Source organism: Ictidomys tridecemlineatus, chromosome 9, assembly GCF_052094955.1.
Source record: "Ictidomys tridecemlineatus isolate mIctTri1 chromosome 9, mIctTri1.hap1, whole genome shotgun sequence".
Lineage (NCBI taxonomy): Eukaryota > Metazoa > Chordata > Mammalia > Rodentia > Sciuridae > Ictidomys > Ictidomys tridecemlineatus.
In genome coordinates this window covers 7,385,087-7,529,265 of record NC_135485.1, presented here as the reverse complement: position 1 = coordinate 7,529,265, position 144,179 = coordinate 7,385,087, and the positions used below count along the sequence as shown (strand labels likewise).

Genomic DNA, 144,179 nt, shown 5'->3' with positions numbered 1-144,179 from the left:
TGTTTTATGTTCCTCAATTCTTATGCTTCTGCCTAGCAATCTTTTCCTGCAACTTGAAGGACTACTTTTTAAATTTCTTCTAAGTCTAATCTAGTGGTGATGTATTTATTCAGCTTTTGTTTATATGAGAAAAATATCTCCCTTTCTTTTTTGAAGGACAGAAGTTCAGGGTATAGTATTCTTGTTCAGCAGTTTCAATTCTTGTAATTTTTAAAATATATCATCCTATTTCCTTCTGAAATGCATTATTTCTGTCGAAAAACCATTTGATAGTGTGATAACAGTCTGTTTACACATAAAATAATTTTTGATATCTTTCAATATTCTTTCCTTATCCTTCACTTTCGTCAATGTCATTATAACGGATATGGATGTGGGTATTTTTGGATTTATCTTACTAGGTGTCTGTTGATCTTCCTGGATCTGGATTTCTATTTTTTCCTCCAAACTTAGAATATTTTCTTCCATTAAGTCTTCCAAATATGTTTTCTGCATCTTTCTTCTTCATATACATCTATACTATGAATGATCTTCCTCTTCATGGTATCTTGTAGGTCCCTGAGTTTGTCTTTACACTTTTTATTGTTCTGTTTTCTGGTTTGGTTTCTAAGCTTAGGTTATTTCCACTTACCTCTTTTCAAGTTTTCTAATCTCTTTTCCTGCTTGATCTAACATGATTTGAACTCCTCTATTGAATTATTTCAATTCAATTATTGTATCCTGCAACTTCATGATTTCTGTTCTCTATTTTTACATATTTTATTATTTCTTTGCTTAAATACTTAGTTTCTTTCTGCATTTCACTCCCATAACTATCCCTTTGTCAGGTAAATTATATCTCCATTATCTCAGAGCTGGCTTCTGGAAATTTGTCATATTCATTTATTTGAAAAATATTTCCCCATTAGTTTATTTTCTTTGGTTCTGTTTTGATTTCTGGACATTAGATAAAAGATCTGCCACTCATATTATTTTTTGTAGATTAATGTAATGTAGGAAATATTCCTCCTCAAAACTGGCCAATGATTCTTGGTGCTGCTAAACCCTTTGTGCTTATTGAGGCTGCTCTCTTCTTCTTAGTGATCCCCCTAAAATTAGAATATCAGTCATTGACATTGCCTTAGGAGACGCATAAGTCACCCCTACAAGTTGCAGCTGGGGAGTTTGCATATTAGATGTGTATTCAGTTTCCTTCTAGCAGAGAAGTCAAGAGCCAGTTTACTCACACAGTTCTGCCCTACACCAGAGTAAGGGTATTAGACTTATACTTGTGATAAATTTGCTAATTGTGAACCTAGGGATATAGCTGCTGAATATTCCCTAGTTTAAAAAGTCATTTTTTGTTGTCCTTGATCTAAGAGATCCAGGAGTCTTGGCCAATTCCCAAAATTAGGAGATTTAGAAGCTAGTCTCTTGGGTGAGGGTTGTAAATGTTGGAATGCTTAATGTATGCACAAATCACTTCAAGGAGGAATCTGCATATCAGTATTTATTGCCATATAAAGCAAGGAAGGAAGACACAGAGAGTACCCCCCTCATGTTTGAGCAAACAGAATTATCACACTTCTATCAAGGGGAGACTTCTGATCTGGAATGACTGCTGAAGCAAGTTCCTAGGTGAAGGAGACCCTAGTTTCCCTTTCAGGCAAGGAGAGATTCCCCTGCCTCCTAAGGAAAGATTGTAGGAGCTTAACTCCACAGCAGATTGGTGATAGGGAAAGAATATGGAATGTTATCCTTCCTGCTCTTGCTAACAGAGGTCCCTGACCTCTCTCCACCGAGAATGCAGGGCTGAAATCATCACTATAATCAGCCACAGAGGATGGCACAAGGAATGTCCATTCTCCTCCTTGAGCAAGCAGAACTTTCTCACCCTTCTTGAAGGGGGAGTCTTCTGGTCTGAATTATCACAGAAGACAGGGTGTGGAGTGCCTCCTTTAATTTCCAGACCCAAAGAGTTCCCCCACGCCCCCTCGAGTGAAAACTTATAGGAATATGTCTCAGGAACAAGGCAAGAGTGAGGGGGATTACCGCCCCCCATTCTTGCTGGCAGAGGCCCCCAGGCTCTGCAGGGAGGGGCTGTAGGGATGAGGTGGTTGGTGGAGCAAGATGCTGATGAAGAGCTGGGATTGCTGTGTGTCCACTGACACTACAGGAAGATTTTTCTGTATTGACCACATAGGCTTCCAGAGGACATCTGGTTAGATGAAGGACAGAACCATGAGAAGCTACTGGAAAAGTATTTAATAAAACCTTTTTTTCCAGAGAAAATGCAGAAAATGGGGTGATTCAGGTGCTGTGATAACTGGGAGACTCTCGTGGTTCAATTTCCCCTTTGTTCTTTGTGCTTGAGGGAAATCCTTGGATGCCCTGTCCTGGCCATTCCTCCTGGTCCTTGAAAAGCCAAGCCTTCTAACCGGGACTGTAAAAATCAGGTTCCATAGGTGACCCAAGCCCCTCACCCCTGAGGAAAATGCTGGAAATGTTTTTCTTTTTGGTAGTTGATGGACCTTTATTTTATTTACTTATTTATACATGGTGCTGAGAATCGAACCCAGTGCCTCACACATGCTAGGCAAGTGCTCTACCACTGAGCTACCACCCCCGCCTGAGAGTTATTTCTTAAGTGTCAGGTGCTGTGCTCAGTGTGGGGTAGGTGTGGGAGCATATCTCCATTTTCCTCTGTATTATGATGTGTATATTTTCTGATCTGTCTATTGTGAAGGGAGGAGTTTTTCAAAGTGAATTCTGGCTTTCTTCTCTGAGATACTTGGTCTGCTTGTTGGTGATAACTCAGTGTGTCAGGTGGAGGAGGGACAGCCTAGAGCCTCCTCCCTGTTTGCTGCTGAGACCACTACCACTTGCTTAACATGGATGTCAGGACCATGTATGAAGGTGCTGATGAAAAAAATACTTTTTCCACCAATGGTGTTGGAAATATTATACATCTTCATGCAAAACAAAACAAAAAAGTAGTATACCTATCCCATACTGCATACCCAAATCAAAATAGGTAAAATAGATAAGAAGACCAGACCAAAACAAAGCCTCCAAAATGAACCAATGACTTAAATAAAATAAGCAAACTATAAACTTTTAGAAATAAACATGAAGGTAACTCTCCATACTCTACGATTTCATGATAGATTTTTAGATAATGCACTAAAAATATAAGCAAAAAAAAAAGATAAATTGAACTTCAACAAAAGTAGAAAATTTAGTGCATAAAAACCATCTAGAAATTGAAAAGACAAACTATGGAATTGGAGCAATAATTATAAATAATATGCCTGATAAGGGTATAATATTGAATTTCATTTAAATAATTCAAACAATTGAAAAGGAACAAGAAAAATGATGCAATTTAAAAATGTCAGGAATCAGGGCTGGGGTTGTGGCTCAGAGGTCGAGTGCTCTCCTAGCATGTGTGAGACACTGGGTTCGATCCACAGCACCACATAAAGATAAATAAAGGTACTTATTGTACATTTAAGTTGTACATCCACAACATAAATATATTTTTTAAAAATGTCAGGAATCAAATTTCTCCAAAATATAGAAATAATCAACAAGCATATGAAAATATTTTCAAAACAGTAACAGAGAAATACAAATCAAAATTACAATGAGATACCATTGCATACTCATTTTTATGGTAATAAATCAACCAATCAGTATCAATTGGCCATAGAACCCTTATATATTGTTGGTAGGAATTGAAACCAAGTTAACCTTTGCAAAGAGCTATCTGTGATCTCTTAAAAAGCTAAAATTGTCATATGTCTCAGCAATTACATATCTCCAATAAAAAATCAAGAAAAAAAACAGAAAATCAACTATGTGTACATTACATGTTCATAGCAGCACTATTCACAATACCCAAATGTTAGAAACAACCTAAAGTTCCTTAATGAATGAAAGTGTAAACCAATGGTGATACTGTATACATATAAATATTGTTCAGCAATTCAAAGGAATCCAGTATTAGTACATGCTATACCATAGATGAACAGCAAAATAAAACATATTAAATGGAAAATACAAGAGCTGATATCAAAAGGTCACATATCATGTAATTGAATCTACGTAAAATATTTAGCATGGGTGAATCCAGAGAGAGAGAGAGAGAGAGAGAGAGAGAGAGAGAATGCATTGATGTTTCCTAAGTCTATGTAGACTAGGGCATGGTGTCATTATTTTGTGAGTATAAGGATCATCTTAAGATAATCAACATGTTTTAAAACTTTCAGAACTAGATAGAGGTGGTGCCCACACATTATGGATGTTTTAAATGCCACTGAATTGCTCACTTTAAAATGACTATGTCATGAGAACATGCAGAGGGGAGTTCTGATAACAGACTTCTTCCAGGATGATGAAGATATCAGACATTAGATAGTGGTAATGATTGCGCAACATTTTGATAAAACTAAAATTCACTGATTTATATAAGAGTAAATTTATTATATGAATACCATAATAAAATTACAAAAAGTTAGGTATCCGTGCGTCTTTTCTCACTTCTCCCAAATTCTCTTTATCATTATGTTGTGATATTTTTAGCAGAAATAAATAATTTAAAAAGTCACATGCTACTTAAACCTGGATGAGATTCACAAATGCCAAATAAGCTGGCACAGTCTCTTCAAACCTCCATTTCATCATGACTGATGAAAATCAAGTCTCAATATTTGTGTTCATGTAAATTTCATTAGGGTTACAATGTCTGATTAATTCTACTACTCTTCCTACCCCAATACCCATCCCCTTCCTTTCCTCCTCTCTACCTAATCTAAAGTAACTCTATTCTTCCTTAGCTCCCCTGCCCTTATTTATGAGATATCATCTGCATATCAGAGAAAATGTTTTGCCTTTGGTTTCTTGGGATTGGATTATCTCATACCAGCAAATTCCATAATTTCATTGTTTTTTAGAGCTTAGTAATATTCTGTTATATATATATGTATATATATATATGTGTGTGTATATATATATATGTATATGTGTGTATATCACATTATCCTTATCTATTCATATGGCACTTAGGTTGGTTCCATAATTTAGCTATTATGAGTTGAGCTGCTATAAACAATGATGTGGCTGTGTCACTATAATATGCTGATTTTAAGTCTTTTGGGTATAAACTAAGGAGTAGGATAGCTGGGTCAAATGGTTTCATTCCAAATTTCCTGAGGAATCTCCATACTGCTTTCCATAGTGGTTGCACCAATTTGCAGTCCCACCAGCAATGCATGCATGTACCATTTTCCCCACATCCTCACCAACGTTTATTGTTGCCTGAATTCTTTTTTTTTATTGGTTGTTCAAAACATTACAAAGCTCTTGACATATCATATTTCATACATTAGATTCAAGTGAGTTATGAACTCCCATTTTTACCCCAAATACAGACTGCAGAATCACATCGGTTACACATCCACATTTTTATATGATGAATTCTTTATAATTGCCATTCTGGCTGGAGTGAGATAGAATGTTAGAGTAGTTTTGATTTGCATTTCTCCATTTTCTAGAGATGTGGAACCTTTTTTCACATATATGTTGATCAATTGTATTTCTGTTAAGTGGCATGGTTCATTCTGCTGTCATATATAACTAATTAAACTAATTTAAAAATTCCAAATGTAAATTGTATGATGTATAGAAGGTGATTTGCCTCAGGTGATGATATTGCCATCATCACAATAATAGTTAAGTGAAAATAGTTACTGGATGGTATTCTGTGAGTGATGCAGAGAGCAATATCCCTTGATTTCTTCCAAAGGCCCAAATGGTTCCTGGTTAACCTACCTTCTCCTTTCTTTCTCCCCTTAACTAGGCTCCCTAGGTCCCTGACTACTCATGCTGTCCCTTGGTTCTGGACCCATTTTGTTTCTACTCAATTAACTCAGTAGTTTGATGATTCAATTGTAAATCTTAAGTCTTAAAGACTTTAAAAAAAATTCTGGGAAGTTGCACAAAACTATGTTAAAATCTCTACTGAAACACTTACTTGCTAGTTGAGCTCAGTAAAGTCATTTTAACCATTCTGATGCTCGATAGAAATATTTATTTCTTTGACTCCTAGTAAAAGTAAATGAAAAGTGTTTGGTTCCTAGGATAGTTTCTAGCCCTTAGATAAATTTCAGGACCCACTTTTACCTATAACTGAGTTCAGTGCAACATATCCAAATCTATCATGAGGTTAAATCTTCAGAGCCCACCTGATTCCTATATCTAGTATGTTTTTTCCACAAACTGTAAGAAAACAAATAACCCTCCCCCAACACACACACACACACACACACACACACACACACACACACACACACACACACCTCCACCAAGCAACAGTTCCAAGTTCCAGAATGTTGAGCATGAAAACCCTCCTCATCCATCCTGAGGGCACCTGAGGGCACTGTCTCAGAGAGAAGCTTATAGAGGGAGACAGCTAGGTAACTCCGACAGCTGTGCAGGGACAGTTAATTATCAAAGCTGCAGGGACTGAGGAGAGGAGCAGATCAATTTAGCCTGGAAAATGCTGCCAGAGTGAAGGTACCAAAGTGAAATGAGTCAATGTTTTAATCCGACAAAAGATTTCCATCAGCTTAAATTTCCATCTTCCAAATTTAGAACAAAGAGCAGCATGCTGTTTCTCCGAGTGGGCTTTAAAACAGTGTGAGTTAAACAAAATTTGCTCCACATTTTCACCAGCATTCTGGTAGGTGTGAAATAGTATCCCGTTTTGGTTTAAATTTGCATTTTCCTGTTGACTATTTTGAGCACTTTTTTTTTATATGCTTATCTCTGGCATTCCCATATCCTTTTCAGTCAAGAATGCATTGAACATATTAGACATTTGTTGGTTGTCTTTTTATTCTTTATTTCTATCAGTTTCCTATATAATACAATGGAAGTTACTAGAAACCCCTTTTGTCAGAATTTCTCCATTAATATCTTACAGTGGGTGGTTTCCTTTTTCATTCTTATCTACTTCAACTTTTTAAAAACATGGTAAAATACACATAATAAAATTTATCATCTATACCACTCTCAGTATGTAGCGCAGTATATATACTTAACAATATATTCGGAATGTTTTTGTTTTGCCAATTAGAAAGATCTATAACCCACTAAACAACTCCCCATTTACAACACAACTGCATCTGGTCACTGGTCACCACCCATGACTGCTTCTGTGGCTCTGACCACTTTAGATGCCTCATAGAATTAGAATCATACAGTATCTGTCCTTTCATGATGGACTTATTTATTTTAGCACAATGTTCCTAAGATTTATTTTTGTTGTGCATGCATCCGAGCTAATTTCCTTTTTAAAGGTGAAACTATCCCATTGTATGTATTGATTTCATTTATCCATTCATCCACCATAGAAACTATGATTGCTTCTACCTCTTGACTACTATGAATAATGCTACCACAAGCACAGGTATAGAAATGTCAACTTAGCTCCCTGTTTTCAATTAATTTGAATACCTATCCATCAGTGGGATTGCTGGATCTTATGGCAATTCTATTTTGAATTTTGTGATGTACCACCATAGTATTTTCCCCAGCAATTATACTATTTTACATTTCTACAAACAGTACCCAAGGGTTCCATTTCTCCACACCCTAAACAATATTTTCTTTTTTACTCTTAACTTTCTTTTACAAAATTTTTTAAAGTGATACAGTGGTCAGCCTCATGGGTATGAGGTGACATGTCACCGTGGTTTTGATTTACATTCCCTGATGCCTAGTGATGTTGAGTGATTCTTCATTACGTTTGTAGGCTTTTTGTATATCTTCTTTTTAGAAATGTCTATTGAATTCCTTGGCTGATTTTTAGTTGGGTTTGCATAATTATTGATTGGAAAAGATTTGTCTACATTCTGAATATTCCCCCTTTATTAAGGGCACTGTTCACTCCCCATTGTGTGTTCTAGGTACCTTTGTCAAATCAATGGACTATCAATGCTTCATTTTATGCATGGTCTTGGTCCTTCTATCCTGTGCTTTTGTTTTATGTGTATATTCTTATGTATAAACCTTGCTGTTTTTATTTCAGGAACTTTATAATATGTTTGGAAATCAGGGAGGATGATGCCTCAATCATTTTTCTTTTTGCTCAAAATTACTTTGTCTACTCAGAGTCTTTTATGGATATATATTAGATCACTTTTTTCCTATTCCTGTGGGAAAAATATAATCTAGTTGTTCAATTTTTTTTCACACTCCTCTGTCACTCTCTCAATCCAATCCCATTCCTCAATCCTGGTAGTTACGATCTTTTTTGAATGTTTTTGATACTTTCAAATTGTTAGGTTTATCAATAGTCTGTTCCTCTTCTTTGCAATGTGTCCCCTTTTTTATTCCTCATGTATTAGTAATATTTTATTGTGTACCTGATATTGTGGAAGTACAATTTAGAGATTTTATTGTTTTTTTTTCTCTGAAGTGTCAATAAGTTTTTTAGAAAGCAATATTATTATAAGCTTCTCACTTGAATTTGTAGAAGTTTGAATTTATGCTTTGTGAAGGCAAATTTGTAGGAAGTTCAAGTGTTTTCCCACTTCCCTCTAACTAAGAGTGATTTGAATTTTGAACTGTCACCTCTTTAGTGGACAACATATAAACTTCCCCCAGGTTTGTCTGTCTCATAAGTATTACTTTCCATTATATTTCTTAGATAGTCACCTGGGCTTATATAGTTTAATATCCAGCCAAATACCTAGGATTTTTTTTTCTAGAAAGATTTGTTTGGATTATCCACTGATAATCCTTTCCTCTAAGATACAATATTTCCCCCACCCCAACTTTCACTCTGGAACCCCTAACCTTTAGCATCTACAATCTCCCTTAAGATTGAAAACTTGAGTTGATAACACTGTATACCATTGCATGGTTTCTTCTACTTTTTACCTAGGTGGCTTGGGTATATCCTTGTAGCCAAGGAGTATGAATGTGTAAAATGCTGAGTAGACATTTTTTCTTTCAAAGGGTGACTTTAATTCTATTTCTATATATTTTTTTTCATTTTATACTGCTTTAAACTGGTTTTAAAAATATTTTATAGGATTTATAATTTCTGTGTGTGGGTGGTATATTTGGAAAATGCTGCTCTGTGGTTACCAGACTGAAACTCTAAAAAAAAATTATGTTTCTAATTATACAACCAATCCATTAGCATCATTAAAAGTTTAAGAACTGCATAAAATAAGAACACAATTTATTCTAATTCCACCTTCAGAACGTGCTTTGAAATGTGTGTTTTCATGTGTGTGCATGTTCATATGGTATTCACATGGTACTTAAATTATATATTTGTATGACATATGAAGAATTTTAGTACTGAAAAGATTGTAGAAATTTTCTAGCTTTAATCTCTTGGTTTATAGATGACTCAATAGAATTGCAGAAATAAGAACCAACTTGCCAAAAATTGTATAGTAAATGAAAGAACAGAGAATACAGTGTAAATTTTTAAACTAGTAAGTTGGTGTTCTCTAATACTGGAGAGTGTGTTAGTGATCTATACCTTTGCCACACAAATGCAGCATATTCTACACTCATTTTACACAATCCTATGTGACTCTTGCTCAGTCTTGTAACACATGCATCATGACAATGAGGATGAGATACACTGACTTCACTGCAAATAATTTTACAGATATGTGCCTGAAAAGAACAGGGTTCTTTGTGATATTTATCAATTAAGTGTGGGATAGAATAGAAGATTTGAAGAAGCTGGAGATAAGGGAGATTGAAAATTGATCCCATTTTCTCCTCTGCTCTTCCCATATGATATGTTCTAAACTAAATATGAGAATGATGTGACTGTGATTTCAGGACTGTTGTACAGTTATGCAGTGTGACCTAAAGACATGTCGTGTTCTGTGAGTGTGTAGGAAAAAAAAGTATTAAAAGTTAACAGGAATGAGGACATTAAAAATAGGAAAAGGCTGAACACAGACTAACTGACAAAAGCTGTTATAAGGAAACTGAGTTATAATATCTTTTGGTCTATGTGGTTTTTTTTTTCCTCTCCTTGAAAAAGCATTTGATATTTTCTATCTCATCGCCTTCTATAATTCAAGCTGGGGAGCATTTTTGAATTTTGCAACAACTTTTAAAAATAATATTTCTTTTTGCGTTCAGTTTTAGCTTACTCAGATGCCTATTTCTGATATCCTTTTTTTTAGCCTGTCCTCCCACCTTCGTGGATTCAATGTTAACAGCAACTTCAGCAGATTTGGAGATAGCCAATTCCCTTCAACAGAAGAATGACTAAAAATAATAAAGAAAATAATAATAGTGGCTAACACAAACTTCACAATGTAGCAGTCTGCTCTAAATATGCTTTTAATATTGAATTGCAAGAATCTTCTGTGGTAGGTCATATTAATATGGAGTTATAAACTTGTGCAAGGTTAAACTGCCAGCCTGTGAAGTTGCTAGTGTGCAAATCCAGGTCTTCCTGGCTCCAAGGTCAATGGATCTATGATGCCATAGCTGAGCGCCCTTGGAACCATGCTTCCCAGGACCCTTCACATGCTTGTGACTCGTCATGGCCCAAATGCCTTTTCAAAGAGAACATGGAGGATCTCTGAACTCTTAAATGGTGGCAGTTAGTTTCCCCAGTGGTTGTCCCTGAAGAGTTGGTGGCTGTCAGGGGTGAGTGCTTCCTGACAGACTTGGGATCAATGCTTTCTGTAGGGAGTTTATCTGAGGCAATAGGTCATGCTGAATGATACTCTCTGGGTAGAAGCATTAGTTGAGTGAAATGACCATGTCAGTATTATTGGTCCTTGTCATCTTGAGATTCTATGATTTTTTGAGTGGGGGGTGGTGGGGAGCAGTTACCAGGAATTGAACTCAGGGACAATCAAGCACTGAAACACATCCCCAGCCCTATTTTGTATTTTATTTAGAGACAGGGTCTCACTGAGTTGCTTGGCACCTTGCTTTTGCTGAGGCCGGCTTTGAACTCTAGATCTTCCTGCCTCAGCCTCCCAAGCCTCTGGGATTACAAGAATGTGCCACCAAGTCCAGTGAGATTCTCTGATATTTTCATTGAAATGCACTGCATACAGACAACGGTCCCTAACTTAATAATTGCAAGGAAAATGATACACATATATTAATGTCAATTAGATTCACATGTGGTCAGTATGAGTGTCAATAATATGTGAGAGGTTTGTTGGCAGGTTATTTATGTAATCTATGAAAGAGGTACACACATATGTAGATTCAGTTAAATGATTGTGATCTAGGTAACATTTCTTCTGAGACTTGTTGGCAGCGTTGTTCTTTTCTTTGTGGCCTAGCAGCTCTCAAAAGTTGGCTTTTCCACCTCTCGCTTGGAGGCTGGAATCCTTCCAATTCTCCCAATGAAAGTGCAGCCAGGCAACCGGAGGCCAATGGGAATTTTGCCCTGTATTTCTTTCCCCTGGTACTACATTTGGCAATATCTCTGTTCTCCTTGATTTAATCTCCACTCAACAGGCTCCCTTAATCCCAACTTCCACTAGGGCAAAGTCATGGGTACAAAGCTCTGATGACCTTGCTTTCCCTCATGTGCCTCCATCCAGAATGTCAGTAGCCACTCCCTCACCTCTAGCTGGCCTTACCACCCTCTATGTGCTCTTCAACCATTCTATTACCCAGGGGTCCAATATCCTGCATGAATTTTCCTAGGTTGAAACTAGCATGGATTCTGCTTTCCTACCTGTGATTGTTAGATGGACTTTGCCATGAGTTCATAGGTCTGAGGAATACTCACTGTTTATCTACCCACAGGGTGCATTGCACAGTACCCCTGGTCAGAATGCAGAATAGGTAGATGTAGGTGGCAGATCTGGAAAGCTACACAAAGGAGACACTCTTGGTTTTAACCATGATCCTAACAAATCTATTAGATAATTAGTTTACTGTTGAAAGAGTCCCAGTTTGGACAGCAAATAATATGATCATAATATCCAGCCTAGGTGAAGCCCAAATGTCAGTGACATTTGTGGACTGAACATAGAGATCCAGCTACAGCCAGGAGAGGAGATCACTTGAGAGAACTGAGATAGGACGAAGCCCCACAGTGATGATTGGACACCTGATTAGGCTTGGTTAGTGTCGGGATGGTGAGAGCTTATAGGAAGAGGGATGGGAGCAATGCAGACAGAGCAAATAGCAATGAAGTGGAAGAAAGAAATCAGCAGAGCAAGAGACATTGAGCTCGACTGGTTTCATGAGCCAAACACAGCCTCACTTAAAAGCAGAGGCACTGAAGGGGAGATAACAAATTACCCCAACTCAGTTCACCGTCAGTGCAGAGAAAAGCCAGCTAGAGAGGCCAGAGGGCCCTCCAGGGAGAGTGACCTGATGCTAAAATTTTGAGTAATCCAGATCTGTCACTGTTCCACCAGCCCCATTTCATGGACAGACTTGGAAAGGCAGTTGGAAAGGGGAAGTGGGGGTGGAAATTCAAGCAGAAGACAGGTTCGATTTTTAAGGGCCAGGTCCGCAACCCCAGGGATTTTTTTTTTTTTTGGCAGCATTTTTCACTGAATAAGAATGACTTTTTCATTTGAGCTGCCAATCAGGTGAATATTTATTCCATCTTCCCCATCAACTATTTTTTAAAAGCACTGAACTATGGAGAAGAGGGCTTTTTTAAAATAGATGATTAAGTCCCAGCATTTCAGAAAGGTTGGGAAGTCATTTAAAAGTTTCTTCATAATTATTCATCTACCTCTTTGAAATATTGATCCGGTCTAGAGTCTCCTTTGCCAAATGCAGTACTGTTTCAACACAGGCACAGCTTTACATGCAGTTATAGTAGTAATCCAAATTCCAACTTCCACAGCCTACAGTATCGCCCTTCCTCCCTTGCTTTCTTCCTTTCTTTGCCCCATAGCCATGGTGTCCGTCATTCAGCTGGCACTCATAAGAGGAATAGTTAAATGACAATCTATTCCTTCATGATGTCAAGCAAGCAAGGGTATGTCAACAGCAGCAGTGACAACTAATGGTACTGTCAGAAAAACGAGCCTGATCAGGTAGACACACACACACACACACACACACACACACACACACACACAAACACTTTGCATTATCAAAAACTTGGAAAATAATGTTATTTAAGAACTCACACATATTTATCCACTATAGCCCTTTGTAAAGGATGTATTTTGTTGTTGCTGTTATTATTTGTTATTATCATCTTTTTATCTTCACAAACACCAAATAGTGTTTTCTCATAGAAAACTCAGGATGAGGGATCAATTTCCCTAAAATCAAATGGAAGTAAATGGTAGAGTCAGAGCATCACCCTAGTTTGCCCTTTCTATTAGCAACTCTGTGGGCCACCAGAAGAGAAGTGAGGTACCAGCAATATGTTGAGATAATATTTTCTAGGTATCCAGAAAAGGAAGAGCATTCTTGGTGGATGGAACAACAGGGAGAAAAAAAAAGGTTGTTTTAAAATAGAAGGGTGCATTTACGTTAAAAGGGTGAAAAATATTATACAGCTGACAAGCAAATATTAATTCCCAGTGAATCTCAATGCGTGATGGAGTGGGGTCATCAGTGCTTTATTGAGCTGCTGATATAATAAGTCACATGATACCAGAGTAAGCTGTTGCTGTAAAGAGACAGATGACTTTTTCTTCATGCAATTTCCCATCACTACCCTGTTCACAGAGTATTCCAGGACAGTACAGGGAGGGCTTTCGTCTCTTGGGGCATTTCAAAACGTCTCCTTTAAATGCATCTTGTCTCCTGGGGCCCAGAGCAAAATTGAAAGAAAGCAATTTATTTGCCAAAGCTCTATTGCTATTTAGAGAGAGCCTAATACAAAATAGCAAAATGACTCTCTAGGCAAAGTGCCCTCTCATTGTAATCAGCTATGGCTCCAAAGTTAAAAGGCCCATTCACAAATTGAGACATGCAGTGGGTCCCCCAGGGACACCTCTGAGCATCCTTGTTGTAGGGCATTGTGTAGGACTTGTTGCCCACTGTTGTGATCATAGCCTACTCCAAGCGCAGCTTGGAAGCCAAAGCACAGTGAAATAAAGATGTAATAACATGTATAAACAACAGGGCTCAGGAATTGGAAATCAAGAATGACTTATGGATCTTGCAAAGAAGGGAGGATAAAGAGTGTTGCATAACAGAGGAACTGGGTTACTTGAGCATGAAAATACATATATGTGACAGAGGACTCCCTTGGCCCCACAGGCCTGCCTGCTTCGTCTGCAAAGGGCCAGAGAGAAACTGTTTTGGGCTTTGCTGACCAGATGATCTCCTTGCAACTGCCCAACTCTTCTGTGGCATCTCAAATGTTTCCATGGAAAGGACTTAAACCAATGGGCATGTCTAGGCTTCAAGAAAATTTTTATTTATTTTCATAAAAGCAGGCCATAATTTGTCGGCCTTTATCTTGGACTCTATTTCAAGTCTCATCTGATGCAGGCCCAATTCACATCACTGTTGTGGGTTGCTCCTAAGGAAGCCTGCCTTCAGCCGTCCACGCTCCTGTATAACCCCCCCTCAGTCAACTCTAGTTTACTTAGGTCAATGGGAATTCGGCAAGTGTGGCATTAATTGATATTAAATGAGCCCTTGTGCATCAGGACTTGCCCTCCTTAGAGTAACCTGTCACATATTAAGGATCACATGCTAGACCACTCAATAATGTGATCGAGATGCCTGGCCCAGTTGCCCATGAAGCCTCCACACGTATAGGAGAGCATTTCAGACTGCCTGGCCCTATTTAGGCCTCCAGATTGCCACAGATGCATGTTCTTTCATAGATGCATGAAAGAACTCAGAAAAGACCTGAGGAATAACTGTCAGTCTGAACCCAGCCAGTCAACAGAGATTTGGGGTGATTGGTTCTGTAGTCATAGGCAACATATAATGTAACTTGGGTTAGTTATTATCAAGACATTTCATTATAATTTTGTACACTGCAAAATTTGAAAGGAGTAGACCTGGGTTTGTGTTGGCAGTAAACATTAGTGTGACTTTGAGTAAGGCTTCAATTTCTCTGTCTTTCACTTTGCTTATTTAAAAACTGGAGATATTAGGATCCCTGGTAGTTATTGCCAGCCCTGTGATCATCTTTGACATAGCAGTGACTTGGAGCAAAAAATTGCTGGATATTTTAGGATTTCTGTTTCTAATATGCAATATTAGTGCATATATGTGACAGTTCTATTATAGGATAATTTCACAGAATTGAGATTATTGGATTAAAGTATGGATTTGTGTTTTAAATGCTTCCTAATATTACTGCATTTCATTTCAAACTAATTCCTTCAATTTATATTAAAGCTAGCAAGATATGATTACACAAATACCTTTCCTATACATCAGAACACTTTTGGAAATGTAGCATACCAATATTGAAAAAAATAGTACATAGGGGTTTTAATTTGTATTTCCTTAAAATTAGCTGTCATTTAACATGCTTATGGTATTTTCATTTATCTTTCAATTTATCCAGTTTTGAAATTCTTAATCACTTTTTTCTAGAGCTGCTTAAACTTTTTGAATGGATTTTAAAATAAATTAACCTTAGCCATATATTTACCAAATAACTTCCCCCATTTGGTGGTTGTGCTTGACTTGATATTTTGTCTTCTGAGACATAAGAATATTTTAATTTTTATGTAGTTGACTTTAGTGTATATTCTTTCATGCATTTTGGCCCTTAAACTCAGACAGATCTTTTCTGTCAATATTTCCATGAATCATTCTAGATTTTCTGTTGATACGTTGCTGTTTTATTCTTTAATATTTAAGTGTTTTATTCATCTGAATTTTTTATGTAAAGAATAGAGAACATATAAGAGATATTTGGATTCTGGGATTTAATTTATTTAGTGTGATAATCCCCCCCAAAATCCCCCACCAGGTAGCAGATAGTTATTTAAATGCTATTCCCCTTCTTTTTCCATTACTCTGTGTATTTGGAAGGTCTTAAAATTTGATGTTCTCTCTCTCTAGGTATAAAAACATTTTTTTCTAATTTGGAGTTTTATCATGATTTTTGGTAATTAATATGCTTATATTCTCTTACCATTTTCCCTTCAAACCTTTAAGATGCTAATTTTACATATAGATTTTATAAATTTTTTCACATGAACTTTAGAATCAAATCAGCTAAGTTTTCAGAAAAATAAAAAAGATTTTATTTCCTTTGATTGTATCGGATTGTGATCACTTATTAGTTTAAAGAGAAATATTATTTTAACCATATCAAGTCCTCCTATTCAACAATAAAATGTCTATTTAATGTCTTATTTTGTGTGTCTCAAAAGAGTCCTAAATTTTATATGTGTTTTCTATTTTTCTGAAGTTCCAAAATTATTTAATTGTTTGCTCCTGCCATTCCTGTTACAATACAATCTTTGCATATTTTATCACTGGTAATTGTTTGTGTAAGGAAATACCATTAAGTTATTATATTCATTATTTTACCAGCCACATTACTCAATATTTTGTCATTACTAACATTATTCCTAGTTGCAAATCAGGTGATCTGCAAACAATTAAAACTCACGGTTCCTGCTTCATCTCAGCATAGTGATCCCTCTGCCTGCTGATTCATCAGTGAGTACTTAAAGTTTGAAACTAGAGTGCTTAGAATCCTGCTTTAAACCTAAATATGGTGGTTTAATTTTCTTATCTGTACAATGGAGATAACAATAGCATCTGTTTCACAGGGTAGCTGAAGGATTGAAAAAGTAATGCACAGGAAGTGTTTGGATGAATGCTTCATATGCAGTGCAGACTAACTTGGCCTTATTTCTGTTGCTTCCTCTGGTTCTCAGTTCATAAATATCACAACAATAGTTTTGCCTGGTCTACCATGTCCTAAAGGTCAATTTAAAGGTTACAAGATGTGTAATGCAAGTGCTTCACAATTTATACTATTTTAGTAATAGTATGTTGTATAATAGTAATTGCATTTTAGTAATGCAAGAGATTTATAAGCTGCAAGGCCACAGCACATTTTATATTCAACTAGCACTTACTATATGCCTGGTTACCCTGCTAGACCTAGGAATATTAGAATGGGTCATTTCATGTTGGTTTGGTTTAGTGAAGTCTTTGATAGAATGAAACCAAAATGGGAGATCTAGCTTTCTGAATGGCGATTCTTTTTCTAGGTCATACCAGATAAATGCATCCTTGATAATTCTCTTTGTGAATATATCGATTGTCCTTTTTATGCAATCTGGATTTGTGCACAAAGCTGGAAGAAGCAGATGATTGTTTGTAACAGCCACAAGTGACAGAGTAGGTGCCAGTTGCTAGGTGCTCTGCCTATCATTTTAAGTTCACTACACTACTTTTTTACAGTAAATTTAGCAACTAGGCAATAATATTATCTTTATTTTCAGAAAATGAAACTGTATCAGAAATTCAAATAGATAACCCAGTCTCATACATCTGGAAGATAGGTCCTGGGACTATGGAAGTCTATGCTCATAAGCATTTTTCTAGAAGGAGAAAGCTTGTGTGGCTTCTTCTTTTCCTTTTCCCAAAACAGTTTTTCTTCTTCCTTTAGGGAGTTAGTACTTATGCTGCCTACTCTAAATGTAAGTATTTGCTCTTCGGAAAAAATCTGGCATGAGTAACTTACTTAAAAAAGTCACCAGCCATATGGTAACTTCTTCCAGGAGGAAGGAAAAAAAAAGGAATCAGTAAGTAAACAGGCTACAGTATAATTTCTATAGAAATTATTATGTGGTTTTTCAAATAGAGGTAATGTTTTTCTTTGTACAATTGGGGAATAATTTAAACAAAACATGATGGACTATTTTCAAGTGTATACATTGACAACCATGTCAAATGCTTATGTGTGTGCAACCCAAAGCAACACTGATATGCACCATTTCTACCCACCTTGAAGTGCCAGCGTGCCTTTTGTCAGTAGATGGCATCACCTTAAAGCTACATGTATTTCAATGTCCTCATAAATTCCTGTTTTATATTCCCTAACTTTTTATTGGTTGGCATCAGATTTACATACACCTTTGTGTATGGATTATATTTGCTCACCAAAATGTTTCTCACATGTATCGATGTAGCTCTTCTCTTTTTTTTTAATCTTTTCCTTTTACTGAAGAGTGTTCCATTGCATGACTATAATACTGGTCTTTATTGCTTCATTTATCAACGGATATTTGGGTTATTCCTAGTTAATGGTTATTATGATTATTACTGCTATAAACATTCTTATAAAAGTCTTTGTGTGATTATATACTTTTATTTCTATTGCAAAATGACCTTAGAATGGGATTCCTGGGATACAGGTAAATGCACATGTAATATTACAAGGAATTGGCAAATGGTTTTGAGAAGCAGTTCTCATTTTTATTTCCCACCATCAATGTATGCAAGTCAAATTTCTCCATATTCTCCCTCACATTTTGTATTGTCACATTTTTGTTGCTTTTTCCTACCCTATGCCTACATGATAGTTTCTTACTATGTTTTATTTACATTTTAAATAAGCATGTTGAATATTTTCTTTGCAGACACATTTGATAGTATTATACCTTCTTATTGAGGGTCTGTTCCAGTATTTGGCTATCCCACCACCAACTTGGGGTATGTGTCTTAGATACCTGAAAGATAGGCCACCTACATCTTTCTTCAAGAAAACACATTGTCTTCTTCAGTGTTTGCTTCAGTTGCATATAATTGCCTGGTGCTAGGGCTCAACCTTTCCTGGGTGGCCTACATCCAAGGACTGTTAGATGGGGACTAAGAGGCTTGCTCAACCTTACCCATTGCAGCTAACCCTGATTCACTCAATATGCTTTAGAATTCCCCAGAGAATTGACTGGAGCTTTTTAGGTCTGCATCCCATTTTGACTTTTTTACGTGTCTAACTCACCTTGGCTTCTTTGCTTTCATAATTGACTCTGAATATATATTTGCATGCTTTCATTTCTATCTCAGCATAGGTATGAAAAACACAACACCTTGATCATTGTACCCTGAGGCGTTTGAAAACTTGGGAAGATAAGGTTTGGAGCAGAATCATTTGTCACCTAGCTTATCATGTAACCTCATCACAGATGGTCAGTATAGTACAGACTGCATCTAGCACTGGGCATTGTTCAACTGGGGCCAGATACCCAGGATTTAATAGTTGGAGTTGTTAAGTTCTGGAGAAAGTTGAATATTGATCCAATGTAGGTCTATTGTACCAATATAAGGACTATGGATAGAAAATTTTGGGATGTAGGTCCTGGGATAGGGGCACTAGTAAATGTCTTCTATCGATGTTAAAGTGTCAGACTTCTCGGAGCCTAAACAAATGGCCAATAATTCTACTGAAATCTCTAAGATCTCACACAGCTTTATTATGAGAAAATACTTCTATCTCCACCACACTTATAACCCTAAGAATACAATCTCACCATCTCTTCACCTACTAGATAAGCAATATTGACAGTGGGAATGGTCATTGATTTCTAGGCTCACTGATAGCAATAGGACTATTAGGTTCCCATATAACAGGTCATATGAGGGCACTTACCTTCTAGAAGTCAGGTAGAGACCATCATCATAATGAGTGACATACAAAAAGGGCCTGATCTACATCACCTTACGGGGATATTTAAGAAAACACAGAGCTCCTATGGAAAAAAATAATGACCAATGAGAATAAGACTCAGCTTTCCTAGATCTTTAGAAAAACAGAAAAAGAGATGTTCAGGAGATAGAGGACAGTGGTCCAAATGAAATGATACTTTGCCAGATTTCTTTATCTAAGTCCATTTAAGGATCTGAAGCACATTGATTAAAGAGTACTCTAGGTCCTATGGAGAAAGGATCTTGCTGTACGTGGCAAGTAGACAGAGTAAAAATGTTTGCAGTGTTTCTACATGGGGAATGGTTTTCATTTATTTGGTTAACTGTGCACTGAGGGAAAGGGCATAATGAGACATTTTATATAATATTAGTCACAGGAAGGGGTTGTTTTATGAGCTGGCATCCATAACTGGAAAGGCAAGACATCATCATGACCTTTCTGTGATACTGAAACAGGTAGTAGCCACAACATAAATGGAGAACTGGCCAAGAACAGAATCGACAGTAGGCCCTGAGTCCATGGGCATGCTCAGTGACCCCTTCCTCCATCTCTGACTATAGACAGGCAGTCCCTAACATATGATGGCTCAGTGTAGGATGCTTCACCTCCACAGTGCTGCAAGATTGATGCACATCCAGGAGAAACCATGCTATTTATTTTGATTGTAGGTCTTGTCCCAGGCTAGTGATATTCTCTCATGAGGCTGGGCAGTAGAAGTGAGCCACACTGGTCACAAGTTCATCACAAGGGGATTAAGTGGTACCGCGGAGTGTGCTGTGTTGCTAAACTCTCATGTTGGATGGTTCTGTGGTTTGAATATGGTTTGCTTATGCCTCCCAAGTGTACATGATCCTCAATGTGGTGATGTTTAGAGACGGTGGAACCTTCAGAGGTGGGACTTAGTGAAAGGTAATTAAGTCATTAGTAGTGCTGTCATTAGAAACAATTAACATAGTTCTTGTGGAACTGGCTAGATTTCCTATGAGTGAATTTTATAAAAGTGTGAATCTGAACCCTGGATCACTCTTTATCTTCTCTCACCATGTCACCCCTTTCTCCCACACATTATCCTATATGAGGCCATTTGCCAGACTTCAAGCTGGCCAAGGGGAGGGCCCTCACCACACCCTTTGTCAGGTAGTTTGGACTTTTAGCCTCCTCAAGTATGAACTTTAAACCTCTTTTCTTTATACACTGCCAAGTCACAAGTATTTTGTTATACCAACAGGAAATAGACTAAATAGGAGGTTAGGTAATATTAAATGCATTTCTACTTTATGATATATATATTCCACTTATGAGTTTATCAAGATGCAGTCCCATCATAAGTTGAAAAGTATCTTTACTTGAAAAATACATACTTGAGAATTTGTGTCTCTCCTACCTTGGTCACTTGGCTGGTACATAAGTTCTCTCAGAGAAAAAGGACAAGTAAAATTTTCTAAACTCTGCTTCTCCTCTGCCTTTATTCTGAGCATTTATTTTCCTTCAGAATGTCTAAGTTGAAATCTCACCCACAGTTTGGTGGTATTAGAAGGTAGGGATTTGGGGAAGGGATTTGATTATGAGTGTGGAACTTCTTTTTTCTTTTTCCTCTAATACTGAGGACTGAACCCAAGGCCTCAAACATGCTAAGAAAACTCTCTACCACTAAGCCACATCTCCATCTCACTATTTTCCTATACATTATATGAACTATTGCTGTTACTATTTTCTTCTTTTTTGATATTAAACATTGAAACCAAGGAAGTTTTCCTCTGGGATATACCCCCCAGTCCTTTCTCTTTTATTTTGAGCAATAATCTAAGTTTCCCAGGCTGGCTTTGAACTTGTGATTCTCCTGTTTCAACTTTCTGGAATTGCTGGAATTACAGGCATACACCACCACATGTGACTACCTTCTTTTTAGTTCAGAAACCATATGATTCAGTTCTAAGAATTTTAGTTGATTATTAGGTATTTTTTATAATTCTGAAATTCTCTATATTTTCCTGAAAATTTGAAGCCATCAACTCATGAATATTCTTTAACGTGTTTATTATAGGTTAATTTAAGTCCAGTTCTTGTGATTTCAATATTTAGGATATATGTAGGCTTGCTTTTAAAGATTAAGTCTCTCTTAAACATGAGTCATATTTTTCTGCTTTTCTTTGTGCCTGGTAGTATTTTGTTCTGTGTTGGTATTCTAAATTACACACTGAAAGATTTGGAGTCCTTTTATCTGCACCTGTACAATGCTGAATGTGGTTTTAGCTGGCAGTTAAATTATTGAGGGATTATCTTGATCCTGAAGATAATTCAGCTTTGGTCACTTTTAGGATTTTGTTGTAGTCTTAAGATTTAACGGTGCACCTGCGATGCCTTTTACTCCTAAATCAGGGGGCATACCCTCAGAGGAAAAGTAAACTTAACATAAACAACAACAAAAAACAAATCAAACGCTTTTCCTAAATCCATTCACCCAGCCAAGAACAATGTCCTCACTCACACTGATGCACAGGTCAACCCTGACACAGCTAGAGACAGGGTAGTGCCATTGAGAGCACACTCCATCAGCAAACCTCACTGAGTTTTCTTTTACTTGGTGTAGTTCTTTCTCCTTTGCACTCCATGGAAGACAGTTCTAAATAATCTTCAGCTTCTCTGATTATCTCTCAATGGAAACAATGGAAATAATACAAAAATTGCCACCCTGCATTCTGCATAACTTTGATTGCCTAGTTTCATAACATATTTGGAAATCAGTTCAGAAGATGTGACTTATAATGTGCATATGATCAAACTGAATTTCTTGTACTACAGAAAAATTTCACCCTCACAAACAAGAATTGTAAATACAAATCCGGTTTTAGGACACAGTACTCTACAAAGGGAGGAGGCAGGGGATTAGCAAGGATGGTGGAATGTGATGGACATCATTATCCGAAGTCCATGTATGAAGACACAAATTGGGTGTCAGCCTACTTTATATACAAATAGAGATATGAAAAATTGTGCTCTGTATGTGTAATAAGAATTGTAATGCATTACACTGTCATGTATTTAAAAAAATAAAATCAATAAAATCCCATTACTGATAAGCAGTATCAGTAAAATATAGATACAGGGTTTAGAGTTAGCCTCTTACGTTTAAATGCAATGAGAACACTGGCAGTAGTAGTAAGAACATCTAGGTTTAGTGGGTGTTCACAGTATTCTAAATACTTTGTTCAACTTAATCCTCTTATTAAATTCATGAAATGTTGATTCGTTCAAAACTGTTAAAATATTACTTATTGTATATCCATAAATATAAAATGACAACATGACATAGTAGCTTCATGCATCGTGTATCCCACCAGCCTGATAAATTTTTTGTTTAATGTATTGATCCCTGTTTACATAAAACATTGATGACTTCTGAGAGATTGATACATAAACAAATGTCCTATAATAGGCTACAATACATGTGCAAATGCATATACATGTATTAGTCATACAGAAAAAAAGAAAAAAATGTTAATTAATTGATTAATTTAAGTGTCAGTTTCTCTTAGAATTCAAATGGTTTCCTGTAGTAGATGATCTGTCATAGTTACATAGTCAGATCATGCTTTAAAATACATTCACTTTCCCCCATGCTAGACCCACATGAATGGGAAGTACCTCCTAGCCCTTGACTTTGGGTTCAGCTCATTTGATTACCTGTGGTCAATGCATGTTAGCAAAGTGATCCAAATAAGAGATATGTATTCCAGCATGGATGAGCTTGCCTCCTTGAGTTCCTGACTTCCCATGTGAAGAGCATGCCTCAGCTAACCTGCACCTGAGAGGACAGGGTGCGTGGCACAGAACTGACCACAGCCTGCATCTTAGTGCAAGCCAGCTAGTCAAGCTTGAATCAGCCAAGCCCCGGTAGAATGCCAAACTGTAAGAGACAGCTACTTACCATGTATGCTCTGGTATTCTATGTCTCTGTTTCCAGCAAAACCTGACTGATAGGGGTAACCAATAAAGTAATGCTCTGTATCACAGAATACACTTAACTCAATACATTCATCATCTTACAAAAGTCTCCATAGAACCCTTATAATGTTATCAATTCTACCCCATTATTGCTTTGGACTGAAACCATCTTCCTAGTATGTAGATTGCTTTCCTCTTTATTATATAATCACTCTTTTCTTCTTAAATTGAAGACAGATCAAATATTCTAGCTCAAGTGTGTATGTGTTTTCACCATAATAACAGGAGTAAGAAAAATATAAAGAGAAATATGTAAGGATACATAAACCATGAAACATCTCTTGAGTCAAGTTTAGCTCATATTGAAACCCTAGGCAACTGGCTATTGTAAGATCTGTCCACGATGTATAATTTCAAACTGTCACCTCTGCCTAATACAGAGAATGCTTGAAGAATAGGAAAAAAGAAAATAGTAACATTTTGCTAATGCAACTTATGTTTTTGTTGAAAACACATGTTATTTTAAAATTCTTCATTCTGACAGATTTTTTTTTTCAAAAGGCAATGAGAAGTGCCAAGGGAGATAATGAATGAATTTCCCTCCCTTCAACTTTCTATCCCTGACCTTTATCAAAGTCCACTTTCTTTTCCTTTGAGGGAGAAAAGTGATTCATATCATCTCTTTCAACCAAGAGGAAAAAAATATGAGGAAAGAACAAATAAAGGAACGTTTCATCTGGTCATAAAACAATAATTAATTGCACTATTAAGTAACCTACACAAACCTGGGGGGAGTGGGAAAAAATAAATCTCCTTGAGAAATAGCCCCCAAAGGATTGATATGAATCAAAGCGTGTACGATATAGACAAAGAAGAGAGAAATGCCTGAGGAAAGAGAGCTGTAGGGAGGTCTTGAGGGCAGTGCCCCCAAGGATTTCAGAAAGCCTTTCAAGGATAGTTTCTTGCATGTGACGCATCCACTTAATCAGGTCACAAGAGTTCTTTGTGAACCAGCACCAACACGCAGCTAGCTTTGAGCAGAGACTGATGGATTGACTTTGGCCAGCATAACAGATTTTCTTTGAGGTGGGTAGCAGAGTTTTTGAGGCAATGTGCAGTCCATCAACCTTTTTCTTCATGATGCATATTTTTAGGACTGGAGTTCTGCTTTATGTCCCAGCATCTGGGCACACTGACCACATGAGAACTTTCTGTTTGATTTGGTTCCCAGATGCAACCTATACATTTGAGTAGGGACCGACACAGACACTCAGCAACTACTAACTGAAGGAGAGACTGTGTAGTTATTACTAATGTCTATGATATGACCTTACTTGATGGCATTAGGATTCCAATTTTATATCTCCTCATAAGTTAAAGCCCAACAATTATAAAATACATAAATTTTTAAAAGTCCCAAATTAAATTTCTTAGATTTTTCAGCCAGAACAGTTCTTGTTTTGCTTGGATTCAGCCTGAGGATGAAGTTCCCGTAGTGAGCTGCCTTTTCCTGGTAGGACTATATTTCTTTTAGAGCAAAAGAACTGGTGTTAATTCAATGTCAGGTCTTACCTTTAAAGTCAAATGGTATTGTAATGCATACAAATTATTATAGCAGTTATAACAAAATTTTAAAATAAGGTGGTCTCCAGGCCCTAGAGCAAAATTATATCTCAAGCCTTCAGTGTTTGGCGCTGCTGAGTTCCTTCCCAAAGAATCAATGGCTTTTATGGGAAGGAGAATAATGGAAGTCTTTTATGCTCTTATGCTCTTGCCAGAATGTTAGTCAATCTATTCTAGGTTTCCAAAATTTATAAATTCTAGTCTTTCCTTCATTTTTGCTCCAGAAATGTCCCAGTAAGGTATTGACGTGGACAAGATGCATTTACTACATTGCCAGGGATGAAGAAAGCTGTACATACTGTTTTTTGTACAGTAGATATAAGAAAACAATGACCCTGAAGAGTGAGCATAAGTTTTTGTAAATAAAGTTTTATTACAACATGGATGGTCATACCACTCATTTACATGTTGTAGGTGGCTGCCCTCTCAGCCACAAGGCCAGACAGGGTTGGGTGTTTTACATGGAGAACTTTTGTTATGCTAACCCTGAAATACCTACCACCCAGTCTTTTACAAATATGCTAATCTCCTTCTGGGTGGCATTAAAAACCTTGCCAATTTTAGAAATTTGTAATGTTGGAGCACAGATCACTGTGTCAGAAACCCAAACCAGGTAGGTATATTTCCCAGAAGAATCATTAAAAACTTATCAGTTTTTGTTTTCTTCTCAGCCCTGTTTCTGAAGGGTCATTTGTCTTTGGATTCAAATCTGGTAAGGATGCAACTTGTACAATGCTTGATGAGACGTCTCACACCAAGGGGCAGCCCTAAGGGACTCTGCCTGCGAAGCGCCTTCTTGCAAGTGAGTTTGAGCTAGAGAAATGTGGCCAAGCAGACTCCTGTACTGGAGGTGTCAATCATGCTCCTGGAGCGTGGGCCTTGAGGGTAGGAGCAAAGAGGAATTCTGTGCCCAAATGTTCTCCAAGGCATTTTCTGGTCTCTGGTTTTGGATCTTTCAAGTCTTAAGAAATGTTTGATCTCTTCGTTCCTCAATGGCTGCACTTGAGTTGTGTCTGCTTCTGCTGTTCCCTCTTTCAGAGGGATTCCTTGAGCTCACAGTGGTGAAACTTGAATACATACGTTGGCCCTTTACTTCTCTCACATACATAGGGATAGCACTATTTGTCAGGTCAAAATCTCTTCCTTCTTCTCTCTTCCCTTTCACTTACTGTTATACGTATTTTTGTTTTTGTTGTATTCCTAAATTAGTCTACCGAACGGACCCAATGTTCAGATAGATCTCTTCCACCCTCTGGGGTTTGGTCATATGAATCAGGAGACTCTTCCTTCCTGACAACATCTAACGCAGGCCTAAGAAATCTATTCTATGTAGCATGGCTTTTCATTAATATCTCTTCATCTTTGATTTCAGTTCTCACTTCATATGTTTCCTTGAGCCTTAGGATATAGATCCTATGTAAATTCCCATTTATAATACCAGAGTATTGCCTTCAGTTTTTCCCTCTAATTCTGTAAGATTTTTTTTTTTAAATTTTAAGCCAAGATGAGTCCATCTGCAGTCCCTATTTCCCCTAAGTGAAAAATGGATAAGGAGCAGCCAACCTAGTGCTGTGTTCCAAAGTCTGGTGCTAATAATTTAAAATGAGAGCCTTATGGGTTTTTCTGGGAATAAGCAGTTTTAGCCTCTTATATCTTCTAAGGCCCCAGTGCAAACTTGCATTATGACAAGTTTATGAATAGTTCAAGGTCAAAAGCAGTCTTCTCCCATAAAGTTATTTCAATAATGGCTAAAGCAAGTCTAAAGTTGTTTTAAGTGAAAATTCCTGTTATATGAAGTGACATACTTTTTTGAACTAGAATTTTTTTTTTTCAGAATGGAAGAGAAAACTCCTCCTGTTTACACATAAACAATACCTAGATGTGTAGAATCCAATGCTGAGTGAAAACCTGGACCCTTGTCACTATACTGATAGTGGATGCTTTTCCAGATGCCTCCAACATTGCTGAATGATCATTTCTGCTGAGCCTTCATGACATTGGTTAAACCTTGGTTCATGGAGCCTGACACCCTGCATGAAAAGTAACTTCCAGGATAGCCACAAACTATGCAGGGATTGTGGTAATGGCATAATTGAAGAATTCCTTCCAAAGGCCATTTCCTCTGAGATTTGATGGATGAACAAAAGTTAGACAGGTTACTGGGCATGACCCCCATTAAAGTAATGCATTAATCCATTTCTCTAAGATAAGACTTTTGAGAAAGTATGAGAGTGAGATTCAGTAGTTAGAGATCAATCAATTCCTGAGATTTAACCATGGAGGGACCAGGAGAGTCCCTGCATGATTTCCAAGCATCTGGTTTATATGATCTGATCATTAAAGATTTTGTTGGATATAGCATGGAAAATAAATTTTACTGGACAATGTGAAGACAGAGAAGACATGTGGAAAGTTGTTACAGGTGAAGATATTATGGTCATCGATAAGATGAGCTTGATCTTATGCATATTAGGAGCCAGAAACTCTGCTTGTATACAAGGAAAGAATTGAGGTTGGGGTAACATTACAAAGCAAACACAAGAAATTCTATTCGATTTTTGTCTCATTCTCACACACTGAAAGAAAACATAAGACAAAAATCGGGTTTGGCCAAAGGTCTGTAAGTGGGGGAAAGGGAGCAATAATACAAATGAAATAGTTCTTACACTTAATAATGTAGCTAGGTTCTGTCCAACTTAACTTCAACTATGTGCATTTTGTTAAGTTTCACTGAGGGATTCCATTGCCCAGTGTAAACTCCCATGATTCTTCAAGTAAGTCTTCCCAGAATTGCTTCATGAAGATAGGCTAGTATACTTTTGTGAGCTTGGTTATGGATTGAAATTAAAAACAAAAACAAAAAACTGAGATTGATTTCCTCTGCACTTTGCGAGTTTACCTACCACTTTGGTCAGTTCAGGCTGCTATGCGAAATACCATGAAATGGGTGGCTCATAGAACAGAGAGGTTTACTCCTCACAGTTCTGGAAGCTGGCAAGTCCATGGGGGTCTGGTGAGGGCCACTTCCTGTTTGCAGACACTCACTTTTCCCTGTCTTCTACCTAATGGATAGAATGAGGGGGTTTTCTGTGTTCTTTGTAATTTGGACACTAATCACATTTACAACTACTCTGTCCTCATAACCTAATCACCTTGTAGTGGGTGCTAAGAACTTTCCATCCTTTTGGTATCTATTTTGAATACAAGTTGCCAAGAAAAAAAGTTACCAGAAGAAAAGTTTAATCACTCTTGACAGGTTTAGCTCTGGATTGCCTCCCTGTTCCTCTGTGTGACCAATTCAAGTGTCTGTCTTGCACACCTGTCTCCTAATATCCACCTCCCTAAGGGACAGCTAGATGTAGCCTTCTGTACTGACCTCACTGATCCTCACATCTCATGCGAACTGTGCATATATAGCACAGTGACCCCCATGTTAGTCACATTGGGACCTATAACTCAGGACAGCTTGCTTGAATCCCACCAATTAAAACTCACCATGGGAAACCTGTTTGGATAATTCTCTGGGCCCAATACAGGTGTTAGCCCATGAGTCCATCTCCCTCTATTTCTGACTGTCCTCTCTGACCTTGTATGTAGCTGAAAAGCTTGTTGTATACCTGCAGCATCTGTAGTTGTAAAAATTCAGCTTTGACACTGTGGTTTTTGTCATTGAGGCTGTGTTTGCAATCCAGCCCCTGACTTGGAGTTCACCCAGAAGTTATTTGATTATCATACCCAGATCTCACCCCGATGGATTCCTGCAGGTGTTGTTTGCTCCAGGCCTCTGGTGGCTGCTGAGGACAGTAGCTACCAACTACATTGAGGGAGACATTCCAAAGTTTCACTCAAAATATACCTCCATAGGGCCTCAATTGCAACTACTATCAAATTGGGAGGGGTCTGATTTTGGCTTATGAATTTGGGAGAAACAGATAATTAGTTCATTATACAATCTGATCTTCATCCACCTCATTTCAAACCCAAGATGGTCATGCTCCTCCCAGGGCACTGCCTAGAGGCAGCAGGAATTGCCATATGTTATATGCTTGGCTTCAGGGCTGAGGCAGGATTAGGGTTCTTCAGGTGGTGATTGCTTTGGTAGTATATTTGGGAATTCATTTCCTGAAATACAAAACCAGGGGGTTGATAGTCAAAACCAAAGAGTATTCTCTGAGCATTGAGTCAATTGAAATATTTAAAATTATATAAACTATTTTAATGAATGCACACTTCTGACCATTTAGAATAACTGGTACTAGGCTTTACCTCTTTCTGTAAATAGCCAAGAAGACAGAAAAAAAATATTGAAGAAACAATTGTTTTGGGGCAATAGAAAATGAGCACTGCTAGATTGTTAGCCTTGATAGAAATGAAACAAATAAGATTAATCACCCTGAGTTTCTGCCTGGGGACAGTTTTCAGAATATAGATAAAGAAAGATACACTAAAGTTGACGCAGTTACAACTTGCAGGAAAGCATTTTATAAAAGAAACAGCCACCCTATTTTAGTCAACATTTTTTGCTGCTGTGACCAAAAGACCTGAAAAGAACAATTTCAGGAGGAAAAGTTTATTTGGGGGCTCACAGTTTCAGATTCCCAGTCAATAGAGGGCTGATTCCGTTACTTGGGGCCTGAGATGAGGCAGAAGATGATGGTGAAAGTTTGTGGTGGAGGAAATAAGCTGGGGACATGATGATTAGTTCTGCCCAACAAGGACAAAATATAAACCCTGGAGCCAGGCCCCCAGGGATCCACAGCCTCCAGCCACTTCATACCCATCTACAGTCACCACTCAGTTAATCCCCATCAGGGAATGAATTCACTGATTGATTTGAGGCTCTCATGACCCAATCATTTCACCTCTAAGCCTTCTCACACTGTACCTCACGTGAGCTCTTAGAGGACACTGCACATCTAAACCACGAAACACCCTGATGCACACAGGACCTCTAAACTTCTGCATAGTCATCTTAGGTATGTCATGAGCAAGGAGCTGCACATGTGTAGAATGTGATTAGATAAAACCAGGCAAAGAATTATCAAAGAGCTCTCAGGTGAGGAATTTCTGGATATCACAAAAGATTGGAAGTAATATTATTGTAAGCCAAACTGGAGAAACCTCTGGGCCTAGATGTTGGAGTGTTGATTTTACATTTTCTGTGAGGATTTACATAGTTTATGATCTAATTCCTAGGTCTTTAACCCATTTTTATTTAACTTCTGTGTGAGACAAGGATCTGTTCTTGTTCTTCTATGTAAGGATAATCAGTTTTCCCAGCATTATTTGTTAAAAAGACTCTTTTCTCCAATGTATGTTTTGGTACGTTTATCAAGGATATAATGACTGTATCTGTGTAGGCGTGGCTCTGTGCCTTTTGCTCTGTTTCATGGGTCTCTGTGTCCATAAAAACAGTAGGTGTCTATAAGTGCCAGTACCATGCAACATTTGTTAGCACAGCTCTGCCATATAATTTTAATGTTTTTATTAGTGCATTAGGCTTACACATAATATCAGGATTAAATATGACATAATTACACATGCAAGGAATATAATTTGCTCCACTTCATTCCAAATATTTTCCCTTTTCCTCCCCTCTTCTCTTCTTCCCTTTCTTTTACCCTATACTATTCATTTTATTTAATTTATTTAAAATCCTTTTTAAATTAGTGCTTTATAGATATACATGAATGTGAAATTCACTATGGTATATTCGTATGTGTACATAATATAATCTGATCCATTTCATCCCATCGTTCCTCCCTCTTCCTGTCCCTCCTTCCACCCCATCAATCCCTTTCTTCTGTGTCACTGATCTCACTTCTATTTTCTTGGGATCCTCCTCCTTTTTCCCCCTGATTTTTGTCTAACTTCCATATATGAGACAACATTTGACCCTTGACTTTCTACGTCTGGTTTGTTTCTCTTAGCATGATGTTTTCCAGTTCCATCCGTTTACCTACAAATATGATAGTTTCATTCTTCTTTATGGTTGAGTAAAACTTTATTGTGTATATAAATCACATTTTCTTTATATGTTCATCTGTTGACAGGCACCTGGACTGGTTTCATAGTTTGGTTATTGTGTATTTTGCTGTTACAAATATTGTGTGGCTGAGTCACTATACTATGATGATTTCAGTTCTTTTGGATTAATACTGAGGAGTCAGATACCTGGGTTATAGGGTGTTTCTATTCTAAATCTTTTAAGCAATCTTCCTAGAGCTTTCCAGAGAAATTTTACTAATTTGCTGTCCCACCAAGAAAGTATAAGTGTACCTTTCCCCTCACTTCTTTGCCAGAATTCATCATTATTTCTATTCTTGAACACTGCAATTCTAACTGGAATGAGGTGAAATCTCTTTTTAGTTTTAATTTGAATTTCCCTGATTTCTAGAAATAATGAACAATTTTTCATGCATATGTTAGCCATTCATATTTTTTCTTTGGAGAAATATCTGTTTAGACTTTGTTTTTGTTCTATTTACTAATCGGTTTATTTGTGTGTGTGTGTGTGTGTGTGTGTGTGTGTGTGTGTGTTTGTGTGTGTGTGTGCATTTTATCAAGTTCTTTATATGTTATGGATATTAATACTCTGTTGGAAGAGCAGCTGGCAAAGATATTCTCCCTTTCTATAGGCTATCTCTGCATACTTTTAATTGTTTTCTTTCCCATGTAAATCATTTTAACTTGGTGCCATCCCAGTGAGCTTTTGGAGTCTTGTTATGAAAGTTGGTGCTTGTGCCAATATGTTGCAGTGTTGATCCTAAGTTTTCTTCTAGCAGTTCCAAAGTTTCTGGTCCAATTCATAGGTCTCTGATGAACTTTGACCTTTTTTGCAGGGTGAAAAATAGAAATCTAGTTTTGTTCCTCTACATATGGATATTTAGCTTTCCCAGCACCATTTGTTACAGAAGATATCTTTCCTCCAACTTATGCTGTTGGTACCTTGGTCAAGTGTCAGATGACATTCTCTCTGTGGGTTTGTCTCTGTGTCTTCTATCCCATTGGTCTTCATGTCTGTCTGGTTACTAAATGTCTCTTTGTTACTAAAGTTCTATAGTATAATTTGTGATCTGGTGTGTGATGCTCCATCACTACTCTTCTTCCTCAAGATTCTTTTGACTATTCTGGGTCTCTTATTCTTCCAAGTGAGTTTTAGGATTTCTATTTCTAATTCTGTCAAGATTATCATTGGTATTTTGACTGGAATTGAATTAAAGCTGTATGTATTGGCAATATGGCCATCTTGACAATAAAAATTCTGTTTATTCAAGAACATGAGATTTCTTTCCAGCTTCTAGGCCTTCTTCAATTTCTTTCTTTAATATTCTATAATTTTCATTATAGAGGTTTTTCATCTTCTTACTTAGATTTATTTCTAAGTATTTTTGAGGCTATTTTGGATGGAATTTTATCACTGATTTCTTTCTTATCAGATTGATTATTGGTGTATAGGAAAATTATTGATTTTGTATGTTGATTTTGTAATCTACTACTTTGCTGAATTCATGTATTAGCTCTAGTAATCTTCTGGTAGAGCTTTTTGGATTTTCTAAGTATAGGGTCACATCATCTGAAAAATAGAGATAATTTGATTTCTTATTTCCCATTTTTATCCCTTTCATTTTCTTTTGTTGCCTCATTATTCAAGACATTTTTAAAAGACTGAAAAGACAAGCTGTAGATTAATGCAAATAATTAACATATCATATATTTGAGAATTTGAAGTTATAATCTATAAATAAATTTCTAAAGTAAAAAAATACTAAAACTAAAACAAATGAACAAATATTTGAATAGATGCTTTACCCAAGAATATAAATATAGAAAATAGGCACATCGATGGATAATCAACATCATTGCTCATTAAAAAAACAGAAACTGAAATATAATGATGCCACAGTCTGGCTGGGCACAAAATAACCAAGCCGCCACACAGCCTTGTAGGTTCTTTTTTTTTCTTTTTTTTTTTATTGGTTGTTCACAACATTACAAAGCTCTTGACATATCATATTTCATACATTAGATTGAAGTGAGTTATGAACTCCCAATTTTTACCCCAAATGCAGATTGCAGAATCACGTCAGTTATACATCCACAATTTTACATAATGCCCTATTAGTAACTGTTGTATTCTGCTACCTTTCCTATCCCCTACTATCCCCCCTCCCCTTCCCTCACATCTTCTCTCTCTACCACATCTACTGTAACTCATTTCTCTCCTTGTTTATTTTCCCATTCCTCTCACAACCTCTTATATGTAATTTTGTATAGCAATGAGGGTCTCCCTCCATTTCCATGCAATTTCCCTTTTCTCTCCCTCTCCTTCCCATCTCTGTTTAATGTTAATCTTTTCTTCCTGCTCTTCCTCCCTGCTCTGTTCATAGTTGCTCTCAAAATAGGAACTCCTTTATTTTCCCCACTCCCGCAAACACCATGCACGTGGCCTTCTCCTGGGACACACCACACACCAACCGGAATTCCCTCCCCTGGAAATCCCTCAACCAATGGGAACTCTTCAGGAATCCCCGGGAGAGCTCAACCGAAACTCAATGGGAACTCTGCAAGAACTCGAAAGTCATCATTTTAATGGCTCACTGGTGTCACCTCTCAACCACTACTTCTGGCAAAAATGCCATGCGTCATCCCAACTGGGCTGTGGCCCTCAACATAATGAGATAATAGTATACATGTATTAGGGTTTCTAAAATTAAAAGTATTAATTATGCAAAATGGTGAAGATGTGAAGAATATAGAATAATCCTGAATTACTCATATAAATTTTACATGTCAAAGGGCATAGTAGTGTATGCTTATAATTCCAGCAGCTCAGAAGGCTGAGGCAGGCAGTTCACAAGCTCAAAGCCAGCCTCAGCAGCTCAGGGAGACACCATCTCAAAATACAATAAAATGAAATGGGGGTCTGGGTCAGAGTTTAGGTGCCCTCTGATTTCAATCCCCAGTACTAAATAATAATAATAATTATTATTATTATTATTATTTTAAAATTTAAATTTTTAATTTTTAATCAAAGCTATTTTATCAAACAGTGATGATTTCAGTAAATATTAAACACATAACTACTATATTATCTAATGCTAAGCATTTCAGAAATGAAAATATCAGCTGGATGCAGTAGCACATACCTGTGTTCCCAGTGGCTTGGGAGGCTGAGGCAGGAGGATTGCAAGCTCAAAACCAGTCTCAGCAACTTAGTGAGTCCCTAAGCACTTCAGCAAAACCCTGTTTCAAAATAAAAAAAAAAGTAAGGGGAACTGGGAATATGTATCAGTTATTAAGTGCCCCTGGGTTCAATCCCCAGGACAAAAAGAAAAGAAAAGGAACAAAAGATGGAAAGAAATGAAACTATCTAGCCAAACAGAGACTTTTACCCACATATTTGCAGTGACTTTATTTTCAATAGTCCCAAGCTGGAAGTAATGAGAGTCTATCAATTTGTGAATAAATAAACAAATTGTGGATTTTCCATACAACAAAATAAATGAATTATTGGTATGCACAACAGCATAGATGTGTCTCAAAATAATTATATTGAGTGAAAAAGGACATGCAAAAAAGAGTGGATGCCTTGTGTGTTTGTTTATATAAAATTCTCTACAATGCAAATGAATCTGCAGTTATAGAAGCAGATTACCTATTACCTGAAGAAGAAGAGTATGACAGGGAAACATGAAGACAGGAGAAACATCAAGATATTTTAATGGTCACAAGTACAGGTTTGCCTGCAATAGATGTGTTCATTCTTTACCTGTGGTAGAGGTTCACAAGTGTACAGCAGGTACCAAACTGTAATGAATTATGTACTTTTTATATGTGCTTCCATGTTTTCCAATTATATCTTAATAAACCAATTAAATTATAAAAGAGAAAATGACAAAAATCGGTCAATTAAATCTTTAGCAGAATTGAAAATTTTAACAAGTCAGAATGGTAAAGAATGGAAATGCAACAAAATCAGAAAACTTTTTTATGATACTTATACAACAAACATGTAACAAGGTACTCAACATGATTAGTCGTTTGGGAAATGAAAATGTAAACCACAATTATATGTTGATCATGAGAACACAAGTATCTTATAAAAGTAAACATACAAATACCATAAAGCTCCACAATCCAATTTCTATTCATTACCCAAGAAAATGAAAACATATAACCATACAAAAACATGTAATGTGTGCTCATAACCCTTTATTCCTAAAGACACCAAATTTGAGATGACACTAATTTCTTTTCTAACAGTTGAATGTGACTGATACACAGAATTAAAACAAACAAACAAAAAAAGACACAGTAACAATCAGGGGAATCTACCCAATTTCTTGCTCAGTAATGACAACCAGGCACAAAAGACTATTTTTCATATTACTTAACTTTTGATTAATATTGAAATAGATTAAAAAAATCTCTAGTGACAAAGTAGATCAATGGTTGTCTGGAACCTCCTCTGGGGAGAGGGTTAATTGTAAACAGGGAAAAGGAAACTTTAGATTATATAAATGTTTTCTCTCTGGTTGCACTTGAGGTTTCGTGGGCATAGGTATTTGGCAACAGTGACTGACTATTGCAGCAGCCTTAGCTTATAGCATGTGAATTGTCTTATGTGCAAATTCCCTTAGTTTAGTTGATCTTAAAATAACAGTAACAGCTTCATGTTAGTTTGTTCATTCTGCTATAAGGAAGTATCACATGATAGAGGATTAAACATCCAGAAACTCTTGTTCTCATAGTTCTGGAAGCTACAAGTCCAAAACCAGGTGTTGGCAGCTTTGGCATCCCCTGAGGCTAATATCCTTGGCTTGAAGAACACTACCTGCCTGCTGTGTCCTCACATGGCAACCCTAATGTCTCTGCCTCTTCTTATAAGGACTCAAGACATGTTGGATTAGGGTGAAATGGTCTTAACTTATCCTCTCTTGAAGGGCCTTATCTCCTAATACTGTTACTTTATGAGAATCCTGAGAGTTGGGATTTCAATACATGAATGTGAGGAACATAATTCATACCATAGCTTTCCTCCCCTGGATGCTGAATCCCTGTCCTCATATGCAAAATACATTTACTTTTATCCAAAGAGTCCAATAGTCCTAAACTAGTGCCACAAATTTAAATTTAAAACGTCATCTCAATATCACTAAAATTGAGATTGTTGGTGAGATTCCAGGTGTTTGTCTCCAGTTATGATTGTGTGAAACCAGAATAGTTATCTGCTTTCAAAATATATTATCTGCTTTCAAAATATAATGATGAGATTGGCAAGAGATAGATGTTTCCATTCCAAAAGAGAAAGCCAAGAAGAATAAGACCACGGTGCCCAAGCAGGTCTGAAACCTAGCATAGAAAATCCATTAGATTTTAAGTCTTTAGAATAATGTCTATAAATGTATTATGTACATAAATACATAATAGAAATGTGCTGAGTGATCTTTTATCTGGTTCCACCAAGATTACAGCCTTAGCTTCCAGATTCACAAAGGAGGCAATGTTGTCCCCTTTGCCCTATGTCAAAAGTCTGTCCCCATGGCACTAGGAAAAAAGGTCTGTCCCAAGGTCCCAAATACCAGCAGTGTGCCTACAGAAACTAAAGTGGTCTCACACTCTGACTCTGGAGGAAATACTCCTCCTTTGGTGTCATTTCCCCCTTCTCTCTCTAACTTTCAACTGGAGAGTAATAATTGTGTATTTTTATTGGGTACACTGGGATGCTTTGGTGATGTATACATTGTAGAAAGAGTTAAACTAATAAACATGTCCATCTTCTCACCTACTTATCAATTTTTGTGGTTGAAAACGTTGAAATTCTTCTCTTTCATCAGTTTTGAGATATGCAATGCATGATGTTGGCCTGTGGTCCATCTGCAGGCAGCCGATCACTAGCACTTTTCCCTCAGTACAGTGGAAACCTTTCTCCCTGTGACCAACATCTCCTCTTTCCCCATTCCTCCGAGTCCCCCACCTCAGCCTCCAGCGACAACCTGTCTTTCCTCTGTTTCTGTACAATCAACATTTTTAGTTACCACATGTAAGTAAATGATACAGTGTTTGTTTTCCTTCATCATTTCTTGGATAGAACTCCAAAACCAAAAATAGAGAAATGAAATAGCATCAAGCCAAAAAGCTTCTGAACCACAAAGGAGGCAGTACAGCGAAGAAACAACCATGGATCTGGAGAAAATATTTGCACATCGCGCATCTGATCGTATTTTAACTTATAAAATGTATAAGTAAATTAACTCAGTAGCAATAAGCCAATAATCTGATGTAAAAATGAAGAAAAGGTCTGAAGAGGCATTGACCAATGGATATTTGAAAGAAAAATTTCAAGGAAAATACTAGTTAAAACCATGATGCAATATAAGCTCCCATCTGACAGGATGGCTATTATCAAAATGATAAATGATAAGTTTGCCGAGGAAGTAAAGGGAACACTTGTGCACGGTGTGGTGGGGGAATTAACTTTAGTAGGCCCATTTTAGAAAGTAGTGTGGAGGCTTCTTAAAACACTACACATCAAACTAACGTGATCTTCCCATTTCTTCAAGGCCAGACTATGGTTGCTCTTATTTCTTATTCTCAGAAGAAATTCAGTGTGTTCTTCTAGAGATCATGAAGTTAATCAATTAAAATTATGGATGGCAAAATATCATGAATCCTCAGTATATTTACACAGCAGATGAGAATTTTGTATTCTTGAATACATTAAAGCAAGCCAAAGGTATAATATGATAAGCATTGGGACTGTCTTCTCAAAGATCACTTTTATATTGTTTTTCTGAAAACTGAGCTAAGTGAACATATCCTGGATTTTACAGCCAAAGCCAAGGGTACTTAGGCAGAGTCCACCACTTGATACTTTTGAGTATATTGGAGCATGTTCTCCAAGAGTTAATATCCCAAAAGCTTGGACTCCATTGTGGCAATGATGAGGTGCTATAATATTTATAAAGTGAGACTTAACATAAGGTAATTAGGCCATGGAGCACCATCCTCAGGAAGGGTCCAACTAGTCTTGAAGGGGTTAATTCTCAGGAAAATGAGTTGTAAAGCAAGGTTGCCCCATGCCTTGTCACCCTCTTCATGGTGCAGATGTCTTTTTGTTTCTTCACCATGCTGGGATGAAGCTAGGAACCCTCCTCTGAATGCTGATAATGCTCTGATAACTCCAGAACTCTGAACTAAATAGACCTCTTTCTCTGTACAGTTCCCAACCATTGTGTATAGCAACACAAGCCATCTTCTGTGAGCAGCTAGGACAAGCAAACCCCCAACCAAAGAGAAATGAAAAATATAAATGCCATGTTATGTATCTACTAAATTTGTATCCGAAGAGCTTCTCTTCATTTCATGTTGGTAGAACAACATGTCACCATCTTACATATAATTGTTAGCACTATAATTTTGTACGTTTCAGTTGGAACAAATTACTCTGTCAGAAAAAATTCTTCCTTCTTAGAGTTTATAATTTTAGTAGGACGAAGACAAACCATACTTATATTTTTAAAAGTAGATAAACTTTAAAGGACTTCATGTGATTAAGTGAAAAAATGAATTCTAAAGACAAAGCTGAAAGATATTCAGAAAACAGAGATATCACCATGGAATGTAGAAGTCAGATTTTTTCATAGTGAAGTGGGTACAGATATGATCAGAAAAAAAATATGAGTTAATAGACTCAAAAGTACCTTAAAGGAGAGGTATCCTTGTCACACAGAAAAATAAATAAATAAATTATAATTTGCCTGTCTATTTAGGGAAACTCTTCTGTTTAGCTTAACTTCTCAGAAACCTGTAGCTTATTTCCTAACATTATGCATCATGAAGACAGAATGGTCTTTGGAACTGCTGGAGGTTTAAGTTAGAATAGCTACATGCTACTTTGGTGACTCACTAAAGTTTATGTTGCTTGTATTACATGTCCACTACATGCTGATAGGGATGGAGGGGGTAAGGATTCTCTTACATTCACTCAGGAAACAGGCTGATATAAGCTCTACCATCTTTCAGTTGTCTGAATGGAAATGCAAGAACATCTGGGACCCAATGACAGAGGAAGGACCAGCCAAGTGATCATGCACTGGGTCTCATTAGGTCTACTGATAAGGTCTCGTCATGTGATCCTGTAATAATGCAAAGAGCCTGGAAAATGTGGGAAAGCACATAGAATGTGTGTTTGGGATTGCATCTATTCCTCAGATTGCTCTTCCTGACATGCATTCATTTTCTTCCTTCTTCCAAAATACAGAGCATAGCTATCCCTTTCTCCAAGGGTACAATTTGGATTTCATACTTGAACCAGTAAGTTGAAGCCTTTGCAATGTGCCCCCTACCCACCTCCCAATGCCCAGCTCCTGGCAATGATTGCTCCAGCATCTACCACTTTGGATTTGCTGTTTTTGCAATGTTATGCACAAGAAATCATACAATACATAGGTTTCAGGCTTTCTTCTTTCATCTAGCATAGTGAACTTGAGATTTATCTGTTTTGTTGTAAGGGGCAGTAACATGTTTTATTCCACTGCCAGGGTGTGCCACAGTTTTTTGCTGATCTATTTGCTCGTTGTGTTTTATATGCACTTTTCAGTTGAGTGCCATTTGGTTTGTTTCCAGCTTTTGGTGATTATGAATAAACCCTCTAGAAAGATTCATATACAGTTTTATATGTGAACTTGTGTCTTAACTGCCTTTAGGTTCCATGTGGGAGTGTAATTACTGGGCTGTCTAAGAAGGGTATGTGTAACTTGAGATGAAACTAGCTTTCAAAGTGGCTTTGGTTTTGTCTCTGTTTGAGCAATGAGGGAGAGTTCTAATTGATCCAGCTCCTTGCCACCATTTGGTATTGTCGAGTTGTTATTTATTTTTGTTTCTTTCTTCTTTGGTAAAGTGTCTGTTCATATCCCTTCTCCAACTCATTCCTGGGTAGTTTGCTTTTCTATTATTGATTTTTATATACTGTTTTTCATATTCCCTTTCCTATGTTTTCAGACAGAACAGTACAATAAAACTATTTTTATTCTTTTTTACTCTATCTTTTAAGTGGATGTTGTATTATTTTGTTTTGGAAATGGAATCCAGATTGCAATCTTCACAGGTCCTTCATGTTCCCTTATGTCTTAGGGATAGAAGAGAAAGCAAATTATCACTGAGAACACATGATAACCCACAAAAATGGATTTCTCAGCCTCTCACCTACATATGACTTAGTGGCCCATGTGGTTTTGGTGAATGGACCTTCTACAGTGCATCCTAAAAGGGAGAGAACTTTTCTTTTGTCCATTTCACCTTGGTGTTGGCTAAAAAGAGGTCTTAAACCCTGAGGTTCCAGTGTCTGTGTTACACTATGAAGCTGTCTTAACTATGATACCATCTCAAGGTAGAACTTAAGAGAGTAGGAATAGGAGTCTCCACAGCAAGCAATCCCCATAAGAGTTTTGAGCACTTACCGAGATATATATGTTAACTTGTTTAAGCAAGTTTATTTTAGCTTCTCTATCCTCTGAAGTTGGGTCCCATCTAAACTGGTTCAGGATCTCAGAACACCCAGATCTATCATTTCAATGAAACCTAGGATCTCTTCAAAGATATGTAAAGCATGGCTTCCCCAAAAGAAAGATAAGTGTCAGAATAATTCTAAAGGAAAACCAGTAATCAAAGGCAGGGACTTTGAGGCTACCTCCCTTTGAGAATATAATGTCACAAGTAAACTTTAAACCCAAAGGATAAAGACCTGGTGGCGGCAGCATGCAGAGAAGGGAAAGTATGAGGTAACACACTTTTCTTCTGACCTGCATGAGTATGCTTGATATGCTTGAATATTTAGCAATATTTGGCCATGGGTAATTTAAGCCTCTGAAGCCTTAGTAGTTATTAGCAGGTTCAGGTGGAGGGTGGTGGTTTTCCTGGCTCAAGGAAGAGCTGCAGCATGCTCACTGCATTGGATAAGAAGTGGAAGCAGTCATCAATGGAAAGCAGACTCTGGACTTCTGAGCTGTGTGTAATGTGATCTTCTCTACTCTGCCTTCCCCTACCATGGCCCCTATTAAAACTGTGGTGTGTTTATTCTTTGGTTGAACCTCTCCTTTAGATAATTTTCACACTCTCGATTCCCAAGGCTTGGTGAGATCAGAGTAGACTTCCAGTAATATTTGCTCAAATGAATTGAAAAATGCATGACCCCTATCTGAAAAGCCAGATCTGCCTCTCACTTTGGAGTCCTGCTGATATTTGCTTAATATTTTTCATTCATTTTTTGTATTCCAGTCTCAGAGAAGGTGGGACTCACCCTCATTTGGGGCCAAGATTCATGGCAGAGATATGACCAGACCGCTCTGTTTACTAACCCACCAGAGAGCAGAGGAAATTCCTACCTATGAGTGTTGAAATATGAGACCAAGGGATGAATGGAATGTTCCAGCCATTGAGGACCTCATGCACCATCCCAGTTGGCAAAAATACTGATGCACTACCACAAAACTGTTGTCCACAACAATAAGGAGTGACTAGAGTAAGTTTATATTATGGATAGGGAAAAAAGTAGAATATGAGCAGAATCAGAATGGGAGGAGATAAGAAACTTATTCTGGGATAGAGCATTCAAAAGGCGAGTATGTGGATAACCTGTGTTCTACAAAGCTGGTGCAGCCTGCTTGGAGAGGAACACAAGTACACCCAGAACACCCAGATCTATCATTTATCTTTTCTTCTGTGTGTCAGTTGAACTTGTTTGAGTTGTATGTGCCCGTTCCAGTAGAGAGAAAGGCTTCCAGAGGAAAAAGCACTTTGATGTTGCTTTATGGTCCCCCACACTCAATTCTCTCCTTTTCTGCATTAATTATGAGCTCTTTGGACATATGCCTACTCTTAACACTTTCCAGTACATAATTATTTTCACTCTATAAAGATATGGTTTAAACTCACTGGCTATTCTTGCTTTTGGCCCCTTACCACTTGAGCAAAACCACCTGACTAACAACCACCTGCAATGTCTTGCTTTATTTTTTTCTCTGCATGTTTCTTCTGGCTTCTGGGACACACGAGGAGCTACAACTTCCTACCTGCTAGGGAAGTCCTCCACCATACATGGATGTGAGTTGATTTGTAGATACCCCATTACCCGTGATTTTCAGGTACTGTAACTCTGAGTAGTTTCTCCATCCAAGCTTCTAAAATTTACCAAGTAGGATCAAACCCATTGGCTGCCCACAGTAAAATTGCTCTGATGGTACACCAAAAGGGTTGCCTACCTTGCATGTTTTTAAAAATCCCCAGTCACATATCAGAAGTTTTCTGAACTCCTCCATCAACAACTCCATTTGAACTTTGCCTTCTCTGCTCATGGGGGAAACTTAAAATAAAGCACTCATGTCAAACATTCAATCTTTCCCCCCAAAAATGTTTGATACCAGCCCATGGTACAGCTGTCTTGGCTGGTAATCAAGTCTGGCCAGAGCATCTATTTTGCTTCCTTTGCCTTATAAATGAAAAACAAATAAATATACAAAAGTTGGGATTCAGCTAATTCATAAGACTACAAGAAGTTCAAGGGAGAATCATATTATTGCTTCTAAGCATATGTCCCTTTGATCTTCTGCAAATTAAATGAACCTACTTTCCATTCATCAGTGTCTCTAAACTGACTGAACAAATGTATAATTAAATTAGCATGTGATGCCAAGAGGATCAGATCTAGGTATGCACATTAAATTAGAATTATCACCCTGCTGGAGAGCAACAGCTTTGGCAGTTTTCTCTCCCTTCCTTTTTCTTGGGAGTTTTTGCATGAGCACTTTTCCCCATGCTGCTGTGTGCAATCAGTTCTCCCTATTATCAATTCTAGTCTTAGGGAATCTGTTTTTGGTATCTTTGGGGGTTGCTTGCCATTTTATTAAACAGAATCCTGAAAAGATGTGTGTGTATGAAAAAAAGCAAGATAATTTAAAGTCCATTAGTCTACCTAGATGAGAGGATGGCCAAAGAATGACAGGGAACAAGGAGATGCCAGGAGTCTGTTTGCCTCTGGAGCAAGATGGTAGTACAATATGCCTAAAGTAACGAATGGACTCTTCCCCCTGCCACCTACATGCGTCTCTCTGCCCACCTCCCACAGACCTTCCCTCAGTATTTTTACTTTACTGTCCATCAGGATCATTTCACATGGCAGAAATCATGGTCAGCACTTCTAAGCCCACATTATAATGGTTCATAAACTAGGAAGAATAGAGTCTCTGTTTCCCAATGACCACACACCAGTTTTCAAGGATGACTTTATCTGACTCCCCATACCTCACTCAAACTGAGCCCTGTGGCAATTATCTTGTGGTGGGACAGAAAGGACACTTCCATGGATAGTCTCTGAACTGAAGGATGGAAAGTCAGTGGTACAACTCACTAGAGGTAAAAGGGATGAATTTTACTTCACTAAAGCAGAAAGAAGGCTGGCCAGGTGGGGATAAACAGAAACCGTCAGGGATCTGGTACTGCTGTGGCTGATAGTGGCCAGAGCTGAGGGGCCAGGTAGTGACGCTAGTGATGGGTTTGATGATAGTACATTTTTACTGGGACTTTCATCTGTATCCCACAGGTTCTGAAAATCAGGGATAAGTTCTACATAAAGGATCGGTTGAATTTGTTGTTTTAAGCTATCCCATCAATTTACTAAATGGTGGAAGATGTATGGCTACGAAGAACACAGCTGGTGTACACAAGGGTTTTCAGAAGACACATGCTGTGGCTTGAATGTGGTTTTTCCTCAAGAGATTTGTTTGTTGGAAGCTGGGCTCTATCTGGAGGTGCAGAAGGTGTTGTGGAACTTTGAGACATGGAGCTGAATTGAGAGTCCATAGGTTATTGGCTGGTGACCTCAAGAGGGATGGTGGAACCCGTATTTTCTGGCTTCTTGCTTCTAGATGTGATCCCTCACTGCCTCATGGCCTTCCCCCATTACCATACTCCATAATATGATACAGCCAAGAGGGCTGTCACTGGAACCCCACGATCTGCAACATGTCATTTGGATTTTTATCTTCCAAAGCTGTGAGCCTATTTCTCTATAAAGTTACCCTCTGTTGGGTATTTTATTACAGTATCAAAAAAGCAGACTAATACTAAAAGCAGGTAGTCGTCTCTCAACACAGTCTAAAGTATCCATACTCAGCAACAGAAATTAGAAGACAGGCCCAATGGGAATAGCTCACTGTCACAAGGGCCTTTCCACTTAACATTCATAATCTTTAAATGCATTGCTGCCAGCAGTCTCATATTCCAACGCAAAGGTCAACATGAAATAGCACTCTCAAGTAGCACATCAAAATGGCCTCTTGCAATTCGGCATAATTGCTTGTTTAACTGCCTGTATATTACATGATCTTGCTTTTGTAAGTTCGATATGGTTTCTAATCCTCTTTCCTCAAGTTTTTCTCTAAAATTCTGCTACTTTTCAATAGCTGAAGATTTCTTGTGGGCCAGGCAATCATCAGATTATCATTATTTCACCATTTTTATTCAGTGTCTGTGAATAATTTTATACCTCAAAAATAATTCCAAATTAACAATGCTTTATGTGTTAGAATTCTATATTTATTCATTCCCTAATTAATTAATACACTCTGCCACTGATTTATTCAGCAAAATACACTATGTGCGAGGCTCTGTCAGATGCAATGTGGTTTTAGAAATGGTTAAGTCCAGGCACCTAACTATCAATAATTTGGAGTATGTTGTGAGAGTGGGAAGTATTCCCCTTGAACAGCCATGAGGAAAAGCAACCTGCATCAAACCACACAAAAAGTTTTCATATACAAAATCTATCAGAAAAAAAATTTAAAAAAACACTTATTTTTTTCAATAGTGAGATGAACGTTTTAGATTAATTGTTTTAAAAAGTGCTTGTGCCTAAATCTCATTGCTCAAGGCCCTGTGTGAACTGACAGCCTCTCACCCCAAATGGTTCGTGTCCTTGCAACCTGCTGCAGATGGGATTCTCCATAAGCAGACTCTGGGATGGAGATGGGCATTCAGCTAGGGGATTAAGGAGCCCTTTGTAGTCAACACTCATGGAGGATCAAGGAAGATGCCCAATTGGAGACAAGTTAGAAGTCAGGTTATGGTATAGCCCCAGGAGATTCTCCAGCCAGCCCTGGGCATGTCCACAAATGGCATGGCAGTTGAGAGCTGTTCAATGTTTGACTAGGAGGAGCAGATATTTATGGGTTGTTTTTTAGATGCTGGCCAACACAAAGAGGGAGGGTTCTTGGACAAGCAGCCCTCTTCAGGGGTGGCAATCCTGTGGAGAGCAGACGGGATCTGGTTGTTTGCTGGGAGGTCTCCTGGCTGGATCATATGAAGTTCTTTATCCCTAAATGAGTCATTCTGTTATACCATCTACTGTACCACTGTTACACCAAACGTTTTCATTTAGGGTAGTTGAAAGTTAGGTGCATTGAGAAAGGATGCCCTGTATCTGAAACTGTATGGGATGCTGGTACCATCAGGATTTAATCTTTTATTATGCTTAGCTAATAAAGTTAGGACTGGGAAAAATAGGATGTTGGGTGTCAGTTTCATCTTGATATACATTCAAACTCTCCCAGTATTCCTAGCTCAGTTTAATTCAAAATTCTAAACATTTGGTCTACTTTCAACTCAACCAAATCAGGACTATTACTAGTAACTAAATTTATTAAGCATTTGCCCTCTTTCAGACCCTACTGTGTGCACTCTTACATGAATAACCCATTTCAGTCTTAGAACAAAACTGTGTGGCTGATGTTATTATCTTTATTTCATAAAAGAAAAAACCAAGGTAAAAAGTGGTTGTCCAGCACTTTAGTAAAGGAGGTGAGATTTTTTAATCCAGGCATTTTGGCTTAAAATAAACTTAAATGCATTCCCTGTCATCTCACAGTTGACATTGGTACTAAGGGCCCTAATTGTCCCCTCTGTTTACAGCCATGTTCCTTGCCATGTGAACCTGAAGTCTTCCCATTCTTTTGGGTGGGAGCTGCCTTACCCTTGACTCTGAATCCATCAGATTTGGACGAAAGAGTCTCTAATAATGTGAGCAAATGCACACTTGGGTAGTCTTTGCCTGATTGGGCTTGTTGTCTCTCCCTCCTCAGCCATCATCACGGGGATGTATCTGGGATCACCTACACTAGAAGACGAAGTGTATGAAAAAGAACTGAGTAGACATTGGAGCAAAAGTCATTCTTGATCATCAGCAGCCAGACAACTCCAAACCAGGATTAGCAGGGCTTCCTTGTGTCCCTGTGGCAGACCACAAGTGCAGGAGTGAACCCAGCACAGGGGAATAAATATCTGTGTATTGTGATAACCACTTATGATGGTAGATATGTGAGGGTCTGAGGTTATTATGAAACAGTTTAACAGCAATGTGAATATCTAACACAGAGTCACAGCCATATGGTTTAACCTGTTAGGAATGCCATGTTTAGGAGCACAGTGTGCAGTAAGGACAGAATGGGGTGGTCAGGGGCTATGGACAGGCATCTAGACCACACCGTGATGGGTTCTTGAAGGAACTAACCTAAAATCAATATTGCAGAAATAACTTCTAAAAAGGAAGTGTCGTTTAGGAAATACTCTCTACTTATATCCAGAGATATCCATATGACTGGATTGTCCTATTTTTAACATCCTGGTTTTGAATAGTTGTATGCAAAGCTAGGCGTAGCACCTTTACTTTTACACTTTTGAGGCAAACTCTACAATGGAGTTGTTTTTTGTTTGTTTGTTTGCTTAATTTTAATAAGGAGAAAAAAAACTCTAGAAAGTGGATAATTTCCAAAATATCTGTTACATGTTCACTCCTAGTAGGTGTTCTTGTATAAAACATAAATCCATGTGCCATTTGGTATTTTACATAGGAACAGTTACTTCTACTGAATCCTCATGGGCACATGACTTTATTTTGAGTGTTAGTTTTATCAGCAGGTAAAAGTATTAACTATGACTTTGAAAATATTATTCTCCATCCACAATTTTTTAACCTTAAAATATCTTTATTTTCTTCAGAACTTGTTTCTCTGGGAGTAATGCTCAAATCCTCCCTTCAGGGCTTAAAAGTTTCCCCAAATCCTGAAATGTTCTCCAGCTTACCAGGAAGTAGATTTTGGAGAAGGACGTGATCACACATAATAGTGGCAGTGTCTGTGTCATCCTGCATTTTACTATCGAAGAAAACAAACCAAAACAAACAAAAAAATACCACTTAGTGGTTGGCTGAACACTTTATCTCATTACCAGCACTGGACATGAAGCTTCCTAAATTCTCCCCCGCCATTAGTAAAGAAATGCCTGCTGCCCTTGGCCATCCACAAACCCTAGACTGAAGGACGGACAGACTGCCCTTGCACAGTGAATTCACTCAGTCAGAGAAGCACCTGCTCTGTGCTGTGGGCCCTGCCTACAGATATAAACTGGGTATGGTCTCTACCCCAACAAGCTCATGCTCTATTGAGAGTGGATGGCTAAAGATATAATAACAACAAAAAGACACATACTGCTAGATCCATAGAGCACTTTGAAAACAGGGGAATGGGAAACCACAAATTCTAAAATGAAGACCAGTAAAATAGTCACAAGGTTTGTTTGTTTGTTTTTAATTTTATGATTGGAGCATTGGTCAGTTCTCCTTGATAACAACTCTTCTACATTGTGATTGGCAGATGTTTCTGTAAAGTTTTTGTTAGTAAATATTTCAGATTTTCATGGTCTCTCTTGGAACTACAAGATTCTTCCGGAGTATTGCAAAGGCAGCCTCGGTGGTTTGTACAAAGTGAACCTTCCTGTAGACCCAGAGAAGTCTAGATGTAGATCAGGCAGCAGTGTGGATGTGGCCCATAGGCTGTAGCATTTCTGTCCCGCTCCACAGGACTTTAAATGAAGGTGTTATCAGTTAGGGGATTCTTCTTTTTAGACACTGTATTCTCTCCATAGGTCTTGCTTTCTACCTCCATTGTCGTAAATGATGTCCATTTGCCAAGATATCCCCAAAATATGTCACTTGAATTGATGGCTCCTCTGAAGTCAGACCCATTAATCTAGGAATCCACAGCAAGCTGCTGGGCTGTCCCACTGTCGGATCAGTGGAGAGAGCTCATCTCTGATCTCCAGTCAGCCACAGGCCTGAGCTGCACTGAGTCTCCTTTAGTCTTGTCCATAAATAGTACTCCATCCTCCAATGTGGGTAAGTTAGACAAGTGGGCATGAAACAGCCCCTCCTTTTCCGTTAACTTCTATATTCAATCTTCAAATTCAGGTAATTACAGCCTCCAGGTGTGCCCACCTCTCTCTATCACAATGCCACAACCCTGGTCCAAGTTACCCTCACTTCTGGCATCAATCACCCTGAAGCCTTTATATCAGGCCCCCTGGAATCCACTGATAAGCAGTTTCAATCCACTTACCATCTACCCACTGAAGCAACCCGTTAGGTGCTCTGACCAAGTCCATCACTGTTGCAAAGGATTCCTCTGTCTCTGTGGGTAAGTGCAACATCCTTATTACTCTTCTCAAATTCCAGACAGATGCAGAAATCTCATGCTATAGCCTGAACTCATACCCATGTGTATCTGTTTCCTATTGCTGCTACAATAAGTCATCACCAATTTGGTACCTTAAAACAACACAGATTTATTACTTTATAGTTATAGAGGCCAGAAATTTGAAATGGGTTGCAAATCAAATGTTCACAGGTAATTTTTTTCCTGACGTTTCTAAGGGAGAAAGGATTTTGAATGTTTCCACTACATAATAAATATGTAGGGCTGGGGATGTGGCTCAAGCAGTAGCGCGCTCGCCTGGCATGCATGCAGCCTGGGTTCGATCCTCAGCACCACATACAAACAAAGATGTTGTGTCTGCCAAAAAATAAAAAAAATAAAATAAAAATATTAAAATTCTCTCTCTCTCTCTCTCTCTCTCTCTCTCTCTCCCCTCTCTCTCTTTAAAAAAAAAGACATTACAGTCAGTAAAGAAATTAAAAAAAATAAAATGAACTAAATATGTAAGGAGATAGATGTGTTTGTATATATCAAAACGTACATGGTACACCATCAAAGTGCACAACTTTTATATTTATATGTATCAGCTAAATTTTTTAAAAAAGAAATAAAAAAAGGTATACATAAAATTCTGGTTGAGTGAACTTGGCATGTTTAGGGATTGTAAATAATTTGAAGGACTGGGAGATACATTCTCATTTGGTGATGGTCAAAGGGGGACTAGGAAACAAACTTGCTGATAACATGCCTGCAGCTGTTCAGAAGCCATCAGAGGTGAGCTAGTCAGGTTTTCATCACTGTGAACAAAAGCCCTGACAAGAACAATGTAGAGGAAGAAAAAATTTATTTGGGGTTCATGGTTTCAGAAGTCTCAGTTTTCAGATGACCAACTCCATGGCTCAGGGACCAAGGGGAGGCAGAACATCATGGTGGAGCAAACCAGCTCAGGACATGGCAGCCAGGAATCAGAAAGAAGAACACTCACCAGGGAGAAATTATGTACCCCAAAGTCACACCCCCAGTGACCTCCAGCCACACTGTCCCTGCCTTTGGTCACCACCTAGTTAATCCCAATTAGTGGATCAATGCATGGACTGCGTGAAGGCTCTCACAACCCAATCATTTCACCTCTGAACATTCTTGTATTGTCTCACACATGAGCTGTTGGGAGACACCTCACATCTAAACCATAAAAAGTGGAAAATGATGTTTACCTAAGACAAATAACATAGGCTTCTAGTCTGTGTCTAGAAGTAAGTAGCCCTGGATATGAGTTAACACCTCCAAAATACCAGGACACTGGCTGGAATCTTTGATGTTCTCTTGGGTTTTCCCTCAGGCCACAAGAGAGATGCCACAGCAACTTGTGTTGGTAAAGGAACACAGGAGAGTGTCCCGTGTGTGAAAGAACACCCATATCCCTTCAAACTTGCCTTTTTATAAGAAAGATGTTTCCAGAAGCACCAAGTAGGTATTTCCTTTTGTTTAGGACTGCCAACTTTTGTAAACATAAAGATAAGATTTCAAGTTAATTTCAAGTTTAGATTAAAATGAACATTGTTTAGTGTACTACTGGGGGCATACCTAAGTTTTTAAGAAGTTTGTTATTTATGTGACATTAAGATTTAACTGGGCGATGTGGATCTTATCTGGCAGCACGTCTCTTACTTTATCAGTGAGAACAGGAGGGTATGCCCACTCCTGGACTGCTCAGGGTATAGAATAATAATAATATTATTATTAATAATAATAATAATCAGGAGGAGCTCAGCTCCTCAGGCCTGGGCACACTGTCACACAGGGCTGCTGCTGGCAACGATGGGAGGGACTGGGTATGACAGGAGCCCCCAGCTGTGTCTGCTGCAGGGTCTGGGTTAATCAGTATGACACATTTAGTCTATTCTGTAGATAATATTGGAAGCATTTAAGGATTTAAATATGTAATGTGGCAAATTAAAAAAAGGGAAATCAGATATGAAACTATGACATTCAATGTGTCACAGAACGTTGAAGGGCCAGGAAACAGCAGAAGGAATTTAGACTCCTGTATGAGAATTTTATATGCATATTTATTTATCAGAGTGATTAAGCTTTCAGAATTTGAAATCAAAATGATTGGTTTTGTATTCTTCTCTGTTATAAAATTCCTGTGTCACCTTGGAAAACTTTCTGTATCTTGATGGTCTTAGTTTCCTTGTCCATAACTGTGGAGATAACAAATGTACGTGACTTATTATTGGTATTGAAGAAGGTCACTCAAGAAAAAGGTTTAGCAAACACAGAGACATGCATTTAAGTAATGTTAGATGTCCTTATTATTTTGGTTTTACTATTAGTTTTATTATTATCATAAGCAATTATTAAATAACTAGATACAGTATTGAAGGTAGAAGATAAAAAATCTCCCCAAATCTAATCTGCTCTTTACCTTATCGAGCTCCAAGGATAACAACTTGTTACTTACTGGGGCTCAGAACAGAAATCTCCCTGTCACACCTGACTTCTCTCTCCCTCTCCCGTTCCATATTTCTTTCTTTGGGAATTCCTCTGGTTCACGTTCTAAGCCTGCCCAGGAACCCCCCTGCTCCCACTGACACCACTGACATTGGAGTCTGAGTTGCTACCATCTCAGTGGACAGTGGGGACACTGTTCTAAGTGGTCTCCCTGCCTTCACTGGGTTCATGGTAGTCCATTCCCACTAGAGCAGCCCGAGGGCTAAAGCAGGTCAAAGATTGTGTCATTTCTTAGCTCAAAACCTTGCAATGGGATCCTACTTTTATTTGTATTGGAAGAATACTAGTCAATGTACTTAATCTGCTTGGCTGACTCTAGTTACTGGACCACACCAGCTGTGAGTCTCCTTTGCTCTACTTCGGACATCTTGACTAAATTTCTTGTCTTCCAGCACTCCCCCGTAGGACCTGGTCCTGATTCATGCTTCTGCCTGGAACACTCTTCCCACACTGCTCAATCCTCTTACTTCTTCCAAGTATTTGTTCAAATCCCACAACTCAATGAGCCCAACCTCAAAAACGCTATTAATTCTACGAACCTATTGCTGTCACCCAATGGCTTTCAAGTGTCCCTTCATCTACCTATCCCCTGCCTCCCACCATGGGCCTTATTATGCCCTAACAATCTTATTTAATAATTACTTATAATTGTACTTTATTGTGTGATCCCTTCCTGTCTCCCTGCAATGTTAAGCTATCTTGAATATGTCTTGTTTATTGATGTAGCAGAGTACCCAGAACAATGCCTGACATATATTAGGTGTTAAGTAAATATGTGTTAAAATTAACAAGTTTTAACTCTATCTGGCTACATTGATACTATATGCTCCTGTTCTTTAAGTTTCTAAAACTAGCTATTCAATGGTTTTTCCATACCAGGCACATTCTGATAACTTTATGCTCTGATCCCATTGAATCTTTTCAGAAACTTTGTAGAATGCATCTTTTCCAAGCAGTACATTGTAGTGGATGGAGGCAGGAGTTGGCGTCATAGCATGACCAAAGAACTCCCAACCCTTAAGACATGGAGATGGATCTTGGCTCTTCCAGTTATTAGGTGTGGAGCCTTGAACAAGTGCCTCAGTGCCCAGGATGTCTCCTCTGGGAAATTGGCCATGATTACAGCACAGCCTCCCCAGATTGTTTTAACTACACAAGAGCTAACAGGTGTACAGGATTAGAGTGAGATCTGCAACAGGTTATATGCTGAATAAGTGGTGCCTATTGTCATTATAATTCATATTTTGTCATTTTTCCACATCACAAAGTCTTCGAGAAGCCAACTTGACAAAGGTCACATAGGTAATAAAGAGGCACGCAGGCCTTTTGACTCCAAAACTGTGCTTTTAACCACCATGCAGCCAGAAACACAAAGGGAAGAACACTTTAGGGGGGAATATAATGAGATGAAATGTGGGTTTCTGAATCTTCACCCCAGGATATTTTCCACCTAAATTTAGACTTCCTAGAGAATATCAAATTCCTAGCTATCTATTTAATTTTCTCTAAGCTGGCATGAAGCAGACATGATCTTTGGAAGACAGCAGGATTCATGTGATTATTTTTGTGGCTTTTGCCAAAAGCCAGTCATTTAAGAGTCTTTGTGGCACACGACCAACTGCTTTCTGCATCAGCTGCTCCGTGAAAAAGTTGAGAATGTGATAGATTTGCTGACAAGCGTATTATATGTTTGATGAGCATAAACTCTTGGCGTTGATAAAAATAGAAGCAGTTAAGAGTTACCGAGTGGCTTGTTTTCCCTCTGTCTCTTGAATATTTGGATCTGAAGAAAGAGCAGGTGCCCTGCTCTTTTTCACCTGCAATTTCAATTTTATCCTTCTCGGGAGGCTGTGTGTCATTTACAAGAAGATATTCACACCTACTATGTGCAAAGCTGAGAGCCAGTTGCCTTGGGGCTATTAAAAGAGTGTTGAGGAGTGCATTACCCACTGCACAGAGAAATGGAGAAGCATGAATTGGTCAACCCTGTAGGAAAACCTCAGCACCGACCATAGTCACACCTCATGTGACACTGCAACCAATGCTTCATACTCAGATTCTCTCAGCTGTGCTTCCTCCAGCAGCCAGAGTGACTTTATTGTGTGGTGAATGTAGCCATGTCTGTCTTCCATAAAATGCCCTTAATGACTTCCCCCTGGACTAAAATCCAGAATCATTGCCATGACCAGAAAGGCCCAGTATGATCCTTCCCCCTCTCTCCTAGGGCACCTCGATCTCCACATGATTCATCCCATTCTACCTCATGACGACACTTGTGCTTGCTGCTTCCACAGGATATGCTCTCCCTCAGATTCCACATGGCTAACTGCTTCTCATGATTAGGAAGCCAGCTGTAGACCTCATCGTGTTGGAACTTCTCTTAGTAATATTTTCAATTACAGGGTTTTTTTTGCCTCCACTTCTCTGCTGTATCCTCCTTGTCAAGGTATCTACCCCATAACAGCTGCTCCCTACAGTGATGCCTGATTGACTGATGTACTGTCCATGAATATAGCTGTGGACCAAGTAGGGAGTTCTCAGTCCCCAAATAGAATTGGAGAAAATCGTGTGGCATGTCGTGAGCAAGGATAGTCATTCCAGTATGGTGATCATGGACTGGTATTATGGAAAGCATCCTTGAAAGTAAATCTCACATAAATTATCATCATCATTATTTTACTGGCAGGTAAGTGTTTGGTATGTGCTACATGTGAAGCAATATTCTGAGTCGTTTTTATAGATAGTCTTATTTAATTAATATTCATCAAGAGCCATTGAGTTGCTACTCATTTAACAAGTGAGGGGAGTGAAGGCCAAAGATGTTAATAATATAGACAAATTCAGACAGCTAGAAAGAAGCAGAGCAGGACTTTGCATCTAGACACTCAAACTGTAGCATCTTTGCTATAGTCTATACCACAGTGGGTTCGGACAGGTGAAGAACAAAGGTGAAGTCCATCCAGTTGGCAGGAAAAGTGTGAACAAAGGCAGGGAAGAGGAAACATGAAGATAGAACATTTGGAGATTGCCATGTTGGTATGTTGGTGTGAACAGAAAGGGAGAGCATGGGGTGAACGTGACCTTAAGATTTCGAGAAGTACTTAAGCAGAATGCAGGGTACCACCATAGCAGGAAGCATTGCTTTTTCTTACATTCATCACCTCTCACGAGTGGTTCCCTGCCGTCATCCTAGCCTCAAATTTCAACTCTGGGCTTCCTGATTATTTGTCTCCAGAGAATATCCGTAACGTTACTTTGCCTCAGTTGCAAAGGACTGTTCTGTGAAGCAAATCAATTGAAGTATGTGAAGTGCTTATATCAATGCTGGTATTGAACGGACCTTCTTAAATATTTTATTGTTGATAATCCTCAGAATAACTCTGCAAGTACTGCTTTTTCCTTTCAGTGCCTGAACGATGGAAACCCACGCGCTAAGGACCACGAACCTCAGGACATTGTGAAGAATGGCAGCACAATTTACTCTTTCTGGAGGGTTTGCATATCACAAATAATAACACAAAAGTATCACAAATGGGGAAAATTGGCAATAACTCTAAAGTCACCCCAAATGAAAATGTGCTAATGTCATGTCACCTTTCACTGGAGAAAGAAGGAAGAGAGATGCCATAGGCAGGTTTTCCATCCTTCAGGACCCAGCTGCATTGAGAGGTGAGTGGTGAAACAGTGCTCTGAGCCCAGGGTCCAGTCTTACCCCTGGCTCTGCCTCCTGCATCTGATTTGGGCACTGCTCCAGAGAGCCCTGAAGTCAGGCAAAATGGATCAGAACTCCACTGTTTCTTTGCTATCTTTGTAAACCCGGATGAGGTACTTAATTACCTTTCTTCATCTGCATTTTCTCATATATGGGAAGAACATCATGGTTCATAACTTATATGTTACATTATAAACATAGTTACCAAGTTTATAATGTAACATGTAAGTGTGTGATGTACCATAGGTGCTTAATAGTGGCTACAAGAACATTGACTTTCGCTCTCTGTTGGTAAACATGGATGTTTTAGATATTCTACAGGACAGAGCTCTTGCCAATTTTTGGTGACAGCAAATACTGTTAACACAGAGTGTTAGGCAGCTTTGTGTCACTTGAATCAAAATACCTGACAGAGACAACTTAGAAGAGGGAAGACTTATTATGGCTTTTGGTTTCAGAGGGTTAATCTATTGTTTGCTGGAAGCAAGAGAGAAACCTCATGGTGGAGGTGCGTGGTGGAAGAGAGCTGTCCACTCACGGTGGCCAGGAAGCATGGGGGCAGTGTTCAGTGACAAGGTATAGTCCCCAGTGGCCAATTTCTTCCAGCCACACCCCATCTGCCTAAATTTGCCATCCAGTAATCCATTCAAATTAGAAATCTATCAAATTATAAATCCACCAGTGAGGTTACACATCTCACAAAGTGACCATTTCCTAAAAGCCCACCTATGAACCTTGCTGTATTAGGGACCATGTTTTTGACTTGAGATTTGGGGGACATTTCAGATCTAAACTACAACATATAATTAGTTACACAGGCTTCTATTTTCCTCTTTCTAACCTTCACTTTTTTACTTTACACTCTCGAGAATTTCCCTCTTGTTGCTTTATTCATCCAAGGGATGTTGGCAGGATTCAATAAGACACAGTAGAGTATCAAGCACAGTAAGTACCTAGTGCATAGCCATCACTAACCAGGCAGGTCACATAAATGGGTGGAACCTCAATATCCTAAGCTGATGATAGACTGCCTGCAGTGCCGTAGCAAAGCTTAAAAACCAGTGGATGGAAAACTGCCAAGCACTAACAAGAGCAGCTATTTCTCTCTCCCTTCCCATTGTTCCTCTCACTCTCTCTGGGTTGTCAGGTGACACTATTCTGTTTAGGTTCCTTAGCAGGTGATTCCACATGTTTTTGGTACTGAATGCATAACACCATTGTATCCACATGCCCTTTGGCCCTTTTCCTTCTTATTTTTCCCCATCACACTTTTCCTTATGCAACATACTATTTATTCCAAGGATTCTTTGTCCCTGTCTCTCACCAGTCTCTGCCCTGTAAGGCTCAGGAAGGTGGGGATGTGGCATTATTTATTTACTATGCCCAGCATTTGGCAGTTACTCAATACACAGTTCTTAATGAATGAACAGTCAAATGCATTCAAACCTGTCATTTGTCAATCACTTTGGGTAGATTGGGACACTGTGGTAATGACACATAGACTTGATCATGGCAAGCTCCATGTCAAAGAAGATGTTGACATTTAACAAAATAATCACTAAATGCTTCTTATTACTTTTGCCAATCCTGTGCCTGAGTCCTCTCACATCCATTCCTTGCCCTTCCTCTGGTCGGCAGTAGGTTAGAAGGTATAGCTGGGGCAAGCTTTGGACTAAGTTTGATGAACAATTGGTGGTAGGTGAAAGTTCAGCAGCACCAGAAGGAAGGAATGGAAGGAGAGAGCTGGAAACTTCAAGGAGCAGAACAAACAGCATCAGATCTGAACTACGGAAGAAGCAGGTGAGGCAGGAAGCTCAGTCATTCATTCTGCAATAGCAGCTTGCAGGACATGTTTAGATCCCCCCCACCCCCGCCAGAATAGATGGGGCTCCCAGGAAGGGTTTTAATCAAGGAAGGTCACAGTTGTGACCGCATCTCATCTGTGCTTTGTGCAGATGACTAATTGCAATGCAGGACACAGGCCTGGCAGCCTGGAGGTGAGGGGGAGGCAGCCGTGCTGTCCAGGTGAGAGGAAATGTCCCCTTGGACCAGGATGGTAGCTGCAGTTGAGACAGGAAGTGAGGAGCCAGAACACAGCCAAGTCCTGGGCTCCTTGCTTCACTCTTCCTTTTGCTGATGTCTATGTCTGTCCTTGAGGTCGGGAGCTGCTGCCAGCTTCACCAGCTTGACTTTTATGTTGGTGCCTGAAAGATTCACCTCAGAGAGATGAGGCTGAAGACAATGAGGGAGGAAGACGGGCCAACACTTGCCTTCATTCATCCTCCCCACAGAGCAGCCAGAGCCAAAGTTCCAAATCACACAGAGCTGTTTGGGGAAGACTGCCCAAGCTGCCCCTCCTTCCATGTCATGGCAAACGGCCCCGGGACCTGCCACATTGGATTGTTCTAATCCTGGAAGCTTGTGCCTTCCAGGTGGGACGACTGCTTCTCAACTTTGCTCGCATCCGTTTCTTGATGTCTTTTCTAAGGCTATTCCGGTGCTCTAGGGGTTTGAGAACTCTTTCCGTGCCTTCTTGCAGTGTTTCTGGTGACACAAGAGCAGCTGTGGGCATGTAGAGTAGTAGCATGTAGGACCAAAGAATCCCAGCTAAGAAATAAGGCTGCTCCCTGGTAGATGAAAAAGTACACGGCTTGAAGCTAGAGGTGTTTTATTGAGGCCACGTCCTCACTCCATCACCTGGGTGAGTGCTAGCAAGATGGAGAGGCTCTGTCTCATTAGCGTGCTCATTACTCACCTGTGTTGACCATCAGTAATGAGATGGGTGCAGGTGTAGAGTGTCAGACATGCTGTCATATTTAAACCTCTTAATGAACTTCAGGAGAAGGTTATTTATATTTTCCATTTTTGCAGGTAGAGAAAGGAGCTCATAGAGATTAGGAAACTGGCCTGAAATCACATAGCAGACAAGTTGGAAGGAGGGACTCACCTTCAGACTGCATCTGAAACCTTTGCTCTTACAAAACCCCAGCCATTCGAGCTAGTGCCAAGACCATTAGAATTGGTGCCAAAGGGACATCAAATTCATGACTGCTACTCTTCCTTGCCAGTTATGTGATTTGAGACAAACAGACTGGTCTCTCTGGGCCTTCATTGTCCTTCTCTGTGAAATAATAATGCTACTAGCATTTTGCGTGTGGTGCGGGATTCTGTGAGATTCAGGGAACTGAGGAAGATTTTAAGAGACAAGGTTCAGGAAATACCCAAGTGCTTGCCACTCAGATGACACATTCTGATAATATAAGCCTTGCCTCTTAATAGGGAGGGCAAAACTGGCCTCCTCTATGTAAGTGCTATATAGAGGACTGAACAGGAACAGGAAAGAATGAGTCACACCTAGTAGGAGTTTGCTCTCATCTCCCAGACAGGCCTTGAATTCTGTCATGGTGTTTAAAAGCTCTCCACTTTGTCTACCAAGAGTATCAAGTGCCATGTTTGCCTTGATGTAATTAGCTTTCTGGAGGAAACAAAAAAATCAAAAATACTATGTGCATGCTAGGGATTACTATCCTTACTAAACTATTTTAATTTTTGCATAATTATAGAGAATGAGTAATTAATTCTATGTGGCAAATTACCAAGTACTTTTCAACTGTATTGATCCATTTATTCAAGGCTCTTGATTTTATAATCTTTTAATTATTCTTACATATATGAAAACAGTGACATGCTTATCTACTCTGTTTCTAAACGTCGTTGATCCTAGCAGAGAAGGATTTTTTTTTTAATGAGCTATAACTAGTGGAAATGAACACACATTCAAAAACTCCAATATTAGAGTACCTTTTCTTCATCATTTCACAATTATGACTCCATGTGTTGATGATCAATCCCCTGTTTTCGGGTGATTGCCTTATTAATGGCAAAGTGATGAGAATAGAATTAAATATTTGCACTAGGGGCTATGCTTAATTGAGTTTCTTCTCTGCTTATTGCAAGCTCCGGGTTTTGAAATTAAAGCCAACAAAGATGATGCCATTAGACACACGGCTAAAATTAGAAGCTTTTTAAATACGGTAAAAATTCTACAGAGACTTGGACTTTGATGTTCGTGTTCAGACACATGCTACAATTTTTAAAACAAAGCACGATTTATTCCTAACTTAAAAAAATCTGGATTATTTTGAGCTTTCATATTGTTCCAGAAATGATGTGGAACACCGAGGAGTGACACAAAAGATAACGTAACAGGCAACATCATGTCACCCACTCACACAGCATCTGAGAGAGGGACTCTCTGTTTCTCATCACCAGGGACAGAACTGGAATTCAGAAATATCTGTTGGGGCCTGAGGTATGGCAAGCACTTCCCCTGGAACTGGGCACAAACCTGTGAACACAACACTAAAGAAGTCTTGGTGCACTGTTAATGAGAGGTGCAAACAAATCACAGAAAACTGAACCCTTACAGAGGAGGTAGCTGGTATTGTATTAAACACTGAAGGCTGAAGATAGGCCAGCTATGGGAAGACTCTGGAGATGAGAGCTCCGGATAAAGAAGCAAGGGCAGAGACCTAGAAGAGGGAGAGAGGAAGCAAAGAGAGGCAGGGAAGGAAGAGGTGCACCCAGGGAGATGTTCAGGCAGGGTGCAGGGGCCAGTCCTGAGAAATTCCAAAGGACAGCCAAGAACTGAGGCTTCTTCCAAGAATAATGGGGAGGTATGAAAGGTTTGAAGAAACATGATTATTTAATTACATAACAAGTTTTACTTTGGTCATTATATTTTGGAAAATGAATGATAGAGGACAAAGTAGACACAGAGGCCAGTTAAGATGCTCCTCAGGTGGTCCAGGAGCAGGATGATTTCACCTTAGATTAGTGGCATTGGAAGCAGAACTGAAGGCAGAGGAAGGGAAACGGGTCCCTTCTTTTCTGCCTTCGGATGGAATTCACCCCATGGCCTCTTCTGATTCTCAGACCTTCAGACTCAGACTGAATTACTCTACCAGGCTTTCCTGGGTCTCCAGCTACACGTTATGGGACTTCACATACATAAACCCACAATCACATGAGCAAATTCCTCATAATACATCTCACTTTGTGTGTGTGTGTGTGTGTGTGCATATGTGTATTTATGAATCCTATTTCTTATGTTTCTGTGACAAATACAATATTAGAATATTAGAGAAGAAAAATAAATTGTAAATATCCCATATCTCATAATTAGCAAAATTGAATGTTGACCCCAACGTCCGTGGTTTTTTTTTTTTTTTTTGTGTGTGTGTGTTTTATTGCCTATAGATGATTTTTAAGTGTGTTTTAATAAATGAGTAGAATTTTGCTGCCTAATGATGATGAGACAGGCACTACAGGATACGGATACTGTGATATTTGTGGCACATAAACTGGGAAGAATGTTAAGACAAGGATTTTGTTGACACAATGGTTTCAGTGTAAGTCTTGAGGAGAAGCATATTAGGAATGAGCCCATCTAATATGTAGGGAAAGGCACGGGGACTTTCTGTCTTCTCTTCTCCACCAATTAAGGATTCAATAATTGTCAATAATTTGTAACTTCTGCCAGCTCTAAAGTAAATCATGCATTTGGATTTCAATTGTCATGAGACATGAGTCATGGTATATGGAGGGATTTTATGCTTGTTCCCTGTAACTCTCAAAAGACAGAATTAAGAAGTGGCATTTTTCAGGGAGTTGGGTTTGCACTCAATTGATTAAATAGCCCTAAAAATGTCTGACTTCACTGAAGAGGAGTATTTCACAACAGTTCCGTCACTTGACATGTCTGAACGCTTCTCAGATTTGGTATTCAGTGGGCATTTTCCCGATTTGTCAATCATTTTTCTGTTTCAATTTTCTAATAGATGACCAACTCTACATTAAAACATTCAAGGTTCTCCTCCTTCCCTAAGTTATCTTTGGATGCATTTGACTTTTTTTTTATCCATCTTATCCATTTGTATTAATTACTGATGTATATGAATGAAAATACAATATGCATCTTGTATGTTTGTGGCTTTGTTGATAAACACTGGCAGAGGGAGAGAGAGAAATCAGGACTTACAAGAGTATGGAAAGAGATTGGGCAGAAGGGTAAAGAGAATATGGAGAGAAGAAAAAGAAAACGGAGGCAGATTTGTGTTCACTGCAATTACATTGAAGTGAATCTGCAATCAGTACTTTATTCTCATCTCTTCTTTACATGGGGGCAAGAATGCAGTAGAAATAGGCATGCTATTAATTATAGTCGTGGCTGAGAACGGTTTAACTCCTATGCTTATTTTTTTATGTGGCAAAATAGAAAGTTATATTTACAAACTAGGCTAAATTGGTTGTAAATTTTACTCGATCACATGTAGCTATGTCAAAATCTTAATTATAATAGATTAGCGTTACAGAAAGAGCTTGAAATTGCAAGTTAAAAATAAACTCATCGGGCTCCCATATGCACAAATTACTACTCATAAGACCTTCAATAAGTAATGCACCTTTGAGTCTCAGTTCCTCTCTTGTAAACTCAGAATAATAATGCTGCTTTGTTTAGACATTTTAAAATCCAGCAAGATATTGAATATAAACAATAGTGGTGCCTAATAATCATCCATAGAAAATCACCTCCTTCTCATTGAATTAAGACAGGATGAAGGAGGGAACACCACTGAGGTATTAGAAACTGTGTTGGTTTGCTTGGGCTCCCAGGACAAATTACCAAAGACTGAGCCAACTAAGTAGCATTCATTTATTGTCTTAGAGTTCTGGAGTTAGATGTCTGAGAACTGGTGTAGGCAGCTTTGACTTCTGAAACATCTCTCCTTGGCTTACACGTGGCTGTGTTTTCTCTGGGTCCTCAGATGGAATTCCTTCTGTGTGGTCTGTATTCTCATCTCTTCTTCCTATAAGGACACCAGTATATTAGATTAGGTCCTATCCTTATGATTTCCTTTTATTTTAAATTACTTTTTTAAAAATTCCATCTCCAAGTACAGTCTCCTTTTGAGGTACTGGGGTTAAGAATTTATATATAAATTTTAAGACACACAAAATTGAGCCCATAACAGATAGATTTGGGATGAATAAGTTTACAGAATTTTAAGTTCTAGAGCAAGGTTTTGAACATATATTTGTGCCTTGGAATTCACATGAGAAAAAACAAAGAACAAAGCCAACAAAGTCAACTTTACTGGGATGCACTAAACTGCAGTCATGAGGTAGAAAGTTCATTGACACTGACAGCAGCGCATAGAAGATGGGTAAGCCTGCATAGGATGGGAGGTGAGGGGCGGGGTGGGGAGACCCAGGGAGGTGTCTGGGTGTGCTTGCATGTTCTTCTGAAGGAGTGAGGATGTGAGTGTGTGAAAATGTGCTGTGCAAGTGTGTGGGTGTTCATTCACATTTGTGTTTATGTGTGTGCTGTGTTGAGGAGGGTGAGACATCTTAGCCTCTGAAAGAAGAAGCAAGAGGATGGTAAGTGGCTCCACAGGAAGAGGGCAGCACAGGTACCATTGTGTCATCATGGAAGGGCATGTCTTCTCACCTCCTTTTTAAAAATTTTTTATTTATTTTCTATTTATATATGACAGTGGAATGCATTCCAACTCTTATTACACATATAGAGCACAATTATTCATCTCTCTGGTTGTATACACAGTATATTCACACCAATTCATGTCTTTATACCTATACTTTGGATAATAATGATCATCACATTCCACCATCATTAATAACCCCATGCTTGCTCCCTTCCCCTCCAGCCCATCTGCCCTATCTAGAGTTCATCTATTCCTCCCATGCTCCCTCTCCCTATCCCACTATGAATCAGCCTCCTTATGACAAAGAAAACATTTGGCATTTGTTTTTTTTTTTTGGGAGTGGCTAACTTCACTTAGCATTATCTTCTCTAACTCCACCAATTTACCTGCAAATGCCATGATTTTATTCTCCTTTATTGCTGAGTAATATTCCATTGTATATATATATGCCATATTTTTTTATCCTATCTATTAAAAGGCATCTAGGTTGGTTCCACAGTTTAGCTATTGTGAATTGTGCTGCTGTAAACATTGATGTGGTTGTGTCCCTGTAGCATGCTGTTTTTAAGTCCTTTGGATATAGACCAAGGAGAGGGATAACTGGATCAAATGGTCGTTCCATTCCTAATTTTCCAAGAAATCTCCATACTGCTTTCCATATTGGCTGCACCAATTTGCAGTTCCACCTTCTTTGTGGTGTTCTAAGGTATTTGGACAAGCTTAGATGAAGCTGGAATGAAGTGTATCCACCCAAGTCAGGTTCTTCCAACACAATGGGTCTCTAGAAGGGGTTGAGTGGGAGATGGATTTCAGCTATAGCCCACTTACAAAGCAGAGCCCACCATGAAACTACTTCCTAGGGCCAGAAGTTTTTGGTTTTATTCATTTGCATAAAGATGCTCTAGAAATACTGGAAGGTCCTGCCTACTGTCTCCTACAGAACTTGGTAGAAAAATGAAATATAAGCCTATTTTTGTTAGCATTACTAGCATTTGGTGCTTTGTCTTACACATTTTGAAGCATGAGTACTAGCTCAAAATTAAAAGAAAAATAATTAGAAGAAGGAGCAATGGCCCTGCAAAGGTAGACTTTTAGAGAAAAAAATGTCAAGTCCTCCCAAAATATTTGTATTTTCTTTGGAAATAAAGGTTTCCCATATAGTCATAAAGATGTGCATAATGTAGTTTCTCTGTCAAGACCTATGTATGCTGGTTTCCTCTATTTTAGTTTACATGTCCAGCTATGATCTGACCCTGTGTTCTTTGCGGATAGATTGCCTTAGTGTGTTCGGTACGAGAGCCATGTACAGCACAGAATGACTCAGCCTTATTTTTCTTGCCAAAATATATTTGATATGTTGGCTATTGTGTCATTCTAGGTAGCATTGGACCAGATTATACTAGCAATCCAGAGAGACACCAAGATCCTACTGAAACTAAAATCTCATAACCTTCTGTCTGGCCTTGACAAAGCAGAGCTTGATCTCCACCAACTTGCATGGTCTCCTTCTCTGCATCTTCTGGTTGGGAAGAAAAAGAGACTCATCTACAAATAGGCAACTCTTACAGAGATGTATAAATATGTAAGATATTCCACCAACCTTCAAATATATATGTATGAGTAAATATGTGCATTATTCAAAATGTTTTGAAACGGCGATCTGCTATCAAATTATTGAATTTTGAATTTTTATTTAAAAATCATATAGCTTTTCAGACAACAATCTTATTTCACAAATGGAAAGACTGGGGTTAAAGCAAACTATATTTGTTTTTCCTCTTCTGCTTACCTTAAATGAGCTTTTTGGAAACCAATTGGAAATTAAAACCAGGTCAGTTTTCCCCTAGCACAGGGCATTCACGTTATTTCCTTCAGCAAATCATGTATGTAGAGTTCACCACATGCACAAGTGCGTGCTAGAAGCTTGAAGAGACGGTACACTGCTGCTCAGAAAATACGCCAGTGGATATCAGAGGACCAAGACCGGGAGAGAGCAACAGGGGCAGAGAAGTGATGGAAGGAGCCGGACAGATCGTCCCAAGGCACAGCCCCAGTTTCTTGGCCTGACATTCCCACTGCCCCTGAGAGATAATAGAATAGCAAAGGCTTCAGGTTTTAATGAAAAAAAAAATACTATATGTTGCTAATACTTTATAGCTGGGAAGAAGTGCCAAGTTTTGCTACAACATCAGTGATATGGTGGGCAATTTTGACTTTAGGAAGAAAAGAGAATTTAGACTTTTAAAGAGATGCATTTAGAGGCAATCTTCTAGTGACATGGAGTGCTAGGTTAAAGGTTTGGGACTTTTTGTTCTAAACATAAAAAGGTACAAATATTACAGCATCCATTAATGCATGAACCCTAACAGTGTCTGAACTCCTCCCAGATAGTAGAAACTTATGTCCTGTTTATCCCCAACTCTGGTTCCATTTGAATACAGCTCATTACCTTGTTTTGTTTCATGGTTCTGGGAAAGGAACCTGGACCCTGATGCATGCTGGGCAAGCTCTTCAGCACTGAGCTAAATCCACAGTTCTGATCCAACATTTTAGCCTTGGTTCAGACTCTGGGGCATTTTGTTCATGAATCACTGGAAATTTCAGGAGCAGTCATTCAATTACTAAGGACATTCAGCCCCATATAAATGCATTTCCTTTGCTCTGGCATGTTTGATTTAAGACACGTTGCTGTTGCCAAATCCCAGACCAGTGGCTGGGTGTTTATCTGAGGCTGAACCACCACCTGCAATATCAAAGTAGTAAAAAGGGAACTTTACAATTTGTTTACAATTGGGAAAGGTCCCCAGAGTAGCAAAATTGTTCAGATTACTCAGTGTGCAGCAAGTGGCAGCGAAACTTTTCATAAGCACTGACCAAATGCTAGATTTTCTTCTGAATCAGCAGAGAGTGAATGTTCAGGCTAAATTTGGCCACTGCCTGTTTTTCTAAGTAAAATTTTATTGGAACACACTCATGAATGTTTATATTTAATATGGCTGTATTTGCTCTACAAAAATAGAATTGAACAGTGGCAACAGAGACTACATCAAAGTGAAGCCTACAATATTCATCATCTAGCTCTTTATAAGTAACATCTGCTGATATTTGTCCTAAGTGCTTTACCTGAATTCATCCAACCTAATAAGGATGACTTTATCCTGTAGCAACATTGCCATATGACACTAGGTAGATGAGAGAGCAGTGATGAAGTTAAAGATCAGATGGCAAGGTCTTAGAGAGCCAGATTCAGATAGAGTCTGTCCAGTTTAGTGTCTATGAACTTAAAATGTTATATATTATGGATAGGTAGGTAAATTGGTAGATAGATGATAGATAGATACTGTTTTATATATGTGCATAATAGCCATATTGAAATATAATTCACATAACCTCTTACCCATTTAAACTAAATCATGAAGTGGTGCTTAGTATATTCACAGACTTGCAAAAAAAAAATCAGTACAGCGAGTTTAGAACCATTTCCATCACCTCCAAAAGAAATTTTATACTCATTAGAAGTATCTGATAAAACTTTGCTTTCCACCTCTTCCTCAACACACATTGCTTTTTTTGTTTGTTTTGTTTTTTAACCACCATCATTCTGAGTATGAAATGATATTTCATTGTGGATTTGTTTTTACCCAATGACAAATGATTTGGAGAATTTCTAGGGACTTTAAAGCCACTTGCATATCTTCCTTGGAAAAATGGTTTTTCTCCCAGGCATGGTGGCACACACCTGTAATCTCAGCAGTTTGGGAGGCTGAGGCAGAATCGTGGGTTCAAATTCAGCTTCAGCAAAAGCAAGGTGCTAAGCAACTCAGTGAGACCCTGTCTCTAAATAAAATACAAATTAAGGCTGGGGATGTGACTCAGTGGTTGAGTGCGCCTGAGTTTAATCCTCCATACCCCTCCCAAAATAATGGCTTTGGGGATTCTTTGTCATTTTTAAATGATTTTTTATTATTTAATATCAAATTTAAAGCCTTTTTTAAGAAATATATTTTAGGTAGATGGGCTTTAATAGAGATCTTATTTTCAAGTATTTTTCCTTATTCTTTATTATTTTGTTCTTTCATAATGGTATCCTTAGACATTCAATTAAATTTAATTTTGGTTAAGTTCAACTTAATATATTTCTTTTGTCATTTATGTGATTGTGTCATCTCTAAGATATTCTTGCTTAACTAAATGCCATGAACTCCTATGTTTTGTTGCATTTTTTTTCACTACCACTGAGTCACAGCCCCAATCCTACTTCTTTGTTGTCTTGTACACATTTATAGTTTCAGTCCTTATACTTAGATTCATGATCCATTTTGTGAATAATTTTTTCTTCTTTGGGAGGACTCAACCACTGAGTCATATCCTCAGCCTTTTTTTATTTTTATTTTTTTATTTTGAAAGAGTGCCTCACTAAGTTACTTAGGCTGTTTTTGAACTTAAAATCCTCCTACCTCAGCCTCCAGGGCCACTGGAATTAAAGTCATGCACCATGTTGCACAGCTTGTTGTGGATAATTTTTAATAAGGTATAGAGGAAGGGGTCTAATTTCATTCTTTTGCATTTCTATAGGCAATATAGAAATGCAAAAGAATGAATATTTGTTGTAAAAATATTATTCCTCGTTGACTTGCATGGGCACTCTTGGTAAAATCAAAACTGTTTTAGGGGGTTGGAGTTGTGGCTCAACCGTAGGGCGCTTGCCTCACATCTGTGAGGTGCTGATTTCCATCCTCAGCACCACATATTAATAAATAAATAAAATAAAGTTATTATGTCCAACTATAACAAAAAACTTTAAAAAAACTGTTTTAGTTTGTTCCTGATCTTTAGCTTCCACTCTTCTAATTCAACTGTCAAAACCACAGAGACTTGATTATTGGAGTTTTATAGTAAAGTCTGAAACCAGGAGGTATGAGTTCTCCAGCTTCATTTATTTTCAGATTTATTTTGTGGCTATTTTGTGTCTCTTTGATTTGCATACGAACTTTAAAATAAATTTGTTGATTACTGCAAGGAAGCTTGGAAGGACTGAAAAAGACTGTGTTGAGGCACTGTGGATTAATTTGAGGATTATTGCTGTTCTAACAGTATTATATTTTCTGTTCCATAAAATTAGTATGCCTTACTATTTTTATATGACATATAGTGTAGCTTTTGGTGTACAAGTCTCACACATTCAAAAAAAATTTACTCCTAAGAAAATTGTATTATTTTCTGTATTATTTTAAATGGCATTGGGTTATTAGTCTTATGTTTGGCTTGCTCTCTGCACTTACATAAAGACAACAGATGATTATTAACATTGTGCATTGAAACCTTGCTGAATTAGTGTATTTGTTCTGGACAGCCCGAAGAGGATTCCTTAGAATTTCCTATCAGCAAGATTCTGTCATATGAAAATAGACATAATTTATTTCTGATGTTCTAAACTGGACATATTTTTTATTTTATTCTCATTGTGTTCATATGTAATTTACCTATCTGGAATCTCAAGTACAAAGTTGAATAAAAGTGATCAGAAGGCACACCTTGACAGTCTTTTATCCTAAGATGAAAGCCTTTAGTCTTCAGTATTTTTGATACATATTGTGATGTCTTTCATCAGGGCAAACAATCTCCTTTTTAATTTTAGTTTTTAAAAAAGTGTTTTTATTATGAATATATGTTGGATTTTGTCAAAAGCTATTGTCCAAGAGTAGGTGGCCATGTGGTTTTGTTCCTTTGTTTTATAGATGTGATACATCATATGAATTTAATTCTTGGATATTAAATGAATTCTAGATTCCTGGGATGAGGCCCATTTTATCATGATAAATGATGATTTTACTATGTTACTAAATGAAGTTTCCTACTCATTTTCAAATACATTTTTGTCTGTTTTTAAGAGATATTATTCTGTAATTTTCTTTTGGGGGCAATATTGGTTTCAATAATAGTCTAATAAGGACCTCACAGATTGAGTCAGGAAGTGTCCCCTCTTCCCATTTGTGGAATAGTCTGTGAAGAATGGGCATTCATTCTTCTTTAAATGTTTGGTAGAATTAACTAGTGAATCAATCTGGGTTTGGGCTTTATTTTTGTGGAAAGTTTTCCAGTTTCAAAAGCTCTCTGATTATCTGATATCAGGCCATACAGGTTTCTATTTCCTCTTGAATCAATTTTGGTAGTTTGTGTCTTTCTAGAAGATTTTCTATTTAATCTCTCTCCTTAATATTTCTGGCATGCAGCATTGGAGTATTCTCTGATGATCTTTATTTTTATTTTAAAAACCTAGTAGTCCTAACTACTCCTTCCCTTTCTGTTATTTTCTTTTTCTTGGTCAGCCAGCTACAGTGTTGTTAGGATTGTTCCTCTGTATAAGAAGAGATTTTCCTTTGGTTGTTCCTCTTACTGTTTTCCTTATTTTTCCCATTTATTTCCACTCTACTTTTGTTAATTCAGTCATTGTACTGTTTCATGATCAGTTTGAGGTCCTTTCTCCAGTGTCTAAAAGGGTATAAGATTAAGGTTTTTTTTTTTTAGGTTTGTCTTTAAGACTATTAATATTACCATCATATATTCCCTCTATTTTAGCACTATCACATAAACTTTGGTATGTTGTTTCTTCATTTTTATTCATCTCAAAATATCTTTTATTTTTTATTTTCTTTTTCTTTAGCCAATTGATTATTTAGGAATGTCTGAATTAATTCTTACATTATTTCTGAATCTTCAAAGTGTTCTGTGCTATTGATTTCTAATCGCCTGTCATTGTGGTTATGGATCTTAGTGTGTCTAATTTTTGTTCTTTAAAATTCATTAAGGCTGCCTTATGATGGAGGGCGTGCTCCATCCTGGAGAAGCATTCTCTGTGCACTTGAGAGCACGTGTTCCCTAGCTGACTGTCAGGTCTGCTTAGCCTGCTCAGTGCTGGGAGCTGATGTCTTTCCAGTTGTTTCTTCCCCCTGTGGATTGTGAAGCGGTACTGAAGGGAGGTATTGGAATCTGCAGCTATTACTGTGCCCTATCTACCATTTCCTTTATTTTTTTCCTGTTTTTGTCCATCCTGGTCATCCCTGAAGTGGGTTGCCCACTGGGTCATTATGATATGCTCCTCTGTGTCTCCTGTTTTAAAGTCTATTTCACCTGCTGCTGGTAGAGCAGTTCCTAAGGTCGTCATTAGTGTGACATATTTTTCTACCCTCTACTTTCAAACTATTTGTGCCTTTGACTCTAATGTGTGTCACTTGTAGAAAGCATATAATTGGATACCATTCTGTTTCATTCCACACTGTCCTGTCTGTGTTTTGATTAGATGGTTGAATGCATTTACTGAAATTATTGATATATTTGGATTTATGCCTTCAAGGTCACTCTATGTATTCTGTATGTCTCAATTTTTTGGTTCTTTCATTCCTCCTTCAATTTTAGCATTTAGATGAATTAATATTTTTGGTTTAAATCTTAATTATTTTAATCATTATTTACTATATTCTTGAGTTGTTTTCTTATAAGACTATGTTAGATTTATACTAATTTAATTATAATTAGATATAGAAACATCACTGCTGAGTATATTTGCTCTTCCTTTTTTGTGCTATTATTAACTATATCCCTGTATGGATAGGATCTATTTTAAATAACATATCAAAACAGCATTTGTTTTAATTTAATAACTTTGTGTTTTATTTTATGTATGTAATGAATACGTAATTATTTATATAAAGTTGTATAATATACTTATTTATATACTCTTTTAAAGAAGCTGTGAAAAGAGGAAGATCATGTATATATTTTAGGATGTGTCACATTGACCTTATCACTGGCCATTTCTGATTCCCTGATTTGTTCCTATGAAGGTAAGTTGTTCTCAGTTGTCATTTTCTTAATAGCTCTGATCCACCCACCTCCAGTGTGATGTTAAAATCTTACATATATTACATCTCTACATGTTATATCCCCAACAATAAAATAGACACATTGTGCTACACACTTTTCAAATCAGTTGGAAATACAAATCTACGTAATTACATAATTACATTTACCATGTTCTTTGTTTCTTTTTGTAGATTCAAATTATGTCTACTGTCACTTCTGTCAGTGGGAAGAATTCCCTTTAGTGAGTCCTCTAAGGTAGTTCTGCTAGCTGAAAATTCTGTTTTCTCTATCTAGCAATGTCTTATTTTGCCTCATTTTTCAATAACAATTTTCTTTGATATAAGTTGACATTGTTTCATTGACATTTTTCCTTCTTTCAGCTCTTTGAATATGTCACATTCCCACTCTGGCATCCACTATTTATCAAGAGAATTCAGTTGTTAATCTTATTGTGGTTTTTGTAATTCATATGAAAGTAGTATGTAAGTCACTTTCTCTGAATGATTTCAAGTTTCTCTGGTTGTATTTCAGCATTTTGACTATGATGTGTCTGATTTTGGATCTCTGCGTTTTAATCCAGTATGGAGCCTGTTGAGCATCTTGGACATATGCACTGACATTTCCCACTAAATTTTAGAAGTATTCAGTCATTATTTCGTGGGATTTTTTTTTACTTTTTTCTGTACTGTCATTTTCTTTTGGAAACCATGATACGCACATGTTGATGTCCCACTCTTAAGATCTTTTGCTCTTTGTGTTATTCTTTTATCTCTGTTCTTCAAACTCTATAATATCTATTGATCTGTCTTCAAGATTCCTTTGCCCAGTTTGAATCTACCTTTGGGCCATTCCACTAAATTTTTCATTGCAATCATTTTTACTTTCCAATAACAGAGTTCCCGTTTGGTTCTTATCTATAACTTATTTGTCTTTTTTGACATTGTCTCTTTAAGGAAACATTATTTTCATATCCTACTTTTTAAAAAAAAATCATGGTTACTTTGAGTTTTTTGAATTTCCTTCTAATAACTTTCTGGAGTCTTTGTTAAGTTTGCCAGTGATGTTCTCTTATAGGCTATTTATGATTCATACTTTGTTCTTGTCTATAAGTTGAAATTTCTTGTTTCTTTGCACGTCTCATACATCCTTTTATTGAAAACAGGACATTTTGGGGAACGCAGTACTGTAATTCTGGATACTGATTTCTGCTCCTTTCTGTATTAGCCATTGTTTTTGTTTGCATGATTGTTTTATTTAGTCACACATACACACACATTTGTGTGTGTGTGTGTGTATGTGTGTGTGTGTGTGTGTGTGTTTGTATTTGTGAAGTGTCTTTCCTGTGCAGTGTGAAACCTCATATGTCATGCCTGAGAGAGTGCAACCTTGGGCATGTGTGAAATCACCCTGAGATGACAGTGACCTTAGCATTTCTTTCTTGGACCATTATTTCTCCCAATCCCTTTGTGACCTGCCTCTGTTGTATCACACCCAGCTCTTAGGCTCCAATAATTGCTAACTATAGGCTCTATTCTTTCTGACAATGTCCTGAGGCATAAATTGTTCTATAGTCCAGTCCAATTAATTTCAGCTCCTTTGCAGAGGTTATTCCCTGGATCTATATTTGAGGTTTATTTTGACATGAGGAGGCTCTTACCTTTTCTGAAGTTGAAACTTTCAAACTTGCCAACCTAAGGTTTGCTTGCCATTTTTCATAGAAAAATACCAACTTCCTCTTGTTTACTTACCACCCAAAACTCTTTACTTGGGAGAACATATTTAGGCTTGAAATTCCCACACTCTTCCAAATACATCCAGCTCTTTTGGTAAGGCTTTATAGAGATGGTCTTATGGCTTGCCTCCCCTACCTTGGACAAATTTCTGAGCCATTGTTCTGATGCTAGTGGTAGAGGAATTGGTACTGCCTGTCTCAGAGTAGAAACCCTATTTAATGAGAAAGATGCTGGGGGTGATACTAGCCTCTGATCCCCTTGGATTGCTTTCCTGGTGTGGAAATTCAGCCATGTGAGCCAGCTCTGTTAAGGCTGATAGAAAATTTTCAGTCTGTGGTTCACTGGGTGGGAACTCTAACCTGTGAGTACGACTGGGTGGTGGAAGAGAGCCAGATGGATCTGGGAGGAATGGCTGGCAACCTGCCTTTTGCAAGGAGGTATCCATTAACTGAGAGCTAGGGGGAGAAGGAGCCCCTCTTCTTAGCTATATCTGCCTGAAATGGAACTTCCATTATACTGATGCAAATGTGGAAGTTGCAGACAGAGAGCAGGTTGTGGGCAAGTGACATGGATTCTTACTGTTCAGGGATTTAGTAGATTTCCTGAATATCTGTTTCTTTATCTTCTGTATGATCTCAGGATAATTTCTAGATACTCAATACCCATTTTTTTTAATAATGTTCACAAATACTAGGTATTAGATTCATGAGGTGCTTATGTCCTGATTCCATGAGAACCAGGTCCTGGATCAATGGCTTTTAAACAAACTATATGTTTCTCAGTCCAAATACTACTAAGTGCATGATTTCTGGCCTAAGACACGATTGAACAGATGTTGCTAAAACCATACCACATGTCAAAGGAGTTTGAAATCACGATTCCTATGGAGGATGGTCACATCTTTAAATTTAGAGCTCACTGAACCCAACTACTTACAATGTTCTGTGTCAGAGTTGAAAACCTGTTGTAAATTCAGATACACATACATGTCTAGAATAGAGCCATTTCACCTGGAAGAGGCTTGGGTTAAAAAATATTCCTAAAAGAAAAGAGGATTGTTTTGGTTATTTTTGCTTTACTGTGACAAAGGCCCAACCAGAACAACCTAGATGAGGAAAAGTTTATTTGGCTTATGGTTTCAGAGGATCAGTCCATGGTCAGCCAACTCCATTGCTCTGTGTGTGCTCAAGGCGGGGTAGGACATCATGGTGGAAAAAAGCAGTTCAGGACATGGCATCCAAGAAGCCTAGAGAGAGCTCTGCTCACCATGGACAATGCATAGACCTCAAGTGCATGCTCCCAGTGATCTCTGTCCTCAAGACACACCCTTCCTGCCTACAGCCACTACCCAGTTAATCCATCAGTACATTCATCCACTGATCATGTTACACTTCTCACAATCTAATAATTTCAACTCTAAAAATTCTTACATTGTCTCACACATGAGATTTTGAGGGACACCCCATATCTAAACAATATTAAGGGCCATTTAACAAATATTATGGGGATTCTTTACATGGGTAGTGATATTATGATGAATAATCCATACAAGGACAATTCTAAGAAAGGAAAAAAGGAAGAATTATAAATATGCACATCTATGTTCATTGCAAATGAAAATATGTAATCACACCACATACATGGCAGATCTCACAGTAAGCACATGACATATAGAACAGTGAGTTGCCATCATGGCAAGTTCACATATATGTTATAGCAAAGTAGAAATAATATGTTAATCAATTAGTTATAGGAAAAAATAATCATAAACTCTGATGAGGACTTTGAAAGAAATGGACAAGAGATTTATGACATATTTTTTAAATTGTTTTTAGTTGTGGATGGACACAATACCTTTATTTTATTTGTTTACTTATATGTGGCTGAGGATTGAACCCAGGGCCTCACATGTGTGAGGCAAGTGCTCTACCACTGAGCCACAGCCCCAGTCCTATTTATGACAATATTTATAAGGAAAATTAAATATAGACTAGTGCTTCAGACTTTTTTTCCTAGAGGGACTGATCTAATAGAAAAATATGAATAGGTATTAGATGAATAGATAGAAGGCACCAGAGTAGCAGGTGAAAAGGACCCTGGAAGACGGGAGGTTTTCAGATTCAAAGGCAGAAGGAAACTGGATTATACAGAAGGACAGATAAAAATCAGAGAACAAATCATGAAATCTTTGTAGTGTTCTGTTAGAGCTTTGCAAAACCGCCAAAGTGATGTTTTGTTTTGTTTTTCAATGTGTGTGTGTGTGTGTGTGTGAATGGGTTGTGTGTGTGTGTATGTGTGTGTGTGTGTATGTGTGTGTGTGTGTTTAATATTCCTCTCCAGTATAGAGAGTAAAAAATGAGATCTTGAAACAGCGCTCTGAAGATTGGAATCTGTAACAAAATAAAATGAAGTACTTAAAATATTATTTACCATCACCTGTTTTATATCCAATTACATAGACCACAAAGTATTGCTGCCATGAACTCAGAACGTGCTCCAGAATTCTAATAGCATGGGTCCCCTGGGCTTTTGTTACAGCCTCCACTCAGCTAGATGGAGAAGGGTCCGGAGAACAATATGACCCCTTCTTACTCTTCCAGTCACTGCTGCCATTCAGCGAATGTGCTTTTCTTCATGACACTCATTCATGTGAACTATTTTCTAGGAGGCTCCCTTGTCCCTTGTACCCTCCCACATGACCAGAGAGCATGCCTACAAGTGTGCAGATTGGGAGAAAAATAACCATAGAGCTTTTCTTTAGCAACTGTTATTTCACAGAGTTTCCTTGTGTATGCCTAGCAATTTTAACAAAGCATATGCTGGTCTTTGTGGACTGGGAAGAAAGAAAGGGTAGCTTGGAAACAGAATGGGGGACATACAATAGCTATCCTGATTCATCATAGAAATGACTTCACCAACCACCTGTTGCCCAGCAATGTAGCATAATTGAAAAACATCCCAAAATTCTGTAGCTTTAAGTAACAGACTTTGTTCTCACGTACATGAGCATTCATGTCAACTGCAGTTTAACTGCTGTATGATGAGTAATTTTTCTGTGGACTGTGAATAAAACGAGTTTGGTTCCAGGATATGAATGGCATTTCAGTCCATTTCAATGTGTCCTTTATTCCTTGGATCAGCTGGGAGAATAGACAGGTACTTCTCCTGGACTATTAGCAGAGTCAAGGATTCTAGATTCATAGGAATAAAAGAGTGTTCTGCACACCATAGAAGAGGAATGGAAGCAAATATTTTTTGACCAATAGCCCAAATCCTCAACCAGTTTAAATAGGGTAATTCCTTATGAATTCCTTTCCACCACAGAATAAATGCAGATATTGATCGGGTCAGGACTATTTTTTCTAGAAGATAATGTCTGGTCTTCATGCTAACCAGGACTCAATTTCTTTCAATTTGAAATTGAGAATATCTTAGTTCACTTCCTGCTTCCAGTGGCACCATGACACAGACTGGCTGAGACGGAAAGCAAAGAGCTTTATTTGGGGGCCTTGTTGTGGAGGTCCAAGATTGAAGGGCTGTATCTGGTGATGACCCTCTTGCTGTCAGAGTCCCAAGATGGTGCAGGGCATCATGTAGCAACAGACAAGGATGGCTCAAGTGTGTGTGGCCCTCCTTATTCACTCGTGGGTCCTCCATGATGGTGATCTCACCTGATCTTAATCACCACCCAAAGGCCCAGCTCTCAGCACCATGGTGAACACCCCTCCTCAATGTCTCACAAAGAGGACTGAATTTCAGCACCTGAACCTTGGGTAACAAGCTTAGACCATGGCAGAAAGGCAAACTGAAAGCCCATCATGGGAAATAGAAAATGAGAAATGATAAAGGATTGGTATTGCATCTAATACCCATCATATTATCCTGACCTTCTTCATAGACTCTTTTGTGATACCCTGGGCTTCTCTAGAGGGCTCACATGAATAGTGTGACTGGATGTACAACTAGAGATATGAGAATTGTTCTCTATATGTGTAATACGAATTGTAACGCATTCTGCTGTCATATATAACAAATTAAAATAAAAAGAAATACCTAAGTAAAACAAAATAATGTTGAAAATGTGTTGGTTGAGGTGAGGTTTTGAGGGTGCTGGAAATCTTTGTTAAGAGAGATGCAAGTGCTGTTTGATTTTTTTGCCCATATATTAATTGGACTATTTGATTTTTTGGTGTTTAATTTTTGAGTTCTTTATGTATTCTGGATATTAATCCCCTATCAGAGAAGAAGCTTGCAATTTTTTCTCCTACTCCATAGGCTTTCTCTTCACTTCTCTTCACAATTATTTCCTTTGCTGCACAGTTTTTTAATTTGAGACCATCCCACTTACTGATCCTTGGTTTTGATTCTTGAGTTCTAGGAATTTCACTAAAGAATTCAGTGCCTGGGCCAATATGTTGAAATGTTTCCTTGTTTTCTTGTAGCACTTGCAGAGATTCTGGTTGAATTCTTAGGTGTTTTGTAAATTTCGAGATGTCTTTTGTACAGGGAGAGAGTGGCATTGATCTACTTTCATTCTTCTGCATTGGCTGTCCAGTTTTCCCATCAATATTTGTTAAAACGGTTATATTTTCCACAACCTGTATTTTTGGCATCATTGTCAAGGATCGGATGACTTCTTCAAGGTAGGTTTGTTTCTCTGTCTTCTATTCTATTCCATTGGTCATCATGTCTGTTTTTTTTGTTTGTTTGTTTGTTTTGTTTTTTAACAGCTTTATTGAGATATGATTCGTATACCATACAACTTACTCATTAAAAATGTATAATACAATGAATTTTAGTATATTAAAAGTATATGCAACCATCACTACAGTTAATTTAATTTTACTTCTGAATATACAATAACATATATTAAAACAGAATGGATAACAATAATGTATATTCCAAACAGCTAGAATAAAGTATTTCAAATAAAATAATAAATGTTTAAAGAGATAAGTATAACATCACTTGAATATTACAGTATATACATATCAAAACATCACCTGATACCACCTGAATATGTAAATTTTATGTTTTTATGTATCAGTTAACAATAAGTTTTTTTAAATGTTTAAAAAGAAGTAAAATTAAATCATGTCTGTTTTGATGCCAATACCATGCTGCTTTTATTACTTAGTTCTATACAATAATTTGAGATCAGGTATTGTGATCAGGTATTACTCAAGACTGCTTTGGCTATTCTGGGTCTTTATTTTTCCAAATAAATTTTAGCTCCAAGTTTTTCTAGTTCTGTGAAGAATTCCATTGATATTTTCATGGCAATTTTCACTGAGTCTGTATAATCCTTTTGGTAATATGGGGCCATTTTGACTATATTAATTCTGCCTATCCAAGAACATGGGAGATCTTTCCATCTTCTAAGTCTTCTCCAAATTCTTTCTTTAAAGAAGTAGACAGACATTTCTCAAAAGAGGAAATACAAATAGCCAACATATATATGAAAAAAAAAAGTTCAACAATACTGGCAATCAGGGAAATGCAAATCAAAATTACATTGAGATTTTTGTCTCTAGTTAGAATAGTAATTGTCAAGAACACAAATAATAATAAATGCTGTTTGCTGGCAAATGAATGGAACTGAAGAAGATCACACTAATGAAATAATCCAGATTCAGAAGATCAGGGTTTTTTCTCATATGTGGAAACTAGAGCAAAATTTAAAAGAGGGGAAAAAAGGTAAGAACACATGGGAAATCAGTGGAGCAGAGGAAGAGGGTAGAGGGAAAAGGAGGAGGAATGGGAAAAGGGAGGATCTGCAGAATGAAATTAGCCCAATTATGTCATGTATGTATATAAATATGCCACAGTAAATTTCACCTTTATTTAGTAGAACACAGAAAGAGGAATGGGGAAAGAGAAAGAGAGGTGCAGAGGAAGCCTTGGAAACTAAAAGAATTGAAAGGGAGCAAATTATATTCCATGTAAGAAGAAATCCCACCATTACGCGCAACTATAATGCACTACAAAATCATTGGGAAAGAGAGAAGAGGAGAGGAGAGGAGAGAAGAGGAGAGGAAGAGAGAGGGAGGGAGGGAGATGTGTTCTATGTTCTTGAAGAAAATAAAAGATATTATAATTAATTTGCTTTCTCTTCACATCCACTCTTAAACTCCAGGCTTTTCCACATGAAATGTAAACCATGCTTGACCCTAGATGCAAACTCTCACTTTCTACCTGGCATGAAATAGAGAGCTGGAACATTAAATGTAACTTTGCTGGCTTTTCTTTTAATCATTTGCTTCATTTAATGTGTTTTGTTCATTCAGGAAAGGGAACCGTCAAAGTCCTTTTTTATCTCAAAGTCTATTTGAGACCTGCAAAGGAAAATCCCACAGCAATTCTTCATAGGGTCATTTTGAAGTGGATTTTCCTGTATCACAGAGTTTCAGATCTGTGTACTGGAACTTGAGTCTCCTTACTCTTAAAATAGAGACCTTGGATTCAAACTCACCTGTAATACACCCTCCATTGTATGTGTGATAGTTGGAGTGTCATTATAAGTAGGAATAAACAGAACTTTTGTCCTTAAAGTGGGAAACAAGGGAGCAAGTTGGTGGGGGATGGAAACCTCCTCAGGGACCCTGGATTATGAATCATTCTCCTCCCTGCAGAGATTCTGAAATAACTCACTTATGAGGACCTTGGCCGTCGCCTCACACACAAATGACTTCTAATGAAGATGCTTGGTGTTTGGTTGTCTGTGTTATTGACTGACTAGTTACTTCATTCTTATGAATGAATATAAGTTTATTAGAGCCAAGCCCTGTGACCAAGCTTTCATTTACCTTTGATTTACTTGTGCTGTCTCCCTTATCTGAAAGAGGGTATCCACGACTGGAATAATAAACATGGTAGCATACCTACACATAAATTGGCCTATTAATAAAATGTGTATTTAAAGGAGCATTTTTTCAAGGACTTCCAAGCGCAGTGTTAGGGGCTGATGCCCCCTGTCCATTTATTGGCCACCCTCTTCAGAGGTCCAAACCCCTCACAGAATTGTTTATTTTATATAAAACTAGACACATGATCTGCTTGACTGAAAAAGAATTTGAAGTACTTCAGGCATGAAACAAGCATAGTCTAATCCAGTCGCTTTAGATGACCTTATACCTTCATTTATTTGGCATTCATTCCTGCCATATCTCAGATTGATTTTGACATTTTCTTTTAGCATTTTGTATGAGCTCAGATTCAGCATTACAGAATATAACTTTAGACACAAAGGAATAAATGTAGAAGCACTTCTTTATGAATGTTTCACTGTTTACCTAAAGGTAATACAGAGTGATTACATGTTTACTGATATATTTAGAAATTTTTTTTTCATAATTTTCATTGATAGGAAAAGAGTTGTGCTCCTCCCAAGTTCAAATGTGGACGTAATAATCCTGACACTTGGGATTTAATTGTATTTGGAAATAGCATCTTAAAGAGATAATTAAGGTTAAATGAGATTATTAGGGTGGGCTGGAGACTGTATTGATGGGAGTTAAAAAAGAAGAGATCAAGACACAGATGTGAGCAAAGGGATGACCATGGGAGAATCCAGAGAAAGACATCTGAAAATGCCTAGAAGCTAAGAAAGAGGCCTTAGCAGAAATCAATGTTACTGCCCCCTCAATCTTGGATATCTGACCTCCAGAGCTGTAAAACAATAAATTTCCATCTTAGCCATGAAACCCAAGGCCTGTAGCCCCAGTACACTGATACTGCCAAATAGATATCACAGATACCACTCCTCCTGGACAACACCCAGCATTCCTGCAATTCAGGGGTAACCAAAGTCGTGAAGCCCTCTTTCCATAGAGTGTATGTAAAGAAATACCTATCAAACAACACAGGGGTGAGGAATCTGCAGCCAAGTTGTCTCAAGGACTGCCAGCAATCACCAGAAGTTAGAAGCAAGGCCCAGGAATGATCCTGAGAGACATAGCAAACACCCTAATTACAGGCTTGGTGCCTTTGTAATTACAAAAGATTCCACACCTGTTGTTTAAGCAGCCCAGTTTGTGTTAGTTTATTTAGTTCTAGGAAAACAATGCATACATAGTCTGCTAAGAAATGTCATGTACCCAAACTTGAAAACATGCTTATATCTGCACTGAGCTCCATCTTCCTAGATGACAGCTACACCTCCAAATCTGTTCCCTATTTCTAAATAATCTTCCAAACAGCTGGCCAACATGCCTGTGGGATTCCACCTCATGCCTTGCAATTTCCCTAGGTGGGATCTAGCTCTCTGTCTCTCTGTTCAGATTCTGGTAAAGGAGTAGATATGCAGACTGGGTTAAATATAATCACATATATTATATATATTTATTATATGTTGTATATGTTATATTTATTCTGTGCACTTACACACACGCACATACACACACACACACACACACACACACACACACATTTACATTATTCTGCCTTCCTCCAAATTTCAGGTGACAGTGATGCAGAGTTCAGGTTTAAACAGCCTCTGTACATGAACAGAGCTCTATGTGATGAAACAGAATCTCTGGATCCTAGGTTATGTGAATGTGCATTATTATAAGAATGCATAAGCACTGCCAAAATGGCTTAGCAGTCACCATTGCACCAACAAGGAAGGATGACTGTCAGCAATGTTTCACAGTTCTATGCTCCAATTGTTCCTTTTCTATCAATTCTGACCCTTCTCAACTTTTCTACTAGCTCTTAGCATATTTTAATATTACCTATATTTTCCTTCTATATTATATCTTTACTGTAATTATATCTTTGCCTTTCCAAATTCTTTCTCATTCTGATTTCATGGAAGATTCTTTTTTTTTTTCATTTTTAATGGCCAGGTATATTGTTCAACTATAATGATTACTTCATTTGATTTTTTTATTTGATATTACCTGCATGTATTACCCTGAATATTATACTTTAACATTTTTTATTCTAATTTGTTATATATGATAGCAGGATGCATTACAATTCATATTACACATATAAAGCACAAATTTTCATATCTCTGGTTGTACACACAGTAGAGTTACATCATTTTTGTCTTCATACATGTACTTAGGATAATAATGTCCATCTCATTCCACCATCTTTCCTACGCCTATGACCCCTCCTTTCCCCTCTCACCCCTTTGCCCTATCTACTGTTCATCTAATCCTCCCATGCCATTCCAACCACATTATGAATCAGCATCCTTAAATCAGAGAAAACATTCAGCATTTGGATTTTAGGGATTGGCTAACTTCAGTTAGCATTATATTCTCTAGCTCCATCGATTTACCTGTAAATGCCATGATTTTATTCTCTTTTAATGCTGAATAATATTCCATTGTGTATATATAATCACATTTTCTTTTATCCATTCATCTACTGAAGGGCATCTAGGTTGGTTCCACAGTTTAGCTCTTATGAATTGTGCTGTGATAAATATTGATGTGGCTATGTCCCTGTAGCATGCTGTTTTTAAGTTCTTTGGGTATAGACCGAGGAGTGGGATAGCTGGATCAAATGGTGGTTCTATTCCCAGTTTTCCAAGAAATCTCCATACTGCTTTCCAAATTGGCTGCACCAATTTGCAGTCCCACCAGCAATGTATGAGTGTACCTTTTCCCCCACATTCTCATTAACATTTGTTGTTGTTTGTATTCTTAATAGCTGCCATTCTAGAAAATATTGAAGGCATCAACAAATTTCTAGAGTCATATGATTTTTCCAAATTGAATCAGGATGATATACACAATTTAAACAGATTAATTTCAAGTGATGGAAGAGAAGATGCCATCAGAATCCTACCAACCAAGAAAAGCCCAGGACTGGATAGATATACAGCTGAGTTCTAAAAGACCTTTAGAAGAACTGATACCAATACTCTTCAAATTAATTTCATGAAATAGAAAAAAAAAGGGGAGCACTTCCAAACTCACTCTATGAGGCCAATATCACCCTGATGCCAAAACCAGGCAAAGACACATCAAAGAAAGAAAACTTCAGACAAATATCTCTAATGAACTTAGATGCAAAAATTTTCAATAAAATTCTGGTAAATTGAATGCAAAAATATATTGCACCACAATCAAGTGGAGTTCATCCCAGGCATGCAAGGTTGGTTCAACATATATAAATCAATAAATGCAATTCATCACATCATTAGTCTTAAAGTTAAGAACCATATAATCATCTCAATAGATGCAGAAAAAGCATTTGACAAAATACAGCACCCCTTCTTGTTCAAAACACCAGAAAAACTAGGGATAATAGGAACATATTACAACACTGTAAAAGCTATCTATGCTAAGCCCCAGACCAACATCATTTTATATGGAGAAAAATTAAAAGAATTCCCTCTAATTACTGGAACAAGACAGGGATGCCCTCTTTCACCACTTCTATTTAACATAATTCTTAAAACACTGGCCAGAGCAATTAGACAAATGAAAGAAATTAAAAAGAAAAGAATAATTCAAATTAGTACTATTTGCCAATGATATGATTCTTTACCTAGAAGACCCAAAATATTCCTCCAGAAAACTTCTAGAACTAGTAAATTAATTCAGCATTATTTTTTCTAATTCTTTCTCATGTTTTTTCTCAAATTTTGTACCAACTATTTGTAATGTCCTCAAAAGTATCATGTTAATTTCTACTTCTGAAATGTTGCATATGATAATCTTTTGATGCCTCCATTTGATCTCTGAGGAAAAATTAATAACACCCAGAGAGCCGATATCACCCTTTCTGGCCAACTGCTTGGCTCACCTCCAAATCCCTTGAGAATAAATTAGAGTCTGGTTGTTGACATATGCCTCAATGGCAAAATAAATGACCTTTCTGGAAGAGTGCACCATAAATACACATGGCCGTGCTAGACAACAAGGGGGCAGGATCACCATCTAATTCCCTCCTGCCCTGCTCCCCCCATTGAAGCTCCCCCGCATCCCTAAGACCTGTGGACTTTATCACCTACCTGCTGGCCTCGCTTTGCACATCTGCTCCCAGTCTCCACACATACCCTACCTGCCTTCCCAGACTCTCCTACCACCAGCTCCTCCACCTCTTTGGAGAGCTCCTGGGCACAAGAGAGAACTCACAGATTTCCAGGGTCAGAAAACCAATTCAAATGGGTCAAACCAAAGAGTGAAGGTTAGCTCACAAGCATGAGCATTGTCTTAGTTGTCTAGCATCCAACATCACCTTGTGCAATAGCTTGAAAGGATTTAGTACTTCTCTGTCAATCAGTCCTAATGAACTTATTTGATGGCAGGAGAGAGGTCACTTGCTCTGTTAAGATAGTATTCTTCCATATTCCAGATATACAGAAAGACGAGTTCTCTATTTCAAGAGTCCCAGGAATGTTAAGGACAGAAAATCCTTTTTAGAATGGTTTGTGAAGTATGCCTTTATTCTTGATGAGGAGGTGGACCTGCTTATTCCCCAGACTGGAGTTCCATGCCTACCCTGGAGCACGGGTATGTGAATAAGGCATCCATTTGCCCTATCTACCCTAGGAGCAGTGAAGGGGAAGCCCATGTAAGGAAATAGAGGGAACAAAAGCAGAAGAAGAGTGAGAACATAGAGAGGAGGCAAAAAAACAGATTTCCATTACATCAGGTTTGATTTGACTATGATTTTTGAACGACAATAATTCCATAAAATACCCCAAATGTCCTATGCCTATTCTGAATCTTATCTGACTTGAGGTCCCATCCCACTCTTTAATTTGAACTTATTTCAGATGTGTTCTTTCTGTCGAACACTTTTTGACAGAACTAAAGATGAAGGAGGAAAATCACACTTCAAGCTAATGACCTGAAAGGAAGAGAGTTGACTCTTCAAGTACCGGAATCTTAAATTATTAAATGAATAATTTTAAAACCAAGACTTTGTAAGTCAGTTAGCTTTTTATGAGTTAACCAGAAAGGTTTTGTGAGCTAGTCATTAAAAATGGCTCAACAGCTTCACATTCCTGAGGACCCGGAACCTCCTGTTTACATTATTTCTACTTCTTAATAATATTATAAGGACACTGCAAACCGGGTGGCTTACAAGGAGGCATTTCAACTTTCTGGGCCTCAGGTTAATTGTAGAAGGATGAGCTTTGATATAGTCTTCAACCAAAAAATTAACAAACACACACACAAGTAAGAACCTACTACCTTTCAAATACAAGATACCTGACAAGAAATTCTTTTGATCTGAGTCTTTAAAGGTAAGAACATATTTGTCACAATGCCAAGGGGAGGTAGGGATTTTATCTTAGGCAAAAGGCACATTTTAAGCAAAAACCCTATGCAATGCTTCCCCCACAACCCTATCATGAATCAACATCCTTATATCAGAGAAAACATTCAGCATTTGGTTTTTGGTTAACTTTACTTAGCATTATATTCTCTAACTCCATCAATTTACCTGAAAATGCTATGATTTTATTCTCTTTTGATGCTGAATAATATTCCATTGTGTATATATAATCATATTTTCTTTATCCATTCATCTACTGAAGAGCATCTAGATTGGTTCCACAGTTTAGCTATTGTGAATGTGCTGTGATAAACATTGATGTGGCTATGTCCCTGTAGCATGCTGTTTTTAAGTTCTATGGGTATAGACCAGGGAGTGGGATAGCTGGGTTAAATGGTGGTTCCATTCCCAGTTTTCCAAGAAATCTCCATACTACTTTCCATATTGGCTGCACCAATTTGCAGTCCCACCAGCAATATATGAGTGTGCCTTTTTCCCCACATCCTCATTAACACTTATTGTTGTTTATATTCTTAATAGTTGCCATTCTGACTGGAATGAGATGAAATCTTAGAATAGTTTTGATTTACATTTCTCTAATTGCTAGAGATCTTGAACTTTTTTTTATATATTTGCTGACTGATTGTATATCAGCTTCTGAGAAGTCTATTCAGTTCCTTGGCCCATTTATTGATTGGGTTTTTTTGGTATTAAGATTTTTGAGTTCTTTATATATCCTAGAGATTAGTGCTCAATCTGATGTGTGTGTGGTAAAAATTTGCTCCCAAAATGTAGGCTCTCTATTCACTTCGCTGATTGTTTCTTTTGCTGAGAAGCTATTTAGTTTGAATCCATCCAAATTATTGATTCTTGATTTTATTTCTTGGGCTACAGGAGTCTTATAAAGAAGTTGGGGCCTAATCCGACATGAAGGATATTTGGTCCTAATTTTTCTTCTATTAGGTGCAGTGTCTCTGGTTTAGTTCCTAGGTCCTTGAGATACTTTGAGTTTTGTTTTGTTCATGGTGAGAGATAGGGGTTTGATTTCATTTTGTTGCACATGGATTTTCAGTTTTCCCAGCACCGTTTGTTAAAGAGGCTTAATTCGATTTTATCAGTCTCAAAACTTTGCCTCCACTCAAAGACAGCATAATTCCTTGCTTATATTATTTCTAGAATTTTCATTAAGTTTTATTTTTCCATTTTTCCATCTGGGACAAAATTTGGCTTATGCTATAGGCCAAAGAAATAAATTTTAAAAATCATCCTCAAATAGGTAAAATATCATCTTAATTTAATTATGAATGGCTTTTCCTTTTTATACTTTTTTTAGACTTTTTATACATATTGCCTTCTCTTTTTTTAAACTATTCTTCTATAATGGTCTATACACCTTTCTTCTATGAGAATCAAACTTAAATATCATTGTTTTATAATATAATTAAATCTAATTTCTGTTAGCATTCTCTTCTTTTTTCCATGTTGTCATTTGTCTATCGAGATCAATTTGGTATTAGTTTATGAAGTTTTAAAATAGATAAAGTGTAGACATTGTTATTTATAAATAAACTTACAAGGTAAATAACAAAACTTATATTTCCAAAATATTTCCTCAGAATATAATGAGCCAATGACTTGTGTAGCCACACCTAACTTTCTCTTTTGGAAAACAAAGTATCTTGTCTCATAAGGTAGATTATTACCCAGATGGCCAGTGTATCAACTCCATTTTGGAAAGGCTTATCATGGATCAATTCAGTCTCTGTTCTCTGTTTTCTGCATCCATGGAATTTTCCCGATCTAACTTTTCCTAGTTTTCTGAATACATGGGGGAAACTTCACCAGTGAGACCATCTGTATTACAGAGTCCATATTGTTTGGCATTGTTTGAATTCAACATGAAGTTTACATTCATTGTAACTACAGAATACAGAGTTGCCCTGTGGATTTTCTTTATTTACACTATTTATACCCATTTATTTCTTTTCTCCTCGTAGTCTTCATCTTACTTGTTATTTTATCCTTGAGGCTTCTTATTGTCTCAATCCCTGAATGGGTTTTAGGAAACACATGTAATTTTACTTACTTTTTAATAAACAAGTTACCATTGTGCACTTTGTTCAAGATCTTAGGCAAACAATTTAAAAATAAAACTTTTTTTATAACAGTTTCCTGTAATAAATCTTTTCCCACCTATATTCCTACAGGTTTCTTTTGAGTTGCTGTTTTTGTTTCCTCATGTCTAGTTCACTTTTGTATTTGTTTGATCTTTCTTTTTTTATATATAGCAATCTATGTTTGCAAATATACTGGTGTCAACCATTCAATTGCTTATAATTCTGGCGACCATAAATCTTTTTCTGCTTACTCAGATTCATTTATTTCTATTTTCATGGCAATTGTCCAGTTTACAATTTGTCCCATATTTCTCATTTTAATGAAGCATTCCTATTAATATTTGCACAAATACAAACTGGAAATCTGGCAAAGATGGGGAGTAAAAATAATTCTCCTTCTTTGCTGATGGGAATGCAAAATGATGGAAACACTGACAGTTTGGCAGTCTAACAAGACTGCACGTACTTCCCCTACACAATCCAACATGCACACTCTTTGGTATTCATCCAAAGATGTTGAAAACTTATGTCCACAAAAACCCCTACAAACATATGCTTTAGAGTAACTCTATTCATAATTGCCTAAATCTGGAAGTCACAAAGACGTCCCTCAGTGAATGAATGGATAAATAAATGTTGGTACATTCAAATAATGGAATATTATTCAGTGCTAAAAAATATCTTTCAAGTTATAAAAAGGCATGGAGGGAGCCTAAATGTGCACTTATAAGGGAAAGAAGGCAACTGGAAAAGGCTGCATAATGTATAATTATAGCTACAGAACATTTGAGAAAAGTCAAAACAATGGAGACAGTAAAAACAAAATCAGTGGTGGCCAGAGTTTAAGGTATAGGGACAATGCATAGGCAGGATATAGAGGAGTTTAGGGAAATAAAAATACTCTGTATAATACTACAATGGTAGACACATCAGGATGCTTTATTTGTCCAGCTGCATAAAATGTGCAGTACCTGCAGTCAGGTCCAATGTAAACAATGCTCTCTGGGCCAGATACATAAGTCAATGTGCTTCATCAGTTGTAACAAATGTCCCACTCTTCAGGGGAGTTGACAATGGAGGAGGTATGCAGGTGCTGGCCAAGAAGGTACATGAATTCCAAATAAGTTTTTTAAATAATAAACTAAATCTGGTTGAGTTTCCTAAATGTCCACACTGTATTTTGTAGGTTCTCTTATGATCTCCGGGTATCTGTGAGTGGTACACGGCATGAAGATGCTGCCACTCAGTTAAGGTGGTGATAGCTCCTTCCCTTATTTTCAACTTTTACAGATGAAGCAAAACTAGTGCCTCCCTTTCAGGTTCAGCTCAGGGCACTTAGTGATATGTGGTTGGGAACTGTTCTAACTCCTGCTCTGAGATGGTGGGAGAAGTATCAAGGGCTTGGAATCACCCAGAGTAGCAGGAAATAACCATCATCTTTGTCCTCATAGTGGCTGGTGACAATCCTATTCTCCAGTCCACAGCTCTGTAGATCCTAAACCAAATAGGCATGATTATGGGATACCTATAGCTAAAAAACATGAGAGATAAAGGCCGCAGAGGACATAAAATATGATTTGAATATTCTTGCTACTTTTTTGTTCTCAGATTGTGTAATATAAACCTAAAGATATTAAGGAGTTAATTTTTAACACTTTTATGTTTTAGCAAGGTGGGGATTTTTTACAACAGAGAATGGAAAAATAAGTCTGTTTTGAATGAGAGTTTTAAATTCTCATTTCTCAAAAAAGTTGAAATGATCAAACTGTGTTTTATGGGTGTACAAATATTCCACAATGAAACCTGCTTTTCTGTGTAACTCACACACTGAAAACAGCTGACAAAATAGCCCTCATTTGTATAACTGTGCTTATGGACAACACCATTCACCACAGCACCATGTGCCATGTCTGCATGAAGACCAGAAGATGAGTCCACATGTACTTCAGAACATAGCTTTTTGTGTTGTTTGTATTTAAAAAAATGTTTCAAAAGGTTTCAAACAGAAACTCAGTGAACTACAGTTCAGTGAATTGCATCTGTATCATGGAAACCACTAAAGCTTTTGAAATAATATTTCATCGAAGATCAATGACTAGACTTTTTTTTTTCTGAAGGCTTCTGTAAATTCAGCTAACATTCAAAACTGAAAATGTTTCTATTTGTTTTTATTATTGGTAATGTTAATGTAAATTTGAGTAGAACACTGCTTCATAGAAGAATGATATTTTACTTATTAAGGGACCTATAAAACAGAAAAATGCCATTACAATTGTTTGTGGTACACCAATCTCTTGTAATTGATTTCAAGTACACATCAACATTCTACCATTGGAAATAGAAGCTGTACTTGTAAAAAGTACAAATAGCCTCACCTAGACACATTCAGAGACATGTCCTACAAAACATAAAGAAACTTGAGTGGAATAAAGCCAATCTATGCTACAGCATAGTAATAAATGCTTTTCAAAACTGTGTCCTCCACACCCAATTTTAAGAATATTTGAATCCTAACGTTCATTTTATAATTCAGCCTATGTATTCTAAAGTAGCACTGAAAATGCTTAATATAGATTATTTAAAGTTTATTTGCATGCTTTTCAAAACCATTTAGTCTTTTAATATATTTGAACTAAATATTAGAATATTTCAATATAAAATTTAAATTGAGAATATGTCAATCTGATAAAAGAATTCTCTACTTAGTAGGTATCTTAGCATTTTGTATCTCAGTATTTAATAAATGAAAATTAAAATTATAAAGTTATCTTTTGAAGCCTTTAACCAATTGTTATCTTGCAAATAAGAAAGGCTTTAATTTAGTTTTATAAGTTTAAGCAAAGGACTGAACAAAATACATAATGAATCCAATATTTAATTTTAATAGTAAGTAATATTTCAATTCAGAAGAAGAATGTTTTGATAGAATTACAATACATAATTGCATTTGTCTTCCAAATGCAATAAAATTGAAAAGTCCAATGGTTTTGTCATAGCAAAATTTGGGGAAAGAAAGGAATAAAGGGGTAACTTAGTTGACTTTTTTTCTTGTGGAATTATTTGTCAAATAAATGACCTCCATTAAGTAGAAAAATGAAAAAAAGACAGTGCCTTTTAATATATTTGAACTAAATATTAGAATATTTCAATATAAATTTTTTTTAAAGAGAAAGAGAGAGAGAATTTTAATATTTATTTTTTAGTTATCAGTGGACACAACATCTTTGTTTGTATGTGGTGCTGAGGATCGAACCCGGGCCACAAGCATGCCAGGCGAGCGCGCTACCACTGGAGCCACATCCCCAGCCCCTCAATATAAAAATTTAAGTTGAGGACATGTTCAATCTAATAAAAGTATTCTCTACTTACTAGGTTTCTTAGTATTTTATTAGTTACAAATAGACTGACCTACAAAGAAGAACCAATTGGATTATCAACAATTATGAGCACATTAACCATAAAATAAAACTCTGAAGATAAGTACAGGTAATTAAATTTTTAAATGTTAAAATATTAGTGCTATATTGAAAAATATATTTTTTTCAGAAAAATAATATAGACATGGTGTGTTAGACTTGACTAGGAAACTTATTCAAGTAATGAATATGTAATATGAATAGCCACTTTATGTTCTTTTAAACCCAATAATAAATATTGAGTTATTTTTGTGTGCTTTAATGTGTATGAATATTGTAAATCAATATGTCACTTTACTTTTACAAACTATTTTTACATTTAAAATAACTTTTGGAAATAACTATTTTAAGTATGCTAATATGACAAAATCTAGTAATCAATCAATGAATTGTGAAAAGTACATTTTATATTCAACATCAATCCTGAAAATGATTCCTTCTGAGCAACATGTCACGTGGCTCCCTCACCATCCCCTTGGCTTCTCATTGCCACTTAGGCCATGGCAAATTGTCTTATATGCATAAAAAGTTAAGAGAGTAGGATGGAGAGTCTTTGCCCATCATGAAGTCATCCTGCTCCCCTTGTACTGAAGTCAGATATATCTTCTCCTAAATTGGCATTTCTGATGCATCACTAAATAAATACCTGATAACACATAGTACCTGGCTTTCGTGAAAATTCAGTACAATTCTAGATTCAGAGGCACCAATCCACATTCACGGAATAACGAGAGTGGGGAACAAATGACTAGCAGTGTTCACTGTCTCCCAATGAACATCTAAATTTTGACAATGACAGAGAGTCTGAAGCAACCACTAACTCGAATCCACTGTCCTGATGTGGGATATTAAATGCAAATACCTGACCAATGCTCACACTCAGGGCCTCTCCTCTACATGGAAAGGTCTCTTTCCTGATCATGGAATCCATCTTCGTGCTCAGATATTTCATTCAGTAAGAACTTAACTTGTGGTTGGATGTCAAACAATGGAACACAGTGAAGAGGAAAAGGAGCACGTGGGAAGCGAAGGCATCTAGTGATCTGCTAGGTTAGACGCGTCTCCACACCTGAGGAGGCGGCTCCTGTTATCTAGCTAGTGCAGTTCCTGCTCTCTAGGCAGGGGCAGGAGTGGAGTGGCACTTTATGAGTCAATCCTGGGAAGTCATGCTGTTGGAGCCAAGTGGAGCATGGAGGTAGTATAGAGGGGTATTTCATCAAACAACTGCATTGCACTTGTAGCTGGCACAAGTTTCCCTGGGTGCTGGCTTGTGGTCTTTGGTGACCATATTAGAACATCATATAAATATTTATAGTTTAAAATCTATCTTACCTGAGGACTTAAAGTTAAATGTTTTTTGGTTGAAAGAATTTCAAGTGATGCTCTCATGCTGCTGTCTGCCATAGAGCTCAACCATCAAGTCTCTGTGTTTGAGAGAACTTGAAAGGGAGAGGAAGAAAAAAAGAAAAAAAAAAAAAGGAGCCAGCACAGAGAACATACCACTGCTCTCCGACAAAGGAAACATCAGTACAATTGCCTACGAGGGATGTTGGGAAGGGGTAACCTTGAGGTAGGAAAGGAACAACATGACTTTTCATCTTATTTCATTGATTAAGCTTTTAGACCATTAGAGTTCTGGTAATGTATTCCAGTTGATATTCCATAGAGCCACTGAGACTAGCTGTCCTGATCTTGGGAAATCAATAGATAAAGAGAACGGTCCACTTTGAGGATACAGTGGAAGCCATGAGTCAAGAACACACTTCATCATAATTATCAAATAGAACAGCGATCATAATAAACATGGCACCTCATTTCAATATTTATTATCCTTTTCACAAGGCTTCCATATCTCTACAAAGAACTCTCTTTCTCTCCCTCTCTTTCTCTCCTCTCTCTCTCTCTCTCTCTCTCTCTCTCTCTCTCTCTCTCTCTCTCTCTCTCTCTCTCTCTCTCTCTCTCTCTCTCACACACACACACACACACACACACACACACACACCAGAAATAAAACCCCAGTGGATTCTTTGAAGAAACAAAAATAAATGGGCAAATATAAAGTAGGAATTCTAGAACCTGTCTTGACATGGGAGCTAGTGGAGGGAGAGACTTTCATTGGTGAAATTAGGAAGAACTGAGAATTTTCTGTGAATTTAACCCAACATTCATGGAATTATCAGGAACACAGAGAGATTGCAGGATACTAAAAACCTCTCAGCTGTTCTTCAGAGCAAGACTCAGCAAGGCACAAGCTGAGCTGCCTGTGATTTTCCATCAGCACAGTGATGGTGTGTTCCTCTTTGGGAGGACCCCTAGCTCAATATGGCTTCTCACCGCCATGCACTGCGAAGGGGCAGGTCCTTCTGTTTGATTTTGAATGGCTGGACTGAACATCATCCTTAGGGAAAAAAAATGATGGGAAGAGCCTAGAATTCCCCTTGCACATGAAATGAAGAGGGGAGAAAATAATCTTGAAATGGTTTTTATTTTATTTTTTAAGGAACATCTCTTCATGAAGGAGAAAAATGCATTCTGTGCTATAAGCGTTTCACTGGGCAGTTTTTCAAATTAATGCAGTTTAACTATTACATTAACTTAATGGCTATTTTCCCCTACTTTAACCATGTTAAATGTGCCGGCAATAATGAGCTTCTAATGCTGTCTCTTAAGTCTCAGAGGCATCTTTAGAGCTGCTGCTTGTCTCCTGGATCATAAAGCTGCATAATTTAGTATTCAAACAATTCATTTAAGACTGAAGCCCTCAGAATTACCGTAAAATTAATCAGAACAAAGTCATCTTAACTCATCAGTTTGGTTTATCTCTAGTTAGTAAATTAGCAAGTGATAGTGAAACATTAAAAATGTTGAATGGGCTCCAACTTCCTTGTGTTGAATAGAATGTCAATATCAGTTTGATAAAGTTGTGGTTCACAGTTGTAATGGTACCTTAGTAACTGTGATCAATGGGGAATTTAATCTTGTTCCACATTGTTAATTTCAAAGCCACTTCTTGGCTGTGTGTTGTTTTAGCCTGACTTTAATTAATTCATTAATTTCTTTCAGATGTAAGGAATAAGGAAAATATTACCACAAGCTGTTGGGACTTCTAGATTCCCCCCTCCCCTGAATTTCTAAAATGCTCTAGGAAGATTTCTAATTTGGGGGACGTTTTCTAATTGCTAAAACATTTCTGGAGTCCTACTGGCTTCAATTTCCATAATATCTTGAATTAAAAATGAGACTATATGTGAATTTGAATTTCCCAAATCTCTAAAATGTTCTACAGTGTGCTGGAGAGTTCTAGTCCTAACAGAATTTGCACATTTCTAAAGAATAGACTAAGTTTACCTTTATAGGAGCACTTGAAATGAAACTTTGTACCAAATTTTTAAATTTTAACTGGAATTTGAGAAGCAGCCCTGCCTTCACTTCCATCTGTATTCTGGAGTTCAGAGAGGCTTTCTCAAGAGTTTGGCATGTGGGACATTATATATTATAAAGTAAAGAGGAGAGTCATGCATGCACACATCATAGAAATGGTATGCTATACAAAGCTGAAATTGTATTTTTTTTTCCAAAAATACATTGGCCATGTTGTAACCTGGAAAAGCAGAGTACAGGTTGGTAAACTTTTCTATCAAATTCCCTGTAGAAATACTTCATGTTCTTTGTGGTAGATGGTCTTTGGTACTCAGCTCTGCCACCATAGAAACAATCTAGTTTCAGATGATATGAAAAGACAGGGCATGGTTGGATTCTAACACACTTTATAAGAACAGGGGACACCCACCCATGAGCTAGGGAGAATGAATCTCTGCTAGGGAAAAAAAACTGATGAGATTTAAATATTTATCTTACCATAAATCATTTTGTTCATTTTATTCAAGAATCATCTCACCATGATGAAGACTATGCACAGAGAAAAGGTGGTATAGTGGAAAGAGTGGGGCATTGGGACCTAAGTATTTCTCCTTAATAACTTCATGAATTTTGAGAAATCACTTAATTTGAGCAGCCATAATGGAACTTTTGTGAAGTAAAAAACCATCTCTACTTTGTGTCCTTGGGTGCAAGTTAAAGTTTGTGACATGTAGTAGTCTTCAATAAATGTGAAACTTTGTGATGGTCCTTATGTCTTTTCACATAGTATCATCACTGAAGTTCACCACTGTCTGTGATTTCGGCCTTCTCCTTTAGTGCCCAGCAAGCACGCCTGAAGTCTCTGAAGGTGTACTTTCTCAATGTGCAGAAACTGAATCCATTCCATGTCCTGTCATGGGTCATTTGTCATTCCTGAGGGTGGCTGCCTTTCTGTTGTAGCAGTTTGGCTGATTCCAAAGCTCAGAGGATTGCTTTAAATTGTTCTCTAGTGAGGGTTGATGAAGCAATACTTGGGGTTGAAATCAGGGCTCATCATGCCACTCAGTTTTCTCATTATTATTTTTATAGTAGTATCAAACATTAATTAAGGATTCACCATATGGAGAGCCTTATACTCAGATCTGCTCATGAATTAACTGATTTACTCCTCAAAATTATCCTGTAGGACTGATTTCTAACCTCAAATCCATTTTTAAAAATAGATAATCTGTGGCACAGAACAAATAACTAGCTTCCCTAGTCCACACTGTTGATAAGTCAAAGATCCAAAATCCAGAACCAGACAGTCTGTGTGAAAGCCAGCTACCCAAACACCCACTACACTTTCACTCATTTCAGACAGTCTTTATTGAGCATTTGCTGATATGCTTTGTCTCTTTAAATGAGACTGTTTCATAACCTGTACACCGAGTCGTGTGTGTATAGAACACAGGCTTCAAAACCCAATAAATCCCACATGAAGCAGATCCACTGCTCACTGACTGTGACCCTGCACCTCTTGGCATTTCAAAGCTTTCATTTCTGCAACCCAGTAATGACGGTAATTATCCCTGCATTTCACACCTATTTCAAGAATAACAGATTATTTGTAAAATCACAGTCCCAGGTATATCAGAGGTGCCAGGAAGGTTCTTTCCTTTCCACCTATGGCCTCCCCATTATCCTCAGTCTCAAATGAACCTGAGCAAACCAGTAACTTTTACTCAAACATTGCTGTGAGGAAAAAAACAGCAACCAAACAAGAGGGTAGTTTGTCCCTAAGACAAACTTTTCAAAAGCCCCCCCCTTTTCTTCTCATAACTAAGGATTTCATGCCAAATTGTTTTGTTTGTTTGTTTTTAAGCTCACAGTAATATTTCTTTGTATGTGATTAAACTTGGATGAACAAATCCCTTTTGCAATGATATCTTATTCCAGCTTCTAAGACTTCCTGGGAAGGAAAGCATTATTACCTCGGGGACAAGTATATAATCTGACATTTAACTATGTAACTATTGCTTACATAACCAGCCACTAGCTAACCAGACTGGAGGGAAATGTGGGGTCATATCTGATCTCAGCTTTGCACAGTGGCCCTGACTGTGAACCCTGACTGGCCACCTGGTAGATGAGGTCCTATCACACCAGATCTTCACTGTTGGTTCAGGTCTCTAGTGATTAATGTGGAGAAGTTGAAGCCAAGTAACTTTCCCAGTCCCATAATTTCTGTGTGAGGCTGATACCAGTGATGAGAATCAGAGTCAAGTCCTGAGAAATGCAGAAGCAAGCACAGAAAGCAAGTTTTATTTAAAGCATAGAACAGAGATAGACTTCTCCCAGCAGACGGAACCCCGGAGCTGGGTGTCCGAAAGTGGGAGAGTCCTGCCTCTTTTATACATTTTAGATTTCCTTTGTTCTCATGATCTTTCCTCCTCTTACCCTGCCTAGTGACTAGTGACCAAAAGATGGGCCAAAGGTGGAGTGATGGAGGGTGGGAAGTAAGCACCCCTGAGATACAGCAGAAGGGAAGCAGCCCAGGGGCCACTCGTTAACAACTCCTACAACTCCCTGCAGGAGGAACAATCCCCTGGTGGCAGGTATCCTTGACTACAGGCAGGAGGAGGAGGAAGGGAAGTGTTCTGGAGGTATCAGCATTTTATTTCCTCCTGAATCAGCCCCCATCTTTCTGACCCAATCATTCATTACCTACACTGACTGTCCTCCCCCCCCCCAGGTTTCAACCCCCCAGCCCCCCAGAAGGAAACACTTACTGCTGTAAGGGAAAATGGATGATGAACACTCTGCCTGCTTCAAGCTGAGAGGCTGTGACATGGGGCAAGAAGTTTGGGTTTTCCTCTTAGGAACATTTTTGGGTCAGTTGAGGGGTTTGTGGCAAAAGTCTGGTTCAGAAAGAACAAGTTGTAAAGTCTTTGAGAGGAGGGTGCTTCCACAAAAGAAACAAAAAGACATGAGTACTGGAAAGAGATTCACATAACATAGACTTTGCAGCATCTGGAACATTTCAATGAATATCATGATGCTGATAGAAACCAGTAACCTCTCCCCAGGAGGTGCAAAAGCTAAGAATTTATCCCCCAAATAAGGCTGGTAAGGACATGGCCTCTATTTGGGACTAAATGTTCAACATTGCCAGAGTTATCAGGAACATAAACACAACATTTAGTTTTAATGATGTCATAGATGCCCTTATAGGATATATTTAAGATATATAATGACATCTGATTTTTGTAAATACTTTTTATTGGCATGACCTCTGTGTTTAGTAGAGTTCCCTTTACTTCTATTGCTTAGGCTACATAATCTTACTAGCAAACACAGATCAAATCTACCTCTATATAAGAGGTTAGGAAGATTTGTAGGCCTTAAATTGACTATTGACTAAAAAACCTTTTGACTCTATAAATCTCTTTTGATAGTTACCAGGCACTGCTATCTAAGAATCTCTCTTTCTTAGCTGTTAGTCTTATTCACTCTTGGTGGGGCTAGCACAAGTGTACGTCAAAAGAACAGGTTACATTAAAAGGACTATTGTATTTTCTTTTAGATGCTCAGGGATGGCTGTGCTTTGGTAATAAATGGTTTTGCTAGGTGTTTAAGACTAAGATGATCAAATTGACCTTGCTCCTATCTGTTAAGAGTCAGATGAGCTCCTTCAGGGAATTTACATTCTGAAGCAACCCTTATAAAATCTTTGAATTTAGACAAATGACACCACTTTAAAAAGATAAAATACTTTTATGTTTTCATAGTACCTAAATTGAAACCCAACTGAAAACTATTATGCTTTCTGCATATCAATTACACCTGTAGAATCACTCTTGGGAAACTTGAGAGCAGGATCTTATCTCCTTTAGTGCCATCTGCCAGGAAGGGACAGGGTCTCCTTGACCATGTGGCTTCCCTTGAAAGCATCAGGGATGACTCCTTCTCTGCTCTTTACAGCAAGTGCACTGGTCAGCTTTCTGTTCCCCAAGGTTTAGTAATGCTTCTGAATGAGAGGTGATGTGGCCCAGAGTTTCAAAGCCAGTAGAGAATTCCCCTTGTTCCCTAGGCTTAAGCTGACTCAAGGGCAAAAGCCAAAATATTGGCTATTTTTTCTTGGCCCTTTTACTTTAGTCTCAAACCTTTGGTCTTAAATAGCTGGCAAGCCAGTTTCACTAGTCCTAAAGTAAGAATACTTTGTTTTACCTTTAATGTCTATAACTTTATATTTATTTACCACTTCTATTTAATTGAGGTCAGTATTAGTACTGGAAGTTACCCTTATATCATTCTGTCTGTCCTGTAGTTGATAGCCTATTATCTCAAATTAACTCATGTTGTTTTATTATACTTTTTAAAGGCACTTACAGGTAACAGTTAGATTTTACAAGAAAAATACAAAATGGAATTAACAAGAGTAAAAATATATGGAGTTTACATAATAATTATGAACCAAGAAACATACCTGTTATAATCCCAAACCTTTACTTTAAACCTTGGTTTAAAGAACATTAGCTTAGAAAAATGTCCTTCTAAACCTTACATTTTAAAGACTTATATACTTGGAAGATATGAATTCATTTATTATACCAAGAAGCCAGTCATAACACCACAATTACACTGATGTTCTTGTATTAACTATGTTTAGCTTTTAAAGAAAAATTTAGACTCAGTAATGTAGTGTAATACTCTAAAACAATAGTAGTTGTTTAACCAGAGTTGTACAAACTTTAATTCCTTTAATGACTATAACTTTATATTTACTTAGCTCCTCTAAACAACAAAACATAATAGACACAAAAGATTATCTTTATAGATAAGAGTGTACTAATGTTTTAAGAAATCTTTGTTACTTCAACCCAAGAGAATAAAGTTTGTTTTATATCATTATATTAATATTTGACCTTAAGGAAAGCCTTGAATATATTTGACTGCTGTGCTAATTATATATACTCAACTTAGTTACACTCAAACTTTTGGAAATTTTCTCTCCACAAACCTTCTACAACTTACTTAGACATTCTATAAAGTTTTACATTACCACACAGTCAGTTTCTCATCCAGAAACACTTTTTTCCTTTTACTTTCAATATTAAAATGTATTTCTATACCTAAACCTTCTTATATCTCTTTTCTAGCTGTTGACAATTTTTAAATTTACATTCTGAAGCAACCCTTATAAAATCTTTGAATTTACACAAATGACACCACTTTAATAAGATAAAATACTTTTATGTTTTCATAGTACCTAACTTGAAACCCAACTGAAAACTATTATGCTTTTTGCATATCAATTACACCTGATAGAATCTTAATGCTTAGTAACCTAGTTTTAGTGAAGACAGAAACACAAGTAATCTTAAATCCTTTTTCTATTTAACAATTTATGAAAACACACATAATGTTTAAATATATTACCTTATGGAATTTAAGAAGTTACGAATACTTGATTTTATATTTAATGGTTGATGTTTCAGCACTTTAACTTTGTAAATTAATCAAATATCTCCTTAACAAAAGCATTTGTGCATATTGATCCCATTGATGTTAAATTTAATTTACTCACTTTTAACTGTAAAAACCAAGATATCAAACAAGTGTAGTGAACAGTGCTAGCCATCCTATTCTTTAATAAGAATTAAAGAATTCTTATTTTCTTCAGGACTGAAGGAAAAATATCCTAGAAGTAATGGATATTAAATTCTAGATATTTTATAGAAACCAACACTCAATTGTCTGACTATCTAGAAAAACTTGTGAGTTAATGATTTTAAAAATATCTTTATTTTCATCTGTTTACTTAATTTAAACTAAACTTTTAAAGTCATGTAATCTAAAAGGTACTTGAATCCATTTCTCACTTAACTTTTAACATATGAGCATTCATTTATCTACATGATACCATGTACATATATATATGGGCACAAACACATATTTAGACATAACAATATAATACACAGGTGGGCACACATACACAGACAGGATCTTTTAGCTGTTTGTAGATAGATCTCCAAAAGTAGGCAGTAATGCTACAGGTATTTATTAAAGTCTCTATTAGATTTAAATGGTTAGAAATTAAAATAGAGCTTATTAGACTTTCACATTGTGACTTAAATGTAGGGCAAGCTTATGTAGTTGGTAATGCTAGGTGTAAAACCTAACAGCCATGGTGGACACTAAGATCAAATGTTCAGGTGACTATGGATTTGTCCTTGATGTGAGCTATCAGATTTATTCCCAATATCACCATGTTTATTTACTTCTTAGGATTTTGTAAGAGGAAATTTTCTCAATGTCTTTGAGAGCTAATCCTTGAAAATTGGCCCCTGGACAAAGATATTGTGTAAAAACCTCTATAGTTAGATTAAATAAGACTGATCAGAAATAATATACTAACTTAGGTGTGCAGGATTAAATGTGAATTCATCATAAAACCATGAGCTCAAAAATATAGAATTAAAAAAAATAGTTCTTAAAAAAAAAAGGCACGACCATTAATTATTCTACTGAAGGAGCATGCAAAACATCTTTATCAGATCAGAGTATACTTTTTGGCTCAGATTAGATTCAAAGAATGAGACAGACCTGAAATCCTTAGGTAAAGATTCTCAAGGGAAAGAAGACTTGATCATTTTCCCTCCCTGCGCTGTAGTGTTTAGGGAGGAACCTGTTAAGAAATCAGAATTGTAAGTAAGAAAGTAAGATAGCTGGCCACTTAGGCCCCACATATAGCTTGGATTCAAAAGTGACAGTTTGTTGTTGTTGTTGTTGTTGTTGTTGTTGTTGTTGTCCCTTCATTCCTGAATGAGTTCTCTGTAAGCCTTCTAAGACCTGAGGGCCTCCACAATTTGCATTTTAAATGCAAGCCCTGGAAAGATAGAAATCTGGCAGAAGCTAAGTAAGGAAAGCTGCAGTTTTGAACAAAATATAGGGCATTTTAACTGTTTTTTTTTTGTTTGTTTTTTTTCATTTCCTCAGTTGGTAATCAGGCCAGGTTGAATGCATAAAATTTTTCTGTGGGTCAAACTTATTTTTTTTTTTCAGTATGCAGGCTAGTCGTGAGCCTGGCATAATTGTTGAGAACAAACCTCTCAGATTCTGTCCATTTCACCAGAGACACCTCCCCATAATCTTCTAATGGTGCAGCTCACCTTCTCTCACCACATGGCTCCGTCCATTCTAATGCTGGCTCAACTGGCAGATGCCAGGGTGTTTGCTCACTTCAGGTCAAAGACCTGGGAAAATTCAGACTGAAAGACATGACTGTTCTTCTCCTGCTACTATAAACTTCCAAATGTGAGGACTCATGGAAAAAACCTAAGATAGGGTCATTTCTCTGTTCTGTGGCTCAAGGAATCTCCAGAGGATGAGAAAGCTATCTAGTTGTTGTTTGCTGCTCAGTGCTCTTTTCCCTGAGGAGTTTACTGGAGGGGTGGATTGCAGATACCTCCCTTTTTAATTTTTTTTTAAATTTGTTTTAATTAGTTACACATGACAGTATAATGACTGACATATTATACATTTGAATCAGATGGGATATAATTTCTCATTTTTCTGAGTGTATATACTTCCCTTTTGCAGCCAAAGAAACTTGCAGAGTATATTGGAGCAAAGGAACAACAACAGGGAGAATCCCTCCAGGCTTATAAAGGCTTACTAGGTGAACACAGGGAACCCAGGCATTTCCTTATGAACAACTCCATGTAAAATGTTGTTTGGCTAATGTATGAACAGTGAGGGGAGAGGGATGTTCAGGAGGAGTGAGCACAGGAGAGTGCAGCATCCAGAAGCATATGTTTTGGGAGCTTTCACTCAATGCTGCTTGATGAACCTGTCACCACAGGATACTCCACTGGAAGAGGTCAGGAGAGGAGTTGGAAGAAGAAACCTTTGAGGTTATAGTCCAGAACCTCAAAGTTGTTCCAACCCTTTGTCTCCACACATCCAAAGGCAGACCAGAATGAGAGGCACTGTACTCACACTCGATACACTCTGAGCTAAATAGGATAGTGAGAAATGACTTTGGCAGAACCCAACATGCCTGACCCCCAGGACAGTGATTCAGAGCACCTAGGCTGGGAATTGGCTCACCCCTGTGTTGTAAAATGGTGGCTTGCACCAACTGCGTTTAATTGTTGAGTAGTTACCCCTTATTGTCCTCCAGAAAGAGACAGAATGATACACCTCAGGAAAATATGGTGTCTGTGAATGAGCTTACCTTGGTGACCATCTCAGTGTGACTTCTAAACATGATACCAGTGATGAGTTCCATTTCCCTGGTGTGAAGATTGAACATCTGAGAAACACTGAGGCAAGCATAAAAAGCAAGTTTTATTTCAAGAATAGAACAGAGATAGACTTCTCCCGAGAGATGGGGCACCAGAACTGGGTGTCCTTGGAAGTGGGGTCGTCCTGCCCCTTTTATACATTTTAGATCTCCTTTGTGACTAGTGACCCAAAGGTGGGCCCAAGGTGGAAAGTTTCCCTGGTGGCAGGTGGCCTTGACCACAGGTTGGAGGAGGAGGGGAAGTGCTCTGGAGGGATCAGTATTTTATTTCCTCCTGAATCAACCCCCATCTTTCTTTCTTTCTTTCTTTTTTAATATTTATTTTTTAGCTGTAGTTGGACACAATACCTTTATTTCACTTATTTATTCTTATTCATTAATTTATTATGAGGATCGAATCCAGGGTCTCACAAGTGCGAGGCAAGCGCTGCTTTACTGCTGAGCCACAACCCCAGCCCCAGCCCCCATCTTTCTGACTCAATCATTCATTACCTACACTGACTCTCCTTTTGTTCCCTGGCTTCAATGCCATTCTATTTCCTGGAATCATGAAGCCCAGGTACAGTAGCTGCCCCAGGTGAGTGGTTTTGATGTTGCTCTGGAACTCCCTTCCCATGGACAGGCAGCCTTTAATTTGCTCCCTTGGATTTTCCAGGTTTGGAAGCACCTGGTTCCCTGCATGGAACACTTTCCTGATAAATGCTTTTGTGGTTTATTTTTCCTGCACTATAATCATGCATCCTCCCAGGCTCCAGGTAAGGAAGAAAAAAGTGTGTGTGTGTGTGTGTGTGTATGTATATATATATATATATATATATATATATATATATATATAAAGTATATAAATATAAAAAGTATATATACTTTTTTTTTTCTTTGCTGGAGCCTTCTGGAAGCAATTTCTTCATGCACTTTCAACCAAAAGAGATCTGCTGCCTAAATATATTGAGAATCAATGACATATTTCATATTTTCTTAAGATCAATTCAGTTGCTATTTAACTTGGTGCTGTGAGAACTTAAAACCTTCTTAGGTAAATACAGAACCACACATAAGAAAATAAAGAAAAAAAACATAGAGGATGTTCTCCTATGCCCTTGGGTAAAGTACACCCATAATAACCCCTCAGATTTATATAGCATATTATATTTTACGAAGCATTTACAATATCTCATTCAATGCACTCCACAGACCTCTGAGGTATGCATGGCAATAATTATTGTCATATTCTTTGCACTTAAAAACAAGGACCTTTAGGAATGCAAGCCATGCCATTTTCTGTGTGGATACATCTTTAGCACCTGGCTCTGTCTGACACAGAGGAAGCACATAATAAAAGCTGAATATTTATTCATGAATCAGAAAACGACATTTATTAATGTCATTAATGATTTATTAATGAATCAGAAAACGACATTCAGAAGGTTAGGTATTTTACCATAGTCACAAGAGTAAGTAGTGAAACCTGGATTGCAGATCTAAGCCCTTTGATCCATGCATTTATGTAAAAGGAAACCTATTATCTACATTCATGATTCTGCTAGAGGCTGTGTAACATTTGTCAGACAGAAGAAACCTGTTGTAGGGCCAGGTCCAATGAACCTATAAAAAGTCAACAGACTTAAACTCAAGTCCTAAATCTGTCACTAACTAGCTTGTGACAATTTCACTGAGCCTCAGTTTCATGAAGGAAATGAGAATAATGTCAGTAGCTCCTTCTTGGAGGGTCTTTTTTTTTTTTTTTAAATTTCCCCCTTCTGCGCTTTTGCATAGGCATGGATAAAGTCATCATTTGCTACAGATGATCTTTTTTAAAAAACAGAGGTATATAACAGATTCCAATGGGCTGGGCACTGGAATTCTTCCAAAACCTTCATTTACTGTTTATAAGTTATATGGAGCATACACCACCCACAGCATTTTGAAGCTTATGCAAATGTAGTCTAAATGTATCTCAGAGAGGTTGCTATCTCCCACATGTCTGTCTTGCTTAGCAAGAAAATTCACTCTAATTTGGCAAGCACCAGTGAGAACCTTCTCTGAACCCCATCTACATTGCAGGGGAAAGTGAACTATACTTCAGGTAATGGGGCATTATTCTGCCCTACAAGAAATCTGCTTGGAATTCTCCACAATTCAAATGACTCATGTGCTCTAATTTTCACTCTCTGCAAAATGAGGAAGTTGAAATTCATCTCTAAGATTTGTCCTACTCTAATAAGAGTCTTGGATTTGGGTTCTCTCTGTGTGAATGTGTTTGTACCTGTGTTGTCTTGTATATTTTTTGTTTGTTATTTAAGGACTATTTTCTGAAGATCTTCTACAAAATTTATTTATTTGTCAATTGCAACTATTATCTGAATCTTACTATATCATAAAAAAAGTAACTGAAAGAGGAACTGGAAATATCCTCTGAAAATCACTAAAATAAATCAGCATCCCTTTGTAAAGATGCACATAGCTGTTTGTCCTCTGAGAATTTAAACTTCTAAATTATAACCTGAAAAATATTCCTGGCCAGTGCCATGGCACACACCTATGATTTTAGTTATTGGGAAGGCTGAGGCAGGAGGATAGCAAGTTCAAGGCCAGCCTCAGGAACTTAGTGAGCCCCTAGAGACCCTGTTTCAAAATTAAAAAAAAAAATAAGAAAGAACTGGGATGTAGCTCAGTGGTATAGTCATTGAATTCGATCCCCAGTAGAAAAAAAGAAAAAAAAAAAATCTCTGGCAGGACTTTGTAAGACAACTCAGATTTAAAAAAAATGATCTAGTTTTTATAAACTCAGTTATAAACAACAATCATTGAATCCCAAATAAATAAGTAGGAATTTCTAAAATGTCAAATTCAATGGTGATCTTATCATTCTCATATTTTACATTTCAGGTTTCTTTTCTTTCTTTCCTTCCTTCCTTCCTTCCTTCCTTCCTTCCTTCCTTCCTTCCTTCCTTCCTTCCTTCCTTTCTTTCTTTCTTTCTTTCCTTCCTTCCTTCCTTGGGAGACATTTTAAGAAATGCTGGACCCTGCGTGTCCTCATTTTCTCCTCTTGTTCTCAGGATTCCCTCCCAACTCCTCCCTGAACGAGGGGAGGGGCCAAGTAGCCATCACATTGCTTTCTGGTCACCGACCTTGACTTCTCAATAGAATTGCTTTGTCCTGATCTCAAGGCCCCTGAAAGGCCAAAGATCCCTTCTTTCCAGAAATCCTTGTACCTACATACTAGGATAAATATGCATTCTCCTGTTATTAACAATATATCATCTTATTATTAATAGCATATTTAACATATTGTCCTGTAACATCTGATAGGACTTCCTTTGACTTATGTTTCTTTCTTTTGAATTGTATGTATTTGATGTAGGCGAACAGTCAGGATAAGGACATCTGGGATGAGCTGCTAAGGATAACCTTTATGTACACAACAAGGGAAGCTATATTGTGATTTAGAAGGATTTGAGTAAGAAGGAAAGAATCAATAAATTAATAAAGAACCAAGCTAGCAATAAAACTAGGGTAATGCTAATTCACTAAACAAAGGGATTGATGTTGAGATTCATGAGCTCAGCATCTTTCACCTAACTTTCAAGATTCCAAATGTATTCTTAACTTAAAACATTATGCACTGTTTTATTTTTTAATGTCCTTTCTCTCTTTATTCATTTTTATTTTGAGAGGTCAACTGGTTGGCAATCAGCAATTTTTTTATGACCCAACCTGATAGAATGTCATACAGAATTCAATTTAAAAATAATAACTTTAGTATTTTTTTCAAAAACAGTCTTGCTCATGAATCCACTACATAAATTAGGCAAAGCAAAATTTTTCTATATTGAAGACAAGATGAGTGAGAGTCAATTCTGGGAACCAAAATTGCTCATGCTCTGTCCTCTTGCCATATCCCCCAGGAGCTAGGGTAGAGTACCACTGCTGTGGGGCATGGGTGTGAGGAACCTGGGGCCGAGGAAGTTTGGTGTGGAACTCTACATTCACTCAGCCTCCAGGTCTTCTGAGGCAGGGCCTTATTATAAGACTATTTCTTTTGTACAAACTGATGAGTTCATCCATAGACGTCTCGGGTTCTTTTAAGCTTCTTAATGTTATGATGTTTTAATTGAAGCCCCACGATTGTAAGAAAATAGTGTCCTCTTAGTAGGTATGACTTTCTTCTGGTAGATTGCCTCTCAATATTACTCCTTAGCCTAATTTGATGAATTGCAACATTACAAGAACATCCAACTTCTGCAGATGCTAATTTCAAACCAAAGTAAATGAACTTGGTTCCATCTGGGCCTGGTGACTTTCCTGGATTAAGGAATGTTTCTTTCTTCTGCAATGGGGACAAAAGCCAAAAAGAGAGATCATTAAATATTTCTTATGGTTCTCCAGATTTACCCACACTGCATTCCTTTTTCTCATCTGTCCAAAGCCCACCCCTTCCACCAGAAGGAATCTCTGTACTTTGCTCTTTGATTCTCGTAAAACAATAGGTGATCACTGCATATTTTTATTCTACTTCATGAAAATCCTTAACACCAATTATTGAAATGCCTTTCTGTAAAAAGTAAAGAAGAAAAAAACTCTTTGCTTTAATTTTTCACACTGCATTTGGCAAGTAAAAACATGTTTTCTAGAAGGAAAAGTTTCATGCCACTGATTTCAAATTATATGTGGACCCAGTTAAAGCTATAATTTTTTCCCCATAGACAGATTTCAAGGCAGTGGGGGAAGGGAGGCCTGTATAATGAATAATATGTGCCTACGATTCATTTCCAATCCTGGGCTTGTAAACATTCATTTGTGCAAATGCATATTTTTCCATACAGAGAATGCATATTATAAGAGTTGTTCTGCTCTATCAGTTATAGCAAATTCATGTTCTGAAAATCCCCTAAATACCCAATTTTCTGGCAACAGGGACTATCTTATTAAAAAGTCATTTTAGTTTACTGAGTATTGGTAGAAAAATAACAGTTATTAAATAATCAGCTTCCTGCTTAGTTGAGAAGCCTTTTCAAGAGCATAATTGATAGAAGGGGAGAGTTGGTACATGCCCCAGGATCCCCACCGTGCCCTTCTGGCTGTGTGGACATCAGCCTCGTCAAAGCCCAGCCTGTTCATTCAGTGGATCAAACAGAACTCGGTTAGATCTTGACTGGTCACTGGACATGTAAGGCTATCATCTGAATCTGTCAGAACATGACATTTCTCATGTTCTTTGAGTATTATTATTATTATTGTTGTTGTAATTATGTTTATAAAAATTCACTGGAATTTTAATTTTCTTACTTTTTACATAATCTAGAAAAGTCAAAATTATCATTATACAAAGTACATGTATGAAGACTTGGATTGGGTGTCAACATACTTTATATACAGAGATACAAAAAAAGAATAGTGTAACCTTAGATTAGGTAGAGGAAAGTGAAAGGAGGGTAAGCAGGAGATATGGGGTTAAGAAAGATAGTAGAATGAGACAGACATTATTACTGTATGTATGTATGTGACTGTATGACCAATGTGATTTTACAATGTATATATTCAGAAAAATGAGAAATTATATCCCATCTATGTATGATATATCAAAGTATATAAGTGCAGTCTATTGTCATGTATAACTAATTAAAACAAACAATTTTTTTAAAAAGTCAAAATTATAAATAAGTATGTAAGTAAATACAAACATATAGTAAAGAAGTATATGGTGCCTTATTATCAATTTTCCTCAATACCTTACATTTGCAGTGTCTAAATATTAGAAATTTTTTTCCATCAAGTGCATAACTGTGTCTGTTTCTTTATATTTTATATATACACTATGATTTATTAATATACTCCATCTATAAACTTTGTGGTGATTTTCACTCTATTTTTTTAAGTTAAAGTAATGCTGCAATAAATAACATTGTATATCATGTGGAAGTCCACAAATGTAAATATATGTATGCAGAATTAATTTCTGGAAAATAGAACTATTAATTTTAAGAGTTGTTTGAGTGGGTTTCATATAATTTTCAAGATACCCTACACAGTGTTTGTACAATTTCCATCCCTCACAATACTGGAAAAGAAAGTTCACATTTTCCTGTGACTAACATAGCATAACATTCAACTTTTTGATCTCTGCTGATCTGAAAAGTGAGAAAATTGGCATCTCAGTGTAGTTTGAATTTGCATTTATTTTGTTTGTAACTGAAGTTAACATTTCTTAAATTTATAGGCGATTGACAGATGATAATGTTGAAGTGTTTTCATTTTTTTATTGTTTCTGGTGCAGGGTGTCAAATCTGGAGCATCCAGAGTGTTCAAAGAGTGTTGCTGAGCTAAGCTCACAGCCCAGCAATATTTCTTTAATTTCTTTAAGTTTATGAACTGTCTAGCTATATCCTATATCCATATTTTTCTTTTGGGTTGTTATTCTTTACTGTATCAATTGGCCAAAAGTTTTGTACATAATCAAAATTATCTTCCTCTCTGTGATTTGAATTACAAGTATTTAACATGTGAAATCTACCATATCATTTAAAAAAATCTGATGTAGTTCTGTGAAAATTGGAACCCTCTGTGACATTTTCATTTTGAGAATGACCTATCTAATCAGACATCATATGATAAATTTTCCATTGTATCTTTGATTATCTTAAAACTATATTTAGAATTCTTTGATTTGAAGTATTTCCAGGTTAAAACTTAAACTGTGAACACAAACATTTTATTTCTTTATAGATCTATCCAGTCATGTCGAGGTATTTGATTGAAAAGTCAACACTCCCCCAGTTATTTTAGACTTTAATTGTGTCTTATTGAAATTTCTGGATGGAAATGGGACTCTTTCTAGCCTTTCTGTTCAATCATTTAGTGTAGTTTAACTTCAGGAGGAAGGCCAATGTTTTAATAATGATGGTGGGTTCCTGACAATTTTAGCACCTGGAGAGAAAATCTCTGCACATTATTGTACATACATGCTGTGTACTTTTCTAAGATATTCCTCATTAATTTGTTTTTCAGCAAAGCAAAAAAAAAAAAGCTTAGAATGATTTTGTCTAACTAAAATAAAAAGATACAAAAATTTTTAAAAAAATGATATTCAATGGAATATTACTCAGCTTTAAAGAAGAATGAAATTATGGCCTTTGCCGGTAAATAGATGGTGTTGGAGACTATCATGCTAAACCAAATAAGTCAATCCCCCCAAAACCAAAGGCCAAATGTTTTCTCTAACATGTGGATCTAATCCACAATAAGGAGGGTCCACTAGGGAAGAATAGAGTTACCTTAGATGAAGGGGAGTGAGTGGAAAGGAAGGGAGGGGAGGGAAATGGGGATAGAAAAGATAGTAGAATGAAACAGGCATCATTACTTTATATACATATATGACTGCATGGCCAATGTGATTTTACAACATGCACAATCAGAAAAATGAGAAATTGTACCCCATCTATGTATGATATATCAAAGTGCACAAATACATTCTACTGTCATGTGTAACTAATTAAAAAAAAATGAAAAAAAAAGTTTAAAAAATTCTAATAAGAAAATTTAAAGTGAAAAAATAGCATTTTATGTGAAAAATATAACATTTAAAGTTTAACTCTAAAAAATTAATTTATTTATAATGTTTAATATTAATATACAAAATTATACTATTTTTTTTCAGTACTGGGGTTTGAACCTACTGAACCACATCTCCAACTCATTTAAGTTTTTATTTTCAGACACAGTCTCACCAAGTTGCTCATGATGTCCTTGAACTAGAGATCCTCTTGCCCATCCTCCTAAGTAGCCTAGTCACCATGCTTGCCAAAATGATATATTTTTTATTGTTTTTATCCAATGGTATCCATCTTGGGCCCCAATAATTGTTGAATTCTCTCAATAATTTTACCTCTCAGCATTGGTAATTTAATATCTACTTTCCTACTTTTCTTCTTATCACTAATTTCCCACATCTGTCTACATATGCTTATGCTCAGAAATCTGATATTTAAGTTAGAACCCTATTTCCTGATTTTAGTATGGTTGTTTTTGTCGTTTTCCCTTTGTGTATATTTGAGACTAAGATTAATGTATTTTTATTATATTAAGAATACCTATATTACTGTTTTATTTTGAAGTAACCATAGATGTTAAATTTTATCAAAAGCCACTTTAATATCTATAGACTTAATCACATTTTTTCTGGTTCTAGTTATATGACTATTTTTAAATATTTCTTAATTTTGAACAATTTGTATTATCCTGAATATTATGTAATAATGATCTACTATTAATTATGCTGGTAAAGCCTTCTTGCTGAAATTGTATTTATGAATTTCACGTCAAGTTATTTTTTATTTAGTTTTTTCTTATCTGTTTCCTCCTATTTCTATAAAAATTCAGATTTTGTTTCTCTCTCCCTGTGTTTTGATAAATGCTCAGCACCTAGAACCGTGTCCAGCAAATCGTAGATGACAAAACTAAGTTGAGATTTATTCATTAATTACATTGAGAGATTTCTGTGCTGGTCTTCTTTTAGTTGAAGTTTAGCTTCAAGTTAAGTGTATGTCATAGAAAGCTCTAAAAAAAAAATTTGAATAGCATTATCTCTGATTTAAATCTCTAGTTAGGTTAAATTTGTTGGAAAGTTTACCTTGGGATGCCAAATACTATGTAGCAGATGAGTGGCTGGGTTCAGGCCCAGTTAGCTCCATTTAATGTTTAAACATAGATTTCTAACTTAGCACAGGTGAAATGTTGTTTTATAAGAGTTTTCAAAACCCATATGTAATAATAAGCCATATTTGTAGATCTGTCTATGTATATATCTAAAATGAGACTATTTGGCTATTTGCTACTTAGTATATGAGAGGTTTTCCTGTGTACTACTGAATTATATCTGTCTGTCCTCTGTTTGTCTATCCACCTATCCATCTATTTGTCTAACACAAATAACCTATCTGGAAGTAATCATCAAGTTTAAGAACAGAAATAAATTTAACAACTATTTCTAGTAATAATATAATACTTCATTTCTCTCATTTTCATAATTTAAGAGAATGGAATCATATCATTTGTGGTCATCTGTGATATTTAACCCCACTATTTGTTATTCTAAGAATACTCTTGTGATTGTATGTTATAATTAATTCACTTTTATTCCTGTCAGTATTCCACACATTACATTATTGGTTGTGTCTTGATATATGAGCAATACTGCTATAAACATTTTTTTTCTTCTGGCACTCAAAAATCTTCTTCAAGATATTTATATAAATGAGACAGCTGGTTTGTGTTATTCACACTCTCAACTTCATATGTAACTCTCAGGTAATTTTCAAAGCCTTAATTTATGGTGTCATAAACAGTGTACTAGGGTTCAATTCAGTATTTATAACTCATAGTTGGTTTCATCAGACTTACTAATTGTTGCCAGTCTCGTGATGTAAAAGGATATCTAATGGTGTTCTTCATTGAGCTATCCCCATGTAGCAATGAAACAGAACATATTTCACATGATTTTCTTGTCTCTGTATGTTTATGATTCATTTGTCTTTCCTATCTCATTCCATTTCAGGCAACTGCTAATTTGATTCCTTTAGTTGTTACAGTGTTTTTCAGTCTTTCTACATTTTCTTGTGACAGTTTTCTAGTAAATAATAATTTCTGAATTTCCTTCTGAGTTCCAACGTTTTGGCAAACAGACATGCATGGAGCATTTGAGTTTTCATTTTTTATTTGCTCTGTCACTATTTATGGTTTCATTCCTAATATCTCTCACTTGTTTTTATTGAATGTCACCAATGGTCATTTGTTTAACTGTTTGTTTCTCTTTTTCAGAAGACTTGTTTGCCTCGCTTCTGTTTCTCACATGATGATACCAATCAGAGGCCACCCCATGTCCCTGGAGGTCCCCAGCTCACCTGAAAATATCGGATCCCCCAACCTGCTGGCCCAGGGAGGATCATATGCTCCTCTCAGTATCTGCTTTCCAGAAAATTGCCTATTGTCAATATTGTTTTATTTATTTAATGTTTAGATTTTTCCTATAATTTCTAATGAACCAAGGAGTACTCAGAAATAATATTTTTATAATTTTTGTGTGAACTAAGTCTGTGTGAACAGCACAGTTTTCCAGAGATGGCAGCCTAAACTAATGCTACAAATCAACCTACTGTGCATTAATTTCTAAGATTTATAAATACTTACATTATGTGTTCCCCTTGTAATTATCACATAGTTGAGTTTAGCAACTTTATAAAATATAGATTTTTCTTAAAGATGAGTTTATTATTATTTTGATATATCTATGTGTTAGATGTAATACTATGAGTATGTTATATATTGAGTATCTAATTTTACACCATTTAAAGAATTCTTCAAAATGAGGCCTTTCTTTAATCTATTTTTTTATTTGACAGTTTTAATAGTTCATATGGTGGTTACCTCAGTAATTATAATTTAAATACGATTTTCTCAAATTTCTATTTCTTGTATAATTAAATTCCTATTTTGTTAATATTTTTTTAATTGTCAGTGGATTCATTATTTATTTATATGAAGGGCTGAGGATTGAACTCAGGGCCTTCCACATGCCAGGAAAATACTCTACCACTGAGCCGTAACTTAAACCCCCGACTCCTATTTCTTAATCATTGTAACTGTGCTTTCTACTGACAAACTCAAACAACAGAATGAGTTCCCAATTAAAAAATGGTAAACAGGTAACTATTTAGTTAAAATGATTGACCATAAGCAAATGTAATGAACAACATATTTAACTGTCACTGAGAAAATTAGACATTGAAATTATAATATGCAAAATGTAGAATAATTTTTATGATGAATCATTAAAGAAATAACAAATTGGAAATCAAATAATGAGTAAAGAAAAAGAGACCATCTATTTTAGTCAGTTTTTTCACTGCTTTGACTAAAAGATCTGACAAGAACAATTTTAGAGGAGGAAAATTTTATTCGGGGCCTCACGATTTCAAAGGTTTCAATCCATAGACAGCCAACAAACTCCATTCCTTGGGGTTGAGGTGAGGCAGAAAAATATGGCCAAAGAGGGTGGCCAAGAGAAGTGGCTCACAGGATGATCAGGAAGCAGAGAGAGAGACTCCACTCCCCAGATGCAAAATATATACCCTAAAGGCAGACTCTCAATGCCCACCTCCTCCAGCCACGTGCTACCTGCCTTCAGTTACTACCCAGTGAATTCCTTTAGAGGATTACTGCTCTGGTTAGGTTAAGGCTCTCACAATCCAATCATTTCTTCCCTAAACCTTCTTGCCCTGTCTAACACGTGAATTCTTGGAGGATACCTAATACTTAAACCATAACACAATCAAAATGTAAAAATGATACAAAAGAAACTCTTGAAAATAAAGAGCAAAATAATCAGGAGGAATGACCAAATGCATTTATGTTTAGGAGCACATGAGATGCAGAGAGAAAGATAAACAATCAGACTACATGAGACACATTGAAGGGGTATGGTGATAAAAATTGTGACTATATGCATGCTTGTGTGTGCAAGTGTATGTAATTCAGACAAAATCTTGTCATTTGCAACATACATGACACTGGTGGACATTAGACTAAGTGAACTGAAATAGGCACAGGAAAACAAATATCCCCTGATCACATATTTAATGCATATTCTGTAATAGTCAAGCTTGTACAAGCACAAAGTGGAATGGTGGTTGTCAGAGATGAGGGCAGGGAAATGGGAAGATGTTGACTCAGGGGTACAACTGTATGCTTTAAATTTGCAAAGAGGACAGATCTCACATGTTCTATCATACACACACACACACACACACACACACGTACATACACAGAGGAGGAAAGAGGGTAAGTAAGTGAAGTAATGGGTATTTTAGTTTGATTATTATGGTTATTACCCAATGTATGCATGTCTCCAATCTTCACTTCATATCTTAAACATATACTTCAAAAAATGGCCAAAGATGAATTCCATCAAGAGCCGTCCATGAGCTATATGTGGACTATGCTAGCATTGCAGCGAGTGAGGGCATACGTCTGGCATTGGAAACTTCCTGTGGCACCCCCACATGGATAGACCACCTGATGCAGATGAACGTCCCCCACAGCTCTGCCAAAGATCCCACACAGCACTGGAAATGGGGTGACCAGCTGTAGCCGCACAGCCCCTCTGAGATGGGTGTGACCTGCCAAGATGCCAATCAACCTGCTGACTGCAAGACAACAGAAAGCCAGACTTAACCCTTGAAAGCTTATCCCTGCCTTTGATGTACCCCTTAAATAAACCTCAGGAGTCATTTTCTAACTGACTAGCTCTACCTCCTGTGTGGACTAGATCTATCATGGGGTCCAAGTTCCCTTTCAAACTATTCTTTCTGACTCTTTATCTTTTGTTCTTCACTAATTACTCTAGACTTTCATTTCTTAGGTAGCTTACACCCTCCTTGGCAGGAAGAAGAACCCCCTAATGAGGTGCTGGATGCCTCACCACAAATTCCTGTATGAAGGCTTTACCCATGGTAGATAGGAAACAAAGGCCAAGGTGGAGACGATGGCTGAGAAGAAGCACCAGGTCAGTCAGAGCTGCTCGTTTGGTGAGAGCTGAGGCCTGCAGAACCAGCAGCCATCCAGGAACACAGGGCTAGTGACCCATCATAGGAGATGTCAAAGCCTCAGCCCAGTCAGAGCTTCACCAACTCTGTCACCATAGAGGGGGATTCTTCTCTACAACCCCCATGCCCAGCTCTTTCTGGACCCCTGTCCCACAATCACTGTGAGATCAAGCTCACTCTTTCAAGCTACTAAATTTTGGGGTGACCTGTGATATGGCAATAAACACCTAACAGTATTGAGTGTGTGTTGGTAGCTGGGCCGACCATAACAAACACCACAGGGCAGCTGAAGCAGCAGGAATTTATTTCTGGAGGCCCTAAACTGAAAGGAAGCTGTTGGCCAATTTGGTTTTCCATTGAAGGCTCCCTCACTGGCCTGCAGATGGCTGCCTCCTCACAGTGTCCTCCAGTGGTGCAGAGAGCAAAGGAGAAACGGACTCCCTGGTTGCTTTTCCTATAAGAACACAATTCTACCTGAGGTCCATCCTGGACCTCACCTAAACACAAACCCCATCAAAGGACCCATCTCCAAACACCACCACAGTGGGGGCTCGGTGTCAACATCTGAATTCTGAAGGAGAGACCACAATTTAATTCATATCCACTAAGCAACACTAACACTGAGTGAACACACATGCGCACCAATTGCTGTTAACTATAGAAACGCCTTCAAACCTACAAAGTCATGAATGACAGATTCCAGCTCTCTGGGCCATCAAACGTAAGCCCTCTCTTCCAGAATCTGCTTGTTTTCTCTTTCTTGAAAATGCTCTTCTTCTTACTCTTTGTATTTTTCCCCTTCCCTTTAACAGATACATTTTTTTTTTTGTATAAGAAAGATTATTCCATTGCTTTTACACTCAACAATATGTTATGGGCATCTTTCCAACTCAATGTAAAAAATAAATATGCAACAAATGTCGTACAGACTGCAGAGTATTCCATTACATGAATAACCATCATTTATATAACGTATCCAATATTGATGAGCATTTAGCTTGTTTCCATTGCTTTGATTAACAAAACTGAGATGAATCTCCTTGTACATTCATCTTTGCAGTGCTGCTAAATTACTGCCTCAGGAAAGGTTTCTGAAAGTGCAATAGCTCTGCAGAAGCAATGGACACAACATTTCAAATGATTTATTTTCCTTTTCCATTTGCAAATTATATGCTCATCTTTCTCTGAAGTGATATGTTTGTCCCTGCATGGCAAAAAAGAGAAAAATCCAGCTAAAACCCTCTCCACTTCACCTCAAACACATCCTTCTTATATTTTCTGACTTACTGTCATTGTTTATTCAAAAAAGTAACTCATGTTTGAATTTTTCTTCATGTCACATTGAAAATATGTTAATTTAACACAATATTAGATTGATTTCAACACTACCTTGCTTCCCTCGTCTTCATTGAATTTACTTTGAATTACAAAACTAATGCATACGGTTGTGATAAAGGCAGATTTGTAAGTGTAAATTAAACTCAATTAGTCCATAGACATCTTAAGCTATTCTGCCCAGGTCCTGCCTTCACTCCAGCTACTGCCGAGGCTTATCAGTAGAAGAAGAGAAACAACTTTTCTCTCTCCCCTTCCTTCTTCCCTAGTGTCTCCTGCCCATTGTTTCCTTTTTTTTAATTTATTTTTTTATTAGTTACACATGACAGTACAATGATCTTGACATTTCATACATCTGAATCAAATGGGGTATAATTTCTCATTTTTCTGATTTAGTAATGTTTTAGGGTCAGAATTTCTAGGTTGGTTGAGTAGCCTAAATGAAATAAGCCAGACACACACACACAAAAAAAAATGCAGCAAAAAAAATTGAATTCATACAGCTACAGAGTAGAATGGTGGTCACCAAACCTTTGGGGGAGAGGGAGGATGTTGATCAAGGGCTCAGAGTGTCAGTGACACAGGAGGAATAAGTTTTAGTGATGTTTTGCATACAATCTTGACTGCAATAAATAATAATGCAATGCACATTTAAAATTACTAAAGGAGTAGGTTATATATGTTCCATCATTCAAAACAATTCTAAGTATTTGATGTGGTAGGATTATTAATCAGCCTGATTTAATCATTTCACATATATTGTGTATGTGAATAAAATGTATATATATGTATATATATGAATATAAATATATATCTCAAAACATCACATTTTGCTCCATGAATATATGTAATTATCAGTCAATTAATAATAACATTTCAAAAAATGTGACATTGAAGGTGACATAACTGTCATGGAATAATCAATACCTGTGGTACTCATATTTTTCTTTCATTTATTTTTATTCATTAGTTCCTCTAGCTATCTATTGTTAGCCTCATAAGCATTAAGCCTATCAAAATGGGAGACTTAGAAACCCCTTTCACAGGGCTGGGGGTATAGCTCAGTTGGTAGAGTTCTTGCCTTGCGTGAACAAGGCCCTGAGTTCAATCCCCAGCACCACAAAGAATAAATAAAAAAAGGAAACCCCTTTCACAGAAAGTGCCCATATAATTATAGTTATCCCATCTTATAGAATGAGAAAAGTCCCTTATCAGATGCATTACCCAGGATGCTCCTATTTAAGATCTCAGTTATGAACCAGTTCTTACAGAAATAATAAAGAATGTCTTTTTGATGATACATCAAATTTTCCTATATGAAATATTGACTGTCAGTCACATTTTTTTTTTGCACCTGTAACTACCTGAGAATTTGGTTTAAATGCAATTTCCCTTTAGTATATTTGTGTTTTTAACAAGTCAGTCAACTCTGTAAGGATAGGAGTTTGGCTTTCTTTATTGTACTGACAGTGCTTTTTTTAAAGTGCCAACAGCTATATAGTACCTGCTCAGCAAATGTTTGCTGAATCAGTAAACTGAATTCCATCCTGACTCAGGCCTGCTTAGGATGGCAAGACCCAAACGGTCCTCTAAAAATGTGAAAATCTTGGACAAATAATATTTAATAATAATAATATTTGCCTTGACAAAAACTGATACTATACCTGGGGACTGTGAACTCCTTGTTTCCTGGATACGCTCACTCTCCTTGCCTTCAGCCAGTGGACTGTCCTGACAAGGTTTCTCTCCTAACACTCTGACCTGGAGCTCTTGATGTCCGCAGCTAAGCCCGGTGCTTAGATGTTTTTCCTTAAGTGCTGCAGGTGCTCCCCGTGGAGGACGAGTTCTCTGCAGCTGAGTTCCTGTGAGCAGAGCTTCCCACATGTGCAGGAGAGACCTGCTCAGGTGTGTTTAGATGGTAAAAATGCTTGCATCTTTATCCATTAGGAAACCCTTTTTCTCTCTTAGGAATTATTTCTTAAGTCTTGTGCTCTGAAAGGAAACCCTAATTAAATGCATTTCCACAGTTTTAGTGACTTGATTTCTTATATATTATTAAATATTTTTTTAAGATATCCAGGGATTTCTCAATGTTTTGATCTCAAGAACCCACCAAATGTAACTTCTTGCCACCCAAAGCCTTTTTTATGGAAGTATAAAGGGTTGACTCCCTTTTCAAGTCAGATGTTCCCCTACCCTTATGCCTACACTACAATTATATGACTGTGCTACAATCTTCAGTTGTCTGCTGTAACTCCAGAAGCATGAATTAAAGACGATGAGTTGAACTCCTGCATTCCCTCTTCAGCAGGCATAAGGCTGAACACCACCAAACATGTATTAGACACAGAAGGTACTAGTCAAATGGAGGTTGCATGAGAGAAGCTTTTTTGATTGTGCCACTCTAAAACTACTCTTATTTTATTCTCATTAACCCATCTCAAGAACAAGTTAGAACATGAATTATAAGTTATGCATTATCATAGATCTAGACAGAGAGATGTACACCCTTATTTCCCTCTTGGCCTAATTAATATGATACTCCTCAGAGTAAACTCAAATGCTAGCCAATTGCCTTCTAAATAAGAAAGAGACAGAGAGAGGGAGAGAGAGAGCTGGATTTATGATTTCTTGACTTATGATGGTGTGAAAGTGTACACATGCAGTAGACTCTGGACTTTTAATTTTGTCCTGTGCTAGACATGTGCAGTGTTGTGATGCTGGGCAGTGGCAGCAAGTGCACCTCCCTGCCAGCCACGTTCTGGTAAAGGGAAACCGCTGCCTCTCTATGGTGCACTGTTGGGCTAAGCTGTGTCATACCTGGTAGGTTAGATGTAGCAAATGCATTTTCTACCTAAGAGTATTTTCAATTTTTGACAAGCTAATGTGACATAACTCACCATGATTCAAGGAACACTGTACATAAGTGTTCATAGCACCAACACTCACAGCCAAAAAGTGCAAACAGGTCAGAGGTCTATCAAGTGACAGCTGGATGAACACAACTTGGCATATCCACACAATGGAGTGCTCTCCAGCCGTCAGAAGGGACAGGCTACTGATGCATGCTACAGTGAGAATGGAATTTGGAATCATTAATCTAAGTGAAAGAAGAAAGATCACATGATGCCACTTATATGAATATTCAGAATAGGTAAATCCAGACATAAAAAGTCAGAGATTTTTAGGATCTAGAAAGGGTGGGATGCCTATTGGGAAAGATGAATATCTTCTGAAATTAGATAATAGTGATGGTTGCACATTTTTGGAAATATACTAGAAAACACTGAATCACACCTCCATAAAAAGGTGGGTTTTGTGGTATGTACATTATATCTCAAAAAAAAAAAAAACAATTGGGGATTTTCTCCTTACTAAAAAAAAAATTTTTAAAAATCAGATTATTTTTTTCCAAAACCTGATTATACCACTCACCAGTGTAGAATAAGAGTCTTCTTTATCTCTAGGATAAAATTCAAACACAGGGATCATCACACAAGTTCTTTATTAGTTGGGCTTTGCTTCAATCACAAGCTTTGTCTCTAGCCATTTCTCTAAGAAGGTTTGCCTTGCGTTACATGCCATGGGCTCTTCTGCACTTTATACCTATCAAGGCACACGTTTTGGAACAGTTTCTCCCTCTTTTACCTAATTAACTGCACCTGACCTTCAAGAAGGAAAGCAAACTATGCAGTGTGACCTCCCTTCAGGGTCCCCAGCACAATTTAGAAACACTTGCCCTGTGGTCCTGAGATCCTCTGCTCATCCTAGACCTTTGCCAAATTATGTTATGAGTTGCCTTTCGTGAACCATGTCCTCCTCTCCCATCCTTTGTGGGAGCAGGAGTTATTCATGTTCTCCATCTACTTAACCTCTGCACTCATCAGAGAGTGAACAATGAGTGCTCTGTAACATAAATTTACAGCTTGAATATAAATGTTGTTCTTTTAAAACAAACAAAAAAATGTGGTTGAAGTCATAAATGGAGACAGTTTAGAAAAGCAATGGAATGCTTCTTGACTCTTGGTAGAAACCTAGATTTATATCATGAAGGGGAAGCTACAGACACCAAAGGTAAGCATGTGTGTGTGTGTTTGTGTATGTGTGTGTGGAGAGAGAGAGAGATTGTCAAAAAGAGAACTACCAAATGTATTACATATGAATTTGTTGTACAAAGAAGAACCATAAAGTTTATTGGTCATACAAGGTCACGTATAAAAGTAAAGTAGAATGCTACCATACTTATTAAGGGTCAACAAGTGTAAATCATTACTTTCCTGGGCAAACCAAGGTGCTTGCATATTAAGCTTTATTTTAGCATTCAATTGTTGGATTAGTTTTGTCATTATTACAAATATTAGTGTTTTTTACCCTGATATCTCTTGGCTCACTGCCTCATTCCACTCCATTTCCACTTAAGTGGAAGAAGAAGGAAGGTCTTCTTTGGATAATTCTTCTCTGAGATCTCTCTGAGTTCCCTGCCTACTATTGGGCGTCAGCTCTCCTCACTGTTGGATTCCTCTGCTAGAATTCAAGATTTATAAGGGATTGATTCTTTCTTTCCAAATCCTTGAAGGGTGTCCAGATCATAGCATGGAATACAAATGACCCTAATGTTTCAACCCATCAAAATCATATCTTGTAAAATTTCCATTAGTGAGTCATCTGAGAAGATGGGGAAGAATTGTTCTCCCTGATGCCAGAGGCTTGCAGAAGCTTCTAAGTGCTCAGTATGATGGTATGATGGAGTTGCTGCCTCCTAACTAACTCCACCACTGGGGTCAGACTCATTGTCTACCTCCGACCTGCCCCTGCTCTCTGATTCTCAGGTGGCTTCCTACCAACCCTGGAACTAACTTGTCAACTCACTCTTCTCAATGAATAACTTTACAAGTTTTATTTTTCCACTCACCAAGCAAACCTGTCATTGATGACTTCTCGCTCACTAAAAGTCTCAACTCAGGAACACATAGCTAGGGATACTCAGGTCATAATAAAAAACATATTATGCATACTAAACGGTAGTACAATGAATCATTTCAGTAATCACATCTAGCCTCTTGCTTGTGTACCTGTGTTGTGTGTGTGTGTGGTGTGTGTGGGGGGGAGCATGCACACATTTTTTTGTGGCCAATTTTAGAATGTAAACTTTCCTCTTCCAAATGGAAGTCATTTTCCTCATTAGGCAAGTAAACAAAACTCAACAGACACAATGATCTCTTACATTTTGTGCGTCTTTACTTCCAGAACAAAACTGGAACTAAAGGGAACAGCAATAATTACATTCATGATTTCATCTTGGTCTACCCTTCCAGCTTTAGCTAATACTATGAACAATATAGAAATCATCCTTCCCTTCCAACTTCTTTTGGCTTTTTTTTTTTTCTTGTTGGCTCACTTTTTTTTTCCCTTTTCTTTCTTTCCTTTTAGATCTGGTATTCCAACCCCCTTCTATATGGCAAATACCTCTAAATGAGTAGCCTGAATTTTTCTGCCATTAAGACTAGACTCCTATTATCCTCTCAGCCTGTCTGCTCCTCGTGTGTTCCTAGCATTCTGCAAAGCTTGGCTCAAATAGCACCTCTCAAAGATGCCTCTACAATTTTCTGCCTCCAATTAATCACACGTGGGCTTTTAACACTGCCCTGCCAAAGCTCTCCTTAGCACTGATTTCACTTAATCTTAGAGCGTGTGTGTGTGCACTCTTGCCTCCCTCGGGAGACTGAAGATTCTAGGAGATTAGAGACAATGCCTCATTCTGGCCAGATTCTCCTAGGTTTTATGCACATTGAGAACTCTCCAAAATACTGCTGGTCTTGGAATCAAGCAAATAGAGTATGAAGTTGATTTTTTTTTCATAAAGAAGAAAACTAATGTTTACCGAGCAAATACTCTGTGTCAGGCATTTCAAAACGCATGATTTCTACCGCAGCAGGAAATTTTATTCCTCGTTTATATTTGGAAACATAAACGAGTCTTCTGGCATTTACATGGACCTGGGTTAGTAGTTAATCCCTTCTCTTCAATTCCACCCTCTCACTTTTCACCATTAACGTTTTTCCCCTGCTAGGCTCCCGTAGAGAGAGAACCGCAGGAGTGCACGGCATTGTTGTTGGAGAGGTCCCTAAATGTCAGTTACCACTCTGGCATGTGGGCTCTCTAGGGCTTCTCAGCACACAAGACTGTCTTTTATGAAGCATCCATTGCTTTGTTACCAGGGACGCACCTCCCACAAACCATTTTACCTCCAGCAAGAGAGAGAAGTGAAGGGTAAAGTCCTTGAGATGTGACAGTTTTAATTGCCAGCTCAAAATATCATGATCCATCATGATCAACCAGGCTGAATTTCAAAGCAACAGCAGATACACACAAACAGGGGATTACTACCTCCACCCAGTCATCTTCTCGCTATTAGCAGAGATTGCTTTTTCAGAGGAAACAAATGAGTCAATAACCTTCAGAGGAGAAAGCCCGCACATACCCAGATCACAGGACTTGAGGAAGGTTGTCAATTTCCAGAGGGAGCAGCAATTTGGAGTGACGTCGCCATCCTTTCAGGATCCAGACTCCTCTCAGTATTCACATCCACAAAGTTTTCAAATCACAGAAGTCATTTCTTGTAATATTGAAACATAGTTTACCAAAAATAATGACCAATCCCGTCTATGCTGACGTTTTCCACAGAAACAAGATAGAATAAACGAGACACACAGTCTCACGAAGATGAGAGCGATTCTGCCTCCCTTTATGACGTGGGACAACAGGTGGAGGTTAATGCAGGGCTCCATGAAATAACAGGAAATGGAACACTCACAGTTGCATTGCCGGATGGCTCAAAATGATGACACATTCCTGTTTTATAATGCATGGGTCATGCGGCATTACTACTAGCTGTTCTTGCCAGAAGCATCGATCCAGATGGGAATATTAATTTATTTGACCAGATGTGTGACAATGTCACTCTGAGAAAGGTGGTTCCAGTATGCTGAACTGATATTTATCATCATGGAAACTGTGCAGCTAATAGAATATATCTGAATTAGGGGCTCTCCAGTGGGAACTCAATCCTTTTGAAGCAAAAAGAATGTGGAATTTTGGAGCTAGCGGGAACTTCAGACCCGATGCACTCTAAAACCCTCATTTTGTACAAAAGCAAGCTGAGATTGGAAGAAGAAAAGAATTTCACGGGAGCTTCTGAACTCATGTACAGAAAAAGTGAGGATTAACTCTGAGCCGCAGAACCACCTAAACAGGGTTCCATATGGAACTTGCATGCTTGCCTCTATTTCAAGGGATACATATGTAGTGAACACTCACTGACACTGACACGCATTGGACTAGACACTGGGTAGATAGAGGCAAAAAGGCAAGCATGAACACTGCATTTTTTATTATTTGTTCTTTTTAATTATGTAAGATGTAGAATTCATTTCACATAATTATAAATGTATGGAATACAATTTGTTTTAATTTAGTACTCAGGATTTTACCTTCCCCTCCTCCCTCCCCTGTTCCCTTTCCTCTACTAATATTTCTGCTAATATATTTATTTATTTTAAATTAGTGTCTTGTGGATGTTCATGATGGTGAGATCCACTGTTGTGCATTCTCATATGTACACAGGAGAGTTAGGTCTGAGGCATTCCACTGTCTCTCCCCATCCCATCCCTCCTCCCTTCCCCTTTGATAAGGTGAAAAGGAAAGGATGTATATTTCAGTTCATGCTCGTAAGAGCTATAAAAACAAGCCAGCAACACGATGAAGGGAATTTCCAAGCAGTAGAAAGAACAAGCATGAAGCACATGAGCTTGAGGAGAAAATTAAATTAATGATAAAAAAAAACCTTCTAGAATAAGCCTCAGTTAAACAACCAACCAAGTTGTTCTTGACATTTTTGTCTTTGACCTAATGGACTTTATTGTTTCAAACAGTTTCGGGTTCACAGAATTGAACAAGCAGGACAAAGAGCTCTCAGGCACCCCTCCTCCTTCAGCAGCTTATTTTCATATTAGCATCAGCACATGTGTTTGAGGAAGAGACACTGTTGTGTGATTGTCATTAGACTTCACAGTTTGTGTTGTACAGGTCTACGGGTTTTAACAAATGCACAACATCTTATATACATAATAGTATTATAAAAATAGATCATTTCCTTAAAATCCCCCTGTTCTCTGCCTATCCATCCACCCCTTCTTCCACTCACACTCTGGTAACCATGGATCTTGCTCCTGTGTATGTTGTTTTCCTTCTTCAGAGGAATGCACAGTCAAGTGGAATCATACTTTCCCATTTCGCTCCTCGCTATAGTACACATGGAAGCTTCTTGTAAATCCTTTTGTACCGTGAGAGTGTATTTTTTTAAACTGATGAAACATGATTTCATTGAATAGATGTACCTCAGATATGAATAAAGATGCTATAAACATGCATGTGTAATGCTTTTGAAGACTTTAAGTTTTCAATGCATGTGGATAAAATACCTAGAAGCACAATTCCTGGGTTATATGGTACAAATATGTACAGCCATTTGCATTCCTACCAGCATGAAATGAAAGTTACTGTTTCTTCACATCCTCACCAATTTTTGTATTTGAGATTTTAGTTCTTCTAGTATGAGTACAGTAGTATCTCAGGGTTGTAAAAATAAAGTTGAATATTTTTCCACCCATTGTTTTTTTTTGTGTGTGTGTTTTTGGTACCAGGGACTGAACTCAGGGGCACTTGACCACTGAGCCACATTCCCTGCTGTATTTGATTATTTTTTATTTCTTATTTTTTTACTTAGAGATAGTGTCTCACTGAATTGCTTAGCACCTAAGTTGCTGAAGCTGGCTTTGAATTTGTGATCCTCCTGTCTCACCTCTGGAGCCAATGGGATTACAGGCATGCTCCACTGCGTCTGGCCCACTCATTGATTTTTAAAAACTAATATATAAATTTTTTACTCCAAAAATAATGTGTTATATGCAACCATGTAATGAATACAAATATGGCAATGTTTCATTCTTTTAGTTCACCCAGCATATAATTGGCAACTACTGTGTTTTAGTGACTGGGCCAGATCCTAAGAAAAACAGAGGTGACTTGGCACCTCCTCCCCTTCTGGGAGTTCATGGTCTAACAGGGAGGACAGGTACACCTCCAGAGATGTGGGAAAAGGAAGACTGAATAGGAGCATTCCTGGGAGCGACATTCAACTCTGCCTTGATGGTTTCTAAAGAAAAGGATTCTAGACCTGGTTTAAAATAAAGGAGAAGAGTTTACCAACCCGCAGAGGTGGAATGGAGCTGCAGGTCATCCAGGTCTCAAGGGAACCTAGTCTGTGGCTCAGTGGTGGCACTATGACAATTATGCTTTCAGAGAAGTTGATGGATGCGTCTACCAGACCACTATCAAGGTGCAGGTGGTACACAAAGGCATTTATGGCTGTTTAGTCACAAAGGCGCTGCCCTATACAAGTCAGTTTCTTAATAATGTAAGCTTGTTTGCTTAAGCCTGGTCATTAGAAACATTTATAATACATATTAAACACAAGTAGTTTCAGTGGCAATGTCATATGATTTTAGTAACATATTATTAAACACAGCTGTTTCTCTACTCATTCACTTTAAATTTTTACAATTATCATTTTATTACATGATGATAACATGACATACAAATGCTTCAAAAATTAGGTAATGATTTTATACTCATAAATTATAATTATTAATGTTCTGGCTTATAATGGTTTATGCTTTTTGCATGTATGTGTAGAGGCTTGTATTAATGAAATTGATCACTCAAAGCTCGTTCATTTCATTAAGTGAAGGTTTGCAACATCATTTTTAATGACTTCAGAATAATCAATCTTTGAAAGTAACAAAGCATGATTTACTTACCAATTATCCCTTGAAGGTTAGTTCAGGCACTTCTGCTTTGCCATAATTTTAAATAATTCTGGATGAAATTATAGTACAAAATCTTTGGGAACCAATTCAGTTATTTTCCTAGGATGATTCTTTTTGAGGTTAAATTGCTAGGTCAGAGTATAAGCAGCTGTTTTTGGAGAACTTTAATAAATGTGGCTGAACTAATTAAATAGTTCTATAAAATAAGACAATGTGTGTATACATTTGTGTACATATACAACATGATATACATGCATACATACATATGAATGTTCATTTTTACATTCCCTATACTATGTATTTCAATTTTTGTCCATATCATAAATGAAAAATGTCAGTGATCATTTATTTTGTTACAGTTCTATCTTGCTTGGTGTGGAGTTGTACCTCCCATCTCTTGCTTATGTTCTTGCCACTGCCCATTCGTTCTCCACAGAGCTGTCAAGAGATCCCTTTAAGGGAATGAATTCATCTTATCATTGCCCACACTAAAATCCTTCAATAAGGGCTTGTTGCTATTGGAATAAAATCTAATTGGTCCTATTAGTTAGGGTCCCTTTCTACCTGCCTGATCCAATTTCATACTCTGCCAATCAAAGCTCCCACAGGGATTAGAGAATCTCACATTCCTAAAGGTATTTGCCCTGTTCTTTTGTTTCTTGGGTTTTTGCAGCTGCCACCTTCTGCCTGGAACACCGTTCTTCAGATCATCAGGATGCCCCTGATGATCATCCTGTTTTGGAGGAGTTTACATATCACCACCACAGCAAGGGCTTCCCTGAGGACCCTGGCCAAGGAAGTCTCTGCTCCAGTCCCAACAACTGTCAGAGGACCTTGTTTTGTTGCATTAGTAGCGCCTACTGTTACCTGAAATCATCTTGTATTTTTATTGATTCCCCTTTTACAAACAGATCTGTGGGCCATGCCCATGTTCTCTGTTCTGCCTTATCCCTGGTGCCTTGTTCCTGACCCATAGAGACAACTGATAATACTTGAAGAACAACTGAATAGGATCCTTTTATTACCTCTCAGAGCCATCTTATTTTTAGCACATGGGTTCTTTCTATAAAACTCATTTTGTCCCTTCTGTATTTAATTGCCTATTGAACTTGAGCCCATAATATCAAATATTGGTCTTCTCCTCCCTTAATTTATGAGAATTCTCTGGCATGTGGACAATACTAATACTTTTCATGATATATCTTTTAAAAATTTCTTAAATAGCCATTTGCTTTATAAGTATTCAATAATTATTTCTATGATGCTATATTTCTCTTTATTTGCCTAATTTATTAGTATTTTCATTTTTTGTTTTCTGATTATAGAGCCTGACTTGTGAAGTCCTTCCCTATAAATTAATGTCTGTATAGGTCTCCTAGATGGTTAAATTTTTCATTGGCATATAAACGAATGGGTAAGTCATTTTGATATAAATACAAAGATACTGTCAAATCTTATTTTCTCAAAAACAACATTTTTGTTCCATTTTTTAACAATTCTTTACCACAGTTATTTGAATTGTTGCCTTTATCACATTCTAAATTCAAAACAAATTCCAATCTCTGACTTTTCTATCAAATAGAAAACTTGCTTTTGCTTCATCATTTCCATATTGTTGTCTTTGAATTTTAGTTATGTTAACTTTTCAACTTTAATCAAGACAAGGCTTTATACACTGTTTCTTTGCATTTTTGCCATGTTGACTGTTCCAGACAAGTTTTCTTAAATTTCCTAAATTTTATTGACTTTTAAATTAAGATTTGATTTTCATAAGTATCATTAATTTGGATAGAGTTGAAAACTTTGTAAATTAATTCTTCTGATGAAAATGTATAGTCTAAATATCTGTTTACATTCTTTAGTGTAACTCAAATATTTCCATTTAATGCTTCTTAATATTTTTTAAATGATAGTTATAGAGTTCTAGAAAATTGTTTGATCATTTTATTCTCAGTTATTTAAATTTCATTTCTACTCAGCATAAAATTTTATATTTTTGAAATTTTTATAATGTGATAAAGGAAATATTACTTTCTGCCTCAAGTATTAGTCATTTTGTTATCACTTTTTAGTAAAAATGCTTTTTAAGCAGGATTTATTGATTTTTTTTTGGTAAGCATTAATGTTATTTGAAAATGACAAAGACAACATTCTTTTAACTTATACTGATAATGGTAAATGAATTTTTCTTTATAATTTTTCTAAACTTTGAGGAAAACCTACTTAAATCAGAGGTAATTGTTGGATTCATTGTAATTATTATTTTAATCTTACTTTGTTTCAATTTAAAAATGAATTATTGATCAGAATTATGCAAAACACTTCATTATGGATTCATATTCCAGATTAGACATACAATTTGTCAAAATCTTTACTTGGGGGGGGAGCTATACAATTCTTTGCTCTTTAAGCTGCCAAGTCTGTAAGTTTCTCCTCTGCTTGTAATTTCCTGTTGTGATTTCTGTATACTGCTTCTCAACATTTTAAAATAATTCTCTAAGTCAAGGTGGCTCTCCCTTAAAGAAAAATAAAGTGCATAAATATTTGAAAAGCTATTAATAAATGTATAAATTTTTAACTGATACATAAAATCCTAAAAATTACAAACATTAATGAGGTACTGTGTGATGTTTTGATATTTGCATTAATTGTGTAATGTTTAAATCAGGTTAAACATATTTGTCTTCTCAAATATTTATCATTCCTTCATGGTGAAATCATTCAACATACTTTCTTCTAGCTTTCAAAAACAGAGTGAATGATTGCTGTCTATTGTCATGCACCACACAACTGCAAACCAGAACTTACTACTCCTACCTGAGTACCCACTGATCTGCCTTCTCCAACTCTTTCTAGCTTCTTAGTAACTGCCACTCTGCTGTTAACTTCTACAAAATCAGTTTCTTCAAACTCCATTTGCATGTGATCAGGTAGTGCTTGGCTTTAAATATGTTGCTAAGTTTTTGGTTGACAAATTTCTCAGTTGTGTAGCCATAAGGCAAATGGACAACTCATTCAATCAGTGAAGACCATCATGCAGATCATATCTGAGAGACACTATTTGAAGGTAGGTCTGAGGGTTTATTCTCTATTATACAGTCATGCATAGCTTAGTGACAGGGATACTTTTTAAGAAATGAGTCGTTAGCCAATTTTTGCATAAACTTGGATGGTACCGCTAATACATACTGAGGCAAGTGTTATTTATCATCTCATGTGCAATCTGCTATTGACTGAAACGCCATTAAGTGACACATGGATCTAAAAACTTGTCCCCTTCATCTGCATCAAATTCCATGTGTCTTCCAGCATCTAGATTGACGGAGTATAAGAATTCACTCTTTTAAACCATAGATACATTTAGTAATTTAAAAGTAAATAACTCCATTCTGCTTTCTCTGTTTTTATGACATATTTGCTAGTTTACCAGAGACAAAATTTTCATTGTACATTACCAATCAGGATATATAAAAGAAGAAACTTAAAAGATAAATTAATAAAAGGAAAAAAAGAGAGAAAACAAGGAGAAGGAGGAGAAGGAGGAAGAGAAAGGAAGAGGAAGAGGAGAAAAAGGAAGAGAAGGAAGGGAAGAGGAAAGGAAGAAAAAAGGGGGAAAATGTATATATTTTCATTTGCTGCAGAAAATTAAAAGGCCAGTGACTGAGATCACCCTGATAAAATTACCATGGGTAATTTTGGGAAATCACAATAAAATAAATGAAGACAACCACAGAAACAGGGGTTACAGGTGCAATACACTCCCCATGCACATGCCTAGCAAGCATTGGAGGATAGAAATTCTGTTCTGGAGGAAGCTCTCCGATTTCATTGCCAACATAATTTATTGAAATTCTCATAGCAGCATCTCTGTTAACCTCTCAGTGGAAGCTTGTTAAGACTTACAAAGGAGATCAACACTAGATCTGTAGACTATTGCAACTTTGTATTTCACTTTGAAATGTAACAAAATGGGTTTCTAAACAATGAATGTACAGTAGAAACAATGCCAACAGATTTAAACAGCCATCTGGTGTAATTATTCACAATCCTAAAAATAGGTTGTTTGAAAATGTGCAAAGTTCCTTCCTGATATAATTCAGTGGTCTGACAGCACATGAGCTGCCAGAGCCAGAGAGTAAGACGCTTTCAATGGGAAAATGTAGTGAATTTTTTTTTTTTGTCATGCAAAAGCTCCCAAAACTTAAACCTGAACTTCGTGGCATTCGTCCCCAGCTACTGTTATCAGTCATGGCACTGGTACCCCTCTGTCCTTCCTATCACAACAGCTAGTGTCAGAGCTAATGGAACCCTCGCTTGCCTCTGACCTCTGTCACCTGCCTCTTTGATCAATGCCCCGTGCTCTTGTGCTCTTTCTCATTCATGATTTCCTTGTTCATTCATCCATCCATCAGCTTCCATAGAGAATGTCTCCATACCTTTGATCACAGGGGAATACCTTTTATTTCACAACTGAGACTATTTAAGCATCAAAAAAAAAAATCATTTGCTACCCCATTTCTCATTTGAGTAATGGTAGAACTCAGAACAAAAGCACAGGTCCTTGGAAGTTGCTTATTGATGAAGTCATTCCTCCAATATTTCAACCTGGGGCTCCCCACTGACAGGCTGGGGTTCTGTATTCCTTCACAGAGGGAGGTGGGGTCCGCTTGAACCCCCTGCATCCTGATGTTCTGACATCCTATTAAGCTACTCTGATTCCTGCACGTTTTCCACTGACTGCTTCCCTCACTTCCTTTTTACTTTAATTAGCTCCAGGAGACCAAACTCTGTGATAAAACATATAGGAAGTTTTATGATCTTAGGAATAGCAGGTGATTCTAAGTTCCCTCTCATCTTTCCAGAGCCGACTCAGAGTTCCTAAAGCCTGGGATGCGGGTCAGGACATGGCCCACTCTCCAGCTCTCCTTGCCCTATGCTTGGTCAGAGAAGGAAAGAGAGAAAGACGCCCTTTATATGTCCACTCACAGGACGTGTGTGACCTCTTTAGTGATGATCTCTGGTATCTTTAGCTCAACTGTCAATTCACTGTACACACCTTGGGGACCAGTGGAAAGACACAGAAGCAGTCCTTCCTCCTAGCGGCCCTTGGCTGCCTGTTTTCCTGGCTCATGGTGGTTTTCAGCACACCTCTAGCACCTTGGCTCTATTCACTGTTCCTGAGCCCTGGACAATGCACTTCCCTTTGTCTCTGAAAACACAAGTGTTTTCACTTTGTCTCCTCTAGTTAAAGGCAAGCCAACACGTCACATGGCTTCCCCAAACTCACCCCCAAAAAAGGACAAAGGAAAAAAAATCCAAGTTTGACTCCCCTCAAAATGTCTCACAAGATCTTCAGAAGGCACATACAGCAACATATATGCAGATATGTCCCATTAAAAGAGGGACAGAACAGTGAAGCAGGTTCATCCTTTTTATTCCATCCCTCCTTGTCCTACTTCATACTTTGGTCATGTCATTCCTCTCCACTTACACACTCCTGTGTGGGATAATTGGTGGTTTATTTCCAATGCTCCTCTTCCAATAGCATGTCTTCTCTGGCTCCGTTACCATTTCTAGTTGTAGTTTTGATATTTTTAAGTTGCATACTTAAAATATCACAGGTGAGTATAAAGTCCTGCTCCAAACAATGCAGCACATCTGAACTCCAAGCTTTCGGTTCTGAATAATGTAGTAAAAGGAAAAAATGAGGAATGGAAAGGAGAAGAAAAAGAAAGAATAAAAGAAGGAGGGAGTGAGACATGGAGAAGGAGAGAAAGAAAGAACAAAAGAAAGAAAGCAGAAGTATGATAAGAAAGAGAAAAACTATTTGGAGGGAATGAAGCAGGTCTCCTGTCTCCAGGTTCAAAATGTAGGTGGTGGAGACAGCATCATGAAGTGTACAGTCCTATTATGAAAATCAGGCAAGGGGGGCATTGATGAGGGAACTGAGGTAAGCAGTGAGCTACTAGTATCCTTCTATTGTTTTTGTTTCTTGCCCTGAAGAAGAACATGATAGATTTCCTTAATTGTTCTAGTGACATAAAAATGTCACAGGCAGTGTTATGCTAGTAAGCCAGCCCTTCAGGGGGAAAAGGAAAACAGAACAAATCAAAACAAGGAGAAATTCCAGATTTGTGGCATTTGTTGACTTCTATGGCTGCTTCTATGGACAATTTCAAGCTACCAATATTTAACAAGAGGTTTTCAAAATTTCTGAATAGTCAACAACCAACTCTCACAATCCAGGTCTAGCAGATTGCAATACAGCACTGGAGTGTTTGAAAGATATTTTCCAAACACAGATATTCATAATTTATTAAACAAAAGGTCTCACACAGCAGAGATTCTTCTTAAAGTCAGTTGTGACTCTTTATAGAAAGGCAGGTAATGAGGATTTTTCCAGGCATTAATGGAAGCTGGTTTGATTTATTTGATTGGGTACAGAAGACCAATTGTAAACATATGAGATGTTAATACTCAATCCTTTGGGGCTTTAAATTAGATATGAAATCAGGATATCAATTCTGCATGAAAACATAGCGGTCAAATCTAACCATTGTAGATAATAGCATATTGAGTATCAGATAAATTAAGACCCTTGCCTATTATCAAAAAGCTAGACTGGGCTGGCGTTGGGCTCAGTGGTAGAGCACTTACCTCGCATGCATGGGACACTGGGTTCAATCCTCAGCACCAAATAAATAGATAAAATAAAGGGGTTGTGCCCATCTACATTTAAAAAAAAGTCTTAAAAACAACAACAACAACAACAACAAATACCAATCCTATATCACAACCAAGAAAATACTCTCCAGAATATATTCAGCCAGGTGGTTCTGTGCTTACTATATCCACAACTCTCTTGAGTCGAATTAATCAAAGAATCTTATGAAAGGAACACTATTTTCATACTGTTGTATGCTTTTATTCCACAAATGTTTTTAAGATACATTTTCAAACCATATGCATTAGTTCTTTCACTATGCATGCATTTAACACTCATATATAACACAAACTACACTGTGTTAGGTGGCTATGATTTAAATATAGTGTGTTCCCCATGAGCTCCTGTGCCAATGCAGGAGGTGAAATAGTTAAATTATGAGACATGTAATTTAGCTGGTCCATCCTGGTTTGATTGGACTAGTGGGGTAGTAAGTGTAGGCAGATGGGGTGTGGCTGGAGGAGGTGGGTCACTGGGGGCATTCCCTGAAAGGGTTCATCTCCCTATATCCCCTTCCTTTCTTTCTGTTTTCTGGTGGCTAAGAACAGGACAGTGCCTCTCCACCACACCTTTCCACCATGATGCTCTTTTACCTTAGGCTCAGAGGAATAGAATCAGTCCACCACAGACTGAAATTCTGAAACCTTAAATCAAAATCAACTTTTTCTCCTCTTAGTTATTTTTGTTGGGCATTTTTGTCATAATGATGAAAAACTGACTAACATAGTTTAGAGTCCAGGGCCAAAGCATATGCTGGTAAATAAAGTAGAAAAGTCCTTTTCATCAAAGAATCTTGCATTCATTCAAATAAAAAAATAGAAAACAAGAAACAAAATAATTATAAACTCTCAGGAAGGCAAGAGTGAAAGTGGAGAGGGGAGTCATTTGGGAGAACCCCAGGACAGCCAGTGTGAAGTAATGATGGCAACACTGGAGACAGTAAATAGTGGTTGAATAAAATAAGCTCAAGGTATACGTAATAGAGCATGTGATATATTGGATGAAGACTTTGAAGGGAATAAGGAATTTGCAAATGACCAGTAGACATTTGGTCTCTAAAACAGAATAAATGCTGATAGCACTTAGAGGTAAGAAAAAGGTGTTGTGGGAGTGTTTCCATTGAAAATTCTCTTTTTAATATATTAGTTGTGAAAAATTATAGGACATACGAGTGATAGATTAAGTCTTGGGCTCAGGTAAAAAGAGGGTGGGTTGAGACTTAATCTGTAAGTGTTAAACGTGTAGTTATTTTAGAAATCAATGAATGGCAGGAGAGGAAAAACTGTCTTTGAACGTGAGCTCCAGGCTACTGCAAAAGTGCTCACTGGAGGATGTTTAAAAAGCCAACTCACAGTGAAAGTCAAAAACCAACACACACACAGTCAAAAGCATGAAGAAGAAATGGAGAAGAGAACAACAAAGAGTGACAGATACTCACTTGATAGTTCAGAACAATCGTACCATTTAATATTTACAAAGTCCGAGAAAACTGAGGAAGTTCCACTGGCAAATTCTGACAAAATGATAAGAAATTTAAATGGTCAAAATATTTAAAGAGAAGGGAGGTTTCCATCTGGCTCAACACTGCAGAAGAGTTCAATCAAAAGAGAACCGAGACTGGCCATCAGGTTAACCCCCTGCAAGTCATTAGTGCCCTTCACCAAAGCTGTTTCAGTGGTGCAATGGAGAGTGGATTGGACAGGAACAGGTTCAAGAAAGAATGGTAGGCAAGGGTAGGGGGCACTGAGCGGGGCCCACTTCTCTTTCAGCTCTCTCTGGGAGAACTGCCAGTTTGGAGTTAAGGGAAGTATTACAGAGAATTCTGTGATACTCAAAGAGGAATATTAGAGAGGTTTCAGCAAAGAAAACCAGATGCTGTGTGTGGAAAGAGCATCACCACAGAAGTGAAGAACATGAGTAAGCAAGAGGTCTTGGGATCCAACGAATGAGTCAAAAATTGGGCCTTCCATAGAGTAGGACAGCCAGGGCTTTGAAGTGGAAAAGGAGGTGTAAAGGATGCAACTGCAGATGGGTTGGAAATATGAGCACATACAATACAGCTGTCTTCTGGGTTTTCCAGTGAGAGACAATGATTCTCAGAGGTCACCTTGAAAGAATGACTGTGGCAGTAAAAGACTTAGGGGAAGCTGGGTCTCCTGGAGCTGAACAAAGATCCAGGGCAAAGAGGGAGAGCAAAGAGGGGTATAATTTGACCAGGAGGTCAAGCAAGATTCAGATTGAAGGGGTCAGTCTAAGTCCCTCTAAAGAGAAAATGGACCGTTAGTTCTTGGTATTTCTGCCTGGGCGAGGTCTCTTAGGTGCCCCAGTAGGGTATCCCCAGTGTTGTTAGGGACAGGGCTCACTCTTGATACTTCCAGAGAAGAACACCATTCCATCTGAGCATCAGAATGAGGTCTCTGGATTTCCTTCAAAGTCACCCCTGGGAGATACTGAAGCCAGTTATATGTTTAAATTGACTGTGATTATGTCAAGCTCCAAATTAAACTTACAAAATCTCCTCTATATAAGGCTTCTAATCTTCAAAAAAGATGTAAAAAATAGCTATCATTTTATCCTTTTTTATTACAGTTACAAAATACCACTGACAAGGTGATTTATAAACCGTGGAAATTATTTCTTTCTGATCTGGAGGCCGTGAAGTTCTAGATCAAGGCACCAGCAGGATGGGAATTTTGTGAGGGCTGCTCTCTACTTCCAAGATGGCAGCTTGTTGCTGCATTCTCTAAAGGGGACTGATGATCAAGAGAGCTCTCCCTTCGACCTGGAGCCTTTCCATAAAAGCATAACCATTCATGAGGGCCAAGTGCTTGAATTTCCATAACCTCTGAAAGGCTGCACCTCTGCAGACTGTTGCATTGTGGATTAAGGTACAGGATAAATTTTGAAGAAGTCATGTGCAAACCATGACAATCAATGATCTTATTTAAAACAGGGATGGTGTTCTCACAGACTCTGTCCTCTTCCAGCCACAGTAGCGTGCTCTTCAGTTAAGACTCTCCCCTCAGCCAAGGTGGGACCACAGAATCCCAGGCCACACAGCACTCTGATCAGTCAAAGAAAACTGCCCTAAATGTCACTCTGCCTTGAGAACACTGCTCTCCTACCTAAGAGATGTCTCACACTCTTTACACCCCAAATTGATCTTCTGATCTCCCCTCAATTCTAGAACCTGTCATTCAAAGTCTTTCTGATCTCTGCCAATAACTTCTACATTTGCTTACATGTGAAATCTAATTGGTGAACCTGCCAATTGTCTGTAAATTTAAAACAGATCCAGAATTCACCCCTTTCTTACTGCCTAAAGAACAATCTCTGGGCCGAAGATGTTATCATCTGTAGTTAAACTGTCTGTAACTGGTCTCCCTGCTTCTAGAAGCCCTTAAGACAATGCAGTCTACGCTCAGATAGAAAAGTCCTGTACAATAGATTTAGATCTGGGCAAATAAGAACCCTCACGTCTCACATTTGTATGAGAGCCACTCTCCACCTGTGACCTGCAGTTCTCCCCTGCTGACCTCACCTACCTCCTCTCCTTTACTCAACTCATTTTGACTGTACTGGCTCTCCTGATCTTCCCTGTGCCAGCCCACCCCCAGAGGACACAGCTAAGCCCTTTCTGTCCTGACCAGTTGCCAGCACTTCAGACAGCTCTTTACATATCCCCCCTACTTGATACCACAGACATCAAGTCACTCCCCCACTTCCCTCCTGAGCACTCGCTAATGCCCCAATAGCTTTCCCAACATTTATTGCCATCTGACATACTTCATATCAAGGGTACTATTTTTGTTTATTGTTAGCTCCTTTACCTCCAAAAGTGTATACATTCTATTCTATAATTCTATAATAGAGATGTTAATCAATATTCAATCCTCAGTTCCAAAAGGATTCCTTGGCACATAGAAGGTTCTTAAGAATAAATGGACATATTAATGAATTTGCCAACCCTGATCTAAGCAATGTTCTTACCTGAGCACAATTATTTAAATGCCGTACGCTTGTGGAGTTCAGTTCGATGCAGTTTGCAATCATCTGAATGAAAGAGTTGCCTTTGGAAGCAATTCTATAAGCTACCAGCTCTCTCGAGGGTGCTTTTATCTGCTCTGAAAGCAAGTTTTTTTTCTCTCATCAGATTTTTGCAGGAGGACCGAGCAGACCTCTCTGTGCTCAGCATTGGAAGGCCCCTTGCCTCCCTCCTGTGGTATTTGCCGTTTCAGGAAGATCTCTCACCTGCTGCAAAGTGCTCCATTATCAGCTGTTCCCCCTGCAGCAGGAAAGGTCACATTCAGCTACTTGGCATTCCAATATGCATCCACTTCATCTATTTTTTTCTCTTTTTTCTTCCCTTGACTTAAGTTAATCTGCTCATTATCTGCCTCCTACTTAGATCAAATCCCCCTTCAACTTCAGTTCTTATCCTGGCCCTGTGATGGTTGGCTTCTCTTGGGACTTTGCAAGAGCCTGTGCATAAAGACCACTCTTTCAGGCCCAGAACCATTTGGCAGCCAAAGAACAAAGACAAGAGAACTGCTTTCCAAGGAAGCAGGACCACTGAGCATCCCCTTTCTAAGAACGTTGCCTCTGTCCAAAGAATCTAAGCCTCTGCATTCACGGTGGGAAGGAGCCAGGAAAGAGCTAATATTTGTAGAAATCTACTTTGTTCCAGGATGGTGCCCTGTGTATCCTTTTTCATAGTTGATTTCAAATAATGGCTGTGAAGACATAAATTAAAGAAAGTGAGTTTGCAAATTCTGATCTGGCCTGGGAGGCAGAGATTGAGGAATGGCAAACATGCCCTCCTGGATTCCAATATCTCATGATCTGGTTGACCTGACCTTTAAGCACTTCAACTTATTTTTGTGCATATGTACTGATGTCACTATAAAAATAATTAACTTAGAGAAATTCTCGTTTTTGCTTATTGTAATACCTACCTGGAACGGATGAGATACATCACCACTGATCAGTCAATGACCTATGCTATTCCTGTCAACCAATGCAATTGGAACAACTGCTTTGCTGTAACCAGCCTTGTGTTCTTTTTTTTTTTTTAACTTTAACAAACAAACAAAAACAACAGACCCCTCAGTGCCCATATTCTGAGAAACTAGAATTCATGGTTCCTGGTAGCCTTTCTCATTTTATCCTGAACAAACTGTTTTTATACTGTGTGCGTCTCAACTTGACCATTAGATTGGCAATTTTGTGTGTCCCAGAAATTAGGTAAGAATTATATCCATGAGAAAGGTCACATTTAAGAAAATAAATAACATTGTGTCACTCCCCTGCTCCAAAATCTTTTGATGACGTTCTATCATGCTTAGATTAAAATCCAAAATACAGACTAAGGCCAACTGGGTGTGAACATCGGCTGGATATAACCTTCCACTCCTCTCACCACCCTCCCTACTCCTCCACTATGTAGAGATGGGACCTCATGTGTCTTTTTGAAAAACCTCTAGTGTCTATGTCTTTACTGTTCCTTAGGTCTGGTCTGCTCTCTCTCTTCCCTCATGTTCCAGAACAGCCCAGTCCTAGTGTATGAGGGACAGCCCTGGGGTGCTAGGCAGACACATTTAGTATTGTAGAGGGCAGTTTATTGGGAACTTAGGACAGATTCATCATTTATACAATGTGGGTCAGGAAGAGGGGTATACATACAGGTCAGTAGTTCATCCTAGCCAGAAAGTACCTGATTTACCTTAAACTAATATCCTAGAGTCAGGTGTGTCCCTGGAGTCAGGGTCAGCTCTGAAGCTCCACAAACCCTCTAGTGGCTTTGTTTATTTATAGTTTTCTGGGAAACCAAGCAGGAAAAACCAACCAGGTTTATTCAAGGACAATCATGGTGGTGATGACTGTCGATGTCTTCAATCATTGAAAGCTGAATCCATACACGTCCCAATATTATCACTTGATTTCTAGTCTATCTTAAGTTAATTGTCATCTTTAAAAAACAAAAAATGAAGGAAAAAAAAAACCTTAAATGACCAACCTAGAGGAGAAGTACCAAGTACAGGAACAAAGGAAAATGTGCAATCCACAGCTTATCAACTTTAGATATCAACACACAATAAAATAATTGTATTTAGATTACTTGGCTTTGTGGCCATGTTGTATTTAAGTTGCATTCCTTCACTCATTCCCTGGCCTGCTTTGTTTTTATATTTGTGTGTACACTTCAAATATTTCTTATTTTATTTTTCATAGACCCCAAAGACTATCTGTTCCCTGAGGGCAGGGGCTTGTTTTCTTTCCTGCCAGCTCCCTGAGGTCTAGCAGGCTGGTGCAGAAGTGCCACTAGCTGAATATGGTTAGATGGATGAGTGGAACAAGCAGACACCCAGAGGATGTAAGTAACTTGCTCAAGTTCACAGAGCTAATAAGTGGTTTAGACAAAATTTTAAGCAAATATTTATTCCAAATCTTACTTTCCACTCCTTCTAATTGAACAGTCTTTCTTGTCTTGCAGTCATTTAAATCTATAATGGTTCCAGGGGATGGATGGAAAGGTGTAGTTGGCATGATTTATGACCTGGTCACTAACATCCCAAAGGAAAGCAGCTGAGGCAAAGGCAAGGGACAGTGAAGTCCCCTGAGCCCCAGGGAGCAGTGTCCATTGCTGCTTCCACCTCTGAGAATATTGGAAGTGTGTATTTTTGTTGAGCTGTATTTTCTTCAGTTGTAAGTCATATGATGAAATTTAGAATAATCTGTAAAATGTTCCTGATGTACTCCCAGCCCCCAAGATTCAGACTTCCTGTAATCCAATTTTGACATCCTGATTCCAAGCTATTTAAACTTGCTAAACTGTTAACTGAACTTGCTAACCCTCAATGTAAATGAGAAATAGAAATAGTAAGTCCCCAAATATACATCAGTTGTGACAAATGCAGTACTCTGGTGGGTGAGGGTGTTGATTATGGGGGAGATTGTGCCTATGGAGTAGAGGGTACATGGGACACCTCTGTGACCTCTTTTGATTTACTGTCAACTTAAAATTGTGTTAAAAATATTTAATTTTCTTTCCTAGAAAAATAATAAAAATATTTGAGGGCTCCAAAGGGGATATTCTTTCCTACTTTCTTATTCTTTCATTGTCCTTTCTCTGGAAACCATATCAGTTTGGTTATATGTTAAAAAAAAAAAAACAATAAATACGACCAAGGTATGAAACACATAGACCCAGCAGGAAAGGACCCAAGTCCTGAGAACTGCTAGGCAGGCCCCTCTCTAACTTTCACCCAAGCACCATGTTTTTCACACATTTAGTAGAACATAAATAATGTTAAAATAGTGTTTTAAATATAGAATGACTAAGTTTGCTCATGGAAGTTTTTTAGTGCAGTGTCCAATATATGTATGTAATTGCTTGCTACTACAAATTTCACCTCTTCTGATTTTCCTTCTCCCTATTCTTTCCTGAAGTAGTTGTTACTGTAGTTGTTGTTTTAGTAGTAAACATGAAAGTGTCCATTTTCTGCATAAGACAGAGACCATATCACATACATACTGTTTATTTCTTTATTAGACTTTATTAGTACCCCCATATGCTTACAAACTTCGCATGCTGATTAATGGGACACAATGAAATAATAATAATAGAACCAGTGGGGATAATTAACATGGTTTAATATCAGTTGCTGTTCATGAACATAGTGGGAATTTTACTTAAGAATTCCAGAATGTTTTTTTGTTATTTAAAAAACTAGTAATAATATAGACTTTTGAGTTTTAGAGCCATATCCCCACATTCTTTTGTTGATCTCCCCAATAATCATCAATGCTAGGCAGGTGGGTGATCATTATTTTCTCTTTGGTTACCATACAAGTGAGCTCTAAGCTATACTTATAGCTTCTACCATGATCTTCCTTATTTTGAAATTCCCTGGGTTTTCTTTTATAACCTGCTATATCTCATTCAATATACACCTAAATTCAGTAAAATATTAACCGATCATGATTTAAGTGTCCAGCTTAGGAGATCTAGAGACGAGTTAGTACAGATTTCAAATAGGAAGATTTTAATTTTTGGAGAGACAGGGACACTAACGATGTAGCTCAAGTTTCCTCATACTGCCCTGCCTGCAGGTATGGTTCAATTGAATACAACAGTAAGAGCAAAAAAAAAAAAAAAAAGAAAGAAAGAAAAAGAAAATCTTCCTAACTCAAGCCATATCTACAGATTCATTGGAAATATGAGATAGAATTTTGCTCCATGTAAGTCAGAACCATAGGTGTGGTACACCCAGGCAAGGCATTTTGGCAAGAGTCTGGGCAAGGCATGGATTGAGGCACCTCAGAACACTCCTTGAAATTTATGAGAGGGATAGTCCCTCGAAGCCTTATCTCAGCCTTGTCTGCCTTGTCTGCCGCTTGGAGATCAGCTGCTCAAACCAAGTGGAGGCAGGAGTATAAGGAAAATCAAATATAAGGGATATGGAGGAATTCAAGCCATAGTACTTTTAATGATAGGACAATGTTAATGGCAGAAATATTGTATAAGAAAAATAATGTATGATATTAAATTTACTTCAGTGCTACCTGAAATCTAAGTGTCTCCATACATTCTTCTAAAATGTTCCCACTAGACAAAAAAAAAAAAATATGCCTTTCCAGGCACAGAGTTTGAAATCATTTGTCTCAGTTCTCATGCATAGAACATGCCACGAGTGATGGATTCTGATCTCAAAGATTAGATATACAGGACCATGGCTCCCATGTGGATACTCTCTCTGGCTCTTCTCCATCGCTTGCTCTGGGAGAAGCCAACCACTCTGTAATGAGAGAGTGATGTGGACAGGTTCATAGGGTGGACTCAGAAGCATGTCTTCTGGGGCTCTCTAGTAGCCAAGTGAAGGGACTTGAAAGGATCTTTCAGGGCCCACCAATAGTGACAGAAATAGACCCCTTTCCACCGGAGGTTGAATTGACAACAGCTGGGACTGTATCTTGATTGCAGCCTCATGACAGAACATAAACCAGACAACCCAGATGAGCCAAAATCTTCACCCAGAGAAACTGTGAAAATGATAAGTACTTGTTCTCAATGGCTGCTTGGAAAGGATTTGTGACATATCAAAGGGCAACTAATACAATATTCACTATTGCTCTAGGAACCTGCTTTTTTGTACATTAAGATGGATTTAATAATACATGTCATTTTCCAAGCACCTCTTCATGATAATTTCCAAAAATTTATCCCTGTGAACAAAGCATATTTTACCAGTGTACAGACAAAATGAATTCACATATTGTAAAATGTCGTGACAGGTGATAGAATTTATATGAATCACTGTGTGTTTTACTATTAAAGATTATTTACCTGCCATGATGATAATGAAATTACAAGATAAGAGAAAATGACACACTCATTTAGTAAATTAAAATATTGACTTTAGAATGATTGATCTGCTGAATAGTTGGGAGTAAGTGCTCAAGAAAAAGCAGGGATTAGGGAGGATGTCTAAATTTTGATTGTAGATTCCTAGGGAAAAAATAGATTTCAGAAACATTTCTAGCTAATTATGGTAAAACTAACAAATAAAATGTAGAGATACTATGGACCTATTTTTGTTTGACTTTTATGGCTTCCTCCAATTTATAGGTTTTAATTACCATTTCTTTTTTATTTAAAAAATACGTGCTTTTCAGGAACATAGTCACTTTCAAGATACATTCCATCTCTGTGAAGGAGGCAACTCTCTCCTCTGTATAGACAGTATGTGTTGACGTACAAATAGAAATAACAATCAATGATTTGATATCTGAGGATAAAGACAGGTTTCGCAGTGACTAACTTCTAATTAATTTTTTTCCTATTTCTTTTTTTTTTATTGTTGGTCGTTCAAAACATTACACAGTTCTTAATACATCATCTTTCACAGTTTGATTCAAGTGGGTTATGAACTCCCAACTTTACCCTGTATACAGATTGCTGTATCACATCAGTTACCCTTCCATTGATTGACATATTGCTTTTCTAGTCTATTTCTAATTATATTGTACAGGACAAATAGTTTATCAATGCACTTCAAACTAGAGGTTTGAAGGTCTCCTGGATTATGTTATAGCTTATTCGTATTTTTCCCTTGGAAATTCCTGCTTCTCTTCAAGTTCTACTTCAAGATGAAGTCTTCAAGTAAATAATAATTGGATTGTATCTCCTGGCTCCTGTACAATATTCCCTCACCAGGCAAAATTTTTTAACAGACGGCCAGATCCAAAACCTTAAAATAATAACTTTGAGGTAAAGAAAGGTCTGACTGGACAGTGTCTAGACATGTTTACCCAGCCAGACTTGGCATGCACTCTGCTATCTTGATAATCTCCCCAGTAAAGTCAATTTAAGATGCTCTACTTCAGCTGGCAGAGCATCTTGTATGCTTGGCTCAGTCAGACATGGGTTCACATTAGTAGTTTTAATAAATGCCTTTATTGAGGTAAAACTCAACCAACAAAGTCAACCATTTTAAAATATACAACACAATGGCATTTAGTATTCCACAGAGCTGTGCAACCAACACCTCTGTCAACATTCAAAGCATACCCTGCACTCCAAAACAAAACTCTGTAGACCTTAAGAAGTCACTCTCCTTTCCTACCTGTGTCTCTGGCTCCTAGCAATTACCAATTTACTCTGACTCTAGGGATTTAGTTACTCCAGGTATTTCAGAGAAATGAAATCAAGCAATATGTGACTTCTTGTGTCTGGCTTCTCTCACTTAACATCATGTTTTTGAGGTCTGTCCAAGTTGCATCATGTACCCAGTACTTTGTGCCTTTTCATGGCTGGATAATATCCCATGATATATTCTTACTATATTTTGTTCATCCATTCATCTTCACTGGATGTTTGGGCTGTGTCTACTCTGGAAGCTGTGAGTAGTGGTACAATAAACATTTGTGAAAGGTATTTGTGAAAGGTATTAGTGGTACTCTTATTTAGCTTTTTAACAATTGCATCCTGAATCTAGAGACCACCCTGGTACATAGCAGATACATAGCAGATATTCTTTAAATATTATCTGAATAAATATTATGAGGTTTGTTTTTCCCAATGTTGCTAATAAAATTTGAGAATATTTCTCAGGTCATCATTTAAAGTTTAAAATGAGAGGACACTAGTATGCTCTGAAAAATATTTTGTACTACTTGCTTAAAATATCCACAGGTTTATTCTCTCTTTTATGACCCCCCCACACACACACACTTTATGAGACCTATTACCTACTCCTTGGTGATTTGCTTTCTTCAAAAGTCTTTTCAGTTATTTCTAAGAGAGTCTGTTATTGCCTGGCAAAGGAATGTCCAGGGAAGCTGGAGAGAGAGACTTGCATGTTTCTTGGCATTGTTAGTGATTCCCCTTGTCCTTAGCCTGCTTTATATCTCTCTGTCAATTATTGTTTGTCGTGTGTTCTGAGTTATGTAAGAAGGAGCTTCTAGCAGCACATGTAACAATAGAAGAATTGCAGCATGCGATTCTTGTTCTGCAGCTGATTTGTTATATAAACTGAGCCCAATGGAAAATAGTGTTTGTATTATTCCTCTTAGTTTTATATTTTTTCCTGACATTGTTACAAAACCAAATGATTTCTTTGAAATATAGGGCTATTAACTAAAAAAAGAAAAACTAGCCATAATATTTAAACTTGCACAAACATATTTCATATCAAAGTTGTCTTGCAATAAATACATTTTTCTTAGTGGATAACAGTTCTATTTGACGTGTAACTGGAGACCTAGAAAATAATAATCTTGAGGCCAGGGATCTGTTTGTCAGTTTCTCCCCCTCTGGTTTGAATTGTGCAGTCTAAAGTTTGAAAGGAAGTGTGATTGGATCTTATGGCTTATAAATTCAGCACTAGCAAAACAGGTATTCATCAAGCTGAAAATAAGGTAAAAAAAAAAATAATGAAGTCGAGCTTTACTTAGTACCCGTAGACAAGCCAAGACCTGCATTTCAGGCATCTATACAAGAACAATGAATTATGTCTCAAAATACCTTGTTCCATTTGTTAGAGGGTAAGAATAGAGAAAACCATGGGAGACTGTCCGGGGTCTTTTTGTCAAAGGGTTCCACTGCTGACGTTGGGACGGGGCAAACATTTTTACTATGGATGAATAATTAT

General features: G+C 37.5%; 1 long non-coding RNA gene across 1 annotated transcript; it reads right to left on the bottom strand.

Annotated features, from left to right (window-relative positions):
- Window positions 1-61,656: 61,656 nt before the first annotated feature.
- On the bottom strand, window positions 61,657-122,146 carry LOC144366487 (uncharacterized). The gene is made up of 2 exons (XR_013425547.1): window positions 121,898-122,146; window positions 61,657-61,824 (listed from the first exon to the last, which is right to left on the bottom strand). It is a non-coding gene; the product is annotated as an uncharacterized LOC144366487 (long non-coding RNA).
- Between the last annotated feature and the right edge of the window lie 22,033 nt (window positions 122,147-144,179).